The sequence below is a fragment of the Salvelinus fontinalis genome, chromosome 7, assembly GCF_029448725.1.
Source record: "Salvelinus fontinalis isolate EN_2023a chromosome 7, ASM2944872v1, whole genome shotgun sequence".
In the NCBI taxonomy this organism is placed as follows: Eukaryota; Metazoa; Chordata; class Actinopteri; order Salmoniformes; family Salmonidae; genus Salvelinus; species Salvelinus fontinalis.
This window is the reverse complement of record NC_074671.1, coordinates 30,853,268-30,964,100: the sequence shown is the minus strand read 5'-3', so window position 1 is coordinate 30,964,100 and position 110,833 is coordinate 30,853,268. Positions and strand designations below refer to the sequence as shown.

The window sequence follows — 110,833 nt, the reverse complement described above, 5'->3', positions numbered from 1 at the left end:
ACATCAAGGCAATTAGTATCTTTTATCTTATCTTAAAGCCACATGTTTTACTGAGTGTCAATGGGATACTAGTACACACAGCGTTTCGGGTTTTGTCTAAAACGCCCCAAAGTAAGATGGAGTCAACGACGTTTGGCGCTTCAGTCCACATTGAACAAAGGATTAACTGTGTATGTGTGTGCGTGTGCTTATGTGTGTGTGTGTGTGTGTGTGTGTGTGTGTGTGTGGGGGGGGGGGGGGGGGGGTTTGTTGCGGGTGCATGCGTGCATGTGTTTTGCAGCACACTTCCTTGGTGTTCGCACTCAAGCTGATCCTCTGGCACGCGTTCAGTCACAATCTGATTCTACAAACAGATCGATTTCAGGGAAAAACTGAAAATCCTCCAAGCTTTAAAGAGCAGCCAGCAGATCACCTCGTAAAGCTTCCGGTGCATTCCAAATGGCACCATATCCTGTTTGACAAGGGCCCATAGCGCATTATATAGGGAATATGGTGCCATTTGGGACTCAATCTTCTTATTTGTGGATAAGAGCCCATAACCAAGCCTAACCCAGGCTCAGTGTTAAGGGCTTGGGTTATGACACAGTCCAGAGGGTATCGGTTTCCAGACCAGTCTGAAATAATTTGAGGGGGTCAACCAGTGTTTTCCATAGGGCTGCAAAACTGTTTTTTATTCTTTTTTATTTTACTGTTGGCCATAATTGGAGCAGCAGGTTGGTATTAGGGCCCAGGTAGAGATCAGGGCTTGCTGATAGAAAGCAGTTGAGTGGCAGGTAGTCTATATACCAGACTCCTGCTGGGCCTCATTTAGAGGTTGGGACCTCATTTGCTGTGTCAGGGCTCTTTGCAGTACAGAGGGTTCATATTAACCAGGCTAGAAATACAGTGCCTTCAGAAAGTATTCACACCCCTTGACTTTTTCCACATTTTGTTGTCTTACAGCCTGAATTTAAAATCTATTCAAATTTGATTTTGTGTCACTGGCCTACACACAATATCCCATAATGTCAAAGTGGAAGTATGTTTTTCGAAATGTTTCAGAAATTAATTGAAATTGAAAAACTTAAATGTCTTGAGTCAATAAGTATTCAACCCCTTTGTTATGGCAAGCCCTTATAAGTTCAGGAGTAAAAATGTGCTTAAGAAGTCACATAAAAAGTTGCATGGACTCTGTCTACAATGATGTTTACATGATTTTGAATGACTACCTCATCTATGTACCCCACACATACAATTATCTGTAAGGTCCCTCAGTTCAGCAGTGAATTTAAAAAACAGATTCAACCACAAAGACCAGGGAGGTTTTCAAATGCCTCGCAAAGAAGGGCACCTATTGGTAGATTGGTAAAAAAAATGCAGACATTGAATATCCCTTTGAGCATGGTGAAGTTATTAATTACACGTTGGATGGTGTATCAATACACCCAGTCACTACAAAGATACAATAATAATATTCCAAAATATGCATCCTGTTTGCTATTTGGCACTAAAATAAAACATTATGTCCTGAAAACAAAACATGATGTTTGGGGCAAATCCAACACAGCACATGCTGGTGGCTGCATCATGTTATGGGTATGCTTGTCATCAGCAAGTTCTATGTGTTTTTTAGGATAAAAAGGAACGTAATAGAGCCAAGCACAGGAAAAATCTTTGAGGAAAACCTGGTTCAGTCTGCTTTCCAACAGACACCGTGAGACAAATTCACCTTTCAGCAAGAAAATAACCTAACACAGAAGGCCAAATATACACTGGAATTGCTTACCAATATGACATTGAATGTTCCTGAGTGGCCTAGTTACAGTTCTGACTTAAATCGGCTTAAAAATCTATGGCAAGACTTGGATTACAGGCAACATCCGTACTGAGCTAAAGGGTAGAGATGCCAGAGTGGGACTTTAATCCGGATGCTTATAAGAAATCCCGCTATGCCCTCCGACGAACCATCAAGCAGGCAAAGTGTCATTACACGACTAAGATTGAATCTTACTACACCGGCTCCGATGCTTGTCAGATGTGGCAGGGCTTACAAACTATTACGGACTACAAAGGGAAGCACAGCCGTGTGGTGCCCAGTGACACGAGCCTACCAGATGAGCTAAATAACTTCTGTGCTCGCTTCGAGGCAAGCAACACTGATGCATGCATGAGAGTATCAGCTGTTCCAGAAGGCTGTGTGAACACACTCTCCATAGCCAATGTGAGTAAGACTTTAAACAGGTCAACGTTCACAAGGCTGCGGGGCCAGATGGATTACTAGGATGTGAACTCAGAGCATGCGCTGACCAACTGGCAAATGTCTTCACTGGCATTTTCAACCTGTCCCTGACTGAGTCTGTAATACCAACATGTTTCAAGCAGACCACCATAGTCCATGTGCCCAAGAACACCAAGGTAACCTGCCTAAATGACTACCGACCCGTAGCACTCACATCTGTAGCTACAGATGACGCAATCTCTATTGCCCTCCACACTGCCCTTTCCCACCTGGACAAAAGGAACACCTACGTGAGAATGCTATTCATTGACTACAACTTAGTGTTCAACACCATAGTGGCCTCAAAGCCCATCACTAAGCTAAGGACCCTGGGACTAAACACCTCCCTCTGCAACTGGATCCTGGACTTCCTGATGGGCCGTCCCCCTGGTGGTAAGGGTAGGTAACAACACATCTGCCACGCTGATCCTTAACACAGGGGACTCTCAGGGGTGCGTGCTCAGTCCCCTCCTGTACTCCCAGTTCACCTGTTCACATCCTAACTGGTTGCATCACCGCCTGGTACGGCAACTGCTCAGCCTCCGACCGCAAGGCACTACATAGGGTAGTGCGTACGGCCCAGTACATCACTGGGGCCAAGCTTCCTGCCATCCAGGACCTCTAAACCAGGCGGTGTTAGAGAAAGAAAAAAATTGTAATTGCCAAAGGCTCCAGCCACCCTAGTCATAGACTGTTCTCTCTGCTACCGCACGGCAAGTGTTACCAGAGCGCCAAGTCTAGGTCCAAAAGGCTTCTTAACAGCTTCTACCCCCAAGCCATAAGACTACTGAACAGCTAATCAAATGGCTAATCAGACTATTTACATTGTCCCCCCATCCCCATTTTTGCGCTGCTGCTAATTTATGTTTATTATCTATGCATGATCACTTTAACTCTACCTACAGTACATGTACATATTACCTCAATTACCTCGACGAACCTGTGCCCCTGCACATTGACTCTGTACCGGTACCCCCTCTATATAGCCTCGCTACTGTTATTTTATTGTTGCTCCTTAATTATTTGTTATTTCAGTTTATTTTAGTAAATACTTTCTTAACACTTATTTTTCTTAAACTGCATTCTTGGTTAAGGGCTTGTAAGTAAGCATTTCACTGTAAGGTTGTATTCGGCACGTGACAAATACGATTTGTTTTTATTTTATTTGAAATGGATGTCTAGCAATGATCAACAACCAACTTGACACAGCTTGAAGAATTTTGTGCAAATATTTTACAATCCAGGTGTGCAAAGCTCTTATATATTTACCCAGAAAGACTCACAGCTGTGATTGCTGCCAAAGGTGATTCTAACATGTATTGACTCAGGGGTGTGAATACTTATGTAAATGAGATACTTCTGTATTTCATTTACAATAAATTTGACAAAAAATTACCAAAACATGTTTTCACTTTGTCATTGTTTTTTTTGTGTAGATGGGTGAATTTAATTCACTTAAAATTCAGGCTTTAACACAACAAAATGTGGAATATGTCAATACAAATGTGTTCCACATTTACCAACCTGCTACCATACAGTTTAGATATTGACTAGTTCTGGAACGTGCACTAATATGATCAGGATGACATAAAAATGGTCAGAAAGTGAAAAGGAAACAGCATTCACACAGACCAATTCACGCAGAAACACACACACACACAGAGCACAGTCATTATCCAATCGTGCAAACTCGAAAGCGGTGTTGCATGCATGGTGGACATTATGGGGCCCGAGGGAAAGGAGGTCTTCGTGCCATGGGGTTCGGGTTTAGAGTTTGGGTCTTTTTGGCATGGAGCCACCGTGAGGCCCTGGGATGTGTATGTGTGTTGGCCATGGCAACCAGATTAGATTAAGAGTAGAGCCGAACATTCAAACTTCAGTGCCAATGTCTGCCATGGGTCGGTCTCTTTCTCTGAAGTGGGAATATGGGGGATTCATGGAGATAGTTTCACTGCGACACGTAGCCTGTGGAGAAAAGGCTCTGAAGTCCTATGGAAAAGATAAGCAGATTGTTTTTTTGTTTTTGTTGATATGTATGCACTGAAACTGTAATCCCTAGTCAGCTGTGCAGGTGAGGTGCGGATGACGGCAGGCTTAATGGTGGATATTGCAAATAGGCTAATTGGATCTAAGATAACTGCTGTCTACAGTCATATAAATAGAACAATCCTTGGGTAATGCGAACGCATCACTCTCGAACGCACGGCGCTACCAAGTCCGCTGCTTCTGTTTTCTCTCGTCTCTCAAGGTAAAAGTAGGTTTGTGCCAATCATCCTATAGCATGTTCCCATCACGTGTTGTAGCTTTGCTTTCTGATTGGTTTCTGGTATGTATTAAGTAAGTAATTAGGCATGTATGTCGGCTACTATGAATGCTGGTATGTAGGATATCTGTTTGTATTGGCAATAACTGATGACTGATATTGTGGTATGAGAAAGGTACAGTGTGTTTTGTAATGTGTTTTGCTGTTGCAGTCTTCTTTTCTACGGATGATATTTTGCTCATACTGAAATAGGGATTATTGTAAGTAGGACGAAAAATCTTTTATGTAGCATTGAGTTGCTATCAGGGTTGGAGTCAATTCCATTTTAATTCCAGTCAATTCAGAAAGTAAAACAAATGTTCCTTATTGAAAAGCATAGAAGAGAATTGGAATTTCATAGTTCTTCCTGAATTGAAACAGAATTGACCCCAACCCAGGTTGCTATTCAGTTTACCATGTATTTTGCCAGCCACTATTCAGTTACTTAATTTGCATTTTAGTGGAGAGAGACAGATTATTTATTTTGTGAAGTTGGACATATATCATTGAAGTATAACCCATCCCTAACATTTGAACAATAAGCATAAATAGTCTATCTAGTTATTGATTGTACCCATCCGTTGCCCTTAATGACTTCGAAATCTTGGCATATTTTCATGACTCCTTTGAATGCTTAAGATATTTGCACCCCCTCGTGGCAGACAACGGAATCCCTACGTCATGTCAGGTGTCTATTCAAATCCTCTTATCTGTGAAGATCAGACAAGATCAAGAATTGTAGATGAATCAATGACCTCCAGGAAGGTTACATAAGAAGAAGTCATCACTCTAAAGCCCAATTCAAAGTCCACAGCCGCAGAGCCACGATAATCCGGCGGCCCATTGTGACATGCCTACGGGCTAGTCAAGAGAGCACGTTTTTCTGTATTGATCTTACTTCAGGTAATAATATTTAACCAATTGGTTGTGTTTCAGAGCTGCACCTGTGAGAGTAAGCCAGTGAAGATGAGAGCACTGCTGATTCTCACCCTCTACATTTCATCTCTTGGGGTCCTGCATTGTGGCCCCGACCCCTCTCCCACAGAACTGAGTGAGGATGTTCTCCAGGGTGAGACCTCTTTTGAGATGTACTATACCACATGCAACTTTCATCGCCTTTATCTAACATATGACGTTTAGCAAACCCTTTTATCCAAAGTGACTTACAGTAGTGCATGAAAACATTTTCATATTCCTTGAACCCACAACCCTGGCATTGCAAGGACCATACTTTACCAGGACTATCGGTGTCACATAATAGCAATCAAATCAAATCAAATATTATTTGTCACATATGCCGAGTACAACAGGTGTAGACCATGAAATGCTTACTTACAAGCACTTAACCAACAATGCAGTTCAAGAAACAGAGTATTTAATAAAGTAAACTAAAGGAAATGTTAACACAATAAAATAACAATAACGAGGCTATATACAGGGGGTACCGGTACCGAGTCAATGTGTGGGGGTACAGGTTAGTCGATGTAATTTGTACATGCAGGTAGGGGTAAAGTGACTATGCATAGATAATAAACAGCGAGTGAAGCAGTGTAAAAACAAAGGGGGTGTCAATGTAAATAGTGTGGGTGGCCATTTGATCAATTATTCAGCAGTCTTATGGCTTGGGGGTAGAAGCTGTTAAGGAGGCTTTTGGACGTAGACTTGGCGCTCTGGTACCGCTTGCCGTGAGGTAGCAGGGAGAACAGTCTATGACTTGGTTGACTGGAGTTTGGGCATTCCTCTGTCACCGCCTAGTATATAGGTCCTGGATGTTAGGTATCTTGGACCCGGTGATGTACTGGGCTGTACGCACTACCCTCTGAAGCGCCTTACGGTCGGATGCCGAGCAGTTGCTATACCAAGCGGTGATGCAACCGTTCAGGATGCTCTCGATGGTGCAGCTGTACAACTTTTTGCAACTTTTTAAGGATCTGGGGAACCATGCCAAATCTTTTCAGTCTGCGAAGGGGGAATAGGCGTTGTCGTGCCCTCTTCACAACTTTCTTGGTGTGTTTGGACCATGATAGTTTGTTGGTGATGTGGATACCAAGGAACTTGAATCTCTCGACCCGTTCCACTACAGCCCTGTCAATGTGAATGGGGGCGTGTTCGGCCCTCCTTTTCCTGTAGTCCACGACTAGGCTGTCTCATTGTTGTCGGTGATCAGGCCTACCACCATTGTGTCGTCAGCAAACTTAATGATGGTGTTGGAGTCATGCTTGGCCACGCAGTCGTGGGTGAACAGGGAGTACAGGAGGGGACTAAGCACGCACCTCTGAGGGGCCTCCGTGTTGAGGATCAGCGTGGCAGATGTGTTGTGGTCTACCCTTACCACCTGGGGGCGGCCTGTCAGGAAGTTTTTGTCCAGGTGGGTGAGGGCAGTGTGGAGTGCGATTGAGATTGCGTCGTCTGTGGATCTGTTGGGGCGTTATGCAAATTGGAGTGGGTCTAGGGTTTCTGGGATGATGGTGTTGATGTGAGCCATGACCAGCCTTTCAAAGCACTTCATGGATACCTACGTGAGTGCTACGTGGCTGTAGTCATTTAGGCAGGTTACCTTCGCTTTCTTGGGCACAGGGATTATGGTGGTCTGCTTGAAACATGTAGGTATTAGAGACTCGGTCAGGGAGAGGTTGAAAATGTCAGTGAATACACTTGCCAGTTGGTCCGCGCATGCTCTGAGTACATGTCCTGGTAATCCGTCTGGCCTTTTTCCAGACATTTTCTCTGTTGGTTCTGGGTCCAGGGCTGTCGAGGGATGGTGAGCGTTATGTTGACGAGGAGATGAAGAGAGCCTTGTTTGGGGTGAAGCGGATGAAGGAGGTGATGGAGAAGAACCAAGAGAAGCATGAACACCTCATGAAGACCCTCAAAGAAAGTAGCGACAAGAGGAAGGTAAGCTATTTCACAGACAAAGCAGTGCACGTGAAATCATCATACCGTAATATATACAGTGCATTCGGAAAGTATTCTGAGCCCTGGATTAAATTGTTTTTTTCCCCTTCCTCAATCCACACACAATACCCCATAATGACAAAGCAAAAACAGGTTTGTAGAACTCTTGTCATATCCAATTGGTAGTTACAGTCTCATCCCATAGCTGCAACTCCCGTACGGACTCGGGAGAGGCGAAGGTCGAGAGCCGTGCGTCCCTCGAAACACAGCCCCGCCAAGCCGCACTGCTTCTTGACACCATGCACGCTTAACACGGAAGCCAGCCGCACCAATGGGTCAGAGGAAACAAAGATGAATGGCGCAAAGTACAGAGAGAATGGGTGAAACTCCCCAAATACAGGTGTGCCAAGCTTGTATCGTTATACCCAAGAAGACTTGAGGCTGTTATCGCTGCCAAAGGTTCTTCAACAAAGTACTGAGTAAAGGGTCTGAATACTTATGTAAATGTGATATTTCAGGGCCTCCCGAGTGGCACAGTGGTCTAAGGCACTGCATCGCAGTGATAGCTGCGTTACTACAGATCCCGCTGTAGTTTTGGTACCCTTCCGCAGATCTGTGCCTCGACACAATCTTGTCTCAGAGTTCTACGGACAATTTCTTCTACCTCATGGCTTGGTTTTTGCTCTGACATGCACTGTCAACTGTGGGACCTTATATAGACAGGTGTGTGCCTTTCCAATTCATGTCCAATCAATTGAATTTTCGACAGGTGGACTCCAATCACGTTCCAAACTTCTTCCATTTAAGAATGATGGAGGCCACTGTGTTCTTGGGGACCTTAAATGCTGCAGATCTAATTTCCCCATACACAGAAACGCATCACACATTTTCTGCCTCGTAAAAAAAAGCTCATACAGAGACCACAAAGCAGACACTGAGTTGTGGATGTGGACTTAGGGAGGGCGTAGAGTACAATTTTTTTTAGCTGTTTTTGCATTGTCATTATGGGGTATTGTGTGTAGATTGATGAAGGGAATTAAAAAAAAAATCTATTTTAGAATAAGGCTCTAACGTAACAACATGTGGAAAAAGTTAAGGGGTCTGAATACTTTCCCGAAGGCACTGTATAAGGTACCATGATAATAACAAATCACAGATTATTATCTGCATATGATTTAGGCAGTGAAAGATAGCACTTGGTTGAACACACCACAGCATTTAAGGCACGAGCCACTTACATTTTACATTTTTTACATTTAAGTCATTTAGCAGACGCTCTTGTCCAGTAACTCTATAAAGCACGTGTACAAATATGTAAGTTATGCTCTTCCCCGAGGACAAGAATGTCCTCCAAGTGAATAAATAACGTCATATCTGATTATATCATCAATAAAATAAATCCCTCTGTAAGAAATTAATCCACAGTGAAAGATTGGAGTCCAAAAATGCATTAATCATCCTGAATCTAACGTATTGTATTGCTATGTATTGCATAGGGTTTAGGGTACCATTTGGGATGCAAACAGGCTCACCATCTTCTACATACTGTACACTGACACCAACGATCTGACTTCCCCATACACAGACACCCATCACATATTTTCTGCCTCATAAAAAAAAAGCTCATACAGAGCAGACAGTGAGTTGTGGATGTGGACCTAAGGAGGGCGTAGAGTACAGCCCAGTCAGGATTAATGGGCTGACTGTAGATTTATGTCTGTGTTCTTCATTCGTTCAAAAGCGAGGGTACTGTGAGCCAGGGCCTAGGAGGACCGCTGAGCTGAAGGGGCCTCAGAACCACATCCTCCTCTTTCTCTCCTCATTGACCACACATTCACCCTACACACTGACAGAGATTAGTGCAGAGGTAACCAGGAAGAAATGGAGAGGGTACAAGGAGCATTAGGCATGGTTATATTAAAATGCAGCACAATACTTTTTCATAGTTTATGATCATTGAAATGTGGTTCCATTAAGTCCGTCCAGTTGATCTTGCCTGTTAATACCTATAAAGAACACCCCAGTTTGCTATTAAATGTACAATTTTGGCTGCATTTTAGTTCCCAATATGGTCTATTCCAGAGTGAAGTTTCCTCTAGGTACAGATCTAGGATCAGCTTCTCCTCTCCCAATCCTAACCTTAACCATTAGTGGGGGGAAATGCAAAACGGACCCAAGATCTGCATCTAAGGGCAACTACACCTTACTCTTTATTTTACTGAAGGGGGCAGTGCAACTGGCCACAGAGGCGGAGCTAAAGCTTCAGAAGGCTGAGGAGCAGTGCCATGATTCGCTAAGGACATCATTTATGGAGTGTCGACCCTGCCTGGAAGACACGTGTAAGACATTTTACACCTCCACCTGCCGAAGAGGCTTCTCCTCCTTCTCTTTCAAAGTAAGGCCTTTATCTCTGCCTTCAAGGCCCCTTACACATCCACGGCTGCATCGACCCATGTCTTATCAAGTAGGCCCAAGATTGGTACAAATTCAGCTCCATTTAGGTATTTGGTTCTCTTCTGCTCACAGGTGGAGGAGTTCTTCAGGAAGTTATCGTCCCAACTGGAAACTCCAGACCAGGTTGTCAATCAGAACCAAGATAACCTGAACCAGACCCAGAACTCAGACGATCCAGATCTGGAGCTGGTGCGGCTGAATGTCTCCTTCAGTCAGATGCAAGGGAAAATGAGCTCCCTGCACAACCGGAGCACAGAGCTGGTCGACACGATGCACCAAGAGTTTGGCCATGGCTTCTGGGTGGCCTTCACCACGAAGCTGAAGCCCAAGCCCCTCTCCCCCACACAGGAGTCCCCTAGTGGGGGCTTCTTCACGGGCATGGGCCGCCTTGGCAGCATGGGCCTAGATGATGTGCTGGAGGAAGTGTATGACTTTGGCCGGGCGGTAGTGGAAGACTTCAGCGATGCAATGACAGATGTCCTGGACGAGATGCAGGAGGCTGTAGATGAGGAGTCTTGGCAGCAGAGAGGTATCCAATGATAATAGCCATTCGATACACATTCAGACTACTGGTAAATTTGATCGTTATCAGATTTGTCAGGAAATACAGTATCTATTTCATATACCATTATATAATGTTGAGATTTCAAGATCTAAGTACTATAGTCAAAGATTGTATAGTATGAAGATGCCTGGAAACTGCTCTGCCAATATAAATCCCAGATTGTGCTTGTAGGCGATGTCATGGCAACGTTGGCTAGCTAAGCTCATGCGCATAAACACGTCATCGTGTCTAGCGGTCATTCTCGCACCGAACTGCTCATGTGCAGGCCGTCAAATTAGAGTTACTCTTTCATCACTTTCATGAGGTTGGAGTAATAACATGTTCTGCTACGTAAGACATTGACTCGAACCTAGTTTGTGCCTTGAGATTTAGAGAAAAAATAACAACCAATGAAGAATTTATCCTTTCTCCCATTGACTTCCCAAACCCCAAACCCCTGATTGGTCTGTCGAGTCTGCTTCGCAAAGCGTTCCCAAAATAATTTCAATGTTGGGCCTCTGGGTTTAGAAACTCTGTGCTGTAGTTATCACATTGTTGTGTCTCTCTAATTTGATACAGCTCTGATTATGTTGTCCTGTGTGCTGTGCCCCTTTCCATAAACACAGAGTCATTCCCTAGCTGGAGCTGGGTCCCAGTTCCATTCCCAGACATGTATCTCTGTAGACAGCTCCGCAGGCAGGCAGCAGAGTGCTGGCAGCTGCAGAGACTGTGCGAGTCCTGTCAGGACACTTTGGTGAAAGGTAAATATTGATGGTCATTATTGAACTCTCATTTAATTCAAATGTTTCCTGTCCTATTGGAACACATGGTTCAAATGACACATTGCGCCCCTTGGGGATTCCCATGAAATGGTGTTCTACAGTCTAGATTCCAGACTTTTATCTTAAGTGTTTGAACCATGTCTGTGTAACAGAGTTGGTCTCGATTTGCAAATCACTAGCTTTTCTAGTGTAATTAGCTAAGACAGGGACAGGTAAGGAAGCCATACTGTTAAGCAAGCACAGTGATGCCTGTTATAGGGGAGAATGGGGTAAGTTGAGCAAAAGGGGTAAGTTGAACTACCCTTGTTTCTAGGAAACCATACACAAAATGTCTAATTTCTCCACATATTTAGGAAGAGGTTGTCAATTCATGGAGTTTGTGAAGGAAGAAACCACATGGGAAAAGTGGTAGCAAGATAGGTCAAAAAACTGATTTTCACCAAGTCTAATTGGGCATGTTAGAGTTTTCATGATGCTTGTATCTAAACCAAAGTAGATCAAGCAGATAATTTAAGATTGTTCTACAGATCAGTTGTGGTCTCTAGAAACTTAAATATGAGGTCCTAAACCTAGCATGAAATTGCTTCCTTGTAACTGTGTGGGCTAATATAGTCAAAATGTTTGCCTTGGGGTAAGTTGAGCCAATGGCAAGTTGAGCAAATTGAAGTGTTTTCTTCTCAGGTGTAACGCAAGGCATTATCGCTGGGATATAAGGTAACAACAGGGCCTGGCCTATATTAAATGTGTTGAAAAAAGTGTTGAAAAAAACACTTCAACCAGTGTTAATAGGTGCTTAAAATTATTAAAAGACAAAAATGCGATTGTGTTGAATTGTGTTTGGGAAAGAAAGATAGACATGGTTTTAAAAGGTAGTGATGATATTACATTTAGTACAGAAAGTAGGCGGCTTAACATACCCTGTCCAGCGGTAATGTTTACATAAATTCTGATTATTTCCAGGGATACACAACATCCTGACATATATGTAGACATCTTTGTTAGAAAGAATACTATATTTCCCTTGACAGAGTGATGCTGAATGTAAGAAATGTCTCAATTTTCCCCACTCTCCCCTATCTGTGTCATGTTCCCCCAGAGTGTCCCAGTGTGAGGGAACTCCACTCTGCGCTGGAGGAGACATACCTGCTGCTCAACACGTCTCGTTTGCAGTATGAGGAGATGCTGCAGGTGGTCCAGAAACACACGGATGACACACACACCTGGCTCAACACCATGGAGGCCAAATATGGCTGGGTGACGCAGCTCACCAATGGCACCCTGGGTCCTCAGTACATCTTCAGTGTGAGCGCGGTAAGTTCACAGTACACACATAAACGGTTGTCCTTATGTACCTCCGATGATGATGATGCTGTTGATGAGGATTTCAGCACTTTAGAAAAAAACTAGTATTATTCTCATGATTACCTTGTTGTTATATGTTTTCAGGTGGTTCTACAGGTGAGGGATAACGGGTTTAAAGGTGACACCAGAGTGGTGTTGAACATCCTGAACTCTCCTTCATTAACCCTCTCCGTCCCAGCAGAGCTAGAGGTGCAGGACTCTGCCTTCATTCAGTATGTGGCCCAAGAGGCCCTGGCCCACTACAAACAGTCAAAGGTAAGTATAAATCTGTAGCTAGGCAAAACGTACATGCCATGATTACAGTACCCACACAATTCCTTAGAATTGAAATGTCTCGTACAGTATGCTATAGGCCCAAGCTAGTTATACATGCCAAAGTAATGGGTTGTATCCTGCATTGTTTCTGATCCTTTCACAGATATGAAGTAATCCGAGGATTTTGCCAGCTGTGCTATTTATAAGCCTCAATTTACCATTGTGTGTCTGTCTACCAGTTCCTTTGGAAGGGAGCATTATGTTTAAGGTTGTATGCAACATTTGGTTGAGCTATGAGCTATACTCTATACACTGTAAGTGATGGAATAAAAAAATGTAAGCAAACATGCTTACATGTTTGATCAACTTTGACATTTTACTGATGATTAAACTGTGACTGTGAACATTTACATTGTTATTTTTATTTATTTATGTTCATACATCACTCGTTTCTGATAAATAAAATGCACAAAGCCACCCCCCCCCCCAAAAAAAAGTGTGTGAAAGTATGAATTTCGCGGCATATAGAGAGGCGGAGATTACATTTTGCGCGTATTTTTCCCAAGCACCCATTGGTCCAGTTGTAAACCAAGAAGCACGCTTGCCCTCGTATTTTACTTGATTGGAGGAATCTTCTATGTAGGCGTGTCTTCGAGGAAAAACTAAATAAACCGGGAAATTTTTAAATTTAACACAGGAGTTGAAGAAATCAACCAGTGCTGTCACTGCAATAATTGTGTCAGTATTTTTTTTTGTTAAACTAACAAAATGCCTGCTACTTCTGACATACACACAGCGGCACCTTGTAACAACGAAGAGCCTAAGAAAGAGGATAGTCAGGTGGGACAAAGTTCGTTCTCTCTCTTCTGTGATGAACGCGGGTATCTGAACCAATGTGAATACATTTTGCAACATGGACATCGAAAGGGAGACCGAACAGGAACGGGGGTCATCTCTGTTTTCGGTTCACAAACAAGATACAGTCTCCGGGGTAAGTCGATTTAACGAATGTTCAGCATGTGTGGGAAGTTGTGCGTAGCCTGTTAAGTCAATGCACGATTTAAAACATTTAATTTTTCCGCAATGGCGGGAATTACACAACCTAAGTTGAACGTTACCTCATTAACTGGCTTTGCATGGGACTTCTGTTCAAATGACTAGCTATTTTCTTTTTTTTTCTTCCGTTTATCATTCCAGATCAGTTTCCTTTGCTGACGACGAAAAGGGTTTTCTGGAAAGGAATTCTCGAAGAACTACTGTGGTTTATCAAAGTAAGAAGGAAGCCATGTCCCCCGAAAGAATGCACCAGTGACCACGTTTACATGTACATCTATCTCGATGTTATTCGGAATACTCAATTATTCTGTTTTTGAGATGGCTAATATTAACACATCCCCTTAACAATAACCCGGAAAAGCTTGTAATTCCGGTTATGTGAAACCAGGATAAAATGCCTAGGATATGCTGCTGTTTAGACGGGGAAACTGGCATGTAAAAAATCTTATTCGGTTTACTGTTTGTCGGGGTCTGCGCAGGCTCGGTTGCATAAATCGTGCCATCGTCACACAACACCCTAGCCTGCAAACACCCATGATTCAAACGTCATCCCACAACACCATAATAGACTGTTGGCAGTCTGGTGACGTTTCCATCTGATTGTCAAACAAATCACTTCAAACAGTACATGTGCAGTTAGATCCACCATAAAAATTCCATTTATTATTCTGATATTCCATACTGGATCTTAATGCATATTGGCTACTTTCACCCCCAATAATTAACTACATTTGTTAGGCCATTTTGCTTGTGAACTATAGTTAAATACATGCAGCTTAACTTCTGTCATAACTTGTTGCCCTAGAAGACTAGTGCTCACCAAAACAATGTCAGGCATCGATAGAATGAATGTATTAATCTAGTTAGCACCGGGGAAGTTGTCGTTTTCGTTTAGGAACCGGGAGAAAACGCAATGACTCCAAAACAGTGGGAAGATTGGGCCTGTGTAAAATGTCCAATGCCATCGGTTTTAAGGAAATTAAAAGCTGAGAACAATGAAGTACGTTTCTGATAGGACTTCAGTTCGTCGGATGCATGTTTTATGTGGTTGAAATACTGTCTGTGTGCATAAGTGTCGAAGATACCACTTTACATGCCCTTTTGCATTTTCTCGACATGCTGAAAAATATTATTTCTCCACTCCTGTTGCTGAGAAAAGAATAATTTGTTGTATCCGTTATTCTGCAAGAGTTAATATTATATTACCCTACATGTGAAAGGTTATAGGCCTACAGCCAGTGTCCATACTTCAGTTTTCTGTTCCATTTTACCCATATGAAATTCAATTAGGAATATTCTGTTTATTCACGGATACTCGTGAACGGGATATCAAATGTGCATGTAAATAGCTATTCCTGAATAAGATCTTAAGTGAGATATGAGCTACTATCCGGAATACTGTGTGCATGTAAACGTGGTCACTGTTATAATGCATTGAATTTAATGTGCCAGTGCCTATACACACTTGCATACTATTTCCACTAGATGGTGCGCCATACCAATACATCGGGCAGAGAAGTTGACAGATCTTGTTCTGTGCGTGTGCGCTTTAGGGCTCAACAAATGCCAAGGAGCTCACAGAGAAAGGGGTGAAGATCTGGGATGCAAATGGATCGAGACAGTTCCTGGACAAAATGGGGTTTACAGACCGGGAGGAGGGAGACTTGGGGCCCGTGTATGGTTTCCAGTGGCGGCACTATGGTGCAGAATACAGCGACATGCACAAAGGTACATCACACTGATATGGTGTTGTAGGATTATGTTGAGCGTTTCAATCCAACCAATTTGAACTGTAGTGCTTAATTCTCTTGCATAATGCTTCACTTTATAGATTACACAGGAGAAGGTGTGGACCAACTACAGAAGGTTATTGACACTATCAAGACTAATCCAGAAGACAGGAGAATCATCATGTGTGCATGGAACCCCAAGGGTATTTGCCTAGAATATTCCATTCTGGTTTCGCAGAGGCCTAGATACCACATTTGCTGTAATGACTTCACTGTTTATTCCACACTTAAGTCAGTGTTGGTTTGTATCGCTCACACCCGCTCCTGTGCTGTTCTCAGACCTGCCCCAGATGGCGCTGCCCCCGTGCCATGCCCTGTGCCAGTTCTATGTCATTGACGGGGAGTTGTCGTGCCAGCTGTACCAGCGCTCGGGGGACATGGGCTTGGGGGTCCCCTTCAACATCGCCAGCTACGCCCTCCTCACCTACATGATTGCACACATCACAGGACTCAAGGTGGGCCAGACACTGGTTTAAACTCCCTACTCTCAACACCTCCCTTCCTTTGACTCAAAGAAAGGATGATTTTTTTAACCTTTTAATAAGAAGTGTAGTAAAGAGATTTCTTGCCTTTTTCCCTTTAGCCTGGGGACTTTGTGCACACTCTGGGAGATGCTCACATCTACAGCAACCACATCGAACCCATCAAAGTGCAGGTAGGTTCATGACCGGTACAGCAACACGGGCAACTTTGGCATTGAGATATACACTGCAGTGACATGTGTGTAATGCTATGGCCAATGAGACGTATACATGCATACAGTACCAGTCAAAAGTTTGGACACACCTAGTCATTCAAGGGTTTTTCTTTATTTTTACTATTTTCTACAGTAATAATATTGTGCGCTGATGTTGTCCGTCATCGGATGACTCCCATTTTTAAGAACCATTGTCTCAATCCATAGTTTTCGGACACATTGTCTGGCCGCAGCCTAAACGTGATGACTCTCCCTTACAGCTCCAGAGAGAGATTCGGCCCTTCCCCAAGCTGAAGCTCCTCCGGACAGTTGAGAAAATAGATGACTTCCGTGCAGAAGACTTTGAGATTGTTGACTACAAACCCCACCCCACCATCAAAATGCAGATGGCAGTTTAAATGGGCTTCAATTAACTAATATGGGTGGATGTTCTTTTTAATCAATTTAAATATTCAGGTGCTGTTGCCTTTTTTTTTATTCAATTGTGTGATTTTTGTAAATAAAGAATTTATACATTTAGTTGACTTGTTAGTTGGCACAGACCTTGGAAACATGTTCTATATTAAACAATTTTATTGAGGCAGAACATTAGAGTAACATCCCATTCTAGATTAAGACTAAATGGAATCAACTCTATATTTTGTGCAATGAAGACTGGCACTTTCTTTGCTTAGTTAAAAATAAACTTAACTGCCTCTGCTTCCTTAAACCAAAGTTTCAAGAACTTTGTAGTTGGTAATGAAACGAGTACTTAATGACTTGCCGTGGATCATGTGATTGCACCGTAGACGGTAATCTTTAAAGGCTTTAACAGTGAGTGCAAGCTCGGTTTGGTCTGAGTATTTGAGCTGCCATCCTTAAGGGCCAGGGGTGCATCGCAATAAGCTAACGTGGTTTTCATCCTTCCCTCGGTGCCGATAAGATATCGAGACGTATTCCCCAGTGCTTCGGGGAATACCTTTGCAAAGATTCTAAAAACATGTTTTCACTGTCATTATGGGGTATTGTGTGTGTAGATGGGTGAGTGAGAAATTGATTTAATCCATTTTGAATTCAGGCTGCATCAACAGAATGTGGAATAAGTCAAGGGGTGTGAATAGTTTCTGAAGGCACTTGCAAATTTATTAAACTAAAACAGCCTACTGGAGAGAGCATTGGGCCAGTAACTGAAAGGTTGCTAGATCAAATCTACAAGCTGACAAGGTAAAAATATGTTCTGCCCCTGAACAACGCAGTTAACTCATTGTAAATAAGAATTTGTTCTTAACTGACTTGCCTAGTGAAATTAAAAAAATGGTTTGTGGTGGAGTGGCTGTGTGTAGAACTCAGAGTACAGTTTGAAGGGACAAAAGTGAACGTTAGGGATTCATTTGAAAACAGTAGATAGTATTATCCTCAGACTAGCAGGTAGGTTGACATTGGGACAACTAGCGTCAGCCTGCATTTGTTCTAGTTGTGCCTATTAAATACAAAGCCAGCCTGTATTGTCTTGACACATATTACCACAAGATGACGCTGTGGATAACATGTATTTGTTGGTTACAGAAAGCCAACCAATTATAATACTCAATGTATTGAAATGGTGAAGTTTGTGGATCAAGAATCTGACCAATTTGTGCCCCTGCCCACAGTAAAAGTCAATCCATATCCTCGCATTCCTTGATAAGTTTCGATGACAACATAGGCGACAGTAGTCCAGGTTGGTGATGAAAGACGCAAATGTAATATTGCATTGTGTAATAGTTAGAACTACTGGTGGTTGGTACCTTATGTATAACATTTTACGTGAAGCAAGCGCAGCAGCAATTCATAACTTCTGTCTGCAACTTCTGCAAGAAATCAGTCATTACATTGATGCACGTACCATTTTGTCTTAATTAACAATGTTGCTCAAAATACGTTTGAAATCGGACATCGCCGACTGTCAATTTGATAATATTTGTAATTGTATTTTTTGAACGGGGAAGTAGCCTTGTGTACTATCGCAATTTCAACAGGGAGTCCCGCCCACTGCGACTGGTTGAAATGCCTCTTCGCCTAGCAATAATGTGATTGTCACATGACTTCATGCATAGTGGCTGCAATGTAACTGACAAAAATCAATTCATGCCAAGAATATGAATCCTTCTGACAGCTCGAGATTCGTAAAATGTTGTCCGTATTAAACTAATGAATCTAACGAATTCAATACAGAATACCACACAAATTAGAATCTGATTTTTTTTTATTTTCCAACTGTACAAATTCCACAGATTAGTATCTAAACCATCATTTATCTTTCCCCCAACGTTATAATAACTCGCGTTCTAGTCTTTGCTGTCCTTTTTATAAAATCAGGATTTTGTACAAAGCCCTTTTTTAAAACCCCAGTTGACCAATCTATGTTCTGCCCATCTGTGTAAGTATGCATAATCAAATGTAACACTTAACGGATGAGTTTAAAGAAAAACAAGAGCCAAATGACCCCTGTGGATGCGACATGACGCATTAAAATGACCTTCCTCCATTTTGCGGTCTTAAAATATAACTAACCGTTCACTGGTTCTGACTAATGTATTAAAGGAAGACTCAGCGATATGATGTAGGTGCACAAAATAAACAGCATAGTGGGTCAAATTCCGCAAAAACTAAGAGCTTTGAAGCGCGAGGCTAAACTCCCCCAATGTTTTGGTCCCGTACCTACCACGCTCTAACAGCGTGAAGGGAACCCTTGCGCATATACTGTATGTGACTGAGGGAGCGAAGGCTTGCATCTCGCTCATCGTAATATCTGCGGTGCTGCTCGTGGCAACGTCATTTTGCTGAGTCTACCTTTAAAAACAAAAATGTCTGAATAAAAACGTATCCTCTTTGTATCTAGGCTGAAACTGTTGACTGAATGAAATCCGTTCACACTATAAAATCACATGTAGTCAAAATAAAAAACAGTTTTCAGGTGCTTTGGCAATATTTTCCCATAAAGGTGAAATGGTTTCCTTTTCGAGCATCCTCAGGTCTGAAAATAGAACACGTGATGAGTCTAGTAAATGACTTATCCATGTAAGTGAAAGAGAAGGCCAAATCCTTTTTAACATAATTGTGTACAAGTTTTTGCTGGCATGCAACTGCCAAATCAGATGGTTGCAACCATAAATTCTAATTCTGGTCCTAGATGTGTTAGTTTATACTAGCTCCATTCAATATCCTGTTGCGTAGTGCTATGACATGTGCAGAGACAATCTGAGTTGGCATGTAGCTTAGTGATCTACAGGGCTGTCGGCATTGCCAGGTGAGAGCTGAATATTCTCCTATCTCACAGTGATACATTGCTCCGGGGTGAAGTTTCCCTTAGATACAGATCTAGGATCAGCTTCCACTCCTGTAATCCTCACCTAAAGAATTTGTAGGGAAAATGCTAAACTGACTCCAGATCAGAGTACAAGGGAAACAAGGTTTAGTCATACTCTGTAGTGATCTTTAAAGAGGTAATGTAACTTGGCATGGCAACAGTCTGTCTTGGACACATAACAGGATGGACTTAGTGTTGTAGAAATGTCCTGTATGTTATTGAAGGACTCGAGGGCTTCACATGAACCTAGAACCATTTCCATGATATGAATAATTCTTAGTTTATATAGAATAAAATCAACTAATAGAAATAAAATAGAAAATGAGCAGACAAGACGGACCCACGCAACTGTCCCTAATCCGCGCCACTCAAGTCAATCATTCAGAAAAACATGAATGTAGAAAGAAAAGCATTTTCCAGTTGAACTGATGAACACAGAACTGAATTCTCATTTGAAATATTCCCACAGTACTTGCCTTCGAGTTTACACAGGCAGCCCAATTCTGATCGTATTTTCACTAATTGGTCTTTTACCCAATCAGATCAGCTCTGAAAAAGATTTTAAAAGATCTGATACGATTAGTGGAAAAATGATCAGAATTGGGCTGCCTATCTGTAAACGCAGCCTTACAGTACATCCTTCTCTCTTGTCCTCCATTTTGAAGAGCTCTCATTCCGAGAGCATCTACCTGATGGGCTTTCTCGTGCCATTTTCATGGTGCAACAAATTTGTTAAAACAACTAACACAGTTGAATGATTGGTCACTTTGAAAATGAACATGATCATTGAGGACAAAAAAAAGGATAAAAAATAGTAAATTCATACAAACTAAGACTGGATGTAGTACCTGAAAAAAAAAATAAAAAAAAAATAAAGATCATCAGCAATAGCAGTGGTTTGTGCAACTTGATAACCAAGCTTCCAGTTGGCTTTTCTGAAGCACATTATTCATAGAATTACGTCTCCATGCGTCTGTATCCAAGTCTGCTCCTCCTGGGTGGAGAGATACATTGCACGGTGAAGTGGTCCAGGGCTGCGCTGCGGCCAGGCCTGACTATAGGTTATCCCCAGGCTGGTATTGTGGCTCCGTGGCTGTGAAGTAGTCCTCCAGGAAGGACTGGATGTACTCGAAGGTGGGCCTCTCGTCAGGGTCCTTCTTCCAGCACAGCTTCATCATCTCGTGGAGGGACTCTGGGCAGCCCTGGGGGCAGGGCATACGGTACCCCCGCTCCACCTGCTCCAGGACCTCCCTGTTCACCATGCCTGGGTGGAGAGAGAATAAGACAACGAGAGAAAGAGAGACAGGGGGGGGGGGGGGGGGGGGGGGGGGTCAGTCTGTTTAGTGCCCATTACATTAACAGTGCAGTAAACCATGCGAGGCAAGTCACAATAAAAATCAAGATTATCCACAACAAAACAAGGTCTGTGATCTATTTCCATTGTCACAGTCACGAGATGGCGGTGCATTGTGAAATCGCCCAATTACTCCATTAGACTATTACACCCCCACCAAAAAAAGCATAAATAAAAAAAGGGGGCCTGAAGGCTAGTGCGTGTGTGTCAGCGTTTCACAGCACTCGTCAGCCTCTCTCCCCTGAGCCCGATCAGTCTGGGACAGATGGTTATAAACAAGAGTGGTGTTCAATCTCCAGACCCCACCAGATGGTCTTCTCTAACCTCAGTCAGTGTTTACCCCGTAGAGACAAAAACAGCCATCACAACAGTGTCACCGCCGGCCCACTTCCTAGGACAGTATTAACTAGTCTAGGCTATAAAGACTTCCTTGTTTACATTGTGCTGGCACTACTCCTCCTGGTTACACAAGACTCCTACTTCCCTGGCTTTGGAGATCACACAATTGACAAATCCTAACCAGATTAAACAGCCTCAGACTGCCATTGTTGTTATGGGATTTGCATTCCAAATGGCATTGTAATCCCTACATAGTGCCCACTCCCTGTGAGCCCTGGTCAAAAGAAGTGCACTATATAGGACAGGGGTATTCAACTCTTACCCTACGAGGTCCGGAGCCTGCTCGTTTTCTGTAATACCTGATAATTAATTGCACCCACCTGGTGTCCTGGGTCTAAGTTAGTCCCTGATTGGAGGGGAACAATGAAAGAACACAGTGGAACTGGCTTGGAGGTCCAGAGTTGAGTTTGAGGGATATAGGGAATAGGGGGCCCATGTGGGACTCAAACATTGTTTTGTCTGTGTTCTCACCTGGGTAGGGCACCCTGCCCTTAGTGACCAGTTCAGTAAGTAAGATGCCGAAGGACCAGCCGTCTGACTTGATGGTGAAGCGGCCGTACAGGGCGGCCTCAGGAGCCGTCCACTTGATGGGGAACTTGGCCCCTACAAACCAGGAGCAGGAGGGGAAGAGATGGGCAGAGACAAAGAAGAGAGGGGAGAGAGAGGGAGAGACCGAGAGAGAGAAAGAAGAGAGACAGATCATTAACTTCCACTAGGTGTCATTATGGAGCCTAGAGTCATAATAGAACCACTGAGAATTGACCCATATCAAAGTTCATGTTTCAGTCAGCCATGACAATTACACTACTGACCTCTGGAACAAAAAAAAAATCATTTTTTTTTCTTTAAAGGATCATACTTGATTTTTTAAAAATGGTTTAAGTCAGATCTAATTGCAAAGGAAACTGATTGAACTAAGATACTACATTGTCAATAAAGACAGATTCTTGTGGGCGAATTGCAGGGTCAAAAAAAGTCACATTCCAAAAGGTTTAAGACTAGTGTTGAGTGGGAAAAAGAGTTATTGTCAGGGACGCCTGTTTCTCTGCTCAAACCATTGGTCTTAAATGGTTAAGCAGCAGGCAGCTTGAGAGTCAGAGTTTACTCACCGCAACTAATCAGAGTAAATTTGAGCATCTGCTTTCCGCTATTAGCTGAACTTACCATGGTAGGAAACCACAGGGTTTACTCTACGCCAGTGACCTCACACTTCCGTCCCCCCCCCCCCCCCTCTTCCCCCACCCCATATACATCTCAAATGACTGTGACATTAAGCCGTGTCCCCGTAATCTCTCCTTTTTGCTGAAGTGTGCACTCGTTGACTACTACCCACAAATGTAAAAGCATTGTAGTGGTGTAGGCATGGGGTAGATGAAGGTTCCATATATTAATAGTATATTCATAATAACACAATAATATACAAGTCATTTCAAATCCATGACGGGAGGTGAACAAGTAAGGAACACGTCGGGAGAAAGGAGATTATTGGGATGCAACCATAGAGTTCTAAGCCCCTGTCTGTCTGTCTCAGGACCTAGCTGTTACCAACGTTAGGCCAGTAACCGTAAGGTCGCTGGTTCAAATCCCAGAGCCGGCAAAGGTGGAAAAATCTGCCGTTCTGCCCTTGAGCAAGGCAGTTCATCCCAAACAACAACTGTTCCCCGGGCTCCTCTCTGATTCAGAGAGGGGTTGTGTTAAATGCGGAAGACACATTTAGGGTTGAAAGCATTCAATTGTGCAACTGGCTAGGTATCCCCTTTCCCTACCCCTTGCCTATCCTCTTTCCACCCATACACACCTCCAACAACTGGGATTCTAAGTCCCTCTGTCTCGGTGCTCTACTAACCTTGCCTAGCCGTGTACTCGTTGTCCTCGATCAGCCTAGCCAGACCGAAGTCGGCGATCTTGCACACCAGGTTGTCCCCGACCAGGATGTTAGCGGCGCGCAGGTCCCTGTGGATGTAGTTCATCCTCTCGATGAAAGCCATACCGTCAGCGATCTGAGAACACAAGCAGATTAATTTAACACGCCGTTTGATCACAGAGGCTCGGGTTAATAATTGATGTGATCCACTCGAGAGCAGAGCCGTTGGTCTTGTGTAAGTCCCAAATGGCACCCTATTCCCTATTTAGTGCACTCCCTTTGACCAGGGCTCTTTTGGGATGCAACCTTACAAACAGGAGGGAGAATGCTGGTGATGGATGCGAAAGAAGAGTGCACTAAATCGGTTTTCTTGTGCAACAGTGTACTACGGGCATTAAAAACAGCTCAAACCTATCCTTAGGTAGAAACACTAAAGGGCGAGACACTTGGAAACATACATGGTAGCTACTAGCTACATATGTAGAAATGTCAATGTTTACTGAGAGGTTGACTTTGGACTTACCTGTGCTGCCATATCCACCAGCAAGGGAAGCTTGAGGAATTTACCGTCTCCCTCCTTTAGGAAGTCCAGCAAACTTCCTACAAAAACAAACATCAGCAAAACGCGACAGTTACAGTACCAGAGAGACTGCGGCTAAATGTTGCAACGGAGAAATACCACCATAGAAATAGTGAGACTGAAGACTTCTTAAAATACGCCTTCTTAAAATATTCATGATCCTTCCCTTGGTACTGATGAAGCTAGCAGCTTGTGTCTATGTTCGGTACACGGCTCCTAATGACATCTAGTGCGTGCCCCCAAATGGCACCCTATTCCCTATATAGTGCACTACTTTTGACCAGAGCCCTTATGGGACCCTGGTGAAAAAGTAGCAGACTATATAGGGAATAGGGTGCCATTTGGGGCGTAGACGGCGCCATTTCCTCAGTGTGAGAGAGGGACATTGTCCTTTTAATTGACCCCTGAACCAAGATTAGAATCAAGGGGATACCAAGGGGATAGAAACACACACACACACGTTCCTCTGGTGCATTTATACATATATACACAGGGGTCACTGAGTCCATTTAAAAGAGGGATTAGTCATCAGCATTCAATCACTAATAAAAAAGAAACAGGGTGACGCATTGCAGCTGAGAAAGATGAAAGCTTCCCACAAACTGCTGCAGTTTTCAATTAAATATATCTCTGCTTCGGGCCTTATAAAACCCCACATGGGATTCCCAAGGACTTTCAGACTGTTAATTAAAAACGGCCATACATTTTAAATGTGGTCCTTTAAGGAAATTGTCCTGTATACATTCCGATAGGACGACGTGTGTGTTGTGGCGTGATATCTAAAAGTTTGGATTTCAAAACATCTCGTCAATTCCGCGCCTGAACAACCTTCGACGTCGTGCAACTACTAACATCAAAATCTCTGGCATGTGGCCAACGTTCCCTACGTTTAATAAATTACCAAGTTCTCCAACTCCATCACACACGTATAACAAGGTCCAGCTGAGCCAGCCAGCTAATCACCTCCCCCAGGCATGTGTGTATGGGACCCTTCTGGAGAGAGACTCCAGCTATAATGTTTTAATTACACATCTAATCAGCCATGTGGAATCTATGTCAACATCATGCTGCCAGCCGCATACGTCACCGCATCTGGACTGGCGAAGGAGAGGCTGTGTTTATCTGTGTCTGTAGAGGAAAGTATTCAGACCTTGACTTTTCCCTCATTTTGTTACGTTACAGCCTTTTTCTAAAATTGATTAAATTGCTCCTCCCCCTCATCAATCTACACACAATATACCCATAATGACAAAGCAAAAACTGTTTTTTTTTATGTTTGCAAGTAGAAAGACAAAAACAACAAACATAAAATGTACATAAGTAATCAGACCCTTTACTCAGAACTTTGTTGAAGCACCTTCGGCAGCGATTATAGCCTCGAGTCTTCTTGAGTATGACGCTTCAAGCTTGGTACACCTGTATATGGGGAGTTTCTCCCTTTCTTCTCTGCAGATCCTCTCAAGCTCTGTCAGATTGGATGTGGAGCGTCGCCACACAGCTATTTTCAGGTCTCTCCAGAGATGTTTGATCGGGTTCAAGTTCGGGCTCTGGCTGGGCCACTCAAGGACATTCAGAGACTTGTCCCAAAGCCACTCCTGCATTGACCCTAAGCACACAGCCAAGACGTTGTCCTTTTGGAAGGTGAACCTTCGCCCCAGTCTGAGGTCCTGAGCACTCTGGAGCAGATTTTCATCAAGGATCTCTCTGTACTTTGTTCTGTTAATCTTTCCCTCGTTCCTGACTAGACTTTTGCTGAGGAGTGGCTTCCATCTGGCCACTCTGCAGAGATGGTTGTCCTTCTGAAAGGTTCTCCCATCTCCACAGAGGAACTCTGGAGCTCTATCAGGGTGACTTGACCAAGGCCCTTCTCCCCTGATTGCTCAGTTTCCCCGGGCGGCCAGCTCTAGAATGAGGTTCCAAACTTCTTTCATTTAAGAATGGAGGCCACTGTGTTCTTGGGGACGTTCAATGCTGCAGAATTTTTTGGGGTACCCTTCCCCCGATCTGTGCCTCGACACAATCCTGTCTCGTAGCTCTACGGACAATTCCTTTAACCTCATGGCTTGGTTTTTGCTCTGACATGCACTGTCAACTGTGGGATCTTATATAGACAGGTGTGCGCCTTTCCTAATCATGTCCAATCAATTGAATCTAACATAGGTGGACTCCAATCAAGTTGTAGAAACATCTCAAGGATGATTAATGGAAACAGGATGCACCCGAGCTCAATTTTGAGTATCATAGCAAAGGGTCTGAATACTTATGTAAATAAGGTATGTTTTTATTTGTAATAAATTTGCACAAAAAAATCTAAAAACTATTTTCGCTTTGTCAATCTACACGCAATACCCCATAATGACAATGCAAAAACAGGTTTTTATATTTCACTGATATTTCATTTTTTGCATTTATTTTTTAATAAATTTCCCAACATTTTTAAAAACCTGTTTTTGCTTTCTCATTATGGGGTATTGTGTGTAGATTGATGAAAAACACCTCCACCGATTTAACACATTTTAGAATAAGCTGTAATGTAACAAAATGTGGAAAAAGTCAATGGGTCTGAATACTTTCCAAATGCACTGTATCCACACACACCTTTGGCCATGTACTCAGTGACGATGTAGATGGGTTCCTCAGACACCACGGCGTAGAGGGGCACCAGCTTGTCGTGTCTCAGCTTCTTCATGATCTGGGCCTCCTGGAGGAAGGCCTCGGGGGACATGGTGCCTGGCTTCAGGGTCTTAATGGCCACCTTGGTGGTGCCGTTCCACGTGCCTGAATAGAATTACAGAAGTAGAACGAACCGGGTCATGCTGCTGCTTACTGAAGAAGCAAGACAATGGTGTAAAAACAGGAGTAAACAAATAGTAGTTTTATAGAGTCCCAAATAGAGTCCCAAATGGCACCATATTCCCTCCACAGCCCGGTCAAAAGTAGTGCACTACATAAGGAATAGGGTGCCATTTGGGATGCAACCTGACATAATACAGTACGGGTGTATTTGGGTACATGAACACATGTAGTTATGAGCTGTGGCTGGATGGACTTGTGTCTCTCTCTGAAAGAGAGAATGCTACTTCCTCCGGAGATAAAGATAAACGGAAGAAGCATCTGAAGGAAGTGAAAGATTCCCTGGCCTGGGATAAAAATAGTGTAGTATATTTCCTGTCTGTTCAGACCATCCAGAGTGTGTGGGGGCGCGCATATTTGTTCTTTGTGTGTGTGCGCGCCCGTCTGTGTCTAAACAGTATTTGGTCTTACCCATCCAGACCTCTCCGAAGCATCCCTGGCCCAGTTTGAGCTCCAGGCGTAGGGACTCCCGGGGGATCTCCCAGGCATCCTTGGCCAGTCCCTGGGTCTGGGGCTTCACCGTGGGGCACACCGTGGTCAGCCGGTAGCACAGACCGTCTGCATGCTCTGCGTGGGGGGCACAAACAAACATGTAGGGCTTCTTATGAATCCCAGCAGTAAAGTACGAGGGAAACCCAGCGAAGCTTAAAAAGGGGACATTTCACACAACACTTCAAGTTTGCCTGTCAGACATGCGATGCGGCTGAATTTAGACATGCCTATAATAACAGAGCTAAATATGAATGAGAATTGGATGATTTAATACGACCGGGACCTCTTGCTTTTATAGTGCACCAGAGCGAGGTTTTCTTTGCCCCAAATGCCACCCTATTCCCTATATGGTGCAATGCTTTTTTTTATGTAGGGAGCAGGGTGCCATTTGGGACGGAGACGTAAAGTGGGCTCTCCCAGAGTTTTAACCTCTCTCCTTCTGCTGAAGGGGAGGCACTTATGGAAGGTCTTTATTAAATATTCAATCTGAGAGCCATTCATCTAGCTGGGGAAATCACAGGGTCAATTACAGGTAAGCCTGCTACTACAGAAGCACAGATGTGAGAGACCGCAGTGAATGAATGTGGATTTTTGATCATAAACTGCACTTGGAGAACGGGAGGAAGCTGTGAATAAGAAAGTTACTGGGGAGCTACACTGGGGTGTTGGGAAAAACAGGTTTTAACTGAGACATTTTGCCAGCGCAAACAGAATGTAAGCCACTTTGTCAAGTGTTCTCTTGCGTGAGCTACCCGTCAAACTCTTGAAAATAGAACCAGTGTCATTTTACGCTGAGCAGTGCAAGCCTCTCGCTGAGCCGCGCTGCTTAGGTCCAGGTTCCATAGAAATGAATAGGAGCATCTCACACTCAGCAAGGTTACGTTTCCAGTGTAGCAGGCCTGCTAAAGAGTGAGTTTGAGAGAGAAAGTGAGTGCTAGAGAGATCGAGAGACCATCAATAAAAGAAGGTAGAAAACATACCTGTGTAGTGTTTGACCAGTTTCTGCAGCGTGTCAAACTGGGCGCGTGTGGTGATGTAGTAACCCCCGTTGTCAAGTTTGCGGATCTTGTAGTGTTTCACATTGTCGCCTTTGGCATCGTCCCAGTCTCGTATGGACAGGGAGTAAGCACCTGGAGACAATGACCAGATTCTTCGTCCATCCAAGCAACAGTATTAAGACCTAGGCTTTATTCATGGAAATGTGAGTGTCACTGGCTATTTCTCAAATGACTCCATATTCCCCATTATAGTGCACGACTTTGTCTTAGGGTACCATATGACTTCAGGGCCAGTATTCACAAAGCGGGTCAGAGTGCTGACCTACGATCAGTTCCCACTTGTCCATGTAGTCTTATTCAGTGTGATCTCAAAGGCTAAACTGATCCTTAAAAATCAGCAGTCATACTCGGAGATGCTTGGAACATACGGACCCCGGTCAACACAAAAGTAGTGCACTACATGAGAAATGGAGTGTAACTAGAGATGCAGCCCGTGCACGTTCTCACGCTAATCGTCTTCACCTTTAGTAGTTTCACTCTCTCGCACCAGGAAGGTGCCCCGGTTGTTGCCTGCATTCAACAGCAGCCTCTCAGCATCTTTACGTCCCATTTTACCAAAGTACCACCTGAGGAAGGACACAGACATAGAATGAGTAGTGCCTATGGAAAATGTTGCAGTGCAGCAGTTTCCCAAATCTGTCCTTGAGAATCCCCAGCCGCTCCAAGTATTTGAAGAGCATTTTGTGTTCGAGAACTAGCACACCATTCTATTTCTATGGTAGGACACACATTTACATCAATACCAGCTTATGTTACTATGAACTTTACTTGAATCAATACTAGCAGGTATCATTTCCGTGGTTGGAAAAATCTAACTTCAAATACACAACGAGAGGAAATAAAGCATTTGAGTCCATCAGGGGTCAATCTAACAAACAGGATGACATTCAATTTCCTTGCATAAACGATCATAAACCTCTAGGCTCATATAGGAGATGGTGGCTGAAACCCCCTGTGGCCATATGTATGAAGTGCAGGGCTCTACACAGAGTACATGTGCTCCTAAGTTGAAAAATGTAGGAACACAAAGAAATGTAAGAGCACAATGAAAGTATTTTAGGAAGAGTTAAGAAATTATTAAAAGTTTATAAATAAAAAAGTTGTGTTCAAGCCCAATGCCTCCTCAAATATTTGAGTTACTTAGGGGAGACAAATGTTCAGCTGCCCCTTTAAGGGCGGCAGGTTGGCGTGGCAACAGGGCACTCGCATGGCATGCAGGCTCACATGTCTGTCTGTGAGGTCTCTTCACTAGCAGTTGAGCAAGTTCAAACTAAAAACAACCTAGCGTGTGAACAAAACGACGTAGCCTAAATAGCCAAGAAACACAAGGACAAAGTTGCACTTCAGTAGACTTCGATGCCTGTGCGCTTCAAAAATGAATCTTTCAGCGCTTCACTCACAGTGCAGACAGGCCCCAGACACTGTTGCTGCACGAGGTGGGATAGTACCCGGCTCCACGAGGAAGCCTAAGCCTCCCTCAGTTCAAACTTGTACCCCTTAGTTTTAGTTCAATGTCCCTATATAAAAACAGCAAAATGATTTGAGTGAAAAAAAATCTGTATCTCCGCTGTATCAGCACAATGGACAGAGCGTGCCGCGGTGTGTGAAGGGGGGCTATGGAAAGCCACTGGGGCAGTTAGGTATGACTCCTTTGTGTTTTAATAAAAAGCTGGGGGAAAAACAAACACTTCTCATCTCTGTGGTAGGCTAAATGAACAACGTGACACGCCTCCGCCTGTCATATTTGACTTAGATCTATAAGGGCGGGGTCGAGTTTACCAGTCGGGCCATGGTGAGGACGTCGTGTTGGAGGCCGAACTGTCTCCTCCTCCGTTGTTCCTATCAGGGGGGGGGGGGGCTCTCTGCGAGAGTATCTGCCCTATGATGGGGTGTGTGAGGTTTTCATCCGACATTGACTGATACGGATTTGATTATGACCGAGCTCTTTTCTGGAGCCTGGAGAGGAGAGGGTGTGCTCTGACCCTTTCCCTGGGCTTGGAGAGAAAATGACTGCACAGCAAAATGTTCCTGGTTGTGTCACGGACGTTGTGTCACCGCTGGAGGTATGGAGACAACCCCAGTGTCCACTATGAATCATTCAGGATATAATTCTCCCCTTACAAGCTTCAGCAAAGGCCCATTTGGGAAGTTGGTGCCCCCGCATCGCCAAGAGGTTAGAGGACAGTGTTTAGGGCCTGGGCAAAGTGTTAATTTACCTCAGGCTAACTGCTATGACGCTCCTTTATTTGGCGGGGGAATATGCATCATGTACCCAGTGCTCGTTTTAGAAAGTGCCATCCCGCCTTGCTGTCACATGTCCATTAGTTCGGGTAGTGTGTGCACTTAAGGGGGGGGGTTAGAAATACTAAATCATGCTAATTTCAGTTGAGGGGAAAATGAGGACTGCTACGTCCTGACAATGTTTGAGGTTACTGCTTGTGTGTGAGGTACGTGTCTCGAGCATCAGTTTAAATGTCGAGACCAGAATAAAGGGGGGGGGGGGGGGTGCGTGCATGGCGGAGACGCGCTATAGGCACATCTCTCTCCACTATTGCGCACTGACACTATCGCGCACTATGTCTTTCATTGAGTCAATTGTCTGTCAAAGTTGATCAATGCCTTGTGAAATAAACAATGTATTCATCAGTAATAATCCCAACATATTCCCCCACCCATTTAGAATGTTTGATGTCTACTCATACTATTCTCCAAGTGGAAATGTTGTTTGGAGAGCTCACAAACTGCGAAACACTTGTGGTGAAGACTTTTGGTTTATTTAATTGCATTTATCAGTTTACTGTCAATTTCTTTCTTTGTTGTCTTTGTTTGGATAGCATATGTCTGGTTTCTCTTTTTAGCGTTAATAGATATACCTGGCCTGTGCGCCAAGAAAAGGTGTAGCTAAATGTATTTAAGTGCCCGTTTGGAGATGTTGTAGTTAGTTCACTTTTGTGTAACTCAAAGGAAGGCTGCATCTTAGCTTGGCAGACCCAACCTGTGCTTTATTGGTTAAGATGGGTTTTGCCTGATGCAAGGCTTTTTCTTTTGAATGCTGACATTTAAGTCAGAACTTAAATATATATCAAACACACAAGCAGTACCAGTCAAATGTTCGGACACACCTACTCATTCAAGGGTTTTTCTTTATTTTTTTAAACTATTTTCTACATTGTAGAATAATAGCGAAGACATCAAAACTATGAAATAACACAAGTGTTAAATCAAAACATATTTGAGATTCTTCATAGTATCCACCCTTTGCCATGATGACAGCTTTGCACACGTTGCATTCTCTCAACCAGCTTCATGAGGTAATCACCTGGAATGCATTTCAATTAACAGGTGTGCCTTGTTAAAAGTTAATTTGTTGTAATGTCTTCCCTTCTTAATGCGTTTGAGCCAATCAGTTATGTTGTGAAAAGGTAGGCGTGGTATACAGAAGATAGCCCTATTTGGTAAAATACCAAGTCCATATTATGACAAGAACAGCTCAAATAAACAAAGGGAAACGACATAAAGGTCAGTCAATTTGTAAAATGTCAAGAACTTTGAACGTTTCTTCAAGTGCAGTCGCAAAAAACATCAAGCGCTATGATGGAACTGGCTCTCATGAGGACCGCCACAGGAAAGGAAGAACAAGTTACCTCTGCTGCAGAGGCTAAGTTCATTAACTGCACCTCAGATTGCAGCCCAAATAAATGCTTTGCAGAGTTAGACTAACAGACACATCTCAACCAACTCTTCCCATTCAGAGGAGACTGCATGAATCAGGCCTTCATGGTCAAATTGTTGCAAAGAAACCACTACAAAAGGACACCAATAAAAATAAGAGACTTGCTTGGGTCAAGAAACCAGAGCAATGGACATTAGACCGGTAGAAATATGCACTTTGGTCTGATGAGTCCGAATTTGAGATTTTTGGTTCCAACCGCTGTCTTTTTGTGAGACGCAGAGTAGGTGAATGGATAATCTCTGCATGTGTGGTTCCCACTATGAAGCATGGAGGAGGTGTGATAGTGTTTTGCTGGTGACTGATTTTATAATTCAAGGCACACTTAACCAGCATGGCTACCACAGCATTCTGCAGCGATACGCCATCCCACCTTGTTTGCGCTTAGTGGGACTATCATTTGTTTTTCAACAGGACAATGACCAAAAACACACCCCCAGGCTGGTTATTTGACCATGGAGAGTGATGGAGTGCTGCATCAGATGACCTGGCCACAATCACTCGACTTCAAACCAATAGAGATGGTTTGGGATGAGTTGGACTGCAGAGTGAAGGAAAAGCAGCCAACAAGTGCTCAGCATATGTGGGAACTACTTCAAGACTGTTGAAAAAGCATTCCTCATGAAGCTGGTTGAGAGAATGCCAGGAGTGTGCAAAGCTGTCATCAAGGCAAAGGGTGGCTATTTTGAATAATCTAAAATAAACACATTTTGATTTGTTTAACCCATTGACGCGTACGATCACATATTTGTGATCATTGTTGTGTGGCTCCTGCAGCGTACAATCTCAAATATGTGATTGGAACAGTAGCAACAGAACATATGATGCAACAAACGCATCTTAACATCATTGTTGTCTGAACAGCATCTAAATATGTTTTTGTACTGAGGGAAAACAAAAAGGTCTTAAATGCAAACGTCATCATCCAAGCATCACACGGAACACATCCACAGCCAAACACATTCTATAAACCAGTCTAAATAACAGGTTGCGCTGACAAAAAACAAAACATAAATTAGCGACCTAACTGCTAGACTAGTTTACAATGTACCACATCTCTGGTGAGCACAAGAGACTAATGTAATGTTGTTAGAAAATAAATGCGTGTCAGCTAAGCTAACAACAGCTACATTCTTTATAATGGCAGCCATGTTTGTTTATGTTGGATTAACCGAAAACTCCTTAATCCCAGAATGCCATTCACTATAAGACGCAAATAAACGAACTCAGATGGCTGTACTTAGTTTAGCAACTTTTCAGCACATTACAAATCGTCAATATACTTGTTACAATGTATACAAGAACCGGAGTACATGACTTGACAAGTCGTTTGCCATTTTTGACAAATCACAAAGTCAATACAATGTGTTCACCTCACAGACCTACTGCCTAGCCTAACCATAGCGCGAAAGCTAAACAGGGATGAAACCATTTTACGGGGGTTGTGGGGAGGTTCATTTAATTTGTGGTGGCCCATGGAGTGTAGAAATGGGGAAAGGTATCGTGGGGAGATATGGTGCAGAAAATATTACTATGATTGGGGATATCAATAAATGGGTGGCAAACACAAGGCAAGATTATACACCAAATAAAAATAAAACCCCTGGAAAGCAACAGTCTGGGCTGACAACCCTGAGGTACCAAAGTTACAATCTGATGCTGCGTTCAAAACAACTGGGAATTCTCCGACTTCAGTGCATTCAAGACAACTGGGAACTCGGGGGGGAATGAGTTCCGACTGGGAAAAATAGTTTTGAATGGTCATCCAACTCGGAATTCAAACTCGGCTCTCTTTCTAGCGCTCCGACCTTCTGACCTGAAGATCGTTGACGTCATGATTTTACCTAGTATTTTTCCAAGCTCACAGTTGTCTTGAAAGCACTATAAATCAGTCGAGTGAACTACCCCTTGTTATAACATCTTTGGTCTGACAGACGCTTAGGTGACAACCAGAATGCATTGTATGATGTCAACAAACATGGCGCCACACATAGCCAATAAATAGCTTAGCATTAGCTCATCATAATCAGTACAACATTAAAAAAAAGTATTTTACACACATCATGTGTGTCCATTACAATCTTTACAAGAATCGGAATGCATGATTTGTGACCGGTAGTTGAAAACGTGAATAAAACAGTAAATAGATTATGACCCATACATACATACATACATACATACATACATACATACATACATACAGTGTGCTATAGCAGAAAGGACAACACGACATACAGAAAATAAGCCACTTACTTTGATAGGAACACACACATCCAATTTGTAAGAAAAAACAACCATGAAGGCAATGTGGATGGCAGACAGAAAATGTGCTGGGGGAAAATGTTTGTGCAAGGCCTGTTCTGACTAGTGATGCGCAATGTCTTCATACTTGATCTCGGGAAACACTAGGGAAGTGCTTGGGCACTCGTTCAAGAGAGAAGTTTGTCCGGCTCAGTAAAGCCTCAAACATAAGTGATCCGCAACAGTGAAATGGGCTACTTCTTATGTGAATTAATGAGGCGGCGGAAAACACCTCGATTCAAACTGTTGTTTGAGAAAATAATTAGAAAATTACAAGTTGAAACATAGCCTTTAGATAATTAGCAGGCAGCGTGTCTTGGTTTGAGGGCAGCGCAGGTAACTGTCCTGTTGTGTAACAATCACATTTTGGAACAGTGAGAGCATTCTGCGATCACGAGCAACAACAAAAAAACTCACGCAGGGGCGATGGTTAGAGATATTTGGAACTCGCGCTTTAAAAAAGGTTAACACTTTTTTGGTTACTACATGATTCCATGTGCGTTTGGATAGTTTCTGTCTTCACTATTAGTCTACAATGTAAAAAAATTGAATGAGTAGGTGTCCAAACTTTTGACCGGTACTGTATTTATATTTGCAAATATCACCGTCATCTTCGAAAACACCAGCGCTGTGTAAATAAATCCAACACTAATTTTCACCTCTACCTGACAGCCTCCTGCTGAATCTTTGTCCTTATGACTGCTAGAAGGCCCCTATTTTACACTGAGACAGCGCAGCGGAGATAGGTTGACAGCTAAATCTATAGCAGGTCACTTGAAAAGCACTCAATGATCTAGGAATCTCTGCATTTGAACTTTGTTTGTTATGGTTTAGCGTGATGTTAGCAGAATTCAATATAATTCCAACGCAAGAAACCACCAAAAATGTAGCCCCCTCGCTGATTTCAACTGCCCCCTTAGTCACTTTATCCTGGCGCCAGATCTGACGGGATTCATAGTTCTTTGAGTGATTAGCTACCATATGTAGCTAGTTTTGATTCCAATTGACCCTTCACTAAGCCCCACCCCATAATTGTGGGCAACCAATCGCAGCGCTCCAATGGACACATTTTAAGGCTGCCCCAGCAACTTTTGGTTGATTTAGCAACTTTCCTGTGTGTGTGCGTGTGCCCGCTCTTGGATCCCTATGGATAAGATCACCTGGAAAGGTGGAACCTGATCTTAGATCAGCACTCCTATTCTGAGACATTTGATACATATGGACCCAGGAGAACAGCAGAAGCTCTGAGATCTTCTAGTGAACGTGCCTCCAGTGAGAGCTGTGTGGTATTATGGTCACGCTGCAGTGATTAGGCTAGCTCGATTTGCTGTTGTAGCCGTGGATAGTCTTAAAATCAGGTTAGGTTAGGAGTGACAAGGGTCTTACTCTTCAGCCTGGATCGAGTCAGCTGGTGCCACATAGTTACTGGGGATGTAACCCTTCTTCCCTGTGTTGATGGAGCGCGCCTCCCACCAGTCCCCTTCTCTGTAGGGGGGACAGACAGACAGAGAGAGATAGATAGATACAGACAGACAGAGATACGGACAGACAGAGAGAGATATATATAGAATCATCCAGATAGATATATATCACTACTATGTCTGTACAACGGTAGTCTGGTTATGAAAGGGACTTCTATGCTTGCTTTATCTGTGTCTTGGCAGTGAGCTTGTACATGCTGTCTTTTATGCATGGATTCTATTGCTATATTATTAAGGCATGCAGCAAAGTATTACATTTGAATTGAACAAAGTCAACCAAGGCTACATTATAGAGCAGAAAGTTATATACGACTGAAGGCACCATCTATGTTAAAGGTTTTGTTAAATTAATCAAATGAAAGTCTCCAGTGATCTGGGTGGAAAAACAGGATTGGGGGGGTACACACATCTAACCCATTTAGGAAGAACACTTGACACTTAAAGATATTCTGTCACCGTTACGCCACTACTCTACGGGAATAAGCTCCTGATCATGATGAATGATGTTCTCAGGAGGGAGGCTGCGTCCCAAATGGCATTCCATTCCCTATATAGTGCGCTACTTTTGACCAGGGCCCATGGGGACTCACGTGTTGTTGATGATCTGGAAGCGGTCCCCTTTTTTGAACGACAGGTCGTCTGAGGTTCTGGCTTCATAGTCGTACAAGGCCACAAAGAACGTAACCCCACCTGAATACAGACACAGAAAAACATTAAATAAAACATTCAAGTTAAATGCACAAGTGAAATTCATGACAGTATGTCCATTTAAGAGGCTGAAAAATATTTCTTGTTGACTAACTCAGAGAGATAAGGTGGAGAACCAGTTAGAATATGAAGGAATTCAGAGCTACTAATAGCCTACTAAAGATACAAAGACTTCCTATAAATACCTGCTGACCTTTGTGCCAAGATTGTTCCTGTCATTGTCGCTGAATGTTCACAGTACCAAACTCTGCGGCAAAGGTGTGCAGGCACATTGAAATGACAGGAGACCAAGGGACCAACGGAAGATGAGTCAGAGAATGTAGACCTGTAGTGGCGGTTCTGTTTCCATAGCGCCCGTGACTGACTGGTGTCTGTGGTGTGAATGTTCGTGAGCGGAGAGTAGCATCTGTGTTCTCTAGCCTGCACACTCCCTAACGTTTTTTCACTGTCGGTAATTCTACTCTATAGACATTTCCAGTGTATAGATTAGAAATAATGTTATGTTGGTCCGGAAACAAACCGGCCATAGGGCAGTTTGGGCAAATGCCAGATGGGTCGCTCTATCTTAAGCCAAGTGGGCTGGTCTTTGTGTGTGAAAAAAATATATAATTATGGCTAATGATGGGGGCCTCAAGAGAAACAACGAAAAAAAAATGGGGAGATGTGTTAGAAATGCCCAGGCCAATTTCTGCTCCCGGCCCATCCCTGTGTAGTGCATACTAATGGCAGTGGGATGGGTACAGTTCTGACAGAGTCTAAATCAGTCGGGGAGCGGATTTAACGGTCCGGCAAGGTTGTTTGTTTGCTTAGCGTCGTAGAGGAAATGATTACGTCAGCTCGGTGCAAAGCGAACATCATTACAAGACAAGAATAACAACATGGTACAGGTCAATCTCATCTCGCAGTTACATAATGTCAATAAATACACTGTAAACCATTCTGCTTACTGGGAAGAGACTAGACACGGCAGATTGTGTGGATAATAGGGCTGTGACCATTACAGTACCATGAAACAGAGCAGACCAACTCTTTGGTCCTTTAAATAACCTGCTGTATGTAAAAAAGAAAAAAAGGTGTGCTATAGCTTGGGAAATAAATCCACGTGACTCTGGATGACAGCATGATGTTTGTTTCCAACATTAGGGCCGTTTTCCTAAAGAAGTTAAATCCCTTTGTGTTTCGTTTCCTTGCCACGATTCTAACAAGTATCGCGATACTGGTATCATCCCGGCCCTAGCGGATAAATATCTATGGTTTCGTCCCAAATGGCAGCCTATTACCTATATAGTGCCCTCGTCCCAAATGGCAGCCCATTACCTATATAGTGCCCTTAGGGCTCTGCTCAAAAGTAGTGCACTACATAGGGCAGTGTTTCCCAACGCCGGTCCCTCAAGCACTCCCAAAAGTACATATTTTTGTTGCGGCCCCAGACAAGCACACCTGCTTGAATCAGGTGTTTTTGGGAAACACCGACATGGGATGAGTCCCAAATGGCACCCTCTTCCCCATGACACCCCTCATGGGGAGCTCATATTCATCGTACACATTGCTGAACAACCAAGCTGCCAAAACCAATCCCATGATCTGGTCCAGGAACTCAATACCATGCCATGTAACCCCCCCCCCCCCACACACATGAGCAGATAATCCAACAAAGAGGGGGATTACAAACCTAATCCCACCTAAACAGGAGAGCTCAATCTCATCTCACTGCTCTTTGGGACCTTATCAGATTGATTAGTCTCCCTGCCACCTTTAAAAATCAATCGCTGTTGATTTGTTGCTAATGACACCCATGGACAACGTGATTGAAGGACATCCTAAGGCATCCGCGTGCTTCCGAGCCGAAACAGTGGCGCAGTATTGAGTTCCTGGGCCAGATAACGGGATTGGTTTTGGCAGCTTGGTTGTTCAGCAGTGGGTACGATGAATATGAGCTCCCCATGAGGGGTGTCATAGGATGTGTCCCAAACGGCAGTTTGGTAGAGTTTGTGCATATATTATATGACGACATTGTGACGTTTTTGGTCGTTTTTGAATTCAGTGAGGGTTTTTTCGTCTGTTCTAGCACACAAATTCTTTCCTGGAGGCAAGCCGAAGTCTACGCCCCTTCGTCCGTGATTGGTCAACAGTAGGGATTCTTCATTAAAGTCAACAAGAACTCATTTTCATGCACATTTGTTCATTGAAAAATACTGCACCAAGCAGCTTAGTTAGATGTAAAAGATCTCTTTGGCAAAAACGTCAAAATGAATGACAGATTTGAGTTATCTTAGTCATTCTGACTACTTTGAGGAAGTGTATACTGGCTATGGCATCTCAAAATGGACAAACAGTATTATTGCCGCTTTTTTCTCATTTTTCAAGCAAAGGTATGCCAGCATACTCATTCGGTTCAGCTAGTCGAGTTCAGCTGGGCGCCAGCCAAACTGAAGCATGCTGAAGCTTTAAGAGGGAGATGGTGAGAGACCACTGGATTTGAATCATCTGAAACGCAATGGCAGGTGGACTTTTGAGTGACTCTAGATATTGGAGTTGTCAGATCAGCAGCTATTCTGTTGTGGGGAATAAGTACATGGGTCCTTGTGAAGGAACTATAGAAGTTTCAAATGGCATACTTCAGAGTACTTCTATAGTATCGATGCGGTAAAGAGGACAAGGGCACTAGACCAAAACAATGGAAATGCCAAGTAAATTTGCAGACATTTAGGCTATTGTTTATGTGTGTATTTCACGCTATGTTGAGGTAAAAATCGGAGTATAATGCTTGTATGAATGTCAACCCCAATACAGATGTTGAATGTGTGCCAATCCGGAATCTTTCTCTTATCCCGCGCGTTCTGCTTTACTGTAGTTACGATAGAAAGGCATACAGATGCGTAAGAAAATGCACATTTGAAATCTACACGCACACAAAACGCATCGCACAAATCATCCATTGATGTCAACGTGTGATTTGCGCAAACATTTTTATGTAGGCTATGCTTGAAGATCTCAAGTTAGGATCGTGTGGATAATATAGGCAAGTCTCACCTGAGACGGCACCGGGGAACGCGCCGGGCAGAGCGCCGGAGAAGGAGGTGGAAGCCCCTCCGAAGGGGGTCATGATGGAGGAAGCTCCTCCGAAGGGGGTGATGGCGTGGGGGTTGAAACCTGCAGCGGGCCCCGTGGAGGACGGCTGGTTCTGCTGCAGCTGGGTGGGGTCGGGCCCGTAGTGGCCCACGTGGGGGCCGATGACATCTGAGACCGGAGCGTTATCCGGGCGGTACTTCATGGTAGGCCCCTTGTCCTCTTTACTCTTGATGCAGCCCATGGTCACGTCTAGAGAGAAACAAAGTCAAGAGCTTAGTTTCAGGACAGGACAGAACTGAATATTCACTCCTGTGTCAGTCACCGTCGGCATAGATGTGTGATAGCTTTTTTCCCTCCCCACACTCAGCCTAAGAGCTTACAAATGATTAAGAATTACAGCATACAAACTGGTTAGAAGGATTCCATTAATGAGACGTCGACTACCACTGTAGCCACAACCTAGAGAATAGTACGTCTATAAAAATGTACATTTGTAAACCTTTTTTTTTGTTGGTCAAACTATATGATGTACTTTTATGTCATGGCTAAAGCCATGAGTACAGATGCTGTATATCTAGGACAAAAAAAATCCTAAATCTAATCTGAAATGATTTGGTTGTAGAGCGTCACTCGCGGTCATAATCAAAAAACGTGATCTCGTTCATTCATACACATACGACAGAACCAGTCTAGTGTATCCTATGCAAAGTACATACATCATGTTATACCGATTGACGGTCTAAACATTTTATAAGTGGGTCTAGAGCCGTTGTGTTTATCTGTATGACTTTAGGAGATAACATGTTTATTACATGAATATCCAACTGACAGCAGATGAAAAGCCATCCTGATGCAAATAGTAAGAATTCTGGGAAACGCAGGTTTTACATTTGCTGCTTTTTTTGTGTGGGTCAAACCTTCACAATAATGGTTGCAACACATGGTCACCAGCCATTTAAAAACTCAAAGTACATTAGGCTGTGTCCCAATTCTCCACAAGTGTGCACTTGCACACTCCCCGTCATGGATTTAAAAGCATAAGATTGGTGGAAGCATTGGCAGGAGAGAGAGTTTCCACCTTGCCTCAATCCATGCAAGAAAGTGTGCAAGTAGCCTACATACTTCGGGAGAAGGGTGAAGAATCGGCACGCATGCCTTAAAATCACCAGCAACTCTTATGTCAAACCATTATGTCCCGAAAAAGCAACACTTCTATACGGGCGTGTTCACCATCTGCATTGTTCTCATTCTTCCCTCTCAACAGAATTGGTCAGTGTTACCTCGAGGTCTTCCCTTTGTGAAGAGAAGGCCACGTAAATATGCTCCAGTCAGGGGATGTTTTGACTGATCTGGAAACAGCTGCCCTAGTCTGAGAGGGTTACAGCCATGACTCTCAGTCGTTTTCTTTACCAGGGGGGTGGGCTAGACTTCCACGAATTTGTGAACCTTCTTCGAAATCTCAAGCTCGCTAGCTCGGCTTGTTTGTAACTACGAATGGCTGTCAAGGGGACTAGGGGGTTGGCAAACAAGGTTGGTGATTTCATAACTTGAGAACTTCGATTTACACTTGAGAGCTGACTAAAATCAGTTCGAACTGACTATCTGAGGGACCTGTCAGTTAGCAACGTCCCGGGGACTTATACAGGCACGTTTTCCCCAAAATGTCCTGCTCATTCCCTCCTGATCACAGCAATATTCAAACTGAGCTTTCTGGAAAACCTGTGAATTCTGGGAAAGTTAACAGAATTTTGCATCCCTATGACTGTGAAACACTGGTCTAGTAGACAGAGACAGAGAAAAAGGGAATGGCGGAAGGTCACTGAGTTTTTCAGCGGCCGAGCTGCCCTGTAAAGCAACAAAAACGGGTGCAAACCCCAAGAAGACTTCACAAGAAATCAGGGCACTTTGCTCAAATAAAATTGTACACCGAGTACATTTCATGTTATGGCTCGAATCGCGTGTTGATAGATCTCTATAAAACTGATTTAAGAGTGGTCAGTCGTAGCTAATAGGCCCACATTAAGTCAAATGAGAAGGAAGATACGGTTCATATAAATCTAATCTCAGATGTTCAGATCGGAGGCCAAGAAATTCTTGTCAGCCACATGAATATGGAACCAGCCCTCACTTTAAGGGAGTCTAACCCACTCTCCCCTTTAACTTGAGATGGTATGCTGGTCTCCTGGAGGGTAAGAGAGGTTGGGTTGGTTGACTGTGGGGTTTGAAGTTCAACATCAGAAAGAAGTGGCCCAGAGACTGAGGGTCAGCGCTTAACTTGCCACACCATAAAAGCACAGTTCCAGGCCTACATCCTGGTCATATAGCTGCAGCCTGCATCCTAGCTTTTACGACATCTCAATAAAACACAGACCATCTGTTCTAGGATTTATTTGTCTCTCAACAAAACACAGTTAACCATTCGCCAACTCTGCCCTTACGTCACATTTGGTCATACAGTCATACACAGAGTATACCAAACATTAAGAACACCTGCTCTTTCCATGACATAGCTTTCACCTGCTCAGTCTATGATCCCTTTTTGTTGTCACTTGTTAAATCCCCTTTAAAAATGCAGTGTAGACGAAGGGGAGGAGATGGTTAAATAAGGATTTTTAAGCCTTTGAGACAATTGAGACATGGATTGCGTGTGTGTGCCATTCAGAGTGTGAACGGGCAAGACAAAATATCTAAGTGCCTTTGAACGGGGTATGGTAGTAGGCGCCAGGCGCACCGGTTTGTGTCAAGAACTGCAACGCTGCTGGGTTTTTCACGCTCAACAGTTTCCCTTGTGTATCAACAATAGTCCACCACCCAAAAAGGTCATCCAGCCAACTTGACACAACTGTGGGAAGCATTGGAGTCAACAGGGGCCAGCATCCTTGAGGAACACTTTGGACACCATGTAGAGTCCATACCCTGACTAACTGAGGCTGTTCAGATGGCAAAAGAGGGTACAACTCAATATTAGTAAAGTAATCTTAATGTTTGCTATACTCAGTGTATAGTGACCTCCGTCTCTCAGAGGAAACGGACTGGACTGGTTTCGGGCTGGCAGTGACACAGATATGTAAAGTTCGAGAGGCAGTGTATATACAGCAGCACCCGACTGTGTGTGTACACACACACACACACACACACACACACACCACACGTTCCTCTGGTGCATTTATATAAACAGATAGCAGAGGAGGGAAACATGATCTTATGATCCAAGCATTCACACCAGTGCCGTTTTAAAAGCCCCTTCACTAACCCGCCATGGCCTAAGCATAACACGTATCCTATCCTAAGTAAATGGAGAGACTGAAGCAGGTTCATATTGCCATGAATAGGCCAAGTACAGTATTACAAGTGATTGTTTTTCCATCTTGTGTCATTCTTTCACCCCACACACTAATCCCTATAGCCCTCCCTCTTACACAAATGCCGATAAGCGAAGCAAAACTCCATTGCATGGTAAAGCGGGAGGGAGAGACATTTGCTATGAATGTAGAGATAAAATGACATTAGTATTTGTGTGTGTGTATATCAAAAGAGAGACACAGGCTGGGAATGGGACATTGTGCCAAATCCTCTCACATGGGTGACTGTCAGCACAGAGAAGAGCCAGCTGAGAAAAGCCACACAGAGAGACAGAGAGTGAGGAGCCAGAGAGCGAGCGGAGCCAGAGAGCGAGCGGAGCCAGAGAGCGAGCGAGCGAACGGAGCCAGAGAGCGAGCGAGCGAACGGAGCCAGAGAGCGAGCGAGCGAACGGAGCCAGAGAGCGAGCGAGCGAGCGGAGCCAGAGAGCGAGCGAGCGGAGCCAGAGAGCGAGCGAGCGAACGGAGCCAGAGAGCGAGCGAGCGAACGGAGCCAGAGAGCGAGCGAGCGAACGGAGCCAGAGAGCGAGCGAGCGAACGGAGCCAGAGAGCGAGCGAGCGAACGGAGCCAGAGAGCGAGCGAGCGAACGGAGCCAGAGAGCGAGCGAGCGAACGGAGCCAGAGAGCGAGCGAGCGAACGGAGCCAGAGAGCGAGCGAGCCAGAGGAGCCAGAGAGCGAGCGAGCCAGAGGAGCCAGAGAGCGAGCGGAGCCAGAGAGCGAGCCAGAGAGCGAGCGGAGCCAGAGAGCGAGCCAGAGAGCGAGCGGAGCCAGAGGAGCCAGAGAGCGAGCGGAGCCAGAGGAGCCAGAGAGCGAGCGGAGCCAGAGGAGCCAGAGAGCGAGCGGAGCCAGAGGAGCCAGAGAGCGAGCGGAGCCAGAGGAGCCAGAGAGCGAGCGGAGCCAGAGGAGCCAGAGAGCGAGCGGAGCCAGAGGAGCCAGAGAGCGAGCGGAGCCAGAGGAGCCAGAGAGCGAGCGGAGCCAGAGGAGCCAGAGAGCGAGCGGAGCCAGAGGAGCCAGAGAGCGAGCGGAGCCAGAGGAGCCAGAGAGCGAGCGGAGCCAGAGGAGCCAGAGAGCGAGCGAGCGGAGCCAGAGGAGCCAGAGAGCGAGCGAGCGGAGCCAGAGGAGCCAGAGAGCGAGCGAGCGGAGCCAGAGAGCGAGCGAGCCAGAGGAGCCAGAGAGCGAGCGGAGCCAGAGAGCGAGCGAGCGGAGCCAGAGAGCGAGCGAGCGAGCGGAGCCAGAGAGCGAGCGAACGGAGCCAGAGAGCGAGCGAGCGAACGGAGCCAGAGAGCGAGCGGAGCCAGAGGAGCCAGAGAGCGAGCGGAGCCAGAGGAGCCAGAGAGCGAGCGGAGCCAGAGAGCGAGAGGAGCCAGAGAGCGAGCGGAGCCAGAGAGCGAGCGGAGCCAGAGAGCCAGAGAGCGAGCGGAGCCAGAGGAGCCAGAGAGCGAGCGGAGCCAGAGGAGCCAGAGAGCGAGCGGAGCCAGAGGAGCCAGAGAGCGAGCGAGCGGAGCCAGAGGAGCCAGAGAGCGAGCGAGCGGAGCCAGAGGAGCCAGAGAGCGAGCGGAGCCAGAGGAGCCAGAGAGCGAGCGGAGCCAGAGGAGCCAGAGGAGCCAGAGAGCGAGCGGAGCCAGAGGAGCCAGAGAGCGAGCGGAGCCAGAGGAGCCAGAGAGCGAGCGGAGCCAGCGGAGCCAGAGAGCGAGCGGAGCCAGCGGAGCCAGAGAGCGAGCGGAGCCAGAGGAGCCAGAGAGCGAGCGGAGCCAGAGGAGCCAGAGAGCGAGCGGAGCCAGAGGAGCCAGAGAGCGAGCGGAGCCAGAGGAGCCAGAGAGCGAGCGGAGCCAGAGGAGCCAGAGAGCGAGCGGAGCCAGAGGAGCCAGAGAGCGAGCGGAGCCAGAGGAGCCAGAGAGCGAGCGGAGCCAGAGAGCGAGCGGAGCCAGAGGAGCCAGAGAGCGAGCGGAGCCAGAGGAGCCAGAGAGCGAGCGGAGCCAGAGGAGCCAGAGAGCGAGCGGAGCCAGAGGAGCCAGAGAGCGAGCGGAGCCAGAGGAGCCAGAGAGCGAGCGGAGCCAGAGGAGCCAGAGAGCGAGCGGAGCCAGAGGAGCCAGAGAGCGAGCGGAGCCAGAGGAGCCAGAGAGCGAGCGGAGCCAGAGGAGCCAGAGAGCGAGCGGAGCCAGAGAGCGAGCGGAGCCAGAGGAGCCAGAGAGCGAGCGGAGCCAGAGGAGCCAGAGAGCGAGCGGAGCCAGAGGAGCCAGAGAGCGAGCGGAGCCAGAGGAGCCAGAGAGCGAGCGGAGCCAGAGGAGCCAGAGAGCGAGCGAGCCAGAGGAGCCAGAGAGCGAGCGAGCCAGAGGAGCCAGAGAGCGAGCGAGCCAGAGGAGCCAGAGAGCGAGCGAGCCAGAGGAGCCAGAGAGCGAGCGAGCCAGAGGAGCCAGAGAGCGAGCGAGCCAGAGGAGCGAGCGAGCCAGAGGAGCCAGAGAGCGAGCGAGCCAGAGGAGCCAGAGAGCGAGCGAGCCAGAGGAGCCAGAGAGCGAGCGAGCCAGAGGAGCCAGAGAGCGAGCGAGCCAGAGGAGCCAGAGAGCGAGCGAGCCAGAGGAGCCAGAGAGCGAGCGAGCCAGAGGAGCCAGAGAGCGAGCGAGAGGAGCCAGAGGAGCCAGAGAGCGAGCGAGAGGAGCCAGAGGAGCCAGAGAGCGAGCGAGCCAGAGGAGCCAGAGAGCGAGCGAGCCAGAGGAGCCAGAGAGCGAGCGAGCCAGAGGAGCCAGAGAGCGAGCGAGCCAGAGGAGCCAGAGAGCGAGCGAGCCAGAGGAGCCAGAGAGCGAGCGAGCCAGAGGAGCCAGAGAGCGAGCGAGAGGAGCCAGAGAGCGAGCGAGAGGAGCCAGAGAGCGAGCGAGATGAGCCAGAGAGCGAGCGAGAGGAGCCAGAGAGCGAGCGAGAGAGAGGAGCCAGAGAGCGAGCGAGAGAGAGGAGCCAGAGAGCGAGCGAGAGAGAGGAGCCAGAGAGCGAGCGAGAGAGAGGAGCCAGAGAGCGAGCGAGAGAGAGGAGCCAGAGAGCGAGCGAGAGAGAGGAGCCAGAGAGCGAGCGAGAGAGAGAGGAGCCAGAGAGCGAGCGAGAGAGAGAGGAGCCAGAGAGCGAGCGAGAGAGAGAGGAGCCAGAGAGCGAGCGAGAGAGAGAGGAGCCAGAGAGCGAGCGAGAGAGAGAGGAGCCAGAGAGCGAGCGAGAGAGAGAGGAGCCAGAGAGCGAGCGAGAGCGAGAGGAGCCAGAGAGCGAGCGAGATGAGCCAGAGAACGAGCGAGCGGAGCCAGAGAACGAGCGAGCGGAGCCAGAGAACGAGCGAGCGGAGCCAGAGAACGAGCGAGCGGAGCCAATGATTCGAGCGAGAGGAGCCAGAGAGCGAGCGAGAGAGAGGAGCCAGAGAGCGAGCGAGAGAGAGGAGCCAGAGAGCGAGCGAGAGAGGAGCCAGAGAGCGAGCGAGAGAGAGGAGCCAGAGAGCGAGCGAGAGAGGAGCCAGAGAGCGAGCGAGAGAGAGGAGCCAGAGAGCGAGCGAGAGCGAGAGGAGCCAGAGAGCGAGCGAGAGAGAGAGGAGCCAGAGAGCGAGCGAGAGAGCGAGCGAGCGGAGCCAGAGAGCAAGCGAGAGGAGCCAGAGAGCAAGCGAGAGGAGCCAGAGAGCAAGCGAGAGGAGCCAGAGAGCAAGCGAGAGGAGCCAGAGAGCGAGCGAGCGAGCGAGAGGAGCCAGAGAGCGAGCGAGAGGAGCCAGAGAGCGAGCGAGAGGAGCCAGAGAGCGAGCGAGCGGAGCCAGAGAGCGAGCGAGCGGAGCCAGAGATTCGAGCGAGAGAGCGAGCGAGCGGAGCCAGAGATTCGAGCGAGAGAGCGAGCGAGAGGAGCCAGAGATTCGAGCGAGAGAGCGAGCGAGAGGAGCCAGAGAGCGAGCGAGCGAGCGAGAGGAGCCAGAGAGCGAGCGAGCGAGAGGAGCCAGAGAGCGAGCGAGAGAGAGAGAGGAGCCAGAGAGCGAGCGAGAGAGAGAGAGGAGCCAGAGAGCGAGCGAGAGAGAGAGAGGAGCCAGAGAGCGAGCGAGAGAGAGAGAGGAGCCAGAGAGCGAGCGAGAGAGAGAGAGGAGCCAGAGAGCGAGCGAGAGAGAGAGAGGAGCCAGAGAGCGAGCGAGAGAGAGAGAGGAGCCAGAGAGCGGGCGAGAGGAGCCAGAGAGCGAGCGAGAGAGAGAGAGGAGCCAGAGAGCGAGCGAGAGAGAGGAGCCAGAGAGCGAGCGAGAGAGAGGAGCCAGAGAGCGAGCGAGAGAGAGGAGCCAGAGAGCGAGCGAGAGAGAGGAGCCAGAGAGCGAGCGAGAGAGAGGAGCCAGAGAGCGAGCGAGAGAGAGGAGCCAGAGAGCGAGCGAGCGAGAGGAGCCAGAGAGCGAGCGAGCGAGAGGAGCCAGAGAGCGAGCGAGCGAGAGGAGCCAGAGAGCGAGCGAGAGGAGCCAGAGAGCGAGCGAGAGGAGCCAGAGAGCGAGCGAGAGGAGCCAGAGAGCGAGCGAGAGGAGCCAGAGAGCGAGCGAGAGGAGCCAGAGAGCGAGCGAGAGGAGCCAGAGAGCGAGCGAGCGAGAGGAGCCAGAGAGCGAGCGAGCGGAGCCAGAGAGCGAGCGAGCGGAGCCAGAGAGCGAGCGAGCGGAGCCAGAGATTCGAGCGAGAGATTCGAGCAAGAGAGAGGAGCCAGAGTGCGAGCGAGCGAGAGGAGCCAGAGAGCGAGCGAGCGAGAGGAGCCAGAGAGCGAGCGAGAGGAGCCAGAGAGCGAGCGAGAGGAGCCAGAGAGCGAGCGAGAGAGAGAGAGGAGCCAGAGAGCGAGCGAGAGAGAGAGAGGAGCCAGAGAGCGAGCGAGAGAGAGAGAGGAGCCAGAGAGCGAGCGAGAGAGAGAGAGGACCCAGAGAGCGGGCGAGAGAGAGAGAGGAGCCAGAGAGCGAGCGAGAGAGAGGAGCCAGAGAGCGAGCGAGAGAGAGGAGCCAGAGAGCGAGCGAGAGAGAGGAGCCAGAGAGCGAGCGAGAGAGAGGAGCCAGAGAGCGAGCGAGAGAGAGGAGCCAGAGAGCGAGCGAGAGAGAGAGCGAGAGCGAGCGAGCGAGAGAGAGGAGCCAGAGAGCGAGCGAGAGAGAGGAGCCAGAGAGCGAGCGAGAGAGAGGAGCCAGAGAGCGAGCGAGAGAGAGGAGCCAGAGAGCGAGCGAGCGAGAGAGCGAGAGGAGCCAGAGAGCGAGCGAGAGAGAGGAGCCAGAGAGCGAGAGAGCGAGCGGAGCCAGAGATCGAGCGAGCGAGAGGAGCCAGAGAGCGAGCGAGCGAGCGGAGCCAGAGAGCGAGCGAGCGAGAGGAGCCAGAGAGCGAGCGAGCGAGAGGAGCCAGAGAGCGAGCGAGCGAGAGGAGCCAGAGAGCGAGCGAGCGAGAGGAGCCAGAGAGCGAGCGAGCGAGAGGAGCCAGAGAGCGAGCGAGAGAGAGGAGCCAGAGAGCGAGCGAGAGGAGCCAGAGAGCGAGCGAGAGAGAGGAGCCAGAGAGCGAGCGAGAGAGAGGAGCCAGAGAGCGAGCGAGCGAGAGAGCGAGAGGAGCCAGAGAGCGAGCGAGAGAGAGGAGCCAGAGAGCGAGCGAGCGAGCGGAGCCAGAGATCGAGCGAGCGAGAGGAGCCAGAGAGCGAGCGAGCGAGAGGAGCCAGAGAGCGAGCGAGCGAGAGGAGCCAGAGAGCGAGCGAGCGAGAGGAGCCAGAGAGCGAGCGAGAGGAGCCAGATAGCGAGCGAGCGAGAGGAGCCAGATAGCGAGCGAGCGAGAGGAGCCAGAGAGCGAGCGAGCGAGAGGAGCCAGAGAGCGAGCGAGCGAGCGGAGCCAGAGAGCGAGCGAGCCAGAGGAGCCAGAGAGCGAGCGCGCGAGCGGGGCCAGAGAGCGAGCGAGCCAGAGGAGCCAGAGAGCGAGCGGAGCCAGAGAGCGGAGCCAGAGAGCGAGCGGAGCCAGAGAGCGGAGCCAGAGAGCGAGCGGAGCCAGAGAGCGGAGCCAGAGAGCGGAGCCAGAGAGCGGAGCCAGAGAGCGGAGCCAGAGAGCGGAGCCAGAGAGCGAGCGAGCGGAGCCAGAGAGCGAGCGAGCGGAGCCAGAGAGCGAGCGAGCGGAGCCAGAGAGCGAGCGAGCGGAGCCAGAGAGCGAGCGAGCGGAGCCAGAGAGCGAGCGAGCGGAGCCAGAGAACGAGCGAGCGGAGCCAGAGAACGAGCGAGCGGAGCCAGAGAACGAGCGAGCGGAGCCAGAGAACGAGCGAGCGGAGCCAGAGATTCGAGTGAGAGGAGCCAGAGAGCGAGCGGAGCCAGAGAGCGAGCGAGAGAGCGGAGCCAGAGATTCGAGTGAGAGGAGCCAGAGATTCGAGTGAGAGGAGCCAGAGAGCGAGCGGAGCCAGAGAGCGAGCGGAGCCAGAGAGCGAGCGAGAGAGAGAGGAGCCAGAGAGCGAGCGAGAGAGAGAGGAGCCAGAGAGCGAGCGAGAGAGAGAGGAGCCAGAGAGCGAGCGAGAGAGAGAGGAGCCAGAGAGCGAGCGAGAGAGAGAGGAGCCAGAGAGCGAGCGAGAGAGAGAGGAGCCAGAGAGCGAGCGAGAGAGAGAGGAGCCAGAGAGCGAGCGAGAGAGAGAGGAGCCAGAGAGCGAGCGAGAGAGAGAGGAGCCAGAGAGCGAGCGAGAGAGAGAGGAGCCAGAGAGCGAGCGAGAGAGAGAGGAGCCAGAGAGCGAGCGAGAGAGAGAGGAGCCAGAGAGCGAGCGAGCGAGAGAGGAGCCAGAGAGCGAGCGAGCGAGAGGAGCCAGAGAGCGAGCGAGCGAGAGGAGCCAGAGAGCGAGCGAGCGAGAGGAGCCAGAGAGCGAGCGAGCGAGAGGAGCCAGAGAGCGAGCGAGCGAGAGGAGCCAGAGAGCGAGCGAGCGGAGCCAGAGAGCGAGCGAGCGAGAGGAGCCAGAGAGCGAGCGAGCGAGAGGAGCCAGAGAGCGAGCGAGCGGAGCCAGAGAGCGAGCGAGCGGAGCCAGAGAGCGAGCGAGCGAGAGAGAGAGGAGCCAGAGAGCGAGCGAGCGAGAGAGAGAGGAGCCAGAGAGCGAGCGAGCGAGATGAGCCAGAGAGCGAGCGAGAGGAGCCAGAGAGCGAGCGAGAGGAGCCAGAGAGCGAGCGAGAGAGGAGCCAGAGAGCGAGCGAGAGAGGAGCCAGAGAGCGAGCGAGAGAGGAGCCAGAGAGCGAGCGAGAGGAGCCAGAAAGCGAGAGAGAGGAGCCAGAGAGCGAGCGAGAGAGAGCCAGAGAGCGAGAGAGAGAGCCAGAGAGCGAGCGAGAGAGAGAGAGCCAGAGAGCGAGCGAGAGAGAGAGAGCCAGAGAGCGAGCGAGCGGAGCCAGAGAGCGAGCGAGCGGAGCCAGAGAGCGGAGCCAGAGAGCGAGCGAGCGGAGCCAGAGAGCGAGCGAGCGGAGCCAGAGAGCGAGCGAGCGGAGCCAGAGAGCGAGCGAGCGGAGCCAGAGAGCGAGCGAGCGAGAGGAGCCAGAGAGCGAGCGAGCGAGAGGAGCCAGAGAGCGAGCGAGCGAGAGGAGCCAGAGAGCGAGCGAGCGAGAGGAGCCAGAGAGCGAGCGAGCGGAGCCAGAGAGCGAGCGAGAGGAGCCAGAGAGCGAGCGAGAGGAGCCAGAGAGCGAGCGAGAGGAGCCAGAGAGCGAGCGAGAGAGAGAGGAGCCAGAGAGCGAGCGAGAGAGAGAGAGCCAGAGAGCGAGTGAGCGGAGCCAGAGAGCGAGCGAGCGGAGCCAGAGAGCGAGCGAGCGGAGCCAGAGAGCGAGCGAGCGAGCGGAGCCAGAGAGCGAGCGAGCGAGCGGAGCCAGAGAGCGAGCGAGCGAGCGGAGCCAGAGAGCGAGCGAGAGGAGCCAGAGAGCGAGCGAGAGGAGCCAGAGAGCGAGCGAGGAGCCAGAGAGCGAGCGAGGAGCCAGAGAGCGAGCGAGAGAGGAGCCAGAGAGCGAGCGAGAGAGAGAGGAGCCAGAGAGCGAGCGAGAGAGAGAGGAGCCAGAGAGCGAGAGAGAGGAGCCAGAGAGCGAGCGAGAGAGAGAGCCAGAGAGCGAGCGAGCGGAGCCAGAGAGCGAGCGAGCGGAGCCAGAGAGCGAGCGAGCGGAGCCAGAGAGCGAGCGAGCGAGCGGAGCCAGAGAGCGAGCGAGCGAGCGGAGCCAGAGAGCGAGCGAGCGAGCGGAGCCAGAGAGCGAGCGAGCGAGCGGAGCCAGAGAGCGAGCGAGCGAGCGGAGCCAGAGAGCGAGCGAGCGGAGCCAGAGAGCGAGCGAGCGGAGCCAGAGAGCGAGCGAGAGGAGCCAGAGAGCGAGCGAGAGGAGCCTGAGAGCGAGCGAGAGGAGCAAGAGAGCGAGCGAGCGATCGAGCGAGAGGAGCCAGAGAGCGAGCGAGCGAGCGGAGCCAGAGAGCGAGCGAGCGAGCGAGCGAGAGGAGCCAGAGAGCGAGCGAGCGAGAGGAGCCAGAGAGCGAGCGAGCGAGCGGAGCCAGAGAGCGAGCGAGCGAGCGGAGCCAGAGAGCGAGCGAGCGGAGCCAGAGAGCGAGCGAGCGAGCGGAGCCAGAGAGCGAGCGAGCGGAGCCAGAGAGCGAGCGAGCGGAGCCAGAGAGCGAGCGTGCGGAGCCAGAGAGCGAGCGAGCGGAGCCAGAGAGCGAGCGAGCGGAGCCAGAGAGCGAGCGAGAGGAGCCAGAGAGCGAGCGAGAGGAGCCAGAGAGCGAGCGAGAGGAGCCAGAGAGCGAGCGAGCGAGCGAGCGAGAGGAGCCAGAGAGCGAGCGAGCGAGCGGAGCCAGAGAGCGAGCGAGCGAGCGAGCGAGAGGAGCCAGAGAGCGAGCGAGCGAGAGGAGCCAGAGAGCGAGCGTGCGAGAGGAGCCAGAGAGCGAGCGTGCGAGAGGAGCCAGAGAGCGAGCGTGCGAGAGGAGCCAGAGAGCGAGCGTGCGAGAGGAGCCAGAGAGCGAGCGAGCGAGAGGAGCCAGAGAGCGAGCGAGCGAAGCCAGAGAGTGAGAGGAGCCAGAGGAGCCAGAGAGCGAGTGAGAGGAGAGAGGAGCCAGAGAGCTAGAAAGAGGAGCCAGAGCGAGAGAGCAACCTGCACACATGCTTTGTACTCTTTGATAGGAATGCGTTGCAATGTCATCTACGCTACATTGATCACAATGTAGACTATGCTGACGATAATTCTCTCTAAATGTTAGGTGCTTCTCATGTATCCCCACGTTCACTTACAGTACATGTATACTTCCATGTACATGCCTTCAAAATGATTGGTCTAGAGTTGAGTGATCTAGGCCTACACCTCCAGAAAGATGATATTTTAGTCTGACCAGACAACCATGTCCACTCTCTTTCTTTCAGGTCTTCCGACTCCAGCTCCTAGGTTTGATTGGGTAGGACTGAGATTTTATTGGGTTTGAATGAGATTAAAGGAATAGTCGAGATGCAACATGACGAACCAAGGCGATTGTTACGGTTATAATTACGTAATCTCTCGTGGACAGGCTCCTGAAACATTAGGGCTGGGCGGTAAACTGTATTTTACGATATACCGGTATTGTTGCACGGACCGGTTTGGGTGTTTACTTTACCTTCTATATCGGTATTTGAATGTTTGGTTTGTTAAAGGTGATAAGCCGTGTGTAACGTCCATTTTTATAGTTTACTTCGCTACTTGAGTCATCTCTCCGCCGCTTTCCACACAGACCTAGCCCCGCCTCCTGTCACTCAAGGGGTGCATTTGTTGTTCCTCGACCGCGAGACACTTGCATTCAGTCTGCATGGTCAACGCAGCACATGCAACAATGATGACAACGTTGTGGTTTTCACTTTGCTTCTTAATATGAATCCACTAGTGCTCTAAATGTACTCTCTTGCTTTGTGTTTTTTACATTTATTAGCTAGCTAACTATCGATTAGCGTTAGCAGCTAACAAGATTTAGGCCTAACTTGCCAAGAAAAGACAAGCTGCTTTTCTTGGCAAGTTAGCCCTAAATCTTGTTAGCCGCTAACGCTAATCGATAGTTAGCTAATAAATGTATTGAGTCAGAGCAAACGCAATTAGCTATACGGCCTGAAAATACCACTGATGGTGCAGACCTAAATCAACATGTTGTTTGTGCAACAGTATCTTCTCAATCAAAGAGGAACATGCAAAGCATGAATGTTAGCTACATGAAGTTGCTAATAAAAAAGCTAATTAAAGTAGGGAAAGATTATTGGGTCCACAGAAACAGTTATCAGCACTTTGGTTCTTACCCTGTCACAATAACTCCTCCCTGGCATTTGAATTCGTCGTCATGTCAAACACTGTATTCAAAGTGCCCACTATTATATTCTAACTATAGAATTAGAACAATAGTTTTATTTCCACGATTCCACCCAAGTGTTTTGCTCTAAATCGCAAGTCAAATCGCAATTGCAAAATTTGGTTAGAAATAAGTCCTAGATTGTTTGCCCATATCGTGCAGCCCTACACAGCAGTGTGGAAATGTTCTCAAATGAGTGCAGAAATTGCTGAAACTGCTGGGAATTCGTTTGAACCCTATAAAACAAATCAGAATGGAGAAAGACCCATTTAAAAGCCACTTTGAATGTATTCGTTTCCACCCTGGGGGCGGGCACTACTCATGAAGCAAATGTACAACTTTTATGATTCAAAAAACATAAAATACCGTCAAACATTTTGGCCACATCGCGCAGCCCTAGTTCTAATTACTGATGGCGTCCCGTTGCCGTGAGCATATAACAGCATAACACTACACACAAGTGAAAGGATTTCCAGTAGTCTCGTCTAATGTAGTAAGCTGGTGGAATAGGAAAAGTTGAGGTGTTACGTCCCTCAAACATTTCCTCTGTCTGATCTGAAGGGGAGACGGTAGAAATGCAGACCATAGGTGTTGTCTTGTCGGGGAGAAACTCAAGACTTCTCAGGAGCTGCTTCATTACAGCCCGTTAGATGATGCCGAAATAGAAATGTGTCCTTTCGAAACTAGGTCAAAGTTTGAGCATACTTCCGGCTGTCTAAATCAAAAGCATTTTGTGATTTGAGACAGCGAAAGCGTCAGGAATAAAAAGACAGAAAATACCATGCTATGTAGCAGGCGGAGGAAAAACCTACACATTTTGTCCTCAAAAGTATAGACCTGCTTTGCATAGGGATCTTTTGGCACTGACTATACCCTAGTATATTTGGAATGATTTAGCTGGTGTAGGGTGAAGTTGCCCCTAGACGCTTAACTTGGGTCAGTTTCTCATTTTCCCCTCTAAGGATTGGGGAAGGGAAGCTGATCCTAGATCTGTACCTAGGGGAAACTTCACCCTGAAGTCGCTTTAGCTGCACAGTATGCCCTTCATACATTCCACAGAGAGGGACCCGAAGTTACACCTCCACCTGAGGCTCCTTGACCTCTGATCCTAGACCTCCTCATCCCTGGTGTGCTCACCTTACCTAGGGCTCAGGCCTCACAGAACACATAAGATTAAAGGGCCCAAGTGGGACCCTTCAGTGTGATCCCAAAGGTCAGCCCAGATTGGTGGGTCAGGGCTGGAGAGGTAACTATTATTAGCTATTATTTAAAGCTGTATAGATTTAAATCAGTTGGTAGTCTGCACTGTGTTATTCAGTTCACTTTACTCCAGTCATCTTTGGATGCAGACCAATAAAGATTCTAGTCACGCGATGAAAGTTTCAATCGTAGAGGATTCAAAAAAATTGCCACCCCAAATCCACATCCAAACAGAGGAGAATACACTTCCATAGTCAGTTTACGCAAAAAGGGATTTGATGTGATTACTCTAAAATCTCAGAATCGGAATATTCTGCAGAGATAATGTAAAACAGTATCAAAACCGGCATTCAATCAGAATGAGATGTCTTCTCTTATTCTGCTGAACATGGCAAAACTGAACTATAGTAAACGGTTCTGTGTATTGAATCCTACACCCTGGCCCATTCCTCTCCTGACTGAGTTGGAAAGAACTGGGAATTCCACAGAAAGGCCCTGGGCTGAAACAGCCTGGAGAGTGGAGTTCTGGCTCTGGGGTGAAGTTTCCCCTAGGTTCAGATCTAGGATCAGCTTCCCCTCCCCAAATCATAACATTAACCATTGTGGGGAAAATGCTAAACTGACCCAAGATCAGCATCTAGGAGCAACTTCACCCCTACTCTGGAGTCTGCATTAGACTTCCGCTCGACAAGCCGATCACATTGGGGTGAATCCTAACTTCCACGTCATCAACGCATGACTACTAAGTGAGAATTTTACTTAGGATTCGCTCCATCATGCTGAAAATGACACGACAGAGCAGCAGGTAGAGCTGTTTGAGGACTGGCCTGATAGTCCCAGATCTGAACTCAGATCTGTTTGTGTTTTTTCCAACTCAATTGCTGTCATTGTTTGGCATGACAATCCTCGTGGAACTGTCAAGAGAGCAGAAACAGACTGGCACCCCAGCTAGAGCTCATAGCTAAGAGGGACATCAATCCCCTGTACTGAAATGGAGGGAGTGCTGGGATGATCAGTGAGAAATTAACAGATCACTCTGGCCCGGACGTCCTTCCGCCCGGGCCTTTGTGTTCCAGACCACCTGATGTATCTTTCACTGAGAGGAATGCAGGCAGGCAGAAACACGCAAAACAAAACAAAAACGCAAGCACATATGATAGCCTACACACCAGCACACTTGCACACACAAAGACATGTGCACGCTACGGAAACTCATCGATGAATACACCCACTCAATACAGCCAAGAGACCTCTATTTGCTCCTCCTACCAGGGAGATAGACATGAGACAAGGAGTGGGAAAGAAACAGGCTAAAACTGGTTAGCTGATGGATATCAGTCGACCATGTGATTCTGGAACTTCTGGGACATGGTTTTTGTTACCAACCAGGGTAACTAAAGACATAAAACTGATGCCTGACATAAATGAAAGCTGCAGGTGAAATGACATGCATACACTGCTAAATATCAGTTCGTAACAGGGACATTGATTGACACATTGTTACGCAAGGAGAACCACCCCTAAGGTTTGATGCCGGGAGTTTCCACAGCAACTAGGGGTCTGTGAGTAGCCCCACCCTCGAAGTGGACAGCTGTTAGCAACTAACACCAAGACTGTAGACGGGGAGGGTCCTGAGAGCTTTACCATGCTTAAAACTACCAACAGACGCCATTGGAGGAAGATGAGGCAAGGGTTACACTGCCCATGGGAAAGTGCAGTTGTACAATATCAAAGAGTATATGCCTATTGCTACTGTAGCTTCAATAAATATTAAAATGAAGGAAATTGGAACATCACTTTGCTTTGATACCATAGTCTATCAGCATGAATACAGAATTAGGCCTAATGTAGTCTCTCACAAGTGTGGCATGCGAGACTAGGCCTTACATGAATTTTAAAGCTAGAAGCAGTCTAAAATGTGGCTGTGATTATTAAGGATCTGTTACTCTGTTCAAACACCCCATAGCCTACTGTTGGCAAAACATCTCTCCACCTCTGGAGCTGTACCAGGCTGCCAGCCTCACAGAATACCTGGCTACGCATCTGCCAACACATGGGTCAGCTGAAGCTTACTCGTAGCCAGGTCTCAGGCTCGACAGTAGACACAGGACTCATTCTATAAGGCTGGCCCTGGAGGACTACCTAAAGGCAGGAGTTCACACGAGTGTGTACGAGCTATTTTAGTAGCGGAGGTGACCACAGTAAGTCAGAGAGAGGCGGTTTAAACTATCAACGCCTACTTCTCACTCAGGGGTTGTCCTGAGTGCCAATGTGTGATGTGGTAATAACTTCAGTGACCTCACCATTACTAAGCATTCCTTCACACACTGTGTGCACTCTGTCACACCAATGTACACAACTGTGGTATTGCAGTAGGGCTAATAAGATTAAGCTATATCCTATGCTACTTACTTCAAAAATAGGCTCCCTGGTATGAGTTCACTCAATTTCAATGGTTCCATACTTGGCAATTACCTCTCTGTTATACGTAGACAAAACAGACAGACACTACCATGGAATCACCAAGGACAAGGGTCATATTTTTGTGTGTACACAGTAGCAAAACGTAGTGGAACGAAAATGATGCCATGTTTTATTGAAGTTCAGGTAGTCCCTCCCAATTTCAGGCCGTATTTCCCCCCCACTGGTGCCTAGTACATATGTCCCCGCTCTGCCATTGCCCAGCTGGAACAGTTTACCAACAGCTCACAGAAGGTCTTCCACATGCTCCTCAACTCTTCAATATGCAGTATCTGTCCCAGATCCAAGGGAGATTCCGGCTTCAAGGCACAGGCGTAGGGCATGACATGTCCACATTCCCACTGGCTGTCTAGAGCCCTCAAACTCAACTCTGGACCTAGAAATCAGTTCCACTGCGTTTTCTCATTGTTCCCCTCTAAAATCAGGGCCTGATTTAGACCTGGGACACCAGGTGGGTGCAATTATTTATCAGGTAGAACAGAAAAACAGCAGGCTCCGGACCTCATAGGGTAAGAGTTGAATACCCCTGGTCTAGAGAACGAGAGCCAGCCATGCATCTCCAGTCATGACCTACTGTAAGAGAGAGGCGTTCTTATTCTTCAATCACAGTGGCTTGGAATTTTTCTTAGGGCATATGTTATTATTGTGAGGTTACACTCCTGTTTCTTCGTAGCCTAAATACCTGGTCATTACTGTACCATAACATTAAGTGCAACCGATATCACAGAGAGCAACGCAAGTACCAACTCCAGTGAATGCTAGGGGACATTAAGCTGACAAACAGGCTAATGTTGGTACAAAACATGAGCCCACTCGGCTTAATGTATCCAATATCAGCCATGGGTCAGCTCATCCAAGAGGGTGCATCGCTGTCTTTGTACATATTCTTACATAGGTATTCCTTTTGTCCAGATGGGATAGGGCAGTGTGATGGCGTAGTCTGTATACTGCCCCAACCGGTCCACAGACGACACAATCGCCATCACACTGCCCTAACCCATCTGGCCAAAACAAATACCTATGTAAGAATGCTGTTCATTGACTACAACTCAGCATTCAACACCATAGTACCCTCCAAACTCATCATCAAGCTGGAGGCCCTTGGTCCCAACCCTGCCCTGTGCAATTGGGTCCTGGACTTTCTGACGCTCCCCCCCCCAAGGTGGTGAAGGTAGGAAACAACATCTCCACTTCGCTGACCCTCAACACTGGGACCCCGCAAGGGTGCTGTACTCCCTGTTCACCCACGACTGTGTGGCCATGCATGCCTCCAATGCAATCATCAAGTTTGCAGACGACAACAGTAGTGGGCTTGATTACCAACAACAGTGAGACAGCCTACAGGGAGGTGGTGAGGGCACTTGGAGTGTGGTGTCAGGAAAACAACCTCTCACTCAACATTTTTTTTTAAAAGGAGATGATCGTGGTCTTCAGGAAACAGGAAAGGGAGCACCCCCCCTATCCACATCGAAGGCACAACAGTGGACAAGGTGGAAAGTTAAGTTCCTAGGCATCACAGAGAAACTGAAATGGTCCACTCACACAGACATTTCTTCAACCTCAGGAGGCTGAAGAAATGTGGCTTGTCACCCAAAACTTTTACAGATACACAATCGAGAGCATCCTGTCGGGCTGTATCACAGCCTGGTACGGCAACTGCACCGCCCTCAACTGCAAGGCTCTCCAGAGGGTGGTGCGCTCTGCACAACGCATCACCGGGGGGAAACTACCTGCACAGTAAAAAAGTTAGTGTAAAAATTACAGTGCTGACTTATTTTTACCCAGGATGAGTATTTTCAAAATTATGAGGAGTCAATGAGCTCTAGTGTCGGAATTAAATCAGAGTGTAAAATTATGCAGTCGTTGCAGTGTAAATTCAACTAAATTCAATGGAATGAAAATTAACTCTGAAATTGTGACACTACCTGTAGAGTAACTTTAAAACTATGTAGACTGGGACCAAATGTTATCTGAAACAGTGTTGAATTCAACTCTATCGGAACTAAACTAACACTTATTTTTACTGTGTGCCCTCTATGACACCTACAGCACCCGATGTCACAGGAAGGCCAAAAAGATCATCAAGGACATCAACCACCTGAGCCACTGCCTGTTCACACCGCTACCATCCAGAAGGCGAGGTCAGTACAGGTACATCAAAGCTGGGACCGAGAGACTGAAAAACAGCTTCTGTCTCAAGGCCATCAGACTGCTAAACAGCAATCACTAACTCAGAGAGGCTGCTGCCTACACTGGCCACTTTAATAAATGGATCACTAGTCACTTTATACAATGTCACTCTAAATAATGTCACTTTATTGATGTTTACATATCTTACATTACTCATATCATATCACATGTATATACTGTATTTTCCCAATACATACTGTAAATTCCCAATCTGGCCCTCAAACCATCAGGGTCACCTAATAATCCCCAGTTTTACAATTAGCTCTTTCATCCTCCTCCTCTCCACTGTAACTATTCCCCAGGTCGTTGCTGTAAATGAGAACGTGTTCTCAGTCAACTTACCTGGTAAAATAACAGATAAATAAATAAATTGCCTATGCCGCTCAGCCTTATATGTACATATTCTCATTCACCCCCTTAGATTTGTGTGTATTAAGTTGTTGCTGGGGAATTGTTAGATTACTTGTTAGATATTACGGCACTGTCGGAACTAGAAGCACAAGCATTTCACTACACTCACATTAACATCTGCTAACCATGTGTATGTGACAAATAAAATTTTATTTGATTTTGATCTATGTTCTAGCCTAGGGGGTCACACTTTGGGCGTGTCTAGGTTGCTCTGAATCCCGAGGCCAACCGTAGACATCACAATACTTAGAGGCCTTGGACCTTTTAGACATAGTGGTTTAGTCCCAGCAACAACAGTCAGTCGGTGGTTCTCTCCATTTAACTGACACCACTCCAACATCGGATGTGGAAGTGTTATTATTAACAAACTCAAGCATATGCCTCAGATATTTTTAACGTGGTGTGGAGTTGGTAAGTTTTTATGGGGTTGGTACTCTATCCCCTTCTACCAAAATAACCTATGCATTCAGGGATTACTACTGTAGGCCTATAAGTAAATATAATTGGAGGTCATTAATTTATTTACGCTCAGTACTGGCAATCATGGGCTACGTGTAGCCTGCAGATGCACATTCTTCAGCTAACCACCAATCACATTCCATAACACACAGTTAGTTGCTTTATCTCAATTACCTAGTATCGACTATCAGGAGTATGATTTGTTACCAAGGCCATGTGGTGAGAGTCCAGACAATGCTAGTGTTGCTACTTCAGCTAGCCGTTCCATGTGTTCTGTATTGGAACAGCCGTCTTGCGTTATCGGACACTAAGTTACCCTCCAGCAAACTGGACTAGCTTGATTGTCCAACAAGAAACAATTGTTTTGTCGGCGTTTGAGAAATTCATTATTTCTCTTAACGTCTTATATATAAGACGTTAAATAAAATGCTGTCTTTGGGGACGTCAAAGTCGTAACCTACAATTAAAACGTCAATTAGTCTACATGCTCACACCAGAGAGTGAACTACAGTAGGTAGGCCTGTGTTGGTCTCCAAAAACATATTTGAACTCAACACTTTATACGAATTTAATGTACCTTTAATAATAGGCTATATTTACCGCAATTCTTTAGGTCAGAACAAATATATGCAGACAATGCTCTGGAAAATCGATCCTATCAGAGGACTGGTGGGGCCCATCATTGGGTTATTGGATTGTCAACTTATTTTTCTCATTTAAAAAATCTTACCTTTTAGAAATTCACGATCTTGTGTCGCTTGTGTTTGTATTTCCAATTTATTTCTGGGTTCAACGAAAAATCAGCTAGTATTCCAACATGGAAATCACAGTCGCCCCCATCCCGCCTCCCTCCAACACAGGTCTTTCTCAATCGTTTTTGTCCTCAGTGAATGAAATAACAATTAAGTTATATCAAAGCAAAACGAATGATAAAGAAATTAAAGGAGTTGACACAGACAGAACGCCTTAATGAATAAAACCCCAGCAAAATGTATCCAGCGACATGACAAAAGAAGTCACCAAAAGTAGGCTAACCCAGTTCCTGTAGCTACACTTCCTACCTCTAAACTTGCATCAACCCCCACTACAACATGGCCGACGCGATTCCAGTAAATGACGCCGCAGTTGGAGATATCAATCCTGCAGACCCGTGTCTAGATCGTTAGACGATCATCACAGACTCAAGTGAATATAGCAACAACAACAAATGTATAAACAAAACATTGAAAGGAAGAAGTAATTTTGTGAACCAAAAATGTGTCTGTATGCCGTGTGTGGCTTTCAAGGGATTTGTGTATTAAAGATTAATATAATTCTCTCTCCAAAACTGGTCTTCTATCGCCTTCTACTGGCAGTATCGCCTAATATCGGAATACTGTATCAGTGGTTTGACTACCTTTCTACTGTTTGAGTGTGGAAGTGGTTACATCTTTTGCTACAGGGGCCACGGCCAATCTTCTCAAAATCCACTGGGCGCCCCAGTGACTCTTCTTGTCTGCTGCTGTTGAGGCACTGAGGCCTAATACATAATTTAATTAAATCCAAGTATTAGTATTTAGTATTTTATTAAGATCCATATTAGCTGCAGCCAAGGCAGCGACTAGTCTTCCTTGGATCCAAACAGGAACAAAACAAAACAACAAAACATAATCTACATCATCAATACAACAATACATCACACCAGACATTGTGCACTATACATATTTACACTGCTAAACCAGTACACATTTACAATATAAAATGTACAATATTACAAAAATACAATACTAAAATATAAGAAATGTGCTCACTGATGAAATCTTTGAAGTCCAGCTTTCTAGCTAACTGACTTTCAATTGACAGAATGGCAAGACTGCAAAGCCTGTCCTGGGACATAATGGACCTCAAATTGTTTTTTTTTAATCAGTTTTAGCTTACTGAAAGCTCTCTCACCACCAGCAACAGTCAAAGGCAGTGTGCAAAATATACGTAAAGCAATCCACACTTCTCCAAAAAATGCTTTGCGGCTGCATCTTACAAATTGCATTCAGGAGACGAAGTTAGGGGGGAAAGTGGCAGCATATAGAGTGTGCAGGTGTCTTACTTCATTTTTAAACTCAGGAGTAAGATCTCTGGAATAGTTTGTCATCAGTGGTTGGCACACAGAACGGGCTTTATCCTCACTAATCTGACCCACTTTCAGAACAGCAGAAAATTATTCTACAATTTTTACAGTGGTGTGGAACCTTGTGTCCAAGTCACTTATGATGTTGGCCATAGCAGTAAAAAAAAACACTGTGTTCCGAAACACCATTGCTGCACTGTCCTGACCTGTGATGATCCTAATCATGGATTCTCTTCCTTTTCCTCTTTTGTCTGTGTTCCTTGCTACATTGAGGTACAACATCCATTTGTGTAGCGATCAGTGTTGCCTCAGACAGGAGAGACTCCCATCCATCTCTAAGAGCCTGCATCTCTTCTTTTAAGGCTCTGATATTGCCTGCCTTTGTGTCAAGTGATATTTTTCCTGACTGGAGAATTACATTCCTGTACTCAATACATTGCAGTACCTGCAATTATGTCAACTGACATGTCATTCAACACAATGCTGCTCACCTCCTTCTTCAGTTGGGAGTAGGGCTGGTTCAGGGGTATGGGGATGGGAAGACAAGGCTGCTGAGCCTGAAGCTGCATCTGTTGGACCTGGCACCAGACGGGGCAGGGACAACTGATTCAGCCTCAAGTATTTATGCTGCAGTAGTTTGTGTCGGGGGGCTAGGGTCAGTCTGTTATATCTGGAGTATTTCTCCTGTCTTATCCGGTGTCCTGTGTGAATTGAAGTATGCCCTCTCTAATTCTCTCTTTCTTTCTCTCTCTCAGAGGACCTGAGCCCTAGGACCATGCTTCAGGACTACCTGGCATGATGACTCCTTGTTGTCCCCAGTCCACCTGGCCGTGCTGCTGCTCCAGTTTCAACTGTTCTGCCTGCGGCTATGGAACCCTGACCTGTTCACTGTGATTACTATTATTTGACCATGCTGGTCATTTATGAACATTTGAACATCTTGGCCATGTTCTGTTATAATCAACCACCCGGCACACCCAGAAGAGGACTGGCCACCCCTCATAGCCTGGTCCCTCTCTAGGTTTCTTCCTAGGTTTCGGCCTTTCTAGGGAGTTTTTCCTAGCCACCGTGCTTCTACACCTGCATTGCTTGCTGTTTGTGATTTTAGGCTGGGTTTCTGTACAGCACTTCGATATATCAGTTGATGTAAGAAGGGCTATATAAATACATTTGATTTGATTTAGTATGAATAGCTTGCTAAAAGTTTGCCTGCATTGTTTAAATGTCGGCTAAAAGAGGAGCGAAATGTAAACACTCAGAATTTTCTATGAAGATATTAAGTAACACTGTTAGGGGAGACAAATTTGCCTATTTTACTAGGACTAAACTAACAGGTTAATTTCCACCACTCACGACTACACCCACCTTCCTTTGTGAAAAAGTGGGTGACCTTTTTTTATTTATTTTCTGTCTTAGTAAAGTTGTTTTTGCGGACTAAAGCCTCCCTATCTGTGTCAATCTCTGCATGCTCCACCCAACACACCACGGTTTACCACATATGGTGGAGAATGCGGGCAACTCAATTGATTTGGGTGCCGTGGGGTCGAGTGTGCGGAGATTACCATGGAGGAACTGGTGGCTCAGTTCATCCTCAGCCAGCTGAAGCAACAGGCTCTCCAGGAGCAAGCGCTGGAGGAGTAGTACCAACAAAACCGCAGACTGGTAGCGGAGGTAGCCTAGTTGGAGGTTGGGAGGGCTCAGGAGTCTGGTCCGAATCAGTTCTTGGTTCAGTTAAGGGAGGAAGATGACGTGGAGTCGTATCTGTGCACCTTCAAGAGGATGGCACAGCGGGAAGGATGGCCCAAGCCCCAGTGGGCCAGCCTGTTGGCACCCTACCTCTCTGGGAAAGCCTACTTTGATTTGAACACTGACCAGGAGGCAAATTATGAGGGACTCAAACAGGAGATACTAAGCCATTATGGGTTCAATCTCGCACGCTGTGAACAACTGGTCCACGACTGGGCCTTTGACCCCACACTTTCCCCCCGTGCGCAGATAAGCGACCTGGTGCGGCTGACCAAGGGCTGGCTACTGACGGAAGTACCGTCCCTCCCGATGCTTGACAAACTCTTCCTGGATAAATTACTTCGGGCCCTGCCCTACGAGATGAAGAAGACGGTGAGCATGCAGAACCCCCAGAGCCTGGAGGAATTGCTGACAGCGGTGGAAATTCACCAGAACACCCAGGACCTGCTGAGAGGGTCCCGAGCGGAGAGAGGAGGGTACGGCTAAAGGGGGGCAACCAACACAAAGAGAGGCGAGGAGCTGAAGGGGTCCCGGACGGAACCAGCCGAGGCTGTGAAGCGGGAGAGTGACCCAAACCGACGACGCCAGCGGCTGCTGGACCCCGATCAGAGACGTTGCTATGAGTGCGGTAAGCCGTGGCACCTCGCGTGGAGCTGTGATTATTGTCTTATTTCACTGTAGAGCCCCTAACCCTGCCCACTATGCCTTAGATAGCCCTTTTGTTCCACCCCCCACACATGCGGTGACCTCACCTGGTCTTAACTGGTGCCTCTAGAGACAAAACCTCTCATCGTCACTCAATGCTTAGGTTTACTTCTACTGTACTCACATCCTACCATACCCTTGTCTGTACATTATGCCTTGAATCTATTTTTCCGCGCCAAGATATCTGCTCATTTTACTCTCTGTTCCGAACGCACTAGACGACCAGTTCTTATAGCCTTTAGCCGTACCCTTATCATACTCCTCTTCTGTTCCTCTGGTGATGTAGAGGTTAACCCAGGCCCTGCAGCGCCCAGCACCACTCCCATTGCCCAGGCGCTCTCATTTGTTGACTTCTGTAACCGTAAAAGCCTTGGTTTCATGCATGTTAACATTAGAAGCCTCCCTAAGTTTGTTTTATTCACTGCTTTAGCACACTCCTCCAACCCTGATGTCCTAGCCGTGTCTGAATCATGGCTTAGGAAGGCCACCAAAAAAACTGAAATTTCCATCCCTAACTATAACATCTTCCGACAAGATAGAACTGGCAAAGGGGGCGTAGTTTCAATCTACTGCAGATAGCCTGCAGAGTTCTGTCATACTATCCAGGTCTGTGCCCAAACAATTCAAGCTTCTACTTTTAAAAAACCACCTTCCCAGAAACAAGTCTCTCACCGTTGCTGCTTGTTATAGACCCCCCTTCAGCCCCCAGCTGTGCCCTGGACACCATATGTGAATTGATTGCCACCCTTTATCTTCAGAGTTTGTACTGTTAGGTGACCTAAACTGGGATATGCTTAACACCCCGGCCGTCCTCCATCTAAACTAGATGCCCTCAATCTCTCACAATTATTAAGGAACCTACCAGGTACAACCCTAAATGCATAACCATGGGCACCCTCTTAGATATCATCCTGACCACCTTGCCCACTAAATACACCTCTGCTGTCTTTAACCAGGATCTCAGTAATCACTGCCTCATTGCCTGCGTGCGTGACGGGTCCGCGGTCAAACGACCACCCCTTATCACTGTCAAACGCTCCCTGAAACACTTCAGCGAGCAGGCCTTTCTAACCAACCTGGCCCGGGTATCCTGGAAGGATATTGACCTCATCCCGTCAGTAGAGGATGCCTGGTTGCTCTTTAAAAGTGCTTTCCTCGCCATCTTAAATAAGCATGCCCCATTCAAAAAATGTAGAACTCAGAACAGATATAACCCTTGGTTCACCCCAGATTTGACTTCCCTTGACCAGCACAAACATCCTGTGGCGTTCTGCATTAGCATCGAATAGCCCCCGCGATATGCAACTTTTCAGGGAAGTCAGGAACCAATATACAGTTAGGAGTTAAGGCTAGCTTTTTCAAACATACATTTGCATCCTGTAGCACTAATTCCCAGAAGTTTTGGGACACTGTAAAGTCCATGGAGAATAAGAGCACCTCTTCCCACCTGCCCACTGCACTGAGGCTAGGAAACACTGTCACCACCGATAAATCTACGATAATCGATCATTTCAATAAGCCTTTCTCTACGGCTGGCCATGCTTTCCACCTGGCTACCCCTACCCCGGCCAACAGCTCTGTACCCCCTGCAGCATCTTGCCCAAGCCCCCCCCATCCCCCCCCCCCCCCCCCCCCCCGCTTATCCACCCAAATCCAGACAGCTGATGTTCTGAAAGAGCTGCAAAATCTGGATCCCTACAAATCAGCCGGGCTAGACAATCTGGACCCTCTCTTTCTAAAATTATTTGCCGAAATTGTTGCAACCCCATATTACTAGCCTGTTCAATCTCTCTTATGTATCGTCTGAGATCTCCAAAGATTGGAAAGCTGTCGCGGTCATCCCCCTGTTCGAAGGGGGAGACACTCTAGACCCAAACTGTTATAGACCTTTATCCATCCTGCCTTTCTAAAATCTTTGAAAGACAAGTTAACAAACAGATCACCGACCATTTCGAATCCCACCGTACCTTCTCCGTTATGCAATCTGGTTTACAAGCTGATCATGGGTGCACCTCAGCCACGCTCAAGGTCCTAAACGATATCATAACCGCCATCGATAAAAGACAGTACTGTGCAGCCGTCTTCATCGACCTGGCTAAGGCTTGCGACTCTGTCAATCACCGCATTCTTATCGGCAGACTCAATAGCCTTGGTTTCTCAAATGACTGCCTCGCCTGGTTCACCAACTACTCTCTCAGATAGAATTCAGTGTGTCAAATCGAAGGGCCTGTTGTCTGGACCTCTGGCAGTCTCTATGGGGGTGCCACAGGGTTCAATTCTCGGACCGACTCTTTTCTCTATATATCAATGATGTTGCTCTTGCTGCTGGTGATTCTCTGATCCACCTCTATGCAGACGACACCATTCTGTATACATCTGGCCCTTCTTTGGACACTGTGTTAACAAGCCTTCAAACAAGCTTCAATGCCATACAACACTCCTTCCGTGGCCTCCAACTGCTTTTAAATGTTAGTAAAACTAAATGCATGCTCTTCAACCGACTGTTTCCTGAACCCACCCGCCCGACTAGCATCACTACTCTGGACGGTTCTGATTTAGAATAGAATAATATGTGGACAACTACAAATACCTAGGTGTCTGGTTAGACTGTAAACTCTCCTTCTAGACTCACTGATAGGTGAGAATTATCTGTTAATTGAATGATTAGAATATTCCGCCCTGAAACATATAATTGTATGAAATTGATTAGAATGTATAAAATCCTAATCAATAAATGTGTAGTCCTAGTCAGAATTAGGGTAAAGACAATATGTCTTTATGGTATTTTAAACACAGACTGTCTGAGCTTGGTGACTAGAGATTTGGGAGAGAACAGGGAGTACGTCTCAAGGACAAGGTCACTAATCTCTGTCGGCTGGGTAGCAGGACATGTGTGTGCGTATGGTTGTGTGAATGTGTGGGTGTGAGAAGTCAGTATAAAATGAATTGTTTTGTATTCTTGACTTTAGAACGTTCCTGTGAATAAACCTTTTTGACTATTTTAGCCGGGCCTCCGTCTGTTTCATTCGATCAGGATCTTACAAATTCTGGTTTGCAGACTGAGGAATATAATTAAATTGGATGATGTACCTTGAGAACAAATATCACTCACATCTCCTATCACTCACATTAAGCATCTCCAATCCAAAATTAAATCTAGAATTGGCTTCCTATTTCGCAACAAAGCCTCCTTCACTCATAATGCCAAACATACCTTCGTAAAACTGACTATCCTACCGATCCTTGACTTTGGTGATGTCATTTACAAAATAGCCTCCAACACTCTACTCAGCAAACTGTCTATCACAGTGCCATCCGTTTTGTGACCAAAGCCTCATATACTACCCACCGCCACTGTGACCTGTATGCTCTCTTTGGCTGGCCCTCACTAGATATTCGTCGCCAAACCCACAGGCTCCAGGTTATCTATAAGTCTTTGCTAGGTAAAGCCCTGCCTTATCTTAGCTCACTGGTCACCATAGCAACACCCACCCGTAGCACACGCTCCAGCAGGTATATTTCACTGGTCAGCCCCAAAGCCAACACTTACTTTGGCCGCTTTTCCTTACAGTTCTCTGCTGCCAATGACTGGAACGAATTGCAAAAATCACTGAAGCTGGAGACTTATATCTCCCTCTCTAACTTTAAGCATCAGCTGTCAGAGCAGCTTACCGATCACTGTACCTGTACACAGCCAATCTGTAAATAGCACACTCAACTACCTCATCCCCATATTGTTATTTATTCTCTTGCTCTTTTGCACCCCAGTATCTCTACTTGCACATCATCTGCACATCTATCTCTCCAGTGTTAATGCTAAATTGTAATTATTTAGCCTCTATGACCTATTTATTGCCTTACCTCCCTACTCTTCTACATTTGCACTCAATGTTCATAGATTTGTCTATTGTGTTATTGACTGTACGTTTGTTTATGCGTAACTCTGTGTTGTTTTTGTCGCACTGCTTTGCTTTATCTTGGCTAGGTCGCAGTTGTAAATGAGAATTTGTTCTCAACTGGCCTACCTGGTTAAATAAAGGTGAAATAAAATTGTAAAAAAAAAAGAAAAGAAGATCATCAGGGACCCCAGCCACCTCAGCCACGCCCTTTTCTCCCTGCTTCCATCACTCAAACGCGGGCAGTAAAGGAGCATCATGGCGAAAACTGGAAGACTGGCCAATAGTTTCTACCCCCAGACCATCAGGCTGCTGAATAGCCACCACTAGTCAGCTACCTACTCTCCCTATGTACCCACCCCCTCAACGGTCACTTACCTTACCTGCTGCTCCCCTTAACATACTTTTACTCTGCCCCCACCCCAATGATATTCATCATTGTTGCAGTTGTTAATATGTGTGTATATATATATATTTTTTAATTGTTTTATTTCACGTGGTCCCCACACCCCCTCAATGGTAATTTAGTCTGCCTGCTGCTCCCCCTATGGTCACCCCCCCCCCCCCCCCCCACCCCCCCCCCCCCCCCCCCCCCCCACCCCCTCAACAGTCTTTACTCTGCCCCCACCCCAGTGGACATGTATTTATTCATCACTGCATCAGTTGTTGTTATGTATATAGTGCTATTTATATTTATATCTTTGTTTTTTCTTTACATTTTCATTGTTTTATTTCACTTAGCCTCCGCGTCCAACATGCAGGACTATGTGACTATTAAACAATCTGAATCTGGATCGGATTATATATTTTTTTGCATTTCAATTAGAATTTTGTCACAAAAATGCATTCCCATTGAGGAAAAGCAGTTGGAAACATGATATTAATTTATAATTTTACCATTTGCATTCCCAATTGAATTTTGGCAGCTAAACGCTTCCGTAACGCCGTAGCGCGTACGCAGCGTAGCCTTTTTGTCAGCTACCAAACCAATCAGGTGTTTGTTTGATGAAACTAAGCAATCTATCTGCAATATTAAAGCTGATCTACCCCCTTAACAATTGGGTGATACACAAAGCAACTCAAAACAACATTGAAATTGCATCAATGATGTTTTATACATCTCCCATTTGAGATGTCTCTTGTGAAGCTTCTTCTTCTTCTTCTTTATCTGATAGACTCTTCATCAAAACTCAGTAGTGCAGACACTGTTTTCTCTGTTTCATCATGCTCTTCACCGGGTCTGCGTCGCACCAAACGGCGAGCATCACAGACACCAGTTGATCCTCCTGAAAAGTTAACTCCAGTTCTCACTCATTTCAACGGCGCCCTGCTCAGGAGAGGAAAGCAAGTCACAGTTCTTGTCCCCAGTCACATGGTGTGGAGCGCACGTTCCCTCTGGATGGCAGAAATGCAAAAAATCAACACTATTCCACTTCGAGTCACTTTCACCGACCCAACATTCTCCACTCTTCTGACACCACATATTTGTATATTTATTATGGATCCCCATTAGCTGTTGCCAAGGCAGCAGCTACTCTTCCTGGTGTCCAAACATATTAAAGCATTTACATTTACATTACATATAAAACAATAGATAAAACAGTACATTATATAACATTTTTAAACCACTGCATATCTACAATATGAAATGTTTAATACCATCATACAACAATATCACAATATGTGTGTGTGTGCATGTGTCTGTACCTTTGTGTACATCTCTTCGCAATCCCCGTTGTTCCATAAGGTGTATTTTGACCTACTTTTAAAAATCTGATTCTACTTCTTGCATCAGTTACCTGATGTGACATAGAGTTCCATGTATTCATGGCTCTATGTAGTACTATGCACTTCCCATAGTCTGGGGACTGTGAAGAGACCTCTGGTGACATGTCTGGTGGGGTATGCATGGGTGTACGAGCTGTGTGCTAGTATTTTAAACAGACAGCTCGGTACATTCCGCTTGTCAATACCTCTTACAAAAACAAGTAGTAATGAAGTCAATCTCTCTTCCACTTTGAGCCATGAGAGATTGACATGCATGCCATTAATGTTAGCCCCCCGTGTACTTTTAAGGGCCAGCCGTGCTGCCCTGTTCTGAGCCAACTCCAATTTTCCCAGGTCCCTCTTTGTGGTATCTGACCACACGACTGAACAGTAGTCTAGGTGCGACAAAACTAGAGCCTGTAGGACTTGCCTTGCTGATAGTGTTGTGAATAAGTTAGAGCAGCACTTTATTATAGACAGACTTCTCTCCATCTTAGCTACTGTTGTATCAATATGTTTTGACCAAGACAGTTTACAATCCAGAGTTACTCCAAGCAGTTTAGTCATCTCAACTTGTTAATTTTCCACATTATTCATTGCAAGATGTAGTTGAGGTTTTGGGTTAAGTGAATGATTTGTCCCAAATACAATGCTTTTAGTTTTTGAAATATTTAGTGCTAACTTATTCCTCTTGCTACCCACTCTTTGTTAAGTGTGGCAGTCATTTCAGTTGCTGACGTGTAGTGGGGAAAGAGGGATACCTAGTCAGTTGTACAACTGAATGCCTTCAACTGAAATGTGTCTTCCGCATTTAACACAACCCCTCTGAATCAGAGAGGTGGGGGGGCTGCCTAAATCAACATCCACAGCGTCCGGGAAACAGTGGGTGAACTTCCTTGCTCAGGGGCAGAACGACAGATTTTTACCTTGTCAGCTCTGCGATTCGATCCAGCAACCGTTCGGTTATTGGCCCAGCTCTCTAACCTCTAGCCTACCTGCCACCCCTAGTGTAGTATAGTGTTGAGTCATCCGCATACATGGACACACTGGCTTTACTCATGGTTTCATCCAAATATCAAGGACAGTGCAGCTCATTAGTGACACGTGCTCTTACAAAGTTTGCAGAACAGACAGTGTCAAAGGAGGTGACAACCAGCAAACCCTTAAACTGCTACAACACATACAGTGGGGAGAACAAGTATTTGATACACTGCCGATTTTGCAGGTTTTCCTACTTACAAAACATGTAGAGGTCTGTAATTTTTTATCATAGGTACACTTCAACTGTGAAAGACGGAATCTAAAACAAAAATCCAGAAAATCACATTGTATGATTTTTAAGTAATTCATTTGCATTTTATTGCATGACATAAGTATTTGATACATCAAAAAAGCAGAACTTAATATTTGGTACAGAAACCTTTGTTTGCAATTACAGAGATCATACGTTTCCTGTAGTTCTTGACCAGGTTTGCACACACTGCAGCAGGGATTTTGGTCCACTCCTCCATACAGACCTTCTCCAGATCCTTCAGGTTTCGGGGCTGTTCGAGGCACTGTTCTAGCAGGTCTTCCGGCACTATGGCCGGAGGACATCGTCTTTGACTGGGGGCCCCCAATTCACATCATGGGTATAGAGGGCTTTCATGGAGAAACTGGGGGTCACGGTCAGCCTTATTTCCGGGTACCGGCCTCAGTTCAACAGGCAGGTGGAGAGAATGAACCAGGAGCTGGAGAAGTTCCTGAGGAGTCACTGCTAGGACCGGCAGGGGTAGTGTGCCTGATTCCTTCCCTAGGCAGAATATTCCCAGAATTCATCACGTCACTCCTCCACTGGGCTTACTCCCTTCCAGTGTGTCCTGGGTTATCAGCCGGTCCTGGCTCCGTGGACTCCGAGCCAGACCGAAGCCCCTGCAGTGGACAAATGTTTCCGGTGCGCAGAGGAGGTTTGGAGTGAAGCTCATGCGAGGCTCCAGCGTTCCGTCCGTCGTCAGAAGGAGCAGGCGGATCGCCACCGCAGTGAGTCGCCCGTGTTCCATCCTGGTGATCATGTCTGGCTCTTTACCAGGAACCTCCCACTTCACCTGCTCTGCAAGAAGCTGAGCCCACGGTTTGTGGGGCCAGTCAAGGTTCTCCGGGGGGTCAACGAGGTGACGTATAGGTTACAGCTTCCCAGTGACTTCCCAGTTGTTTCTGGTCCCCTGGCTGATGCTGTTCCTTACGACCCCCCAACCCCCCCCCCCCCCATCCCCCCTCTGACATCAATGGAGTTTCCGTCTATGCTGTCAGATCCCTACTGGACTCCCGACGTCGTGGGGGTCGGCTCGAGTACCTGGTGGACTGGTAGGGGTAGGCCCAGAGGAGCGGTGTTGGGTTCCGGTGGAGGACATTCTGGATTCCAACATCATCTGTGATTTCCATCATCGCTGCCGGCCATCTCCTCATCCCCGGGGCCGTCCCTCTGCACTCCCTTAGGTTCATTCCACAGGCAGTATTGACTGTTTCATGTCTGTACGCTACTCGTGTTTCTTGTATTGTTCCATTTATTAAACTCACCACCTGCACTTGCTTCCCGAATCCCAGCGTCCACGTTACAAAAAAGTTGATATATGTCCCTCATCATGTTTGTCCGACTTCTAGGAAGGTTCTTTTACCCATTTAATCTCAACATTTCTTCAAGTTTTCACCATCATTGTAAAGCCCTGTTTATGTTCTTGCTATGACAAAGTCCTTTCTGAAGATTATTATTTAATGTCATTTGTGTTTCATTTACGTCTGTCCCTCAGTTGAAGGTCAGTCCTGTTACATGAAATGACCTCTTGTTTTACCTCAAAGTCTAAACCTTTAAATCATAGGGAATAAGGTTTTGAAGTGTCTGTCCTATATCTAGGAGACACTGTATATTCATTTGTATGGGTTACCTTCAGATGAGACCAGTGACACTTGTGGGTATCATAGAGAAACAGAATGCCACCGTGTTCGTGAGTCGCCCCTTTCCATAGTGGTCGTAAATGTTTGTACGTTTCAGACGTTTTCGTGAGAAGACCTTTTTTGGGGGAGGGGATATGGTCTGACAAACTCCGCTCTAGCTCTGCCACCTTTCACCGCAGATGCGGAAGGCCGACATAGGAGGATGTGGGGGATTATTATTTAAAAAAATTAACTGTTACTGAAGCACGGATGTGTCAATACTCTTAGGGATTTTAATATGGTGAAACTATTACTTTTTTTTTTTTTTCAAAGGAACAGATAACAGTCAAATTAGTGTAAAATCAGGTGAGCTGATACTAGAACACGTCAACCCTGTTACCATAGCAGGGTTTGGGTCAATTCGAACAAAGACAGTCATTTCAGAACAAACTAATTCCAATTCATTAACTGCAAAAAATGTCATATTTTCAGTGAATTCAAAAAACCAAACATGTGTTTAGCCAGGGCATCATGCTCTTTTGCAGATTAGCCCTGCATGAACATATCAAAAAACAATTCCACCATATCTATAGACACTGTGTACAAAACATTAAGAACACCTTCCTAATACTGAGAACAGCCTCAATTTGTCAGGGCATGGACTCTACAATGTGTTGAAAGCGTTCCACAGTGATGCTGGGCCATTCTTCCCATAGTTGTGTTAAGTTGACTGGATGTTTTTTGGGTGGTTGACCATTCTTGATACACACGGGAAACTGTTGAGTGTGAAAAATCCAGCAGCATTGCAGTTCTTGACACAAACCGGTGCGCCTGGCACCTACTACCATACCCTGTTGAAAGACACCTAAATCTTTTGTCTTGCCCATTCACCCTCTGAATGGCAAACGCACACAATCCATGTCTCAATTGTCTCAAGGCTTAAATGTCCTTCTTTAACCTGTCTCCAGACTAACCAGGTGAATCCAGACAAAAGCTATGATCCTTTATTGATGTCACTTGTTAATTCCCCTTCAATCAGTGTAGATGAAGGGGAATTAACAAGTGACATCAATAAAGGATCATAGCTTTTGTCTGGATTCACCTGGTTAGTGTGTCATGGAAAGAGCACTCAGTGTACACATCAATTACACAATACATGAAATAAACTGACAAGTAGAAGCTATTTATTTCTGAATATTGAATTCAAATCACTTCCTGAATTGACTGCTTTCAATTCGGATTGACCCAAACCCCCCGATAGGCTAGAAATGTTTTAACAATTAAAAACGTTTGTGAAGCTTGCAATTAATTGCCCCTCTCTGTTGCACACAACAAAGTTCCATTCTCCCTTGTCACAGGGGGATTTATAGCTGATTTAAGAGGAAACACTGTTATGGTCAACCCTGCTACTTTAATGGCCCTTTATTCGCTCTTACTATAGTAATGTATTAAACTTCACCCCTTGAGATGTGAAAACATGTTTTTTATGAACTTGAACAGAATGTTCAAATTCGGTGAAACAATTAATACATTTTTTCTTACCAAGTTACACTATACAAAATGTACTCTATTCGTGGAACGACCAATATGGCAATGAACAATTAATAATGCAATAATGCTCTAAAATTGCTCCGAAATGTCTTCTTCATTGGTGTTTTAGCTTTGGCTTTAATCTAATCATTTTATCATTGATGCGTGTTTTGTTTTGATATTTTGATTGAAACAGATCAAGCTACTATATTCTATCAGTGGAAAATATATTGAAGCTTTATTTTGTCATTTCAAGAATGGAAGATCAAGATACATTTCTTAATCAAAATCTAATTAAAAACCCCCCTGCTGTAAGAAACTCATTACACACACACACACACACACACACACACACACACACACACACACACACACACACACACACACACACACACGCACGCACTAGTGAGATACATATTTGCCCACTGCATAATAAAATATTGTACCTATTAACCCTATATAATTAAGACACTAGTATTGTCAACAGAAGTGGTTATTATTATTATTATTACAGTGAGTCAGATATGCCTTTTTAGTAACCCTTGTTTGATCACTCAATACGAGGTGCCCTATTGCCTGGTTTAAATGATCCTACTCCTGGATGTGGGTCGTATATTCATTAACAGATTGAGATTTAATGTTTGTGTATCTACTCAGGCAAACAGTAGACATGGTGATCAAGGGGGGTATTGTGCAGGCCCAATGATGAGTTCCGTGCCTCATATAAACTTCTTCTGTCCTTTGTGTATAGTGTGATATTGCCTACAGATGTTATGAAGGCTGTATAAACTCTGATCCTATCAGAAAGCATGAGTAAATCTGTGTCCCTCTGTGAAAATGTATGAGTCAGTTACTCATCAAATAAAGCCTGGAAAGAGCTGAGCAGGGCTCTGTACCAAATAGCACCCTATTCCCTACATTGTATTACTTTTGACCAGCGCCCCTGGGTCCTGGTCAAAAGTAGTCCACTATGAAAGGAATAGGGGATATTTGTGACATACCCTTGATATCTTTTCGTGAGAGGTTTGTCCTTGTATAAACACAATACTATATTTGTTCTAAACAAAAGAAAGAACATTTATTCACACTCATCTGAGTTTTTTAGATTGTGGTCAGGTCTCATCTTCCAATAACAGTTGACTTCATGTTATTGGTAGCAGTAAAAGCTTATGGTTACAACAGCCAGCTGCAACCTCAATTAGACTTCTCAGCTGGGAATGGCTCTAATGTTCATTAGCTTCACTTAACGATTTGTGGATATTCCAAACAAACATTTACATTTGAGTCATTTAGCAGACACTCTATCCAGAGTGACTTACAGTAAACCTTTGTCCACAAAGTGAGATTGGGGTTGGTTTCAGAGTGGCCACATATTATGACAGGAAGTAGCCAAAGCACTTTGTGTAAACCCTTTAATGGCATGACTCAGAAATGATGGGATATAAATAACCTCATCAATCTTCCTGACAGGCATTCACATCCCTTTTTTATCCCTGCACTTCTGAAATGATGATGGGTTATTGATTGTGTTCTTGTTATTAGATTCCACCCCTCCTAAAATTGGATGATATTTCTGTAAAATTATATCTTTCTGATAAAAAAGGTATTCAGCTGCCAGGTGATCAGAAACGTTATCTTTAGAATTAGTTTATGATAGATTTTTTGTGTGACTTGTGTTTATCTTGTACATGCCTCATATAGCATTTGAATCAGTCATGTGTGAATGTTGCTCTTATATATATATATATATATATATATATATATATACCTTAATCTACATTTCCCTCTGGGAACAAAAGTTATTATATTATATTTAGCTGCAGTATATTTATGTTCAAAATAGTCTATTTACATTGAATTAGTATGGATACTTATATTTAATTGTTACCACATTGTATTCATAGGGCAAACTGTCTAGAATAGTTATTAGACATGAAAATAATATCTACTGAAAATGTATAGTCTGTCTATAATATCCACAGTATTTAAAGATCCAATGCAGCCCTTTAAAAAATATATATCAATATCAATTCATTTCTGGGTAACAATTAAGTACCTGGCTGTGATTGTTTTCATTAAAATGGTAAAAAAGAAACAAAAATAGCTTCTTTGCAAAAAGCACTTTCTCAAGCAAGATTTTTGCTAGGACTGTCTAGGAGTGGAGTGGGGAGGGGAAAACTGAAATCTAGCTGTTGACAGAGAGGTTTGGAACACTTTTTCTTAGTTGTCTATTAGGCTAACTAATTTACTGCCTGGTGATGTCATTCTGAAATTTTAGGCAGTTTTTTCAAACAGTTACATTTTACATTACATTTGAGTCATTTAGCAGACGCTCTTATCCAGAGCGACTTACAAATTGGTGCATTCACCTTATGATATCCAGTGGAACAACCACTTTACAATAGTGCATCTAACTCTTTTAAGGGGGGGGGGGGGGTTAGAAGGATTACTTTATCCTATCCTAGGTATTCCTTAAAGAGGTGGGGTTTCAGGTGTCTCCGGAAGGTGGTGATAGACTCCGCTGACCTGGCGTCGTGAGGGAGTTTGTTCCACCATTGGGGTGCCAGAGCAGCGAACAGTTTTGACTGGGCTGAGCGGGAACTGTACTTCCTCAGAGGTAGGGAGGCGAGCAGGCCAGAGGTGGATGAACGCAGTGCCCTTGTTTGGGTGTAGGGCCTGATCAGAGCCTGAAGGTACGGAGGTGCCGTTCCCCTCACAGCTCCGTAGGCAAGCACCATGGTCTTGTAGCGGATGCGAGCTTCAACTGGAAGCCAGTGGAGAGAGCGGAGGAGCGGGGTGACGTGAGAGAACTTGGGAAAGTTGAACACCAGACGGGCTGCGGCGTTCTGGATGAGTTGTAGGGGTTTAATGGCACAGGCAGGGAGCCCAGCCAACAGCGAGTTGCAGTAATCCAGACGGGAGATGACAAGTGCCTGGATTAGGACCTGCGCCGCTTCCTGCGTGAGGCAGGGTCGTACTCTGCGAATGTTGTAGAGCATGAACCTACAGGAACGGGTCACCGCCTTGATGTTAGTTGAGAACGACAGGGTGTTGTCCAGGATCACGCCAAGGTTCTTAGCACTCTGGGAGGAGGACACAATGGAGTTGTCAACCGTGATGGCGAGATCATGGAACGGGCAGTCCTTCCCCGGGAGGAAGAGCAGCTCCGTCTTGCCGAGGTTCAGCTTGAGGTGGTGATCCGTCATCCACACTGATATGTCTGCCAGACATGCAGAGATGCGATTCACCACCTGGTTATCAGAGGGGGGAAAGGAGAAGATTAATTGTGTGTCGTCTGCATAGCAATGATAGGAGAGACCATGTGAGGATATGACAGAGCCAAGTGACTTGGTGTATAGCGAGAATAGGAGAGGGCCTAGAACAGAGCCCTGGGGGACACCAGTGGTGAGAGCACGTGGTGCGGAGACAGATTCTTGCCACGCCACCTGGTAGGAGCGACCTGTCAGGTAGGACGCAATCCAAGCGTGGGCCGCGCCGGAGATGCCCAGCTCGGAGAGGGTGGAGAGGAGGATCTGATGGTTCACAGTATCAAAGGCAGCCGATAGGTCTAGAAGGATGAGAGCAGAGGAGAGAGAGTTAGCTTTAGCAGTGCGGAGCGCCTCCGTGACACAGAGAAGAGCAGTCTCAGTTGAATGACTAGTCTTGAAACCTGACTGATTTGGATCAAGAAGGTCATTCTGAGAGAGATAGCAGGAGAGCTGGCCAAGGACGGCACGTTCAAGAGTTTTGGAGAGAAAAGAAAGAAGGGATACTGGTCTGTAGTTGTTGACATCGGAGGGATCGAGTGTAGGTTTTTTCAGAAGGGGTGCAACTCTCGCTCTCTTGAAGACGGAAGGGACGTAGCCAGCGGTCAAGGATGAGTTGATGAGCGAGGTGAGGTAAGGAAGAAGGTCTCCGGAAATGGTCTGGAGAAGAGAGGAGGGGATAGGGTCAAGCGGGCAGGTTGTTGGGCGGCCGGCCGTCACAAGACGCGAGATTTCATCTGGAGAGAGAGGCGAGAAAGAGGTCAAAGCACAGGGTAGGGCAGTGAGCAGAACCAGCGGTGTCGTTTGACTTAGCAAACGAGGATCGGATGTCGTCGACCTTCTTTTCAAAATGGTTGACGAAGTCATCAGCAGAGAGGGAGGAGGGGGGAGGAGGGGGAGGAGGATTCAGGAGGGAGGAGAAGGTGGCAAAGAGCTTCCTAGGGTTAGAGGCAGATGCTTGGAATTTAGAGTGGTAGAAATTGGCTTTAGCAGCAGAGACAGAAGAGGAGAATGTAGAGAGGAGGGAGTGAAAGGATGCCAGGTCCGCAGGGAGGCGAGTTTTCCTCCATTTCCGCTCGGCTGCCCGGAGCCCTGTTCTGTGAGCTCGCAATGAGTCGTCGAGCCACGGAGCGGGAGGGGAGGACCGAGCCGGCCTGGAGGATAGGGGACATAGAGAGTCAAAGGATGCAGAAAGGGAGGAGAGGAGGGTTGAGGAGGCAGAATCAGGAGATAGGTTGGAGAAGGTTTGAGCAGAGGGAAGAGATGATAGGATGGAAGAGGAGAGAGTAGCGGGGGAGAGAGAGCGAAGGTTGGGACGGCGCGATACCATCCGAGTAGGGGCAGTGTGGGAAGTGTTGGATGAGAGCGAGAGGGAAAAGGATACAAGGTAGTGGTCGGAGACTTGGAGGGGAGTTGCAATGAGATTAGTGGAAGAACAGCATCTAGTAAAGATGAGGTCAAGCGTATTGCCTGCCTTGTGAGTAGGGGGGGAAGGTGAGAGGGTGAGGTCAAAAGAGGAGAGGAGTGGAAAGAGGGAGGCAGAGAGGAATGAGTCAAAGGTAGACGTGGGGAGGTTAAAGTCACCCAGAACTGTGAGAGGTGAGCCATCCTCAGGAAAGGAACTTATCAGGGCGTCAAGCTCATTGATGAACTCTCCAAGGGAACCTGGAGGGCGATAAATGATAAGGATGTTAAGCTTGAAAGGGCTGGTAACTGTGACAGCATGGAATTCAAAGGAGGCGATAGACAGATGGGTCAGGGGAGAAAGAGAGAATGTCCACTTGGGAGAGATGAGGATCCCAGTGCCACCACCCCGCTGACCAGAAGCTCTCGGGGTGTGCGAAAACACGTGGGCAGACGAGGAGAGAGCAGTAGGAGTAGCAGTGTTATCAGTGGTAATCCATGTTTCCGTCAGTGCCAAGAAGTCGAGGGACTGGAGGGAAGCATAGGCTAAGATTCTTACACTAAAAGGGATTTATCATCATTTTCACAATTTCACAGTATTATTCCAACCTCATAGTGTGGAAATATATATAAAACATGGGAAATCACGTGTTTGACTGCACTGGGCCTTTAATGTTGGCAAACTTCATGATCTTCCTTTGTCATTATGACGCACTTACTCCACATCACCACTTGGGTGCGGTGCTCGCTCAGCGCTTGGAGAGGCCACTATATGTAAGCGACGTTTTTCTGAGCAACTTTTCGTTTCATCCCTGGAATGAAAAAGACAAAAAGTACACGAGTATCTGCAAGCGGTACTGAAATGTTCGTCACAATACGTCAGAGTGTGGGTCTGAATCATTCACTAAAGATTCCACACATGATCCTGACATGGGCGTGAAAGACAGACAGGCAATGGTCAATCATGAATGATTGAAACCTGCGGAACTTTGGGATTTTGTATCAAAAGTCTGTTGCTTCTCCATGATCATTTCCACTGATTGCTATTTCTCATCATAACATTCCATTCGGCACGTATAGATAATATTGAAAAATTGGATACAACATTTGATATCATTTTTAATAGAATATTATTTGTGAATCTGTGTAGAAGATCCCTATTACAACAAAGTACATGTTGTATTTTAGACATCTTGTGGGATAGTTGAGGGACTACATTTTATAAACAAATAAATGCTAAAAATCTAAATATTCTCATATGGTAAATAAACGTCAAAGGCCTCTATGGCTTAAGTAACCCTATATATATATATATATATTTTTTTTTTTTAAACTTTATTTAACTAGGCTAGTCAGTTGCGAACAAATTCTTATTTACAATCACGGCCTACCCTGGCCAAAACCCTAACCCGGACGACGCTGGGCCAATTGTGCGCCGCCCTATGGAACACCCAATCACGGCCGTTTGCGATACAGCCTAGAATTGAACCAGGGTCTGTAGTGACGCCTCTAGCACTGAGATGCAGTACCTTAGACCACTGCGCCACTCGGGAGCACCGCTACGCCACTCGTTCGAGCGTGTGCATAACAGAGAATAGCCCATGTCTAGGTGCATAATGCGTTGAAGGGATGGAGGTTAGATCAAGTCCTAAAACATTTAGAACAACATTAAATAGAGAGTGAGAATGTACATATTGTTTTCCTGTTTCAAATCAACTTTTTGTGTGCAACAAGCATCCCAAGCCTTCACCCTTTCTTGCTAAAACGCGCCCATTCAACCAGTGCTAGTTCCAGGGTTGCCTCGTTTCAGCACCTGAGTACTGGACATCTCCCGCTCTGCCTACCTATCATGGGCCAATGGGGATGCACGCCCTTGACTTTGATCATTTTCACCATATATGGCTATAATTGAAGGATGGATCGGGTTGGCTTTAAGTTTGACGAGGGCGATTTGATTTTAGTCATTTGATTGAGGTATTGAAATGAACCACGCACATTGACCTCACTTGGCATACCGCCTATCTATGTCACGCTGACAAATATTAGCATTCATTCATTGTCCCACAATTACGTGATTGAACTAAACATGCATATGCACTTTATGACTCCGGCCATCTCATTGACGGGAAAGGAAAAGTACTACATTATAACATTCGGAGAGGATGGGGGCGATGACGTAGATAGTATCCCCTAACGTGACTAGTGAAAAAGGCATGCCATTCGATTCAAGAATAAAAAAGCCGAGGGAAGCAAGTCTTCAGAACAAAAAGTTTCCTCTGTGAAGACAAATGTTTGGCCTCTTTCTCCCGGGGCTGTGTGCATACAGAGATCCGAGAAGCGCGTTTTATGTGTGACCGCACGGAGGGTTGGACAAATTGAAGGAGCAACAGGAGGCGGCAGAGACGCTTTCCAGAAGAAGCAAGGGGAGAGAGAGCGGGAAGGAGAGAAAGGGAGAGAGAGAGACTATCTCACTCTCCCAGTCGTAGTTGCAACCGGATCGCATCCAGCGTCTCTCTCGACACCGCAATAGGTACGTGATGCTTTCCGAACTTTTACGCACACAAATCGAGAATACAGCAACAGGCTTGGGTACTTTATAATGTTTGGAGGTAATGTTTAACACTTTAGAATGTTTGGGTCAACACATTTGAGGTACTTTGAGGCACTGTTGAATAGAAGGGGATAGATGGGGAGTTCGAATCATTTTTGTAAGCTTATTACAATATTCTCCAACTATCCATTCTTGAAATATGCATTCATTTCGTTTTTTCCTCAGTCTGACTGTGGAAATGTTACATAGCCTTCGCACATTTAACGTTGTGATATTTTTTTTTCACAGCAGGACAATGTCTAGTAAAGCGACTTTAGCCTTACTCATCTATGGAATCATAATGCACTACAGTGTCTACTGCTCACCTCTCGGGCTTAACTATCCTAACCTTAGGTAGGTACCTGTTCACCCCTCCTTCAACTGAGCATCTCTGCATGTAAAGGATTAGTAAACTGAACATTGGCAAACGCATGGTTTCTGTTGCTGAGCGCCTGCGACGAGCAAAGCAGTTGTTTGTTTATCAATTATACCTGCAACCACATAGGTATATAGACCTATGCCATTTAATGCTACACACATTTTTTTTTCGTTCAATCAATGTGTGTATAATTTTTATTTCGTTTATATCTAAATTAATACGCAATATTTTGTACATTTTCAGAGCATCTTATTAATTTGGGTATAAAATGAAGGCCACAGTCTACATTGGAAGATACTCTTAAATGTGTCTTATTTTCAGTGTGAATATGCTGCAATGTTTTGTTATGAGGGGCTTTAGAGCACTTGGAATCATATCACGGGAACAGGGCATATTAGCATCTATTGGTAGATCAAGCGTCTGATACAGAACTGTAGCTCTGCGTGCAGACGCGTCCCATGGGAATGACAGAGAGGCGTAATTTTCTGAGGAATGAGGCAAACGAAGGAGACACTAATTCACAGAATAACAAAATCGATGTATTGTGATTGTCTTAACTAAGAAGTCATAATCTGCATCATTTAATTTTAGAATGACAACTCTACATTTTCTTTTTGAGATCAGGATATGATGTTATTTCATTCACAATGGCAAATATTTTAAATTTAACGTTATTATCTTCCTATTTCCGATGGGGTGGGGTTTGGTTGCCTTTTAAGGGCTATAGCCCATGCTTCCACTAAATTACTTCTGTAAGGTGATGTAGCCAAATTAGGATTGGCCGATAGCAATTGCAATTATTTAGAATTTAAGCAGATACATGTTGGCTATAGTATCAGACATGTATATATAAAAAATAGGCTACAATCTAAAAATACATTCGTCATTTATTTCAGTGTTTATTTTTAGAATTGGTTTAGTCATGATAATGCATGATCAAAAATAACGTAATGTTCAAATGCATTTCCGATTTCAGACTTGAAAATGAGGTTTATGACGAGGATGGGAATTCGTTACCGGACTTGGCTTTTGACAGTGATCAAATTGCTATAAGAAGTCCCCCGTCTGTGGCTGACGATTTGTACACTTTATACTACCCACCGGAGAAAAGGTGACTATCATTATCACTATTCTCAACCTATTGTTTGTAATGCTGTTGACGTTCTTGCTAGTCATTTCATTATTTGAGCTCGTATTTCTGTTCTTCCATGTTATATGTTCTGTGTTAGTAAATGTACTGTATTGTCAATAATCACATTTTGTTGTAGAACCTTTTTTTTTGGGGGGGGGGGGGGTTCGGTGGTACTGGTACCCTGGTATTCCAACGAAGCTGATCGGAAAGCTTTTGTGGTATAATGTAGTAGAAAGTAGGCTATTTACCTGGCAAATTTAAACATAACGAAACACTTTTAATTTGAACTGGCCATTTCCAAAGTCATAAAAGTAACTATTCACTATTCAAGCTCACCTTTTGGAAAACAGCTCATATGACGAGTTGGATTTGGTATAGGCTACATTAATGTTGCTACTTAACGCTAGGTGTGTGTTGAGTGTGGTCATTTATTGTTTGGCGTTTTATCATCCCAGAACGGAAAGGCATGCAGACGGAATGTTTAATAAAGCCTACAGGAAAGCGCTGGGTCAGTTATCAGCAAGAAAATATCTCCATTCTCTGATGGCAAAGCGTGTAGGGTAAGGACATCTTCTTGGTTGTCGTCTCTTATTTTGTGATCTAAGTTCTTTTTCGTGTTCGTTTTTCTTTTAACTCTGATATTCATTCTGTTTCGTTTAATTTCCCCGTGTGTCTACGTGTGTGGTCTTCCCACCTGAATTTGACGCCTTTACGTCCAGAGTAGGTTGACTTGATAAAATCTTCAAGAGTGCAAATCCGGGTGCGGCATTAGATCGAATCGGTGAATCTCAGTGCTGATATTGTCTCTTTAAGGAGCAAAGCACATGATACACGTGGTTGAATACATTTACTTTTCATTATGAATAATTAATGTGGTGGATTAGTCCCAAGGGTTGAAGATAAATATAGGCTTCAATTATTCCCTACAATATCCTCAACCAGCCAGCCTAACCATGATGATATCGAAATAAAAATATATTCCGGAGGGTTGATTAAAAGCGTAAGTTTTTAAATCAGAACGGTGCAGCGCATCCTATGGGCTACAGTCCTCCGGGGCAGGGTATACGTCTCCTAACAGAGAGAACTTCTACTCTTCCCCTTTCTAGTGGAGGGAGCACCATGGAAGACGACTCAGAGCCTCTGTCAAAGCGACATTCGGATGGGATCTTCACAGATAGCTACAGCCGCTACCGAAAGCAAATGGCAGTCAAGAAATACCTGGCTGCAGTCCTTGGGAAAAGGTATAGACAGAGATATAGAAACAAAGGACGCCGGCTAGCGTATTTGTAGCGTTGCTAACCCAAACTAACATGTGTGTACAGCCCAGATCAAGTCATTTTGAGATAACTGAACAATCAATCAGTGGATCGCTCTTGTGTTCTTTAAACATGTATTTATGTATGAAGTAAAGCCATTAAAATGAATATTTTGATAATAATATTGTTTTTCTTTTGTACTTTAGCACTTGAGAACGCACAGATCTACTTTATGGACCAATCTTTTTGTTCAACCTAAATATAGCCTATATTTATTTATTTTTTAGACCTACTTATAAAATAAGATTAAATTATGAGCAAATGATCAATATGCTCTTTACCCTGTCTTTTAAACATTTAAATATATGAATGTGAGGAAAATAAATAGTTTAAAAGACAATTAATGTATTGAATGTTAATTTTTGGCAACTGAAATTAAGAGATTAGTGTCTTTATTTACAACAGCCCTGAAGACTTAGGTTTTCACCATATTCTACAAGACATAGACTTTGATGCCCTCCCGGATGGGGATGAGTTTGAGGCTATTTTGGGAGACTGGCTGAAACAGTTTTCTCCCGAATTTCCGGTGAGTTCCAGGCTCTTTCCCAAGGCCTTGTCTTGAGGGATGTCTCCTGTCTCTCCCTCTTTTTCTCACCGTAACCTAAACCTGTGATCTTACACTCCAAATACTTTACACAACCCAATCGCCTCCTTTCCTCATTTGTGCTCCTGTCTCTCTAGAGATACTGTATCTACTATATTCACACCTATATAATGCATGTCAAGCATGCATGTACAGAATATGTATGAACGTGAATATAGATGCATAGATATGTTATACACATAAAACGTGTGTTGATATACTTTATATATTTTTAAATTCCCCATAAATATCCTATCAGAGGCTGTAGGATAATAATGTGATGTCAAACACTATTATAAAGAAATTAATTATTTAAGACCAAAACAGACATGACCCAACTGGTTTTAGAAGCCTTACATATGGTGGTAACCCAGCCACTAAAGTGAAATACTTGTTAGAATGACCCCTATATGACCCCGATATAAGATGAGGACCAGAGTGCTTTTGAGCTTTTTCTTTTCTTCCGGTTGTTCTTCTTCAGTGTTAACGAAAAATAAGCGTACACTTTTGAACTTTGTGCAAAGTATCTATCTTGTGTTCCTCTCTAGTGCTATCCGTGTGTTTTGAAAAGCTCTTGAAAACCTGGAATGCTGTTAAAGGTTTTCCATATGTCTCTTCTCGCCACATAAGAAGTATCATGAACATAGAACAACCTAGAATGTTAGCAGACTCAAAAGAAAGAAAGAAACAATTCAGACCGTTTCGAACTAACGTGATACTTTTTATATGGCTTCATTTAATTTCACAAATGTTGTTATTTTTCATGAGGAACATTGCAGAGGTAATCTGAAGACGTATGTGTTGCACCTTTCTGGTTGCTTTGCTGTGCTTCCCCTCTATTGTCATGTGAACCAATGTAAAGCTAGACTGCATGATTAAAGTAATTGCACTAGCCACAAAATCTGTGCAAACTACTGCAATTGGCTGGTTTTGTTTGCTCACTGATTGACGTATCTACATATCTGTGTTTTCTGGATGTTGTTTTTGTTCCTTCCCCAACATTACTGCACAACGTGTGCGATTGAACGTCTGACCCCTGTCCTCTGTCGAGGAAACTCGGATGAATGTACTGCAGAGGAGAAGCTCTTAGAAAGAGTCTTGTTATGTTGTCCTTTTAGTCTCTTCTCAATGGGACTTGAGGCAAGATTTTGTTACATTCCAAATATAATGTATGCCAAAAACAATTCTTGAATGATCGTTGTTTTGAATGACCTATCCTGGCAGCCCATGCGCAGCACAGTAAAACTTCTACCTAATAAACAGTTAGATAAAGCCTTAAACATAATGAACCGTGCCTGTACTATTCTGAACACCCCCAATCCCAAACTAGCTCCTCAGTTTACTTGCCTCTTTGCTGTTGATGTAAATGATCACAAGAAGAGTTGCAGAAGAACCTGTTGAGTGCTAGATAGACCCAAGTATGAGAGGAGTGGGAAGAAGAGGGAGGGAAGGAGGATAGTGGGTGTGAGAGAGGAGAACAAAGCGAAAGAGGGACACAGAGAAAGAGGGAGAGTCCACGACCAATCAATTTGAGAGAGCAAAACAGTGATTTTTGGCTTTAAAAAGGAGTTACCAGGCAAAGGTTTCCACACTTCATTAGGAGAACCTGGCCTCTCTTCTCACTTGTACCCATCAGTGACACATAGACAATGGTTACTCAGAAAGAACAAGCCACACTTCTTCCAACTAGAAGCATGATTGGGCTAGCTACTTCTGTAATAGCCATCCCGGGTTTTGGTAGCATAAAAAAAATAGCTAATAAGATCATGAAAAATGTTGCTTCTGAATCCCCACAGTATACTTCCCCTTCCTGGCCCCAACACCTCATCACCCCACTTGCCTAAAAAGCAAGGAGATCTAACTCCACTCGTGCACCAGGCAGATTCTGCAGACACTGTAGGTTAGGTTTGAGCATTGTGACACTGAGCAGTAGGACAAAGTTCTTCGATCTGTGCCTGTGTGTATGAAATCAATCTTTCTTTAATTCTGCATTCCCCTCCAGGCTTTGTGACGCAGGATGCAGCTTGCGGCTGTGGTGCCTTGCTTCGACTTTAAAATCGCCACGAATCACAGATGGCTATTTAGTAGCCCTACAATGCTGCACATCATCAGCTTACATTTCACCCTTTGGTTGTTGTTTTTGTGTTGCGCAGGCATTTGATTGGATCTTTAGTGCCATTAGGTGTAGTCTCCGAGCACTCTTGCTCGCGATCATTTCTTTTGGCGGTTGTTTGTTTTTAGAGCACATAGACTTAGATAATTGTGATAGATAGTTGCAACCATCATGATTGCCCTCTCTCCATAATGTGTATCACTTTGAAAGTGCCAACAGCCTTACTAAACGTGAAGATTAAACTTAAAACATATATTTATTGTGTAGAAAATTGATATTAGAGAGTACTATTATAATGAAGAAAAAAAAAATGGCGAACCCGCAAGGGTCAAGTCTATAAATGTTTAAAAAAAGGTGTTGTAAGATTTGTATGAATAAATTTTTGTAAACAACACAATTTCGTCTAATCTTTGAAACACATAACACTAGAAGTAGTTCTCCTGGGCACATAGGAGAGGATGCTAGTACAGGTAATTCTGCAGTACCATTTCTATACAACAATACACGATAATTGTTAGCCAATCTTAGTCCCGCTCCACATACTATCGTGCATCCGTCCGATAGGTAAACCTTTTCACTAGCCCATCACACCAAAATGCCCAAAGAGAGACAGATTACAGAGGAGGAGAGGACTAAATGAAAGAATAGACACCTAATGGGTATCACTGAATTAAATAGGGGTCTAAATAATTATCTTCCACAATCAACAAACAAAAACAACAACAAATGGATATGGAAGGAACTAAGTGTCCATAACTACATTCTTTTAAAAACACAGTGTTAAACATATCCATGTTGTGCTGCTAGAAGTATAAAATCATTTCCCTTGCTGAGTGTGGATGCCTTACTAAATAAACAAATTACTGTGAATAGTACACCTACAATAAATGAACATTAAGGTGCTCAGAGATACCACTACCCATAGGAATCATGGGTATGAGGATGAAAAAGTCAGACTGCTGCCTCTGCCCTGGTTTCCGAGAATCAGAGAAAACTAAATTGCTCTTTGGTGTGAATCCTGTGAAACCCTGTCACTTCACTTGCCCATGTGTCCATACCCCCATATCCCCAGACCCCCTTGGGGTGGCACCAGTGGAGGGTCAGACATGGGAGGGATCACCCGACCAGTACCACCCACTGCTGTCCTGCTGTGCCCAGCATCCGACTAGGACGTCACGGATGAAGAACTCAGACCATGGTGGCGTCTCTAAAAAGCCTATAGTATATACCGTACCTCCCATTCTCAATGACACATTCTTTACTCTCGTAGCAAAGGAAAAAGGAACATTGCCACTACCTCCCTCTTCAACCAAGGTGCACAAATTGAAGAGCAAACTGAAGTAAAAGAGAACATTTAGCATCATTACAAACATAGCAAAACACCAAATAAACTCAACATGCAAAACAGTCGACCAAAAAGTTACACCCAATACACACATGAAAATGTATGCAAACACATGGCATACTACATAGCCAATCCAACAAGTGTCTGTAGCTACCGTGGTGGCTCGAAGCTGGAAACTCCATCCAGAGCAGTCAATATTACCGTACACAACACTAATCAATAACGTCATGTTGCTCCATATCTTAGAGTGAGGTTATGGATGAATCAGACACACACTATATATAAAAAAAGTATGTGGACACCCCTTCAAATTAGTGGATTTGACTATTTCAGCCACACCAGTTGCTGACAGGTATGTAAAATCGAGCACACGGCCATGCAATCTCCATAGACAAACATTGGCAGTAGAATGGACTTACTGAAGAGCTCAGTGACATTCAACGTGGCACCGTCATAGGATGACACCTTTCCAACAAGTCAGTTCGTCAATTATCTGCCCTGCTAGAGCTTCCCCAGTAAACTGCAAGTGCTGTTACTGTGAAGTTCAAGTTCATAGAAATGGGACCGCCGAGTGCTGAAGCGGGTAGCAAGTAAAAATCGTCTGTCCTTGGGGCTATACTGCCTCTGGAAGCAATGTCAGCACAAGAACTGTTCGTCGGGAGCTTCATGAATTGGTTTTCAATGGCCGAGCAGCCAAACACAAGCCCAAGATCACCATGCGCAATGCCAAGCGTCGGCTGGAGTGGTGTAAAGTTCGCCGCCATTGGACTCTGGAGCAGTGGAAATGAGTTCTCTAGAGTGATGAATCACGCTTCACCATCTGGCAGTCCGACGGACGAATCTAGGTTTGGCCTATGCCAGGAGAACGCTACCTGCCCCAATGCATAGTGCCAACTGTAAAATTTGGTGGAGGAAGAATAATGGTATGGGGCCTCTACAGCATACAATGAAATTCTAGATGATTCTGTGCTTCCAACTTTGTGGCAACAGTTTGGGGAAGGCCCTTTCCTGTTTCAGCATGGCAATGCCCCTGTGCACAAAGCGAGGTCCATACAGAAATAGTTTGTCGAGATCGGTGTGGAGGAACTTGACTGGTCTGCACAGAGCCCTGACCTGAACACCTTTGGGATGAATTGGAATGCCAACTGGGAGCCACGCCTAATCGCCTAACATCAGTGCCCGACCTAACTAATGCTCTTGTGGCTGAATGGAAGCAAGTCTCCGCAGCAATGTTCCAACATCTAGTTGAAAGCCGCCACAGTAGAGCAGAGGCTGTTATAGCAGCAAAGGGGGGACAAACATATTAATGCCCATGACTTTGAAATTAGGTGTCCACATACTTTTGGTCATGTAGACTATTTTACTTAACTGTAAATATGTATTTTAGACACATGACTCACTTCACACACACGTTAAAGCTAGAATTCTTGGGGCTCTATTAAATCCGTATCGCAGAGGTGCAGTGTTACGGCATGACTGAAATTTAAAGGCAATGTTCCCGCCTTAGCGGAGACTGCATTCACGGTAAACGCTGTAGATGTCGGCTCAATAGGTAATTACCTTTAAACGCTTCAGCAATACAGATTGAATAGAGCCCTTTGATTTTACAACAAGTTTTGGACTTTTACATTTGTAATATATTTTGATTCTTGAAGAATATAACTCATAAATGCCTCATGAGCTCAGCTGAACTGCCGTACCCCCATCAGACCCCAAAATATAAGCTTGTTTGACTACAATGTTTGTAAACGTTGTGAATGTAAACAAACACTGTATAGCCTCAAAACACTTCAAACTATACATTTTATTTCATGGAGGGCAGCCATAGCTCTGTCTATGAATTTAAGAGTGGTTACATTTATCCAGCCCCATCCCTTAGCTTTTTATCAAAACGGGCACGGAGATGCTTCGTTATTGTTTAAATTAAGGATTCTAGCTTTATACCCAGGCAGGCAGGCTCTTAACAGGCTGCTTGTGGGTTGCAGCTTTGTCAAGGGTCCAGTCCCACAATAGCTACAAGAACACCCAGTGCCTCAGTCCCCATAGTAACAAAGCAGAAGACAACAGAAGACAGACCTTCACGTCCATCTTAGAAGTGAAAATGAGCACCACGTGATTTGTGTGGAATGAACACGATTTGTTCGAAAAGAGTTGTCACAGGAATCAAGTGCTGTAAAAAAGCACGTACTATGCTGTTTGGACCCTGTTTGGTTGATTGCCTTTTTTAGTTTTGTTTCTACACCTGTGTTCTGGGCGAGTTTCGTCTGTATGGTTGACTTAGTGCTCAGTGGAGTGGTATTACGATGCCTGAGTCTGTTCCACTGCGGTGGTGATGCTAATCAGAGTTGGGTCCTGTGTCAGGCCACTGTCCCTGTGCCCTCTGGGGCACCCTGGGTCTGCCCCAGAAGGGGGTGGAGGTGTGAGGTGGTGCCCCTGCTGGGTCGTGCCTCTCAGAGGTGCCTGGAATGCCACCATGAACCTCCCCAGCCGGACGCCAGCGGAACCTTTTAATGCCTGTCGCGCCGGATTGGAGCTAATGACCTCAAACTGAGCCCCCCACATTTTATGTGGCCACCGCAGGGACGGCCAGGGACAGCCAGGGACCTTTCACAGACATCACAGACTCTGCCTACGACCCACCAACCCAGCCCTGCTCCTCCTGCCATTTCTCCCCCACAATGGTTCAATTAAAATGTCATCAGAAGTCGATGGGAGATTGAGGAGTCGTGGTTACAGACAGTCTGCAGGGCATACTGTACAGTAAGAATGTCAGGTGGCGGTTGTCGCCAAAGCCTCATAAAGCCTGGTGCGTCTTCCCCCTTTCACCCTACATGCATAATAACCCCCTCCCACCCAGATAGACTTACAGCCTTCGGCTGTACGGCCGCAGCCCCGGACCTCAGTGGAGGATGATCAATGGGAGTGATCTGATTCCTCTAGCCCCGTGCCAGACCCCCTCTTAACCCTGCTAACCCAATCAGCCTGTGTTGCCAAGCAACGGGCCACAGTAGGATGCACTAGGGATGCGATGGAGCTGGGCGGGGCCGTGGTGGCCTTCATAGACATCTGAAGATCCTACTGGATATATTTCACTCAAATGGCTTTTGTCGGTGGACTCGGCGCTGGCCGCGCTCTGTTTTACCAGCTCTGATGGCAGCAGGGAGGGGCTAATGATGAATGGGTTCTCAGAGGCAGAGAGAGGTAGTGCCAGATCCTAAGAACACACACACACACACACAAACCACAGATTCTCAGTGTCATATCCTAGTAGCACAATCACACAAAGACAAACACAGCTTCACACAACTACAGTATGCAGGCAACCACAGCCATACACTGCTTCATAAAATGGGACAAGAGCATCAAACCACACACAAACACAGGCTCAGACAGGCATAAGATACAGAGATACATTTACCTTTCTATACCGCCAGCCTGACGTGCAGCCAAAGTGTTTCATATCATTGTGGTTTACTGAAAAATCCATGAAAATAAGAATGTGTAGATGTAACTTTTATTATGGCATGGAGTTTGAGAATGTATTTATTTTTGTTCCCATTTGTCTTTTTTATTTTACCTGGTGGAGTGTACAGTAACATGGTTAAATAGTGACAGGCATATCACTCTTTTATTCCTAGCCTCCATGTCTCTCCCTCCCCCCACTGTGTTTCTCTCTCCCCAGTCTCTCTCCCTAGCTACCGCTCCCTCTCGCTTGCCCTTTCATATTTAATATTCCTGCTTCCAGCTCTGTAATAGATATATCTAACTGACTCACTTATTGATCTCCAATCAATGTCTGGGTGTGGCCAGAAAGCCCGCCTCCAATTACTGAATCCTGTCACAGATTGAGATAGAAAGATACAAAGAGATAGAGATAGAAAGATACAAAGAGATAGAGATAGAAAGATACAAAGAGATAGAAAGATACAAAGAGATAGAAAGATACAAAGAGATAGAGATAGAAAGATACAAAGAGATAGAAAGATACAAAGAGATAGAGATAGAAAGATACAAAGAGATAGAAAGATACAAAGAGATAGAGATAGAAAGATACAAAGAGACAGAGATAGAAAGATACAAAGAGATAGAGACAGAAAGATACAAAGAGATAGAAAGATACAAAGAGATAGAGATACAAAGATACAGAGATAGAGATAGAAATATACAAAGAGATAGAGATAGAAAGATACAAAGAGATAGAGATACCACAGCCAGAGCTAGAGAGCGAGATGAGAGAGAGTGAGATGGGGGTTGAGATCAACAAAGGTCTTTCCTCGCTCTCTACTGCTGTGTTGTTACAGTATTGTTGTCATCATGCACTCTGCCTAGCCCCTCTACCCCCCCCCCCCCCCCCCCCGCCCCCCGCCCCCTGCTCCACACATCTCTGCCCCACCCAAGGAACCCCATGGCCATGTGGAGGCCGGCTGAGTGACAGCTTTCTGGAGGGGAATCCACATGCCACAGCCCTTTCATCAGCACCTCCCTCTGGGTGCTGCCAGTCTGACTGCTCAACAATGCAGCATGGATGGAAACGTGTTTGGGGAACGTAGAGCTGTGTTTGGCTTACATGAGGTGTTTGTGTTTGCGATGCGTGAGGAGTGGGGGTTGTGTGTGTGTGTGTGTGTGTGTATGTGTGTACACAATTTAACATGACCCATGGCCCTTCTGACCAGTTATTTTTAGAACTTTAGAAATAAGCAAAAATGGACTTAGTCATTAAGCTAGGTAAGATATCATTATTAATATTTGAGTGATTGATTGATGAATTACCAAACTAGAACACAGGTAATTAAATAATGAATATTGTGTCACACCTTGACCTCTTAATAAAATCAAAGTACAAAGATATCCCTTTTGATGTTTTTTATAAAGACTTCCTCTATATGAAACGTCATCCAATTTAGCTAGTCAGAGAATATTTCAAGTTTTTGCCATTTACCCAGAAAGTAATCTGTGGGGCCAGGAGAGACAGACAATCACGAATCAGAATTTTTTTCAAAAACCACTGCCAATTTGAGCGAACTGTAGACAAAATAATCCCAAAACAATGTGAGTGATAGGGGAAAGCTCACCATGTTCAAAAGTTGTGGCCAAATAACCTCTAAGTAACTTCAAACCAAATCTTTGAGTTGATCTGGTCATGCAATTTTGAACATGGTGAGCTTGTCCATTGTTTTTCAGTAACGTGAGCTCAAGTTAAACAACATATTGTTTCGTACCGTCAGCCTATACAATGCTCAATTACAATGCATTTTTCTGAATAATTCGTTTTTTGTGTATTACCTTACTGCCCTATTACCAAATGCTTGTTTTAAGATAGCGATAACATGGACCATAGCACTATTTTATTGTCTATTGTTGTCACGCCCTGGCCTTAGTATTCTTTGTTTTCTTAATTATTTTAGTTAGGTCAGGGTGTGACATGGGTTATTTATGTGGGTTTTGTAGTGTCTAGGGTGGTTGTAAGGTTTAGGGGGTTTATTTAGAGTAGTTGGGTTTATGTTTAGTGTAGTTGTCTAGGTGTGTCTATGGTTGAGTGTAGGTGTTTAGGAAAGTCTATGGTTGCCTGAATTGGGTCTCAATTAGAGACAGCTGGATATTGTTGTCTCTGATTGGGAGCCATATTTAAGGTAACCATAGGCTTTAGCTGTTTGTGGGGAATTGTCTATGTTGAACGTTTGTAGCCTGTGTGTGTGTGTGTGTGTGTGTGTGTGTGTGTGTGTGTGTGTGTGTGTGTGTGTGTGTGTGTGTGTGTGTGTGTGTGTGTGTGTGTGTGTGTGTGTGTGTGTGTGTGTGTGTGTGTGTGTGTGTGTGTGTGTGTGTGTGTGTGTGTGTGTGTGTGTGTGTGTGTGTGTGTGTGTGTGTGTGTGTGTGTGTGTGTGTGTGTGTGTGTGTGTGTGTGTGTGTGTGTGCACTACGTTTATAGCTTCACGGTCGTTTATTGTTTTGTTAGTTTGTAAGTGTTTTGTTTCGTTTTTCCTTCTTCAAAATAAAAGGAAGATGGCTTATTTTCCACATGCTGCGTTTTGGTCCGTCTCACCCCCACACGATCGTGACAATTGTAGGACACTTGGGGGTATCTGAAACAACGGTGTAAAAATAATTGGATGAAACCTTTTGATCTGCCTTATAAATAACACAAAGATATGTCAAATGGATATGTCAAATGGCCCACTTGCTCCAGGTCATCTACAAAACCCTGCTAGGTAAAGTCCCTCCTTATCTCAGCTCGCTGGTCACCATAGCAGCACCCACCTGTAGCACGCGCTCCAGCAGGAATATCTCTCTGGTCACCCCCAAAGCCAATTCCTCCTTTGCCGCCTCTCCTTCCAGTTCTCTGCTGGCAATGACTGCAACGAACTACAAAAATCTCTGAAACTGGAAACACTTATCTCCCTCACTAACTTTAAGCACCAGCTGTCAGAGCAGCTCACAGATTACTGCACCTGTACATAGCTCATCTATAATTTAGCCCAAACAACTACCTCTTCCCCAACTGTATTTATGTATTTTTCTCCTTTGCACCCCATTATTTCTATTTCTACTTTGCACATTCTTCCACTGCAAATCTACCATTCCAGTGTTTTACTTGCTATATTGTATTTACCTCACCACCATGGCCTTTTTTTGCCATTACCTCCCTTATCTTACCTCATTTGCTCACATTGTATGTAGATTTATTTTTCTACTGTATTATTGACTGTATGTTTGTTTTACTCCATGTGTAACTCTGTGTTGTTGCATGTGTCGAACTGCTTTGCTTTATCTTGGCCAGGTTGCAATTGTAAATGAGAACTTGTTCTCAACTTGCCTACCTGGTAAAATAAAGGTGAAAAAAAAGAATGAAAAAAATAAATAAATTGGGTAATGCCAATTTTCAGTCTTAATGAAGCATGCTTTGAAGTGGTTAAAACATATCAGACAGGTATTTGGAAGTTTAGAGAGCAGATGGAAGATCACCAGGATGTCACGCCCTGACCTTAGAGATCCTTTTTATGTCTCTATTTTGGTTGGTCAGGGCGTGAGTTGGGGTGGGCATTCTATGTTGTGTTCTATGTTGTCTAGTTCTATGTGTTTGGCCGTGTGTGGTTCTCAATCAGAGGCAGTCTATCGTTGTCTCTGATTGAGAACCATACTTAGGTAGCCTTTTCCCACCTGTGTTTGTGGGTAGTTGTTTTCTGTTTTGTGTTGCTGCACCTGACAGGACTGTTTTATTTTTCCTCATTGTTATTTTGTTTAGTGTTCAGTTTCAATTAAATTATGACATGAACACTTAACACGCTGCGTTTTGGTCACCTTCTTCCCAGGACGACCGTTACACAGGATCATAGTGTATTTCAGTCAGTATTTCATTCTGATCAGTTTTGTCACAGTCGTTTCTAATGAGTCCTGTGCGACTTGTGAATAGTTGTAAACAGAAGACACATATGTGTTCCTGAGAGCCTTAGCTTTCAGGGATGGGGTCTTATTTGGCTAATGGCCTAAATCGTTCAAACGCTGGAGCTAAATTCCTAGCAAGAAAACAAAATTCAACCCTCCCCGTCCCTAGTGAAAGATGCGCCCCCTACATGTATGCTTCTGTGCGTGCTTCCTTGCATGTCTGTGTTCTTGGGTGCTGATTGGCTGCTGCGATTTTTGTCATTTCCAGAGACACAGTAGGCCCTGTTAGTAGTCCTGAGTGAGGAGAAGTGGGTGAGATGTCTTGCCAGGGGTCTGCGTGGTGAAGCCTAAGGTGAAGGAGAGGTGTTGGTAAATGTATTATTTTCAAAAGTAAGCTTCCCTCAGCACAACTGTATGGCTTATAACTGAAAGTGTTTTCCGATATGCCTTCTCTCCTTTACCCGCTTATTTTTCCCCAACTTTTGCACAACAGTAAATTACTACCTCAGATATCTGTGGCAGGACCATGCGCTGTTATGCTCAGAACTGAGAATGTTGCCCACACAAACAACTCTGTGGATAACTTGATATATGTGTGTTTCTCTGAACACAATGACCGAAATGTCTACTTGTGGAGGTGAAGGGCTTCTCTCCATGGCTTCTTGGTGGCAAATGTTTTTGTTTGTGTGTGTATGTATGTGTTTGAGTGTGTGTGCAAGCATTCGTGTGTGCACGTTTTTTTGTGCGCGTGGTTATGTGTGTACGTGCGTCTCTGTGAGAGTTGTCGGAGAGGACATGGTCTCTAATGATGCGAGGAGGTGGCATGTGGGGGCAGCTGACAGCTGGGTAATGAGTACACGGTTCAGTCCCAATCCAGGAACCTGTCCCCTTACCCCTAACCTATGAACCCTGGCTGCCATGACGAACCAGCGAGGATCATGTTAATTGGGTCATATCGCTGCTCTCTATTAAAGAAATGATGCACTCACTATTGTAAGTCGCTCAGGACAACAGCGTCTACTAAATGACAAAAATGTACATGTAATTGAGAGAGAGAGAGAAACAGAGATATAATGATAATATCATAATAAGATGTTAATATATAATATAATGATCGGACCGTGGACCCAGTAGAGACATGATGACCCACTGCTCTAATTTCAGTGTGTTCACATGGTACTGTTCTGAGAACACTGTTAGGTGGTAAAGTCAGATGTTGGCTGATTGATGGAGAGACAAGACAAGGCAGGATATCTCGAGAAAAAGAGTAATATGAGTGAGGATGTTGGGCAGTTGGAGAGAGACAGATAGAGGTATGAATGTAAAAGTGATGTTTCTATACTTCAGTGACAAGGCTCCGTATTGAACTCTTTTTTTACAGAGGCCTTTTTGAAATTAGAGCTCTGCGTGACTTTATTCAATCAAGAAAAAGAAGCCGCTTCTAGTCTAGTCGTTCGTCATCTCTTCCCTCACATCAATCCACAATGTGTTGGAGTTGACTGATGTGAACCCCAGTGAATAAAGCAGCCATTTGTTAGAGATGCAATTGATGTGGGTTCACCTGTCTTTGCTCTGTTCTGAAAGGAAGTACAGATCAGGTGTAAATAACAGGCAGCTCGCTCAAGATTGAATTCGAAATTTGGCGTCTGTCCATGTACTAAGGTCATCGGAAAATGCCTTCAAAACCGTCCATTAGGGGCAACAGTGAGCGCTATTACCATCAAGTAAGCGTGGGTTTTTCTAGGGTGTTGTGGACGGGGTAGTATATGGGCATAATCCAATGTTTCCGGATCCGGATGTTAACCCTATCCCAAGATCATGAGATTGCGTGTTCAATCCCAGTGGTTGAAATGCTTTTGCTTTAACCCTATCCCAAACCTTTACCTTTAACTTAACCATTCGGAATAATCCAATCACTCCGTATCCGAAGGTATCCAAAACCTTAACCCTTAAATTCGACATTTTGGAGAAACAGAACTATACAGAGCAGTAGGAGTCAACCCAAGGTGTCAAACCCACTTTGAAATATGACGTTTAAAGAAGCGTGGCTAAGTGTCAGTATCTGAAGTCAAATTGGTAAAACTGTGAGATCTTGTTGGTAAATAAATCATGGACGAATTTAGTTCTCAATCTCAGGGCAAAATCCAGTCATCTCATTATTTATGAACCAGTGTGAGAGAGTGATGTGAGTAAGAAATTTCTCTCCCGGTGAGATACTTCTCTCTCCCCACAGCGATTCTTCCTAAACTCTGTAATTTCTCATCTCAGAAGTACACCTTTATCCTGAGAAATTGTCCTTTCCTTGGGCTGTCAATTAAGAGTACCAAGCCTTTTCCCCCTCAAGGTTTTCCTTTATACCTGAAGTAAAGTAACATACTCCTTTGTAGTATGTCCAATATATTCTAGACAGCCCCTATTCAATCTAAAACTACAGGCACACTCAACCTCTTGATTGTACTGGGAGATGGTAGCTGTGTGAGTCACCTTGGTTATGCAGGAATTGCCCTGGTTTGTCTGTCTGTCTGCTGTCTGTCTGTCTGTTTGTCTGTCTCTCAGCTACTGGTACAATATAAGTCAATGGAAACTGTGCTTTCAGAAAGTATTCACAGCCCTTGACTTTTTCCACATTTTGTTGTGTTACAGCCTGAATGTTAAATGGATTACATTGATATTCTCTGTCACTGGCCTACACACAATATCCCATAATGTCAAAGTGGAATTTAGAAATGTTTACGAATTCATTACAAATGGAAAGCTGAAATGTCTTGAGTAAATTAGTATTTAACCCGTTTGTTATGGCAAGCCTGAATAAGTTCAGTGGTAAAAATTTGCTTAGCAAGTCACATAATAAGTTGCATGGACTCACTCTGTGTGCAATAACATTGCTTAACATGCTTTTTGAGTGACTACCTCATCTCTATGCACCTCACATAAAATGATCTGTAAGGTTCTTCAGTTGAGCAGTACATTTCAAACACAGATTCTACCACAAAGACCAGGGAGGTTTTCCAAAGCCTTGCAAAGAAGGGCACCTATTGGCAGATGATTAAAAAAAGAAGAAAAAAAAAATAGACATTGAACATACCTTTGAGTATGGTAGCCATTAAACTGTTATGGTAGCCATTTAACTATACTTTGGATGGTGTATCAATATACCCAGTCACTGCAAAGATACAGGTGTCCTTCCTAACTCAGTTTCCGAAGAGGAAGGAAACCGCTCAGGGATTTCAACATGAGGCCAATGGCTACTTTAAAACAGTTATAGAGCTTAATGGCTGTGAGAGGAGAAAACTGAGGATGGATCAACAACAGTGTAGTTACTCCACAATACGAACCTACATGAAAAAGTGAAAAGAACGAAGCCTGTACATAACACAAATATTCCAAAACGTGCATCCTGTTTGCAATAAGGAACTAAAGTAAAACTGCAAAAACACATGGTAAAGAAATTAACTTTATGTCCTGAATATAAAGCATTATGTTTGGAGCAAATCCAACAGAACACATCGGTGAGTACCACTCTTCATATTTTCAAGCATGGTGGTGGCTGCATCATGTTATGTGTATGCTTGTCATCAGCAAGGACTAGGGAGTTTTCGAGGATGCTAATAAATGGAATAGAGCTAACCACAGGCACAATCCTAGAGGAAAACCTGGTTCAGTCTGCTTTCCAACAGACACTGGGACACAAATTCACCTTTCAGCAGGACAATAACCTAAAACACAAGGGTAAATATACACTGGAGTTGCTCACCAAGATGACTTTGAAAGTTCCTGAGTGGCCTAGTTACAGTTTTAACTTAAAACGGTTTGAAAATCTATGGCAAGACTTGAAAATGGCTGTAGCAATGATCAACAACCAACTTGCTTGAAGAATTCTCAAAAGAATAATGTGAAAATATGATGGGTGAGAATTTTTACAATATTTAATCCATTTTGAATTCAGGTTGTAAAACAATAAAAATGTGGAATAAGTCAAGGGGTATGAATACTTTCTGAAGGCACTCTATTTTAGATACTCTCCCACTCTGAGCAAATAGTAAAAATAAATAAAAACCCTTGAATGAGTAGGTGTGTCCAAACCTTTGACTGGTAATGTACATAGTGCACTGCTTCTGACCAGAGCCCTAAAAAGTGCACTTCATAGGGTTCCATTTGGGACACAGCCAAAGAGACCATTCTCTTTATGAGGTTGCTTCCCCCGGAAGAGACAGGTAGATTTGTGACTCGTGGAAAGACTACAACAACAGAGTCCAACCCTTTTTTGGGTCATTGTGTCTATTTTAATTATTCAACGCTGATTTCACACTATTGTCTTTGTCCTACAGAAGAAAAAGGAATGAAAAGTGCACATCTAGACACAGCTCCTGAGTGACGTGACCAACCATATATTCTCTGGTGGAATGTGACTTCTCACTCATTACAACATAATGAGATTTCATGCTGTACAATGAATTCGAGCGGGTGTGGGAAGAAAAGCAGGCATTTGATTGGTACATGAGAGCTATGCCAATAACCAGGATTATGAGGACATGTGCTCACTAAAACGTGACCCCCGAAAAATGAACGAATACAGGGCTTTGGCACTCTAGTGTCAAGAGGATGTTAGTGCAGAATACAGAGACAAAACACAGATGCAATGAAACAATGGAGATGTTTGTTTTCCTTTAGTTGAAGTGAGATGGTTGCTGTCCATCTAAGAGTTCTGAGATGGACAGCGTCGCTGTCTGCTTCAATTGTGCTGAATAGCCTCTCGCAGACTTTTCGTATTTAATCTCCATCGCATCCTTTTACACTGGTGACTAAGTCACCACAGCATGGATTTGAAGCATGTATTCCTCCTCCTTGTCTTGCCTTTCTGGACAGAAAGCCTATGAGTTCAACCCACAGAACTATTCTATTCATTCTATTTCTATGGTTCAAACACAGGTAGGACGCCACATTACGACTGAGAGAGTGAGAGGAAAATGACTTTTTGTGGTGGGTACTTCTACTTGTACTATTTCACACATGTACAAGTGTGTATTATACGCATGTGTGAATTGGAAACATGTTTTTTGCATATATCAACTTCCCGAAGACACCCTCAGAGAGTGGGGTCACGGCCAGGGTCAGCCATTATTAACTTAGTTGGCTATCTGAGCGGGCCGAGCCGGAGAATTAATGGAAATGTCAGCACAGAGTATAAAATTAACATATATCCCATTTCATAATTGTGTCTTGATGCACTTTTTGAGACCTAGTAACATTCTTTGTGTGAAAGAATGAAATTATGGTCCCGTTGAAATGTTCAATGTACTTGATGGTAGAACATCCTAAGCAACCACACAGCATCCTATTTCCAAGGTTTATTTGAAGTGAATGGCTGTTTGCCATATCTCAAGCGGTATCTTAAGATATGAGTAACCATCTCTGTATAAAAGGTTGAGATGAGGGTCAATTTGAATTGGAACTCCTAAGTCTTTCCATGCCCATATTCAAGAATATACAGTCCCATGTGGCTCACTTGCAACGCCAGGCTTGTGGGTTTGATTCTCATGGAGGACCAGTAAGAAAAAAAGTCTGAAAATGTATGCAATCACTACTGTAAGCTGCTATGGATAAGAGTGTCTGTTAAATGCCCCACAAAAAATGAAATAATAATAATTTGATTTGAGTGTATTTAGGGAAAAAGGATTTTGGTTGAATGCGTTCAGCTGTGCAACTGACTAGGTAGGTATCCCCTTTCCTCTTTACTCTCCCTCCAAGTGAGAGGATGCAGGTCTGTAGGAAAACTCTGCACTGGGGCTCTGATTAAGCGTAGAGGAACCACAGGGTGTTGTGTTCAGGTTCCACTAGGGGGGTACGGGAGTGACTGAAAACCTCCTCCCACTGTCTGGCCCAGAATGACCTCTGAGGGTAGGTATGGCCCGCCCCCCTGCCTCTGCATGGGCATACTGTGTGTGTGTGTGCATGAATGAGGGGAGAGAGTGTGAGAGAGAGACAGAAAGAGAGGTCTAAAAACAGAGAGAGAAATAGAGAGATATAATGATAATAAAATTAAATACTATGATATGATAATATAATATAATGATCTGACCCTGGACCCAGTAGAGGCATGATGACCCACTGCTCTAATTTCAACGTGTTCACATGGTACTGTTCTGAGAACAGTGTTAGGTGGCTGACTGATAGAGAGACAAGGAAGGATATTTGAATTCTCTTGTACAAGTCAATGACTAAAACCACTGGCAAAACAGGAAAAGAGAAAGGATGCTAGAGTAAAGAGAGCAAGAGAGAGACAGAGCAGACCTAACTCACTCTATTAAATTCATTGAAACAGGAACATTTTACATTTGACTAGAAATTCAAAAGGAAATGATCTTAACAGAGAAAAATGTCCTCCTGTGTGCTACCTATATACCCCCACTAGAATCCCCATACTTTAATGAAGACAGCTTCTCCATCCTGGAGGGGGAAATCAATCATTTCCAGGCCCAGGGATATGTACTAGTCTGTGGCAACCTAAATGCCAGAACCGGACAAGAACCTGACACCCTCAGCACACAGGGGGACAAACACCTGCCTGGAGGTGACAGCATTCCCTCCCCCATATGCCCCCCTAGGCACAACTATGACAACATAACCAACAAAAACGGGTCACAACTCCTGCAGCTCTGTCGCACGCTGGGTATGTACATAGTCAATGGTAGGTTTCGAGGGGACTCCTATGGTAGGTACACCTATAGCTCATCTCTTGAGCAGTAGTACTATAGACTACTTTATCGCTGACCTCAACCCAGAGTCTCTCAGAGCGTTCACAGTCAGTCTACTGACACCTCTATCAGACCACAGCAAAATCACAGTCGACTTGAACAGAGATGTGCTCAATCATGAGGCATCAAAGCCAAAGGAACTGAGTAATATTAAGAAATGCTATAGATGGAAGGAATGTAGATTGGAAACCTACCAAAAAGCAATTAGGCAACAACAAGTTCAATCCCTTTTAGACAACTTCCTGGACAAAACGTTCCACTGTAAGAGTGAAGATGTAAACTTGGCAGTAGAAAATTTAAATAGTATATTTGACCTCTCAGCTTCCCTATCATCTCAAATAGAAAACCAAAGCAAATGAACAACAATGGTTTGATGAAGAATGCAAAAATGTAAGAAAAATATTGAAAATCCTGTCCAACCAAAAACATAGAGACCCGGAAAACCTGAGTCTATGCCTTCACTATGGTGAATCACTAAAACAATACAGAAATACACTACGGAAAAAGAAGAAACATCATGTCAGAAATCAGCTCAATGTAATTGAAGAATCCATAGACTCTAACCACTTCTTGGAAAATTGGAAAACAATAAACAAACAACAACACAAAGAATTATCTATCCAAAATGGAGATGTTCTTCTCCAATCGTTTTGGCTCTATAACAAAGAATAAACAGCAAAAACATATAGATGATCAAATACAAATCTTAGAATCAACTATTTAAGACTACCAGAACACACTGGATTCTCCAATTACCTTGAATGAACTACAGGACAAAATACAAACCCTCCAACCCTAAAAGGCCTGTGGTGTAGATGGTATCCTCAATGTGATCTAACCGTAACCCTATACAGACAACAAATTCCAATTGGCTATACTAAAACTCTTTAACATCATCCTTAGCTCTGGCATCTTCCCCAATATTTGGAACCCCAATCCACAAAAGTGGAGAAAAATTTGACCCCAATAACTACTTTGGGATATGCGTCAACAGCAATCTTGGGGAAATCCTTTGCATTATCATTAACAGCAGAGTCATACATTTCCTCAGTGAAAACAATGTACTGAGCAAATTTCAAGTTGGATTTTTACCAAATTATTGTAAGACAGACCACATATTCACCCTGCACACCTTAATTGACAAACAAACAAAACAAAACAAAGGCAAAGTCTTCTCATGATTTGTTGATTTAAAAAAAGCCTTCGACTCAATTTGGCATGAGGGTCTGCTATACAAATGGATGGAAAGTGGTGTTAGGGGAAGAACATACAACATTATAAAATCCATGTACACAAACAACAAGTGTGTGGTTAAAATAGGCAAAAAAACTCATGCAGCTTAATTTTATTTTTATTTTTATTTATCCGTTATTTTACCAGGTAAGTTGACTGAGAACACATTCTCATTTGCAGCAACGACCTGGGGAAGCCACACCCTCTTCACCATATATATCAACGAATTGGTCAGGGCACTAGAAATGTCTGCAGCACTCGGCCTCACCCTACTAAAATCTGAAGTCAAATGTCTGATGATGATCTGGTTCTTCTGTCACCAACCAAGGAGGGCCTACAGTAGCACCTAGATCTTCTGTACAGATTCTGCCAGACCTGGGCCCTGACAGTAAATCTCAGTAAGACCAAAATAATGGTGTTCCAAAAAAAGGTCCAGTCGCCAGGACCACAAATACAAATTCCATCTAGACACCGTTGCCCTGGAGCACACAAAAACCTATACATACCTTGTCCTAAACATCAGCGCCACAGGTAACTTCCACAAAGCTGTAAACGATCTGAGAGACAAAGCAAGAAGGGTATTCTATGCCATCAAAAGGAACATAAAATTTGACACACCAATTAGGATCTGGCTAAAAATACTTGAATCAGTTATAGAACCCATTGCCCTTTATGGTTGTGAGTTCTGGAGTCCTCTCACCAACCAAGTATTCACAAAATGGGACAAACACCAAATTGAGACTCTGCATGCAGAATTCAGCAAAAATATCTTCCATGTACAACGTAGAACACCAAATAATGCATGCAGCGCAGAATTAGGCCGATACCCGCTAATTATCAAAATCCAGAAAAGAGCCATTAAATTCTACAACCACCTAAAAGGAAGCGATTCCCAAAAGCTTCCATAACACAACCATCTCCTACAGAGAGATGAACCTGGAGAAGAATCCCCTAAGCAAGCTGGTTCTGGGGCTCTGTTCACAAACACAAACACACCCCACAGAGCCCCAAGAAAGCAACACAATCAGACCCAACCAAATCGTGAGAAAACAAAAAGACACATTGGAAAGAATTTACCAAAAAACTGAGCAACCTAGAATGCTATTTGTCCCTAAACAGAGAGAACACAGTGGCAGAATACCTGAACACTGTGACTGTCCCTAAACAGAGAATACACCGTGGCAGAATACCTGACCACTGTGACTGACCCAAACTTAAGGAAAGCTTTGACTATGTACTACCTCAGTGAGCATAGCCTTGCTATTGAGAAAGGCCGCCGTAGGCAGACCTGGCTCTCAAGAGAAGACAGGCTATGTGCACACTGTCCACAAAATGAGGTGGAAACTGAGCTGCACTTCCTAACCTCCTGTATGACCATATTAGAGACAAATATTTCCCTTCAGATTACACAGATCCACAAAGAATCGAAAACAATCCCGAATTTGATAAACTTCCATATCTACTGGGTGAAAATACCACAGTGTGCCATCACAGCAGCAATATTTGTGACCTGTTGCCACAAGAAAAGGTCAACCAGTGAAGAACAAACACCATTGTAAATACAACCCATATTTATGCTTATTTATTTTCCCTTTTTTACTTTAACTATTTGCACATCGTTACAACACTGTATATAGACATAGTATGACATTTGAAATGTCTTTATTATTTTGGTCCCGTGTGGCTCAGTTGGTAGAGCATGGCGCTTGCAACGCCAGGGTTGTGGGTTCAATTCCCACGGGGGGGACCAGGGTTCGATTCCCACGGGGGGACCAGGATGAATATGTATGAACTTTCCAATTTGTAAGTCGCTCTGGATAAGAGCGTCTGCTAAATGACTTAAATGTAATGTAAATGGAACTTCTGTGAGTGTAATGTTTACCGTTTATTTCACTTTTGTATATTAATCTACTTCACTTGCTTTGGCAATGTTAATATATGTTTCCCATGCCAATAAAGCCTCTTGGATTGAATTGAATTGAGAGAGACAGAGCGAGACAGAATGAGACAGAGAGAGACAGAGAGACAGAGAGACAGAGAGACAGAATGAGACGGAGAGAGACGGAGAGAGACGGAGAGAGACGGAGAGAGACGGAGAGACGGAGAGACGGAGAGACGGAGAGACAGAATGAGACGGAGGGAGACGGAGAGAGACGGAGGGAGACGGAGAGAGACGGAGAGAGACGGAGAGAGACGGAGAGAGACGGAGAGAGACGGAGAGAGACGGAGAGACAGAGAGACAGAATGAGACGGAGAGAGACGGAGAGAGACGGAGAGAGACAGAATGAGACGGAGAGAGACAGAGAGACGGAGAGAGACAGAGAGACGGAGAGAGACAGAGAGACAGAGAGAGACGGAGAGAGACAGAATGAGACGGAGAGAGACGGAGAGAGACGGAGAGAGACGGAGAGAGACGGAGAGAGACGGAGAGAGACGGAGAGAGACGGAGAGAGACAGAGAGACAGAATGAGACAGAGAGAGAGATGGGATGGTCATAATTTGACCCACAGAGCTAGAAAAGAGGATAAATGCTGAGTGAGTATACGACAAAGGGGAGAGAAAGGGTTAGAGAGGGTGACAGAGTAAGGACACGTCCCATATGCCACCGTATGCCATACACAGTGTGCTACTTTTGACCAGAACCCCATGGACCCTGGTCAATAGACGTGAACCATGTAGAGAATAGGGTTCCACTTGGGACACAGGCGGCGAGAGAGAGGTGTGAGAGAGAGCCCTGGCACCAGGAGGAAACTCATTATTCATTCACACGTGTAAATCTCAGCAGAGTGTGTTCAGCAGGCGGGGTCGAGGAGACTCATTTACAAACGGTGGAGGGAACTCTGTCTTTTTGTCTGTCCGCCACCCCATAAGGGCACATGGTGTGAACTTTCTGTGTGTGTGTGTGGTGAATGTGTTTGTCTGTGTATGCATGTGTGTGGCGCACGCGTGCACGCGTGCACGCATGTGTCTGTGTGAACATGGGCATACATCTATGTGTATGGGGTCTGTGTGCGTGTGTGCATGCGTGTGTGCATGTGTACGCAATGCATATGTGTGTGTTTGTATTTTCTGACCAGCAGAGAGTGTGATGCCAGTCAGTCATCGGAGCTCGACCTGCTCATGCAGTCGAGCAGTCGAGCTGTGAAGCTGTTGCGGCTGTAGCTAACCTAGTGGTCATGGTGTCAAACCTCAACCCAGCTGAAAACTATACATCCAACACGGTTATGCAATACAGGATGAGGAGGGTTATAACAAGGTTCTGAGATAATTGCAACATAAGTAACATGCTGTAACAAATAAGCGTGCAGGCGTTGATGTTTCAAATTAAATGAGGATCTTGGGGCTGTACGTATTAATCGTCTCAGGGTAGGAGTGCTGATCCAGGATCAGTTTTGCCTTTAAAATGACACCTTTGTCAGACTTCCACGCGACGTGTGAGTGAGAGAGGAGGTAGGAGGAAACTGAAACGCAACATCCTGTGGGGGCATTAGAACACAAACCACGTGGCTCTTTGTCATGACCCCTCCCTGCGATGTCAGGTGATGTCAGGCGATGTTTACCCCTTACCCCCACTCCTCCCAGACCAGGCCATTCTCGCGGGAGAGACACCATTGATTGATGCTCTATTACACAGTAAAGATGATCTCATTTAAAGCCCAACTCTCAAAGTAAACTTGACATCATGTATCTGATTCATCCTGCCTGACTCAGTGGGGTCAAAACATGACTCAAAATGAGTTGCATCATCTGTCAGAGATTCATAAGGATCCATTTGTTATAGAAAATATCAGAATGGATGAAAGGGAAAGGCATCAATGCATTATTGTATGAACTGCACGATGGCAAATCGATTAAAAACAAATTCTATATAACATATCCTCATGTTTGGCCAGCCTCTGGGGTAGACCAATAATACTTTTCATAGAAAAGAAGGTAGTCGAGCATCAATCTGAACACGAGCACTGGTCTTTGAGTTGTAATGGGTGTGCACTCTTTGTAAATGGTTTACCTTTGTGTACCACATCGTAATCCACGCTGCGACTATCTTTGATAAATTAAGGGTAAAGGCTGCAGGAGCAAATTGGCTCAGGGACTCCAGAGTCTCTGAGAAAAAAGCAGACCAACAAACTGTGGAATACAGAAGAGATTCAGGTATACCTCTGCATGCAGATTCCATCACCGTGTTCACACAGTCAGCCCATTTCGGATCCCCCCCCCCCCCCACTAATTGGTCTTTTGACCAATCAGATCAGCTCTGAAAACGATCTGATGTGATTGGATTTCACATGACTGGGAATACAGATATGCATCTGCTGGTCACAGATACAGTCGTTTCATCTCATAAAACGTGGGACCAATACTTCATATGCTGAATTTATAGTTTTGTTCAGTGTGTTATATATCAACAATGACCATGAAAAGCAATCAACAGAATGAACAGAATAATGCCTATGGCCATTGCACAAGCACAACCAATGGGACATGAGTCCATATTGGGCCTGTCCAATGAGGGTCGGCCTTGGGGGTTCCTTTGATCACAAGGCCAGCTGAGGCCCTGTTGTCAATCTGATGGGGAAGAGGGGCGAGACAGGAGCATAGACACGCGTCCCCCCAGGGATCCGCTCTCGACCTTTCTCCCTCTCCTCATTATCCTTTCCTTGGGTGGAAGGGAGGGGCGTGGTGGGGGGATGGGAGGCACGGGGGCGAGCTAACCCAATACCTCCCCCCCCGGGAGGCAACGAACAGATGGGATCCCTCTCCCTCCACACAAATCACCTCCACTGAAGATCCCCCTGTGCCACCCAACAGCTTCTACACAACATCACTGTTTACATATACAGTTGAAGTCAGAAGTTTACATACACCTTAGCCAAATACATTTGAACATACGTTTTTCACAATTTCTGACATTTAATCCTAGTAAAAATTCCCTGTCGGTTAGGATCACCACTTTATTTTAAGAATAATAGTAGAGAGAATTATTTATTTCAGCTTTAATTTCTTTCATCACATTCACAGTGGGTCAGAAGTTAACATACACTCAATTAGTATTTGGTAGCATTGCCATTAAATTGTTTAACTTGGGTCAAATGTTTCAGGTAGCCTTCCACAAGCTTCCCACAACAAGTTGGGGGAATATCGACCTATTCCTTCTGACAGAGTTGGTGTAACTGAGTCAGGTTAGTAGACCTCCTTGCTCGCACACGCTTTTTCAGTTCAGCCCACACATTTTCTATAGAATTGAGGTCAGGGCTTGTAATGGCCACTCCAATAACTAGACTTTGTTGTCCTTAAGCCATTTTGCCACAACTTTGGAAGTATGCTTGGGGTCATTGTCCATTTGGTACACCAATTTGTGACCAAGCTTTAACTTCCTGACTGATTCCCTGTCTTAGGTCAGTTAGGATCACCACTTTTTTTTGGTAGCATTGCCTTTAAATTGTTTAACTTGGGTCAAACGTTTCAGGTAGCCTTCCACAAGCTTCCCACAATAAGTGATATCTTGAGATGTTGCTTCAATATATCCACCTAATTTTCCTCCTCATGATGCCATCTATTTTGTGAAGTACACAAGTCCCTCCTGCTGCAAAGCACCCCACAACATGATGCTGCCACCCCTGTGCTTCACAGTTGGGATGGGGTTCTTCGGTTTGCAAGCCTCCCCCTTTTTCCTCCAAACATAACGGTGGTCATTATGGCCAAACAGTTTCATCAGACCAGAGGACATTTCTCCAAAAAGTACCATCTTTGTCCCCATTTGCAGTTGCAAACCGTAGTCTGGCTTTTTTATGGCGGTTTTGGAGCAGTGGCTTCTTCCTTGCTGAGCAGCCTTTCAGGTTATGTCGAAATAGAACTCTATTTACTGTGGATATAGATACATTTGTACCTGTTTCCTCCAGCATCTTCACAAGGTCCTTTGCGGTTGTTCTGGGATTGATTTGCACTTTCGCACCAAAGTACGTTAATCTCTAGGAGACAGAACGCGTCTCTTCCTGAGCGGTATGACGGCTGCGTGGTACCTTGGTGTTTATACTTGCGTACTATTGTTTGTACAGAGGAACGTGGTACCTTCAGGTATTTGGAAATTGCTCCCAAGGATGAACCAGACTTGTGGAAGTCTACAATTTTTTTCTGAGGTCTTGGCTGATTTATTTTGATTTTTCCCTGCTGTCAAGCAAAGAGGCACTGAGTTTGAAGGTAGGCCTTGAAATACATCCGCAGGTATACCTCCAATTGACTCAAATTATGTCAATTAGCCTATCAGAAGCTTCTAAAGCCATGACATAATTTTCTGGAATTTTCCAAGCTGTTTAAAGGCACAGTCAACTTATTGTATGTAAACTTCCGACCCACTGGAATTGTGATACAGTGAATTATAAGTGAAATATTCTGTCTGTAAACAATTGTTGGAAAAATTACTTGTGTCATGCACAAAGTAGATGTCCTAACCAACTTGCCAAAACTATGGTTGGTTTACAAGAAATTTGTGGAGTGGTTGAAAAACGAGTTTTAATGACTCCAACCTAAATGTATGTAAACTTCTGACTTCAACTGTATATATATATGAGTGTACAAAACACTGACCAGCTAAATCCAGGTGAAAGTTATGATTCCTTATTGATGTCACCTGTTAAAACCTCTTCAATCAGTGTAGATGAAGGGTAGGAGACAGGTTAAAGAAGGATT

The 110,833-nt window shown here is 45.2% G+C and overlaps 5 protein-coding genes across 11 annotated transcripts; 3 read left to right on the top strand and 2 right to left on the bottom strand.

The window, feature by feature from the left end:
- Window positions 1-4,157: 4,157 nt before the first annotated feature.
- On the top strand, window positions 4,158-13,261 carry LOC129858839 (clusterin-like protein 1). The gene is made up of 9 exons (XM_055928079.1): window positions 4,158-4,505; window positions 5,496-5,628; window positions 7,306-7,454; window positions 9,679-9,849; window positions 9,981-10,437; window positions 11,079-11,213; window positions 12,331-12,545; window positions 12,681-12,851; window positions 13,015-13,261. The coding sequence occupies exons 2-9, from the start codon at window positions 5,526-5,528 to the stop codon at window positions 13,018-13,020; spliced, it is 1,407 nt and encodes a 468-aa protein (XP_055784054.1). The 5' UTR covers window positions 4,158-4,505; window positions 5,496-5,525; the 3' UTR covers window positions 13,021-13,261.
- A 260-nt stretch (window positions 13,262-13,521) lies between these two features.
- tyms (thymidylate synthetase) lies at window positions 13,522-16,913 on the top strand. The gene is made up of 7 exons (XM_055929126.1): window positions 13,522-13,842; window positions 14,049-14,122; window positions 15,461-15,635; window positions 15,739-15,840; window positions 15,977-16,152; window positions 16,281-16,352; window positions 16,655-16,913. The coding sequence occupies exons 1-7, from the start codon at window positions 13,620-13,622 to the stop codon at window positions 16,790-16,792; spliced, it is 960 nt and encodes a 319-aa protein (XP_055785101.1). The 5' UTR covers window positions 13,522-13,619; the 3' UTR covers window positions 16,793-16,913.
- A 1,687-nt stretch (window positions 16,914-18,600) lies between these two features.
- LOC129859390 (tyrosine-protein kinase yes) lies at window positions 18,601-61,279 on the bottom strand. 3 transcript variants are annotated; one of them, XM_055929125.1, is made up of 12 exons: window positions 61,054-61,279; window positions 39,576-39,863; window positions 36,425-36,524; window positions 35,740-35,838; window positions 28,785-28,888; window positions 28,245-28,394; window positions 27,184-27,339; window positions 26,518-26,697; window positions 23,863-23,939; window positions 23,322-23,475; window positions 21,947-22,078; window positions 18,601-20,986 (listed from the first exon to the last, which is right to left on the bottom strand). In XM_055929125.1, exons 2-12 carry the CDS (start codon window positions 39,853-39,855, stop codon window positions 20,778-20,780), a joined length of 1,641 nt encoding a protein of 546 aa, XP_055785100.1. In that variant the 5' UTR covers window positions 39,856-39,863; window positions 61,054-61,279; the 3' UTR covers window positions 18,601-20,777. The 3 variants fall into 3 exon arrangements, with proteins under 3 accessions (XP_055785100.1, XP_055785098.1, XP_055785099.1); XM_055929123.1 differs by having other exon boundaries at window positions 60,723-61,278; XM_055929124.1 differs by lacking the exon at window positions 61,054-61,279 and adding an exon at window positions 58,475-58,627.
- A 15,823-nt stretch (window positions 61,280-77,102) lies between these two features.
- LOC129858838 (uncharacterized) lies at window positions 77,103-79,038 on the bottom strand. Its single transcript, XM_055928078.1, has 2 exons — window positions 78,097-79,038; window positions 77,103-77,901 (listed from the first exon to the last, which is right to left on the bottom strand). The coding sequence occupies exons 1-2, from the start codon at window positions 78,781-78,783 to the stop codon at window positions 77,107-77,109; spliced, it is 1,482 nt and encodes a 493-aa protein (XP_055784053.1). The 5' UTR covers window positions 78,784-79,038; the 3' UTR covers window positions 77,103-77,106.
- A 2,499-nt stretch (window positions 79,039-81,537) lies between these two features.
- adcyap1a (adenylate cyclase activating polypeptide 1a) lies at window positions 81,538-87,830 on the top strand. Of its 5 annotated transcripts, XM_055929120.1 has the most exons (7): window positions 81,538-81,850; window positions 82,160-82,264; window positions 83,266-83,400; window positions 83,877-83,981; window positions 84,528-84,662; window positions 85,143-85,263; window positions 87,323-87,415. In XM_055929120.1, exons 2-7 carry the CDS (start codon window positions 82,167-82,169, stop codon window positions 87,329-87,331), a joined length of 603 nt encoding a protein of 200 aa, XP_055785095.1. In that variant the 5' UTR covers window positions 81,538-81,850; window positions 82,160-82,166; the 3' UTR covers window positions 87,332-87,415. The 5 variants fall into 5 exon arrangements, with proteins under 5 accessions (XP_055785095.1, XP_055785094.1, XP_055785096.1 ...); XM_055929119.1 differs by lacking the exon at window positions 87,323-87,415 and having other exon boundaries at window positions 85,143-86,504; XM_055929117.1 differs by lacking the exon at window positions 85,143-85,263 and having other exon boundaries at window positions 81,840-81,929; window positions 87,323-87,830.
- The last annotated feature ends 23,003 nt before the right edge of the window (window positions 87,831-110,833 follow it).

Coding starts and splice junctions, on each gene's coding strand:
- adcyap1a (XM_055929117.1), top strand. CDS start 82,167: ATGTCTAGTAAAGCGACTTTAGCCTTACTCATCTATGGAATCATAATG. Junction 82,265..83,265: donor CTTAACTATCCTAACCTTAG/GTAGGTACCTGT, acceptor TTCCGATTTCAG/ACTTGAAAATGAGGTTTATG. Junction 84,663..87,322: donor GCTGCAGTCCTTGGGAAAAG/GTATAGACAGAG, acceptor ATTCCCCTCCAG/GCTTTGTGACGCAGGATGCA.
- LOC129858838 (XM_055928078.1), bottom strand. CDS start 78,783: ATGACTTCGTCAACCATTTTGAAAAGAAGGTCGACGACATCCGATCCT. Junction 77,902..78,096: donor TGACAGGTCGCTCCTACCAG/GTGGCGTGGCAA, acceptor TCTGATAACCAG/GTGGTGAATCGCATCTCTGC.
- LOC129858839 (XM_055928079.1), top strand. CDS start 5,526: ATGAGAGCACTGCTGATTCTCACCCTCTACATTTCATCTCTTGGGGTC. Junction 5,629..7,305: donor GAGTGAGGATGTTCTCCAGG/GTGAGACCTCTT, acceptor TTCTGGGTCCAG/GGCTGTCGAGGGATGGTGAG. Junction 10,438..11,078: donor GGAGTCTTGGCAGCAGAGAG/GTATCCAATGAT, acceptor CCATAAACACAG/AGTCATTCCCTAGCTGGAGC.
- tyms (XM_055929126.1), top strand. CDS start 13,620: ATGCCTGCTACTTCTGACATACACACAGCGGCACCTTGTAACAACGAA. Junction 15,636..15,738: donor ATACAGCGACATGCACAAAG/GTACATCACACT, acceptor TTCACTTTATAG/ATTACACAGGAGAAGGTGTG. Junction 15,841..15,976: donor GTGTGCATGGAACCCCAAGG/GTATTTGCCTAG, acceptor TGCTGTTCTCAG/ACCTGCCCCAGATGGCGCTG.
- LOC129859390 (XM_055929125.1), bottom strand. CDS start 39,855: ATGGGCTGCATCAAGAGTAAAGAGGACAAGGGGCCTACCATGAAGTAC. Junction 27,340..28,244: donor ACTGGTCAAACACTACACAG/GTATGTTTTCTA, acceptor CCCCCCACGCAG/AGCATGCAGACGGTCTGTGC. Junction 20,987..21,946: donor GGGCAGGGTGCCCTACCCAG/GTGAGAACACAG, acceptor CTCTCCACCCAG/GCATGGTGAACAGGGAGGTC.